Here is a 144179-nt window from a genome sequence, read left to right as displayed (position 1 = left end):
TTTGATAAAATCATTAGCCATCAGTGATATACTTTTAAGTTACATATTTGAAATCATCAGAACCATTTGAATGTATGTTCCAAGAAGGCTCCATATTCAGTATATAGAGCAGTACTGTACAAAATAGGTGCTTAACAAGAATTTTTTTAATAAATGATTATAACCTCATTTCCTTTAATTGACAAAATAACAACTTAAGAAAACAGTATTCATATAATGTTTTTGTTTATTCAGAGAGGACTGAAGAGGTTTTTTTTTTTGAGATTTTATTTATTTACTTTTAGAGAAAGAATAAGGGAGGGAGAAAGAGAGGAAGAGAAACATCGGTATGAGACGAAACATTGATTGGTTGCCTCTCATACTGGCCAGACTGGGGCCATTTCCCTCTACCAAACCCTCAACCCAGGTATGTACTTCTACTGGAAATCAAGCTGGTGACCCTTTACTTTGCAGGAGGAGGCCCAACCAACTGAACCACATCAATAAGGACAGATTGAAGATTTTTTATTGTCTGTTGAGATGGTAAAGAGAACCTGGACATCTGTCCAAAGAAATACTTCTGAGTTCATTAGATGATCATCATATATAAAAAATTAACTCATAACTTCTAACATAGGGGATCTCGGTATCTAGAATTTTCTCTTATTATATTAGAAAATATACATTTTTATCAGATTTCCAGTAATGTTTTTATAACATTTATTATACTGTCCATAGTATATACTATTTATTATGCTCCTGAATTAATAACTGTAGATAATATAATGAATGCTAAGTTGTCTTATAAAAGGAGCTGAGTTTTTTTTGCAGGGGGGAAACTCTAACTTAACATAACTCAAACATCACTGTTGGAACTTAGGGTGGGTGAAGTTTTCTATAAACTTCTAAGATGTCCCTGGGACATTGACTTATTAAAAAATTCCTTGGGAACTGAGACTTTAAACTTAAACCAATTGGAACACTTTTTAAAAAAATTCCCCTTATATTGTACAGGAGTCAGAAAAGCTATAAAAATTAACATTGGCCAATAAATCTCAGGCAAAAAACAAAAATAATTCCTTAAATCAAAGTATCCGAACAGTTGAAATATAATCTTTAGCATTTACATTTCTCTGGTTTCTGTATTAGATAATTATTAATTGCAGCCCCAGACACTAAGTGGAGACAATCATAGTACTTCCCTTATTTGTTTCCCCTTTCTCAAGGACCACTAGCCTCTGCTGCTTGATGTTCAATATCTGGAAAACATTGTTCCACATATTTAGTCTGCTCTTATAATTGTTTCAGGTAGGTGGGTAAATCTGATCCTTACTACCTCATCTTGACTAGAAGCAGAAGTTCATTTAGTAATTTGTTTTTGCTTTTTAGTTTTGGTTTTGTTTTATTTTTTATATAAGTCCGCTCCCACAAAACATCTAGGAATAGTTCACTGCACACAATGGACTTTTTATAAATATTTTGTATTAAATGGAGTAAATCTTAAAGAAAAAGAGGAAATTCTGTTCACTTATATTTTTCTCAAAGGAAAACTTCTCTAGAGAACTTAGTGGAGAACAAAATTCTGAGATAACCAGTTCTATTTTCAACTTTGATCCTGACAATTTCTGTTGTCTTAACTTTTTATGCCTCTTTGCATATAAACTAGTAATGAATGTTGATATCCTTCTCTAAAATTAAAAATTTTTTTAAAATTAGATTCAAACAAGTACAATCTTAACTAGGATTAAATTGAAATCTATATTGCTTTTGAAGCAATTTGACAATTGTGAACATTATGCATGTATAAAGTATTCATTATCAACAAGGGATCTAATACCAAGTCGTGATATGGAAATCATCTGATAGTCACCGTTAATAGCAACACTGAGGCTACACCTCCAAAATGGGGACAAATAAAAATTATTTCTTAGCTGAATGGTGATAATTTTACCTTTTACATTAACTAAACGACTTAATGAGTAAATATCACCTTTTTTTTACAAAACATTTTTATGATAGTTATATATAAATAGCTTATGTAAATTTCTGTTGTATTTTAAAAGAAAAAACATATTAACTTGCTGCATCCAACTCTTTTCCCACCCTGTCTTCTGGTTCACATCAAGCCATCTGTGGCATCCAAAATAAAGAAAAATTAAATAGCATAAATACGTGAAAGAATTCTGTCTTTAACCGAAAACCCATGTGGATAGATCTGTAGACAAGGTTGGCTTGTTGTCTTGAAGATTTAGCTTCATTCAGTAAACAAGTCATTCTCAATAAAGGGACAATTTATGGCTGAAAATAACATTAATACTTACAGTCTTTGAAAGTTGATGAGAGAAAGTGACCTTCAACATTCTTCTATTTCAAATTAAAAAATAGTGGCCTTCCCTAATTCTAAACATCAGCATTATGTACATCATTATGTGAGAAGAAGAATTCATACCATCAGGAAGCTTGTTAGAAATGTAAGATCTCAGGCGCCAACCCAAACCTACTGATTCACAACGTGCATTTAACAAGGTTCCCAAGTTTTCTATACACTTTAAAGTACTGTTGTACATCACCTTGCACCTTAACTCAGTGGTTAAGCTCAGTGTTTGCTGTAAACTGTTCTTCTCATATTGTAAGAAAGGCCAGACCTATAGTAATTGTATAATAATCCTAGTGTTAAAGTAAATCTGATTTCTGCAATGACAAATGCAACTTATTCCTTGAAAATGTTTTCCAGACTTCTTGATCCAGGAGTATCAGACACTGTATATGACTATACAATATTACAAATGTAATTCCTTCATGATCCTGTCAATTAGAACTTTCCAGAATTTTCCAGAATTTACCCAAACCATTATTTTAAAACAAAACCAATTTTCATTGTTCTGACAGAAAGGTTAGATATAATTGTTCAAAACCCAATGATAATTAAATTTAGATCAAGAGAAATGCCAGGGGTTATGTAGTCTCTTCCTGTTTTACACCACCTCCTATTATAATTAAAGGGAAGTAATTTGCAATAAAAAATTGCAGAACTCATTATGTATCTTCATTATGTAATTGATACCCTGCCAGCTTCCAAAAGAAATTTATTATTAAAATAATACTATTAAATTATATTTGTAAAAAATATATAAAAGGAATAAAATAAATATATCACCCATATGACCTGTGTTAACTGATATTAAACATTAAATTTGGTTCATCACTTTCTGGAAATTAAGGCAAAAATGGAAACTATATAGCAAGTTAGCATTTACAATCTCATGTACAGAATCTACTTGAGGATATTAATAACATATAGTTCCTTTTTCCTTTTAAAACCTTCTATAGAGATGATCAGCTTTTGAAACAGACTTTCATCTGAAGAGTTATATTTCTATAGTAAGTGAAAGATGCTTATATTTGGTTCACTGTCATGCTAACTGCTGAATAAAGTCTAATATAAAAGAAAAAACCCAAATTCCATTGACTAAATCCTGAATAAATGAAATTGGTAAAAACAAAGATGGTTTAATTTTTTTAATTAATAAATTTAAAAAACTCTGACTTGATGTTTGATTAAGTTGTTCTTACCTGGTTGAAACCTTCTGATTAGGTATCCATGGAACAACTGTATTATGGAAATAAAATCCTTTTGCTCAATAATAATATTTACTCCTTCATCAGATGAAGACAGTTTGAGAACCAATAGTTCTCATGCACATTTGCATTGACTTATTTTGTGTCAGTGTTGGTATTAAGACCAGAAACACAATACTGAGTTTTTGACTTTGATTTTAACTATCATCTTGACAATTGACTTGAAGTTCAAATCTATGGGGGATTATTTCACAACGTGTGGTGAATGGATATTTTTCATTTCTAGTAAAGGAAGCAGTAGAAATCAGTCTATCAATGAAAAAATAATAAAAAGGAGTAGCCCTTTGGTTATTCAGAGGAAAAGCATGTAGGCAACATGTGTATACATGCTGGAGAGGAGAGTGTGATAGGTATGAGACTATAGACTTATTTAAAAAGGAGAACCCAGAGCATGTGGAATTTTCTATCTTAGAGAAAACTGTGAGAGGTGGATAAACCATAATCTGAGGTTTTTTTGGTTTTTTGTTTTTAAGGTAAAGCTTGTGATATGCCCATGAAGGAAGAGACAGTTCTAAGGGAACCACACAGCTGGGGAGTAGTTTACCATTGGCAGACATTTTCCCTGCTTTTATCTACTTCAATCTATTTTCTCTTTCAGTCCTTGTCCATAGAAGTCACTCATCACCTGGGAGCAGAAAACGGCCTTGTGGACAAAACACTGAGCACACGCCATCTCCCTATCACCTTTCTCTCCAGCCATCTCCCTGGTCATGTTCAGACTCTCCCGTTCTTCTTGGCCCAGCTAAACCAAGAATAAATGTCTGATTGTTCTGCTTTTACCAACAATAAAATCTGAAAATCTCGCTGTGGTGATTATCATATCTTTTGTATCTATAGTCATCAGATTAACTAAAGAATTAAATAATCTATACTTTGTTTTTTAGAACACCAATAAAAGTCTATCATTTTATTGTTTGCCTATGTTTATAAACTTCCACAAGAGGGAGAAAAAAGTAACTCTTCTCTAACTTACTGAGCATGACTAAGCAAATGCTTTTCTTACATTACCTCGTTTATTACTTAAATCAGCCTGTGAGGTATGCAGTATTATTAATTTTAACAAAAGAGTAAACTGAGGTGCAGATAGGTTACCCAAGATATTTCAACCTGTAATACTGGAATCAGGTTTCAAAACTCAGACATGTCTAAGCACTAAGCCTGTCATCATAACCTTCATGTGACATAACTTCCCATAAATAAACCTCACAAAGTTTCATTGTGAATCATATTCTATGTAAAATAGAACTCATGAAGCTCTTCTTCCTAAATAAGGTTTCACTTTAAGATGGTATCATATTTGCTGAGAGCTCAGAAAGATAAATATTTTAATCAGGCACCACTGCTCCTTAACAACAGTTTAGCATGTTTGTATATTTCACTGTTTCCCTCTAAGTATATGCCTCAGTATCCCCCCTTGTTTTGATCCTGCTTTTTACTAATTTCTTCTGATTTCCACTTATGTCAAAACATACATGATAAAAAAATATATAAAATATTTTAGAATAGCCAAAGCCTGAAAATTATAATTTTATTCAGAGAATGTCATATAGTGAATATTTGAGGACCACTTACCTGGACTTGAAAAGAACTGGTTTCTTATTATTTACTACATTAACTCTGTTGATAAAAACATGATTAATTTTCTCTTTTCTTTCATTATTGTTCTGCTATTCCTTACAATTTTTCCTTTTTCCTATAATCAAATAACAATAACTTATTCATAGCTTCTCTATAGAATATGAGCTGGCCTAGAATGACAGTCTTCTCTTGCACATCTGCATATTCTCTCCCAGCCTTTTGTGTAAAGTAATATCAAAATAGAGACACATTTAGCTTTCATTGGGTAACATGCTTTTGTTTTTTTTTGTTTGTTTGTTTGTTTTTTTTTGTGCTCTCGTATTTCAAATTCTATCCAGAACAAGTCCTTAGCAACCCCAGGTTCAAGTATGCCTCTGGGCTTGGTCCACTGCCATCCAGTATTCATGCTTGGGTTTGGGTTTCTATTAAACAACATTAAACCCCTGGATGGAAGATGTGACCAAGCAAGACCCCTCTTCCATGCCATAAGTCCTTGCTGATGTCAGAGGTGACAGCAGTGGCCAATGTTGAAAACACACTGGACTTTTCCTTTGGAACTGGGCTGTGATGAGAAGTGCCTGCTAGGAATACCACCATCTTTTCCCTGACTCTTCCCCTCAAGTTTTTGAAGATATAGAAGAGAATATTCTTCTTTGAAGATATTGGATAATTTCAAAAAAACACGTTTCCAATGCATTGTGCTTTCAGATATTTTGGGATAAGTTCAGCTGTGGGATGAGCTGATTGATATGTTCACCTCCATAGCCAGGTGAGCCCGCCTCCTTAAGGAAGCCTACTCCATTCTTGGTAACAGGACAGGCCACTGAGAGATGGAAAGGACACAAGAACCCTGATATCATCTGGAAATTCTTCCCCAGGAAGGCAATCTTATGAATGAGATCTTCCAAGCAAATAACACCAAACTTCCCCAGGTGCTCCTCAATCTCTGTGTTGCCTGTCAAAGGAATGATTTTATTCTTAACCTTGGTTTGTCCACGTTTCAAGATGTGTCCCCAGACAGACTTCAGATTTGGAAATTCCCAGGTCACATAGGCAGTGTTTTTATGGCGGGGGTGGGGGGGTCACTTTGACAAAGACACCACTGAAAATCTTCAGATGCAGCCTTGTAATGGTCCTCTGTACCATTAAACGTACTCCATTAATTCTTTAGATGCTACCACAAAGGTCAAGGAATGTTCATCTGGCACTTCCCAACCATGAGGTTTCACTTCTAGTCATCTGAGGCGCATCCTGTTCCGTTGCTGCTGCCAGGCATCATTTAGGAAGCTTTCCACTTGCTTGCACCTGGGATCTTTGCCTTTCATCTGCTCCTTCTTTTCCAGAAGTGCCTGCTTTGCCTGGGTGGCTGTGAGAGCCTGATAAGTCTTTCTCTTTTTTAAATTTTCTGGAACCAAAGGGGGCTTTTTTCTTTGCTCTTCCTCGCTATCTTTCCAATGCTGCAGCTTCCGCTCATGCATGGAGGTACTTTGTAGCAATGAGGAGAACCGCTCTCTGTTGACTTGACCATAGAGACGTCTCGCCTAGCTCACAACTGGGAGAGCAAGCCCTCTCTCGGTAGTGGAGAACCACTGAGGTGTTGCTAACCTTGATTCCTACTAAAAGTTGCACAAAGCCATCTTCACACCACTTCCAATCATTTTAGAGCCCTATAATCTTCAAAATCTAGCTCTTCATTTAAGCTATACTGTATTCTCATAATGCTGGTGGCTGGGCTATAAACAATGAAACACTTCCCACAATGCATAGATAATGTACTTTCAAGAAACATTTTTTACATTGCACAAATAATTCATGAATGCACTTTATTTTTTACAGATTTAAAACATGGAGATGACATCAAGTCACCTTTGAAAGTCATCTTCAACTTTTAGTCCTGCTGTCCCTATAGGTAACTATATTACACGTTTAACATATTTATTCCCCACCCTTCATTAATGCCTTTTACATAAGTGTCACATAGATCCAGAACTACTCTATATATTGTTCTTTTATACATCTATGTGTTTACATACTGTAGATATTTTACAACTCTCATTTTTTATTGTACAATGTCTTACAATTATGTTGCTATTACTAAGCATAGGTCTGACTCACTCTTTTTAACTTGCATAGTATTTTATAGAAAAAAAAATTAAGATTTATTTAACCACTCCCCATACAAAAACATTTAGATTCTTGCCAGGATTTTATTATTATATATGTTGCTGAAATAAACATTTGTTTTTATGAATCCCTATATACATGTGTTACTCTAGGGTAGATACTGAAGTAGAATTTCTGCGTTATGCATAGGTCTTACTCTAAGAGGTGTTTCTGTCTATCAAGTTTTAGGGTCATAAAGGCTCAGGCACTAAAGTAAGAACCTCCTCAATCCTGGAGTCAAGAGTTTTAAAAATACTATCAGTTCAGCAGCAGTTGTATTTTTCCAATAGAAAGCATACTGTAGTGGAAATGAAAAGAAATGGACACTAACCCCCTTCTGCTGCTAATGAGAAGTTATGCAGCCTCTCCCAATTTCCATAACATTCTGTGGTATTAGGGAATAGGGCTAGATGATTTATTTCTCAGAAATTTTTCAGAAAAAATGGCATATCTCTGTTCTTCTTTTATTGATTCATTCACAAGTGTAGACAAGGCATTACAATCTGCAATGTTTCCATAAGGGCTAACAAGACATAAAACCAGGAAACAAAGCAACGTATAAACAGATAGGTATCATTTAAACAAATGTATCTAGGAAACAAAATATGTGCTTTCCAAGAGACAGAGACAGACAGAGAGAACAAAAGATAAACACATGATTTATTTAGTTTGCTTTGTCTGAATAAAGCAGCTGCTTAATACAGCTTTATCTGCAAACAATAAAATCTGGAATGAAGTTATTGCCTCCTCCCACCACCCCAGTGAGGTGGAGGAACAGGTATTTGTTTAAACAAGTGCTTACATGTTTCTGTGGCCCCAAAGTAGTAATTGCCAGGAATAGCTGTGGCCAACACTGAGACTTGGAGTTCCGGGGACTGTTCCTTGTGTTTTCAAGATTCTTGGCTCCCCAGATTCTGTCTCAAGGACCATCTGATGGAATGTTTTCCTATACATATATCCTTTCATCTGCTACATCATTAACCATACTTAGCACATACACACACTGAATAAAGAAGGGCTCAAGAAGGAGGAAGTACAGGAGATAGACTTCCTCAATAAGACTTGTGAATATAATACTTTTAAAGACTAAAAAGAAAAAATATATAACCATTTTTATTCAGGTTTCTAAGATTCCTCTTTTTTAGCCCTGAGCCTACCTATCTCTTCATTTATTTTAGCTTTGTTTTTTTCTTAAAGTTACAATATCTTCAAAGGCAAAATGACTATAGGAAGACACAAAAAGAAATCAAAACATAGACAATGTAAAGTAATTCAAAACATTGAATTATCAGTCTGCCAAGAAGACAGCCGGAAATTATATAAAGTATAGTTATATTAAAATGAGGGAAACATATGGCAATATCAAAACTGCATTTATCATTACAATAGAAATAATGAAAAACCTCAGCAGGAAAGAACCATAAGTTCGTTCCTGTTTGGCGATGCCATCCTTGGTCCAACAGATCAGTTTGGTTTCAGTTTAGATGGTGTCTATACACACAAAGTGGACAATTGAAACATTCCTGAGTGGCTGATTTCACAACATGATGTCACTAAGCCTTTGTCAGTTATATAAATTTGGTTAAGGTTAATTGAGTTCAGAGAACATTTATTATGCACCAGATGACAAAATGTGATCTCTACCCAAAAGAGTTTACCTTTTATTAGAAGTATTTCAAAGTTCTCAAACCTCTAAGCCAAATTAATTTCAGATTGTGCTGTCTTTAAACAAAGAAAATAAAAACAAAGAGGGAGAGAGAAACAGGTTACATATATATTTTGCAAGGCCTCATCATGATTAGCATAAAAAGAAAGTAATAGCTCTATAAACATTAGAAATTACTATTCTAGAAAACTCAAAGAAAATGTTTTTGCCCAATTTTAATGTTTTTTAACAAATGCTTGGGAGAAGCAAGATAGTATGGAAAAAACATTGGACTGGAAGTGAAGAAACTAGGTTTTAGTTGTTGCTCTTTCATTAACTTGCAATGTGTACTTACATAATTTAATTTTACTTCTATTGACTTTGTTCAGTTGTGAGAGAGGGAGAGAATTAAATCTATGGCTCCTTGCAGCTTTAACCCAACAACCGAGTCTGTAGAAAAGTAGAAGGTAAAAGTAGCCCACAAAGCCAAGTGAAGTTGAAAGGTGTTCAGTTATTCAGTAGCATGTATGCTGCTCTTTGTATATTTTATCTCACTCTGGATAAATACTTCTTCCTTGATCATAATGCTTTGTGAATAAGGTATATAATAAATTCAAAATGTTGGAAAAGAGCAAGTTCGTAAGACACCTCATACTTAAATCCTAACCTTCCATTTTAAAATCCTTTCCTAATAGACTGAGGCCAATCCTCTGACCATGAATAAATAATATGCTAAATATAATTTAACATTTCTTTGGTTTTAACCATTGTTAAAACTATATTTAAATCTCCATGGTGTAAAAGTTAGTAGTATCTGAGATAGAAGACATTTTTACTTAATATTTTTGCATCTTTCTTTTAAATACAAAATGTAGAAAAAAACTACTAGATTGTTAATCAGTGTACCACAGGCCTTTAGCTTGTTACTATGCTATTTATTTATTGAATTAATTTATGCAAAGATAAAACATCTGGTTGGAATTCTATTTATGTTTGAGTTAATCTCAGATTTATTAAAATTTTCAAATGATATTTCACTTTTTTACTGGTATATTTAATGTCTGATTTGTATATGTAAATTTTAATTAACATGTATTTGATGTTCCCATAAGACAAATGATACTTATTTGGGGAAATATATAGCAATAAGGTGGAGATACTGCCCTAAAATCTTATACATGTAACCATTCTTACATTCTTCTTAATGCTAATATATTTTCTTTCTGATTGGAATGTAAATGTTTTCATTAATCTTCTTTTATACTTAGAGTGAACTTATACTTTAGCCATTTGCCCCACTCACAACCATTAATGGTGGATAAGATTTTATAGGTAAGATTAGGTTCATTCAGACTTAGTTCTGTATATATTTTGTATGCTAAGTGGTTCATCATACACCAGACTTACAGGGAATTCCACTTAAGTCATTCATCTCTATCTCTTCCAAGTCCAATGCTAGTGCCAGCATTGTACATTCAAGTGAGTGTTGTATACTGATCAACCAAAAACTCGTTTCAGGGAGACAAGTAGAAGTAGCACAGATAATTCAAGGCATACCTTTAATCCACGGTCTGACAGGGGCAAGAGTGGTGATAGCAGTGCTTTTCAGATCTATGCCAGGACTGCCATCACTTCTTTTATTTCTCAAACTTTAAGAGGATCCTCTAACAAAAGCCATTCTGTTGGCTATGGAAAAGCTAAGAAAGGTTGAAACTTAGCTGACACTCCTCCATGTCAGATGCAATGCATTCACACATTTCAGAAAATGGGGCAGAGTCTCACATCACAAGAAAAATAATATGTAAGACCTTCCCTCATTCCTCTACAACTTCTTAATTTAGAATATTTCACCCTACAAAGATACTAAGTACCAACTCTCCAGCTCTCCATCCAAGTGGTACATTTAAGTGAAAATCTGATAATCCGAACAGTTGGCCTTTCTGCTCTATTCTCCCTGCTCTCAGGATCCTAAGGAACTGTTTACCTCACAAATTAGGAAAAATAATTTAAATTTAAGTCTATGAAAATAAATTAACTAATCCAGAATGGATTATTGTTAATACTATCATTATTATGATCAATGGTGTCCATTAGAATTGGTATTTGTGTCCAGAAGAAAACTGAAAAGACACACTAGGATTATAGTTGTAGAATGCATGCACGTGTGCACACGTGTATGGCTGTGTGTGTGTCTTTAAGTAAAGGGTGGGAAGTGGTGTGGTACTAAGATAGCATCCCAAAGTCATAGCAGTAAATATTTAATGGAATAACCTGGTAAGCAAATAACAATATTAGAGAGGTTTTCAGAAAATTATTTATGAATAATTGCAGTCCTCAGGATGAATTATGAGTCTTTAATATGTGTCATATTGATTTATTATCCATGTTATTATTAGAATAATTAGAGAATTCTCAATTCTGGGAATAATTTGATATTACTATTAAGAATGTGTAAGTTCTTACACAGAAGTGCTTTGGCACACCAATCTCATCATTTATTGTGTGCAAAAGAAGATACTATTAATACTTGTTTCAAAGCTAGTAGTAAAATATATATCTGAAATATAGCTTCAAATAAAATTATTAAATCTGTTCAAAAAAATCTTCACCAAAGCTTAATTTCTACAGTGTATTATGCAGTGAAATCAACAGAAACCCATGTCATCTACCTATTTGAAAGAAATAGCAAAAATGAAAAGAAAACATTCATGACAGAAGTTTTCTTATCTTGATTGCTAAGACTATTTTGTATCTTACATCTCTTCATATTACTTAGAATTAATCAATACTCTGTAGATGATTAAAGAGAAGTCCAGTGACATGACTGATAATGTTGCCTAAGGATCCACTGCCCCCCACACATAGAGGCCAATACTATGGCACCAGCTTTTGAGAAAAGAAAACTTGATTTGCGAGTGGACTCAAATCCGCCTCCTGGATCAGGGGCAAAGGGCAGGGTTTTAAGTGGTAGTAATTAAGGGTTTCACAAGTGTTATGCATAAGTAGTGTAGCCAAGGCTTAAACTTTGGGTCTGGGTCTTGTTAGAAACAGGATAGGACCAGCTTGAGTTGGTTCTACTGTTACAATAAGTTGGAGTTAATGAAGAACATCACTGCATTCTGGGGAGACACATTAGGCTCAAGGATGAACTAAATGATTATAGGACTTTAACTTTCATTATCAGGATGCTAACTGTTACTGTATCAGTTCCATGGAGATGACAGAGAATAAACTGCAGAGTCCTCTCAACTGTTCAAGAGGCACAAACATTTTTTTGAACAACACTCATGTATGAATCATAACTCACATATTGAATGGTTCATAGTGGTAAAAGATAATCCCTGCACTCAAAGAAAAATAATGTGTATGTGTATACACACACATGTGTGTGCATATATATATGTATATATTCTACCACTATGAACAATATATGGTTAATGCTTCACACATATATTCATGTGTGTATATATGTCTATTTCTGTGTGTGCTTACATACTCACACGTATATATTCATATATGTGACATATATGTAAAAGGAGAATAAACATTTTAAAAATACAGAGGGATGTCATAATCCACATTCAGACCACTCTTGGCCATGTAGATAGAAAGATAGAATAAAAAATTGTTATGTATAGAAAGATGGCAATCATGAAAACAGATCCTCATGGCTCAATCAACTAATATTTATTCAATAGTAAGGGAAATCTGGCATAACTAAAGATTTGCAGTGGTCCCTTCCCACAAAGGAGATTACAGAAAAATGAGAAAGAAAAATGGGGAAAAAATATGGTAAGTTCAAATGCACATGGATAAATTACAAAATTACAAGAACAAAGCACATTAAGGGAGGATTAATTTTGTGTAACAAGGAAAATGAATTTCTCTTAAACCTTTAATCTTGATCCTTGAAAATTTAAAGATCTGGTAATTGTTTTTCAACATTTATATGGCAAATTAATTAAATTGAAAATAGTCTGACATCTTCCATTTTAAACCTATTTAAGTTTTTTGAGAGGCTCTCAGACCAAGTAATTTATATGACTTCTTTTGTGCCCAGCTACTCATACTTACCATTGCCTAGATTTGATAAAAACTAGCAATCATAAATTAAGATGGAAAGGAAAACCTTACATTGTAAAAGAATTGTGATAATAAAAACAATTCTGAGGTAACTGAGAGAGGAAAGGAAATTTTTTAGACAGAAATCTGCATTTCCCAGGAGATCTTAAATTTTAATACCAAGAAACTGCCTTTAAAAAGGTCTATTCTATCCTCTGTATAGAAAAACTGTGATAGCATTATCATGGTTCCAAATCACAGTGTGATATAGTAATTAACTTTTTATCTCCACAAAATGACTAGGGCTATTTGAGGAATGAGTTGATATCCTGGCTTTGCAGTCACCATATGTGATGCTAACTCATTTGCCAAATCCTCTGAAAATGTCTTGGTTGATCCCTGACTATTTTTGTCCACAGCTCCCCAGTCTCATTTCACTTGCAGTTGAAGTACAATCGATCTTCCTGGCTCTTACTGTTTCTACCCACATTTCATTCTAACTAAACAATATTTGTTAATTTCTCATCAATCACATGTCTCCTTTTCTTTTAACACCATCACTAATTCCTGCCCACTAAATTTTATCCTTTTATCCTAAATTTTACAATGAAAGTATTTTTTTTCCCTGTACTGTGCTCTCTTCTGTTTTTCTCCAGTTAATGCCTATTAAATAAATGTATGTCTTTCCCATCTAAAATGAGAAAAACCCTTTTAATGTTTCCTCAGTGCTGGTTTCTGTTTTTTTTTTTCTTCATTGATATTTGACAGCAAATGGATGCTGTATTTGATGAACTCACTAATCTGAACATCTTGATTACCTTTGTTTTACAAATCATTTTGAAATACAATGTAATTATAAACTCCTAGGACAACATATAAACAAAGTAAGGTCAAATTCAAGGCCCATAGTTAGGATCTTGTCATTTTATTGCTTTTTATTTGATGTCTCTGCAACTCTGCCTCCTTCATCCCAGGAAAAAGTTATTCCAACATGGATTTCTTAAGTAACATGATACATAATAAGTGATCTAATAATTGATAAATAAATATATGAAGGAATTAAGGTTAAAATTGTGGAGATAAAGTTAATGGCCATCCAGGACATAGTATTTTGGAAGAATTATGCTTACAATGTCATATCAATTTCCTTAATTCTCTCTCCTCTGATAGCTTTCAAATTGTTTAATTACATGTAAAGTCACACAAGTTTGAATTTTAAAATGCATAAGATAATATATCATAGCTTAACAAAATCAATATGTGATGTTAAATATATCCTTTTAAACAAATAAATGTTGTCAGTAATGTTTTTTTACTTAAACAGGGTGGGGCAAAGGTAGGTCTATGGTTGTGAGTACATAAAACAGACTTTATTCTTGTATCATTATTTATTAATTATTGTATTTTTCATATGAATAACTTGTAAACCTACTCTTGCCCCACCCTGTGTTTACATATAAATTAAATTATACTCTTTTCCATCATATTGCCGTTATGACTTTTCACGATTATGAAAGTAATGTTATTCATGGTAAAGACTTAGAAAATATCAAAAAGCATAAAGAAGAAAATTATTCACAATTCTACAGCTTAGAACTATTAATATTGAGTTCATTTTCTGCATACAGTTTGATATGTGGGATTATAATTTGTGTATAGCTTTTATCCTGATCTATTTTTTCTATTTAACATCATATTGTGAGCATATTTTTTGTCATTAGACATTTTCAGAAAATATCTTTAATAGACACATACTGTTCCCTTTGAAAATAATGCCATAATAGTATTGCCTATCTCTCTGCATATTAGGCATTTGGATAATTTGTAAATTTTTATGATTATATATACTGCTGTAAGAAACATTGCTATAATAAAATGGCTCTCAGGTTAATAACTCTGAATGTTTAACCCTATGTTAAGTTGTTAACTACATTATTTAATTTAATCTTCATAATTTTCTATAAGATAAATATAATTATCCACATTTTACAGTGGAGGAAATAGGGTCAATGAGAAAAAAAAGTAACGTACCCCAAGTCCTATAATCAGTAAGAAACAGAAGAGGTATATGAACCAAGACATGTTTTATGCTCCAGCTTCTCTCTAAGAAATCTATTGCTCTGATTGCACATGTACAAGTAAGACCAAGAAGGCAAATTATTGAGGCAAAAGGACCAATTTTCTAAAATGCTATGAGCACATTTGAAAACATGTGTGCCTCCTAACTGGCATTAAGAGTAATTAAGTTTTGAATCTTTAAGATATTTAGAGAGGAAAATTTAAACTCTTATTTATTATGCTTTTATTTGATTACTAGTGACATTAACTAAAAAATGGTTAACTAGTTTCGTATGTTTTATAGCCATTTTTCTCTTTCGTCGGAGCATTGTGTATTCATATGCTTTGTTATTTTTCTGTTAGGGCCTTTGTGTTTTTCTTATTGTGTGATTTCTATATACTAAAAACATCATGTTTTTCTTATTTGTGGTAGTATTCTAGTGTAGACCATTTTGTTTCAATTTTTTACATGTAAAATTTCAACTTCTGTACATTTTAATAGACTTTAATTTTTGGAGTAGTTCTCACAGCAACACTGATGAGAAGGTACAAAGTTGTCCTATATACCTCCTTTCCCCATACATGCATAATCTCTCCCATCATCAACATCCCCAACTATAGTAGTACATTTGTTATAATTGATGAGCCTACAGTGGCACAACATTATCACCCCAAAACCATAGTTCATATTAGAATTCACCCTTGGTGTTGTACATTCTAAGGGTTTGGACAAACGCTTAATGACATGTATCCACCATTACAGTATCTCAACATTTTACATTTTTTTATTAAACAATTGCCGTTCTCTCTTAACAGATAAAGCCTATTGCTTTATCCAGGTGTTTGTACACAGATATATTGAGGGAAATGTACTGTAAATGATTTTTTTTTCTTTTTTGGTTAAAGACAGAAACCTTCATAATCACTATGGCACTTGATTGTTGTGGATCTGCACTTCGTCTACCTTCTCATCTTTTATATACAGTGTATGCATACTGCTGCTGTCCATGAAAAGCAGCTCTCAGAGTGAAAACAGGGGTGAAGAGGAAAAGTATTAAAGGGAAGAAGCACCAGAAGGGCATGTGGGGAGGCCCTGGCTGGCCACTCAATAGAAGCAGATGCTGTGCAGGAAGGTCTGGCTGCTGCTGTCCTCGAGCTCCTACAGTGGTTCATCCACTGTGTTTTCCATGGCCTGGTGTGCTGAATGTACTGGCAGAGCTCACAGATGAGTACACCCCCAGGCTTTCTTCATGGCTGTCCTGGATGTCCACATGGATCATGACACCAGCGGGCAGGTTTTCTCTCCGGAACTTAGATTTTCCACCACCTGGTCCTATACTCTTTCTTCGCAGGTGAGGATCAGGTTGAACAGGTCTTTCTAGTGCTGAAAACTTTCTGGTTGGACTTGAATCACTTATTTCTGTCCAACGCATGCAAAATGTCATTCTGTGTATAGAATCCTTTGTCTTTCCTAAGGAGATCATTGCACATCTGATCATGTGTGGTTTTGAAATCATACACATTGAGTTTGTTGGGCACTGGTCCCGGAAGCCTCATATGAGTCCTTCTTCCAAAGGATCAGACGCTGAATTGCCTTCGGCTGAGGATGTTGTGTGCCTCCATGCTTAGGTCTGGTTGCTCTAGCAGATCACTGCTGCCCACAGAGAGGATGATGCCATGGTAGTGGCTGCATAGTCTGCACTCTCCAGCTCTGGGTCTCCTACTCAGCCACAGCAGCTTCCACACAAAAAATTTACATTTTTAAGGGTCAATTATAGCCTAGGCCAGGTGGCTCAGTTGGTGGGAGCATCACCTTGTACAGCACTAAAGCTTGCGGGTTCGATTCCTGGTCGGGGCACATAACTAGGTTGCAGGTTTGATCCCTGATTGGGGAGCATATGGGAGGCAACCAATCAATGTTTCTCCCATATTGATGTTTCTTTCTCTCTCTCTCTCTCTCTTTCTCTCCCCATCCCTTCCTCTTTCTTTCTAAAATCAATAACCACATCCTCTGATGAGGATTTTTTTTTTAAAGAGTCCATTCTAGCAGACTTTTTGTTTCTCTTTTGTACTTGTAAAGTTTTTTAAATTTAAATACTAGATAAATATTTCTTTACAAATATTAGGTGAATTTTCTTTACAAATATTTTGTTTTATTTTACAAAGTTTAGGTGATTATTTTTATATTCCTGACATGCAGAAAACTTATGGAACAATATAACTACACAGAGCTCCAATGCAACTTAAAAAATAAATACTAACATAACTGAAGCCTGCTATAAAACTCCCCCAATAACATCCCCTTCTTCTCTCTTCATCTTTTTTGACAATTGGTTTGGTGGTATAAGGAGCCCACAGCGGCTAGTTGTCACATCAACAACCAGTTTAGTTAAACCATTACTGTGTCCCCAGCAGAAATATTTGTGTTTTGGGAACTAAGACCTCCAAACCAGAGAAATAAGAAGTTGCAGAAATGAAAAGCAAAAGATGTTGATAAAAGGCAACTCCTATGTCTACACCTTGAATCCCAGCTATGGGAGAAACAGTACCATATATTGGTCTCAGATTCAGATGATATACCTAATCCTGAAGGACATTACTACAGCCCCCAAAGGTGTTGCTGTCCAGCAGGCACCACATCTGAGTTTTCAAAATTATATTCCATTGTTCTACCAGGAAAGCTGCTTCAGGACAATAGGTATCATAGTAAGATTGGTGAAGTCTATGAACATGAGCTGATTGCCACATTTCATTTGCTGTAAAATAAATTCATTGGTCAGGAGTAATACTGTGTGGAATTCTATGATGTTGAGGAGGCATTCTGTAAGTCCATAAATGATGGTTTTGCCAGAAGTAGTATAGATAAGAAGGCAAATCCATGTCCAGAGAAACGTCTATTCCGGTAAAAATAAAGGACCAGTAATCACCCTGCCAGCAGGTAGCTGGAAAGACTACTAGGGGAATGGTGCTATATTAGTGTCTCAGATTTTGTCTCTGGGCAAATTGAACAACCTTGTGTTGCTGAGCACATTAAAAACCCTCATCCTAGATTCTATGGCCACTTTCAGTGTTCATTTAGCCAGACAGCAGTAGCTGGGGATGACAGTGACATATCCACAGAAGAGCAACTTTTCACTTGATTATTAAAATCTTCCTTTGTTGATGTCACTTTTTGGTGAGCATTAACATAGGTCATAAATCTCTTCATCCTCTACATATTCAGAGTGGCCTATCTTCATATCTCTGCCCCTGTCTTGTGACCTATTTTTTTATTGTGTTCCTTCCAGGTCTCTGACTGATCATCGAAACATTAAGCACTGCATTGGATCAGGGTAGGTATATGTCTCTAGCCATCTCTTCTTCCAGGCAAAAAGAATAGCCACATACACTGCCGTGAGTTCTTCCCATTAGAAGGATTTCCTTTACCACTGCCTTTTGGGATATCCCTGAGCAGAGCTGTAGTCCTGCAGCTTTCGACTTTAGGGTGGTACCGGCAGAAATGTGGGCCATGAGCATCCGTGACACTTGCTCATATACCAGTTTGTGCCTTCAAGACCTGCTTGAGCCCGATTTGTATATATTACTTTCATTTGATGATAAAGTGCTACTGTACATGCACAACATTTTGATGAGGGACAGTCAGGTGATTTGGTAACTTAGTGGCCCAAGCTTTTGGTTATTTGTGGCTTGTCTAGCATCAAGCCAAAAGCTGCTTTTCAAAAGAAGGAGAGTTTTCTGTGAATAAGGAAAAACTTTGCTCTAAGATCATTGCAGTTTCCTTTTATGATTTTATGTAGAGACTTTCCCAAGGTTCCATACAGCATCCCTATATACCTCTGCTACTTCGAGAACCATCAGATCTGCTCAGTCATATGGCCTAAGTTGTGGAACGGCTTGCACAGAAGCCTGGACCTGATATAGAACCTTCTCTTTCTCTGGTTCTACTCAAAACTGGCAGCCTTTGGAGATAGCTGGCAAATGAGTTAGAATAGTATGCTCAAATGAAATATATGTTGTCTCTAACAATCCAAAGAGCCCCACAGCTGTTTGCCTCTTTCTAGTTGTAAGATGAAGTGAGATATAGTAAGCTGTCCTTCATTTTTAAAAAGTTGTGTCAACTTGCCCCAGCCAGTAGACCTCTAAAAATTTTACCAAAGGAGAAAGCCCCTAAATGTGGTATTTCTGTATTATACACAGCCTTACATTTCCAAGGTGGTGAGGTTTTCTCTTGCATGTTATGATGAGACTACCCTCCTCAAAGTTATCATCACTAATAAGGAAGAACCAAATGATAGTGAACAGGATTTTCAAACAAGTTATGAGTAATGTTCTGAAAGAAAGCAGAACACTAAGATAAGAAATGGAATTAGAGGCTAAAGCCCTAATGGTAATTTGAAAGAAAAAAAGGGCCTGCAGGGTAGAAAACCATAAAGTTAGTATATGATATTATTCCCCACTCCATACCCCAAACCCCATTCAGGAATAATTCTGCAGGCCCTTTATCTTCTTTATCTTCCTCATTTTTAGCACTTGGTATCTCCTTGCCTCTCATCCTAAATGCTGAGTTTTATCTATTCCCTCTGCCACAATCTATCAGGTTCCAGTGGCTCATGGCTGTTTGCAAAAACAAACAAGTCATAACCAAAAGGCTCTTTTAAATATGACTCCAACTCTGCATCCAGAGTCAGGTCCCTAAACACCCAGTTCTTAATTGTGGGGGACAGTCAGGCATGGGGAGATGTGGGAAGCAGACAGGCTTGGTTTAAGAGGCTCTGATCGCTGTGCGGAGCCGCCTCCCCCTCCCACCCCACCCCCACCCCGGCCCCTGCTGGGCCCTTAGCCAGCAGGTTGTCTCCCAGGCCTGCTCTGAATCCCACCCTCCGGGGGACTTTAAAGATAGAATAGAAATACAAAGTCGTCGTCGGCAGCCGTCCGTCTCGAGAGACGATGGTGTAGCTTCTTAAGAGTCTATCTGCACCGCCGAGAATGGCTGTGCAGTCCGACTCGGGAGTGACACGGTATCTGTCTCCTCCCGTGTTGAATCGACATCTTACGATGACGCTGAAGTGTCCTCTCCAGTGAAGCTGAAGCTACAGAGCCTGGGCAGGGTGATATGGAGGGTCTGCTGTTGCCCATGCAGCAGACCCCCCCTCTCTTCGCAGCTGAAGGGCCCAAGGGAAAGACGGAGTCAATACAGCTTGGCTTCAGGTGCGCCGCAGAGTTGCCGGTGTTGACTACAACGTCGAACCGCCTTAGGGACTCCGGCTCCGGATTTTCTGTCGGGGTTTACTCCCTTAGCCTTTCCCCTGAAGAGGTATGCCGCAAGGCAGCGGAGGTTTTTTGGAGTCAGAGTTTTCCTTCTCTGATGTGCCCTGACTGGAAGATCGAACCAGCGACACTTAGCTCGCAGGCCAACGCTCAATCCACTGAGCCAAACCAGCCAGGGCTTGAAATACAAAGTGGCTTTTAGGGAAAAGGGAACCTGCTCTGTTTTTCTCTGAAAAGCCTCAAATCCTTGTCAGTAAAATGTGAAGAACAGAACGATTAAGTAAGAGGAAGTGCTTCTGACCTTTTGTAAAATACCTGGATGTTTCAACCCTGTATTGATCTGCACTTCCCTTTCACTCCCTACCATTTGGGGAAGTGCTGCATATTTTCCTTAAGTATTTCCACATGTGGAAAGTGGATAAAAACCCTGGCTAATAAAGAAACGGAAGCAATTTTCCACTAGAGAAAACCCCTCCCTTCCTTCCTCAGATGGAGAGTGTCTGAGGAGTTTCTTCACCCACTTCGAGGGACCCAGAGTGTCTCTCACTGAAGCCACGCTGAATTCCTTGCCATTCCTAGACTGCACTGTATATCTTAACAGCTTCCAGTTTTGCACACACTGGTCCCTCTCCTAGGAATGACCTTTCTTGTCTTATTCTGAATCACTCAATTCATCCTCAAGACTCAACTCAAGTATGATTTCTTCTCTGATTTCTCCAAACGGGTGAATCATTCTCATCTCTGAGTTCCCTTCAGCATTTGATTCATAATTGTTAAAGAGCTCACCACAAGAAACTGTGATTTTTCTCTCTATATATGCCTCTCAGTGAATAGAATATAGGAGGAGCATAATACATATTTTCTCAATACATGAATAGATAGATTTATTACCTTGTTGGTTTGCCCAGATCATCCACTATGGCATTCTATCTATTCACCTACAATTTTCTGTTGATATCTTTTAATCTTTAAGAGGGGATTTATTTTTCCAAAACAGCTATGCAAGCAGTTATGTAAAGTCACTAACAGAATGTCCCTTTAAAATGATTTGTTTAGAGGTCACTTAGAAAAGTCTGGTAGTTAGTGTTCAATTCATTGATTTTTTTTTTTTTTTTCGTGGCCCAGCCTTGCATGAATCTTTATATAAGAAAGAGAAAGAATTGGCCAGTTAATTAAAATGTTGACCTTTTTATAGTTTACTCTGTTAAAGTTATGTTACTTATAAATAACAGTCCTTGATTAAAGTCCTGTTTTCCAATATACTGACTGCGTGACCTCTAATAGATAATCTCTCTGCTGCTCAGTTGTCTTTCCACTATAAAATAAAGATAATAACTCTTGCCTTCATTATAGATTTCTTGAAAATATCAGTATTTTAAGTGAGTACAAACACTAGTCAAATGTAAGTACTAGGAGTATTTTGTGTGCCTGATAAACATATTGGTACGTATAGTGAGTCATTCCCAAGATAACTCGTGTACACTAAGATTTATTTAACCTTATATCTCTACCAACCTGTACAATGTTTAAACAAAAAGAAAACTAATTAACACTAATTTAAATATCTAAATTTCAAAGATCATTGAGATAGTACCTGGAAAATTCAGGAATCTTTGCTTCATAGTTGGAATTAATTTTTCAAGTAGTTTGTAGTCATAGTAGTTTAATGTAGCAGTCCTCATGCCTAGGTAAAATTCCAGTCCAAGTATATTCCAAGTCAGTCATCTCAAATTTTAAATTGATAAATATAAGGTATCTATGACATGCTACATTCTGAATTTTTTTTTGAGAACTACAGACTCTCCATTACACCTCTTAACCTTTAAATGTAAAAGTTCACCAGAATACTGAAATACACTGACAATCTGTTTTACCCAAATTAGAAGTGTTCATTTACTTTAACTAAATTTGAAGTGTCACTTTACCTCAATCTTATGAGTTGTGAAAACTCCAATCTCAAGGTGGTCTGACAATTGCTTTGAAATAATGGGGTAGTGCAGGTGTAATGGTGGAGACAGCAGGGAGATAAGGCTGCACATCAAGGGAGCACCATCCTACCATTTAACATTTTCCCCCTCTCCTAAAATCTCAGCTTGATTTTGTTTTATATCAGTAGTCCAATTCTCTATGGAAGAAACTGTAAATTAGATTCCTGAAAAATTAAACACATTCATTCATTTCACAAAGGTTACTGAGTTCTTAATATATGACCAAAGGGCAATGTGCTAGGTCTGGTAATAGAAAGATAATGGATTTACTGTTAATTCAGGGAAACAGACCTGTGAATGGCTCGTGCTCTAAGGGGGAAATAGATAAAAACAGCTAATTTCAAGAGAGAGAAAGGGTCAAGGAAGACCTTTCAGAAATGGTGGCACTGAGCAGTGCTGAGAGATAACTATGCTGATAAGTTAAGCTATTTCTGGAGTGAGGAAACTGCATGCATTTAAGTCCCAGAAGTATCAGTCTGCTTCATGAACCCTGAAAACTATGGGTAATTTAGTACTTTGGGGAAAAATGAGTTTAGAGATGGGCGGCAGAGCACACGGCAGTCAGCATAGCCATAGGAATAAATGGGTAGATGGTCAGGGGCAGATTGAGAAGATCACTGCATACCATGCTCTTATCCTGTGGGTGACAGATGGACTATTGCAGTCAGGTTTGAATCACAGTAATTTGAACAGGGATAGTTTAATATAAAGAATTACTAACTGTAACAGGGGATTGCAGTAACCATAGAATAGCTAGCAAAAAATAAAAAGGACTCTAGAAAATACAGGGATAACAGATCTAAGGAGCAGCACTACCTTATAAAGAGAAGAATATTCAAATATTCTCAAAGTAATATGAGATATAAAGGAACATTTGGGAGACAAAAAAGAACATGATAAAAAGAATGATGGCAGAGATGAAAAATTCAATAGTAATAATGAAAGGTAATGTCAAGGAAATCATCCAGAAACAAGAATACAAAGACAAAGAGATGGGAAGTAAGAGAAACAATAATAAAATAAGAGAAAAGATAATAAAATAAGAAGACAGTCCAGTAGTAGATACACTGTTTGAATCATAAAAGTTTCAAAAGAGAAATAGATAAAACAGTTGCCAGGGAATCATCAATAAAATAATTTAGATAATTTTCTCAGGACTGAAAGCCATGAGATTCTAGTGCCTACCAAGTGATAACAAAACAAGAAAAAGAAGAAAGAAAGAAAGAAAGAAAGAAAGAAAGAAAGAAAGAAAGAAAGAAAGAAAGAAAGAAAGAAAGAAAGAAAGAAAGAAAGAAAGAAAGAAAGAAAGAAAGAAAGAAAGAAAGAAAGAAAGAAAGAAAGAAAGAAAGAAAGAAAGAAAGGAAGAAAGAAAGAAAGAAAAAAGAAAGAAGGAAAGGAAAGGAAAGGAAAAGGAAGGGAAGGAAAGGAAAAGGAAAAAGGTGAAAAGTAAACCCAACTCACAGGTATTAGTGAAAGTTCAGGATAACACAGATAAACTTCAAGAGAGGAAAGAGAAGGCAATGAGGATGCCATGCAAAAATGAGGACTCAAGATGAGGTATCTTAATAGCAACACTGTTCTATAGAAGAGAGTAGAGCAGCACTTTCCAAATTATGAAGAAAAAAATTCTTGCAATGTAGAAATCAATGCCCAGCCTAACAGTGTTATGGTAAAATAAAGTTATTTTCAGATATACAAATTCTCAAATATAGTATTTCCCATGCACCCTTTCTTGGGAAATGATTAGAGGATGTATTCTGATAAAACAAGGGAGTAAGTGAGAAAGAAGAACAGAAAGAATAAAAAAATCAGGACACCCAAATTAGAAGAAAAATAGGGAACTTTCAGTATGGTAAGAAACTGAAATTCCTGGACAAGTGCTCTTCAGTATCCCTAAAGGTCAGTTCAAATGGAAAATGAATGGAAGGCTCCAGATAGATCCCCATAAAAAATAATTAGAACTGATAGATTATGTGAAAAGAATCATCTTGGGGAAAATGGTATGAAAGACTACTGTAAAAAATCAGCAAAAATTTTAAATAAAATCAACCTAGTTAAAAGTCAGGTTATTATAAATATCAAGAAAAATCAAAGCATAAGAGAAAATGTAATTTTAGTAAATTTCTAAAATACTATTTACATAGTCATAATCATATAAGCAATAAATTAAATCAAATACAACTTTTTTAAAAATTATTTATTTATTTGTTTATTTATTTTCAGAGAGAGGGGAAAGGAGAAAGAGAGGGAGAGAAACATCACTGTGTGGTTGCCTCTCACTTGCGCCCCCAACAGGGGACCTGAAGTGCAACCTAGTAATGTGCCCTGACTGGGAATCAAACCAGCGACACTTAGCTCGCAGGTCGACACTCAATCCACTGAGCCACAGCAGCCAGGGTCAAATACAACTTTTAATGTAACTTGATTATGGGGATGAGGAGAGGAACAGAGATGGAAGATTTAAATCCTGACCACCATATTATAAAGCCAATAAGTAATATTTAAAATTGAATAGTGAAGATATAGAAGTACTGTATATGCATAGTATTGAGAAATATGGACACCTATGAAGAAATGTCTAAAGTAAAAAAGGATTGCTTCTGGGAAAAGAAATTGGAGGAGTCTGTGAAAATTATTGTGTTTTGTTATATATATATATGACTTATAAATTATGTGTATGTGTTACTTTTGCAAAAATAAAATTAATTTAGAAAGGAATAAAAGAATATATTAGTTATATATGTGTGCCTGGCTCACTGTTTTGAACTGGGAAAAAATTTTGAAGTAAGATTAGATTCCTACTCTCAGAGAGCTCACAAGGTTAGAAATTGATGGAAGGGTGGTGAGAGAAATATAAAACAAATTAGAGGGCATTGCCATTGTTAGATGTAGAGTATGAATTGTAACATGGGGGATTCAGTTGTCTAAAAGAAGTATAAGAGAAAATGTCTCTTGAAAATAAATGTTTTTACAGCTTAAAAGAGGTTACTATATCAGCTTATTAATAATAATAGTAGTAATAGCTGCCATCTGCCTTCACCTGTACCAAGTGCGGCAGGGATTGTCACTCCCGAATCGGACTGCACAGCCATTCTCGGCGGTGCAGATAGACTCTCAGGAAGCTACGCCATCGTCTCTCGAGACGGACGGCTGCCGACGACGACGACGACGACGAATAGCTGCAATTGTGTTCTTTCTACTTTCTCATATATGTGTAAGACATGCATTCTAGGTCTTTTATTTACATCCTTTGATTTAATCCTAACCTTAATGAGGAAAATCTTATTAGTGTCATTTTACAGATGAGCTGAATTATAGTAGCTTTAAGAATAGAAGAGCTTCACACCTGTGTGGATGGCTAACACATGATTCAGCCACAAGAGGAAGGAAAGAAATAAGTTACCTTCTTGTCTTATTTCAAGTACTGTGCACTTACAGTGTATTTTTTTCTGTAGGTTTTAGTTGAGAAAGTTGAAAATCATTGCTGTAGGTTGCCAGGATCTCACAATACTGTTGAAATAGACCTGTGTATAGAACATGGAGATATCTTTGTCATGTAAACATTCCTTTAGAAATTCAATATTAACTATTGATCACTACAGATATATGAGGTCTGTCCCGAAAAAGTCCAGCCATTGGTAATATAACAAGAATGGTTTGCACAACATTGATGTAACCAGGCAGCCAAGGAGAGTGGACTGGAATGTGTGTGCATAAACAATGGTGACCTCACTGTACTAGTCAATGGGGGCAGTAGATACCAACAGGTGAGCATGTGTACTGTGTGGCTATTACATTCAAAATGACTGAGTGAGTAGAGCAATAAATCCGCATCAATTTTGCATTAAGCTTGTTCAATAAGTTTGTTCTGCAGAACTATACTGATGATTCAGAAGGCTGTAGCTATGGGCAGCTGGTGATTGGCAACTTCATCATGACAACCCACACATTCATGCATCACATCTCATGCAGATTTTTAGTGAAACATCAAATCACCCAGGTGACTCAGCCCCACAACAGACTATGTTTGGTGCCCTGTAACTTCTGGCTCTCCCAAAACTAAAATCAGCTTTGAAAGGGAAGAGATCTCAGGCCCTCGGTGAGATTTGGGAAAATACAACAGGGCAGCTGATGGCAAATGGGAGAGCTGTCTGAGGTCCCAAGGTTCCTACTTTAAAGGGGACTGAGGCAACATGTACAATGCTTCTTGTATCTTATTGAATAAGTGTCTCTGTTTTTCATAGTACATGTATGGATACTTTCTGGACATTCCTTGTATGTATAGTTACCAAAGAAAGAATTTAAATAAACTTCTTAGAATGTCCATGTGAATAAATTCAAAGCATAATGAAAATGTGTTTGTGTTCTTCTCTTTTTTAGTATCTGAAATGTTAATATTGTTAATTGTACTCTTAATATATTCCAAATAAAGTAATTTAAACTACAGCTACTAACCTCCATTTTCCTGACAATTTAGTCACTGTGAACCTACATATTTGTCTCTTTTATAACCTAAAATAATGAAAACTGAATAAAATAAAATACTTAACTCTATTTTGTTTTTCTCCTGCCATCTTATTATTGAAACACTTGAAAGAGTATATACATGTGACCTGTATAACTAACAAAAAACTGTATTCTAAATTGAAATGAAATGATAAATACTATAAATATTTGATATCCTTTCTCCTATTATTGTCTATGCATGCTTTCCATCTTGATGTCAGATGACCACTCTGAAAAGAATAGGATGAAATTTCATATTTGCTAAGAGATGCATTTTTTTAATGCTTCAGAAATGCTCAGGAAGTCAAGGGTTCAGCCATCAAAAGTCAGTAAACCATTGTGTAAATTATATAAGCTTTTAAAGTCCTCACCGTAAGTCTCATTAAAGGTTATTTTCATATTTAAAATTCACTGTGAGTTTATTTTTTGATTAGGAGATTAGTTGAGAGTTGTCTTTAAGATGGGATAATTCCCAGGTGTGTTTCTAATTAATTAGAATCATGTCAGAACAGGTCTGTTGACATTAAATTACCTTTGTCTTCTTCCCTTACTACACATTTCAAAGTCTGGGAGAAAAAAGATTCAGTAAGACAGCAGCAACAAGGTTCCTATTCTCTAAAATATAAATGGTAAATAAAATGCTCTAAAGGTGCACAAGGATCTATTTTATGGATTTAACTTTGTTATTGACTGATATAAAACTGACCTTCATGCATAAAAAGTAAATTAAAACTAATGCAAGGCAGTAGACATAACCCCTTCTGTCCCTGCATCTCTAAGGACCTATTCTGAGCCCTCCTATAATACTCGCTACACCCACGATGTATTGTGCAAGTCTCAGCTCCCCTGCTAAACACAACTGTGTATGAAAGACCTTTTCTCTCACTTATCTTCTTATCCCCTCAACACCCAGTTCTGATTTTGCACACATTTAGCACTCAATACATTATTTTTATAGTGTTTTCTTAAATAATATCTACTTACTAAAGAATATTTCAAGAACACAGTAAAAGTTAAATAAGTCAAATGATCCACAGTTTCATCTGAATATATCAGAGAAAATGTTTTAAAATATTACCTTTCCTTTATTTTTTTTTTCTGTTTGTGGACATTTTTATACAGTTATAAGAAGAATGTCTGAATAATTTGTATATGGAGTTAGACATTATAACATGATCAGTTTCTGTGCTATTTTAAAATCACAGTATAGAGTGAAATAATTATATAACATTTCATTTAGAAGACATTAAAACATAAAATTATTCACTATTGTTTTGTTGTGAGGCACAAATGTTGTTGCAAACTAAGCTGAGCCTCTAAATACCCAGTGTTTTTGAAAAGCTGTGAGTCATTTTGAAGATAGCAGTGTGACCAGTGATCTCTTAATAAAACCAGATCTCAAAATGTAGGTTTTAGGATATACTGTACTGTAGCCAACTAAGAGATCTTTGTGTTATTCACAGCTCTGAAGTGTGAGATACTGGGGTTCCCAGATATTACTGGCAGTTTTGTTCCCCTTCTTTTCTACCTTTACAACTCAAAAAACTGACATTCTCAAGAAGAAGCGATATGCAGTTTTCCGCAGCTGAAGACCTACAGTGCCTCAGTTCAATTATAGCAGACACTAAGTCACCCCATAATTACACTGTTAACTGGGAAGCTTCCATTAAAGACAAGTGAGCAAACCTTTAAGACCCATGTTCCTGGGACTGCCCCACCCATAGACAATACCCTTTGACTTATACCTGGATGCCCAGGGTAAGCTCTCTAGGCCAGATGCCTAAAGAGGCATTCTTGTACAAAACAATAGGATTTACTTCTTGTAACTCCTATTAATGGAAATATTTTCTAGAACTCACATCAGAACTGATTACCAATTATACCTGATTATTAAGTAGAAGCATTTTGCATATTTTTCAAGTGAATTTTATCTACAAACACATTTTTGAGGCAATATTAAGGGTAGGACTAAACCTTACTACTGTAAAGAGATGATATACACAATCTCTTTCAAATTGCTGGCTTTTGGTACTCTTATATATTTTCCACTACCCCGGGGCATGATCAATAACCTCATAAATTATGTCACGATTTTCAATCTTAAACATTCTGACACAGGTTGTGTTTTAATGTGTGGTATCAAGGTAAAATTTAAACATCTATATAGAATAAAACTCTTCTTTGAAATTGAAATACTAATTCAAATATTAATATATAGAGAATTAACAATTGTTTTTTAGAATAGTCAGCTGTTCTACTTACCCAGACAAAACATTTGTTTTATTTATATAAGAACTACCAAGTTTATTGGTTGGCATATATAATGTCTATACAAATCTCTCAGGCATTATAATGCCTGCTTTTATGAAGCCTACATTCTGGTTTAAATACAGAGGGAAGGTCAAGCTGTGAAAGTCAAAAGAATCTATGACATTGTTCCACTACCATGGCTTACAGAAGAGGGTATTATTGAAGGAGAACTGAAAAGCTCTTAAAGAATCAAAAATCAATCCATCTGCAGCTAACATTGGCTGCAGACTTCTTTGAAAGGAGTAAATACACTTGAAAAATATTATTTTACTTGTAGGCAAATACCAAATTAAAAATCCCCTGGGAGTTTTGAGAACAACAAATGACAGATTAGATGTATCTATAATGATTGAATTAATGGCAGTCATACTGAGGGTGAAGTGTTTTGTTATTCACTTACATAATACTTACAATCACAATCAAGCCTTATACTTTCAGTTGTTTATTTTTCTGCTTTGCTCCTCAATGACTGAAAGCATCTCATGGGTTTTGTTGTCAAAAGCAACCATACTTTCTACAAGACTTGCTTTCTTCTCCACATCTCTTTACAGTAATCCCAATTTGCCAAATCTTCTGGACTTCTGGAATAGAGAGGATGATCTGAATGCTGTAAACCTTTAAGTTGGCCTGAGAATTATATAAGTTATGGTATTTTTTAGTTAAAATTCATGGCATACATACTTCTAGCTTTCTAAAAGTTACGATTGGTGGTGACTCGTATTTCTGGCTTTCTAAATTAAATTCTAAAATAAGCCATAGATTCAAGTTTCGTTTCCAAGAAAGTCGCTTATTCTACCCACACAAATACAAAAAAGGTAAATTGTTTTCAGGTCCTATTCAGTAGACAAGTGAAGTTTTGTTGAGATATTTCATCATAATATACCACACTTATTACCCTTTTATCACTGAGGAAGAACAAAATAACAAATGAAATTTTGCTTTTTTACTGGCATTTTGGGGATGAGATAGGAAGTAGGAAGGGACTCCTAACTAATTTTCTCAACAGATAATGCCATAGATTGCTTTTCTCTACATTTGTCACTATTATAAGGTTTATCAACAGCTATACATTTAAGACTGTCAACATGTTTGTGTTTTCGAATAGAAAATAATAAATCAACATAGGAAAAAATAAACACAATTTGCAGATTTTGATGTTTTAGATTATTTCCAAGGAAACAATTTTGAAAGACATCAGAAATGTTTAGTCTCCTAAAGAAATATTTTCATCACAAAGTCAAGAAAGGCAAAAAGGGACCCTAAGTAACAATTCAGTGTCATCCAAATCCTCCTTATTTTCCTCTGTCATCAAGTTCACTCTTAAATTGATTCACTTATAAATACTTATTAAATGTGTATTATGTACAATGCATCCCCAGTACTACCAGAGCATATAAAATAATCCATGACTTTATGGAATTTATACTGCAATGGGGCAGTCAAGCAGGAATGATTCATGGAAACAGAAATATAAGAAATTGTCAAGTTCATTTCATGCCAGCTTCATAATTTATTAATTTAACACACATTTATTTAAAAACAAGTACTATATAAAGGGCATGTTTTTATTTCACAAATACGATATATCGCATAGGTATCATATGATGAAATGTTGAGTACAGCATTTGGGGTATAGTGTGAAGACCAGACTTCACTTAAATGTGGTAGCAGTATGCTTCTCCAGAGAAGACTTTAAGGGAACAAGCTTCATTAAAGTATTCATGTACAATAAAAACTTTTCAATGTGTTATTTATTTATGAATAATGTTGAAATAGTTTCTTAAATGATTAACTTATTTTCCACAGAAGAAATTATAAAAAGGTTAAGAAGAATAAAAAATTCATTACCCAAGCAATGACAAAATCTGCAGTTACTGCCAAAATCATAACACTTGTGATAGGCTGAATACTAGCTCTTCCAAAGAAGATCATATCCTAATTTCCAGAATCTGTGGATACACTACCTCACAAGGCAAGGGGGACTTTGCAGGTAGGATTAAGCTAAGAATCTGAAAATGGGAAATTATCCTGGGTTATCTATGTTGACTCAATGTAATTACAGGTGTCCTTACAAATAAAGAGAAAAGCAGGAGAGCCAGAGATATGCAACACAAGCAGAGGTCAGAGTGATGAGGGGCTGCAAGCTAAGAACCTCCAGAAGCTAGAAAAGGCAAGGAAAGGGATTGTCCTCAAAGCTTCCAGAAACAATGAAGTCCTGCCAACACCTTGACTTTAGCCCAGTGAGACCTATTTTGGACTTCTGTCCTTCAACACTATAAAATTGCATTGCTTTACATCACTAAGTTTGCGGCAATTTGTTACAGTAGTAATAGCAAATATATAACACCTTTTTGAACATTTCCTGTGTCACTACACATTTTAAATATACTATATATCATTTATAAAAGAAATACTATAATTATTTCTGTTTCATAAAGTAAGGCAAAACTGTTTAAGCAATTTGCTCAAGAGACTGCACTCTTAATCATCAATAGATTTTATCCTGACCAAGCAATGTAATGTATACACCTGAAGCAGGATGCCAACCTAGTAGGAATTTTGTTATTGTAAATTTCTTAAAAAGTGCTCATAGTTTCCTTGGTTTCTATTTTATACCTTGATAAAAATTCTGTAAGTTCACACTATTATAAATTTCAATGATTGATTAAATTTCATAAAATAAGTAGTTGCTTTTGTTTCCTGATGGCTGTATCCCACTTCTAATATTCTCTGTTTGTTTCACTTTTGGGAATTTGGTGAGACATCTGCCACTGTCTCTCTTCTTCTCTCAGAATTGTGACAAGCCCACGAACCACCACCATGCACATGATATTTTAACAAGTGAAGATTATGTGGTTTATCACAAAAGACACCAAATAGCCACAGCAATCTTGAGAAACAAGAACAAAGTTGGAGGAATCATGCTACCTGATATCAAGCTATACTACAAAACCATAGTAATCAGCAGGGTTCTGGCATAAAAACAGAAGGATAGACCAATGGAACAGAATACAAAGCCCAGAAGTAAATTCACACTTTTATAATCAATTAATGTTTGACAAAGGAGGTAACAGCATACAATGGGATGAAGATAGTCTATTCAATAACTGGTGTTGGGAAAACTGGACAGATTCATGCAAAAAAATGAAACTAGACCACTTTATTACACAATACATAAGAACAAACTCAAAATGGATTAAAGACTTAAATATTAGACTTGAAACCATAAAAATCCTAAAAGAAAACATAGACGGTAAAATCCCAGACATTTCCCATAGCATTAATTTTTCTAATATATTGCTTCAGGCAAGGGAAATGATAAGCAAATGAGACTATATACAAAGTTTTGTACAACAAAGAAAATCCTCAACAAAATGAAGAGAAAGCAGATGAGGAAGCCTATCTTGGTCTCTTAATGCTTTCCTAAGGGTCATTTTAAGCAACAACTTAGTACACAATTCTGGCCTCAATTAGGGCTGAAGAAGTGTCTGATGGCTAGAGTGAGAAAGGGATGAAGAATGGCCCCAGTTCTTCCTCTCAAAGTTATCATGCTTAAATGCTTATATCAACCAAGCCCAGAACTGCTCTCCTTCCAGGACAGGTTCTGTGCACCCTCATCCTCATCTTCTCCTGAGTTTGGGTGTTCAATGAGATTAGAGAGAGAGAGGAAGGGAAAGTTGTATTCTAATATGTTAATGTAAGAAAAGGGCTGGCTTTGTCATGTAGTTGCTTATTTATAGGGGCTTGAAGCTCCCACCCTACTCCACCTTAAGTTTTACTGAGGAGAAAAGTACCTGGAAACAGACTAAGAGCCAGACATAGGGTTTCAAAGATTAAGAAAATCTGGGAGAGATGGGGTGGGTTGGGTGGGGGAGAGAAATTAGGGGAAAAGGGGACAACTGTAATTGAAAAACCAAAATTTAAATAAATAAATAAATAAATAAATAAATAAAATTATAAAAAAAGAAAAAGAAAATCTGGGAGAAAAACAAAAAACCCTGCCTTACTTTTGTTTGCTACTGACACCTTAGGTGTCAGCCTGCCTGTAGCAGCTGGCCAAATAAATCTTTTTATATGCAAAAAAAAAAAAAAAAAATAGAGAGGAAAGAAAAAAAAGAAAGAAGGAAAGAAGAAAGGAGGAAAAAGAAAGAAAGTAAGGAAGAAAGGGACGGAGGAAGGAAGGAAGGAAGGAAGGAAAGAAGGAAAGAAGGAAAAGAAAAGAAATCTGGGAGGAGATGGTATGGATTACAGAACAAAAAAACTGTAGAGAAGAAAGTTCCTTCTAGGATTTTTATGATTTCAGGTCTAACATTTAATTCTTTAATCCACTTGAATTTATTCTTGTGTGTGGCATAAGAAGGTGGCCTAGTTTCATTTTTTCTGCACTTATCTGTCCAATTTTCCCAACACCATTTATTGAATAAATTATCTGTAGCTCATTGTATGTGTTTGCTTCCTCTGTCAACTATTGACTATAAACATGTGGGTTTATTTCTGGGCTCTCTATTCTGTTCCATTGATCTATGTTTCTGTTTTTAAGCCAATATAGTGCTATTTTTGATTACTGTGGCCTTGTAGTATAGTTTGATATTAGGTAGTGTGATTCCTCCAACTTTGTTCTTCTTTCTCAATATCACTGTTGTTATTTGGTACCTTTTATGGTTCCATATAAATTTTTTTAAAACTCCTTCTAGTTCTGTGAAATACATCATTTGTATCTTGTTAGGAATTGCATTGAATCTATAGATTGCTTTGAGTAGTATGGACATTTTAATGACATTAATTCTTTCTATCCATGAACATGCGATGTGCTTCCACTTATTTGTATCTTCTTCTATCTCTTTCTTCAGTGTCTTATAATTTTCCAAGTACAGGTTTTTACATCCTTAGATTTATTCCTAGGTTTTTGGGGTTTTTTTGAAGCAATTGTGAATGGGATTATTTTCCTAATTTCCCTTTCTGACAATTCATTATTGGCATATAAAATGCAACTGATTTATGGATATTAATTTTGTATCCTGCTACTTACTAAATTCATTTATCAGTTCTAGTAGTTTCATGGAGAAATCTTTAGGGTTCTCTACGTACATATCATGTCATCTGCAAAAAAAGACAGTTTTACTTTGTCCTTCCCAGTTTAGATGTATTTTATTTCTTCTCCTTATCTGATTTCTATGACTAGCACTTCCAGTACTATGTTGAATAAGGGAATCTCGGATGCTGCTCATAACAATATTTTATCTGATATACCTCCTCAGGCAAAAGAAAAATATTAACAAATGAGACCGTATCAAATAAAAAGTTTCTGCACAGCAAAGGAAACCATCAACAAAATAAAAAGACAACCCACTAAATGGGAGAACATATTTGCTGATACATCTGATAAGGGGTTAAGACCCAAATTTGTAAAGAACTTATAAAACTCAAAACAAAGAAAACAAACAACTCAATTAAAAATGTACAAAGGACCTAAATAGACACTTCTCCAAAGAGGACATACAGATGGCCAACAGACATAGGAAATGAGGCTCAACATCACTAATTATTAGAGAAATGCAAATTAAAACTACAGTGAGATATCACCTCACACCAATCAGAATGGCTATCATCAATAAATGAACAAACAACAAGTGCTGGGAAGAACGTGGAGAAAGGGGAACTTTTTTGCACTGTCAGTAGTAATGCAGAGTGGTGTAGCCACTGTGGAAAGTAGTATGGAATTAGCTCAAAAAATTAAAAATGGATCTGCCTTATGACCCGGCAATTCTACTTCTGGGAATTTATCTGAAGAAACCCAAAACACTAATTTAAAAGACCATAAGCATCCCTATGTTCATTGCAACATTATTTACAGTCACCAAGATATGGAAGCAGCCCAAGTGTCCATTAGTAGATGAGTGGGTAAAACAACTATGGGACATTTACACAGTGGAATACAACTCAGCTGTAAAAAATATATATAATTTTACCCTTTGAGACAGCATGGATGAACCTGGAGAACATTATACTAAGTGAAATAAGCCAGCCTGAGAAAGACAAATATCATGTGATTTCACTCATATGTGGAATTTAATGAACAAACTGCACTAACAAGCAAAATAGAGACAGACTCATAAATAGAGAGCAGGTTGACCGCTGAGCGATGGGAGTGGTTAGGGAGTGGAGGGATCAAGTAAAAAGGAAATAGGACTCATGGACATCAGAGTGGTGATTGTAGGTGGAGGAGGTTTTAAGGGGATAAATGGTAATGGAAAATATACAATAAAAATAAATAAATTTTTTAGAAGAGAGAGAGCAGAAAGTTCCTGATATCTAGAAGTAGTAGCAAATGTTTATGGAGCACTTACCATGGAACAGACACTACTGTATGCACTTGCTTATTTCATTTAACTCTCACAGCAAGATTAGGAAGAAGGTACTGTTAGTCTCCCCATATTAAAGTCTAGGAATGTGAAGCACAGAGAATGGAATTTGTTCAGAATTACACAACTAATTTGAGGTAGAACTAGCATTTAAGCTAGCAGCCCTATTTCAGGTTTAAGCAGTTCTCAAAAACAATTCTTGCTACTGCCATTTAATCTAAGGTTGTTTCTGTAAGGAGATCCAACGGGACAAGTTCATCTTTGGACTCCATTTGTATGTGAGAGCTACTTCTTAAAGCGTAATTCCCACATATTATCATGTCAGCTGACTCAGTTTATTATTATTTTTTCTCCTACTAAACACTGCCATTTGAGGCTGCTGAACTGTGGTGCAGTGCCCAACCAAGCCCGGATAAACGTATACTACAACCGCACCAAGGTGTGCCTTTTTTATAGCATCTGAACACATGGATGCGTGTTGCTGAGAAGAAGAAATGTGCACAGCGTTTATATTTATGGTACTGGAAATGCTTTCCCAGGTCAAAGAAACTAATTAGAGAGAGCTTTGCTCAGCCTATAGCTCCTGAGAGGATTTTTGAAACTGGAGGATTCCCAGAAAGACTGGATTCTACTATACAACATAAATAAGATGAGCCAACTGAGGCAGGAAATTCCCTTCAGGGAATGTCAGTGAAAGATGGCTTGGGGTTGGTTTATAAACTAGCTTTAAAGCTGACACTAAATCTTTAAAGAAGATAGGGCTGTTCCTGGAGGAGGACAGATCAATGTGCTATATGGTGAAATTATATTTACAAAAAATAATATGAAACATCTCAGTAATAATCTTTATATTAATGTCATGTTGAATTATAATATTTTTTATAAATTGGGTTAAATTGAGTGCATTGTTAAAATTACTTTCATCTCTTTTTTTCTTTTTAATGTGGCTAGTAAAACATTTTAATTTACAAATATGGTTCACATATTTCTATTGGAAAGCACTGATTTAGACATTACCTTAATAATATATTTAATAAGAATTCAAAATCTAATGAATGCCAAAATAGAAAATAGTTGGCTCCTTTCTATAGCATAGTAAGTAACATTTTTGGTAAATGAATGCTTTAATAGAAGTTTTTAAATATATGATAACATTATATGTGAGGTCAATAAATCCTAAACATATTTTAGCTAACTGTCCTTGAGATGCAAAATGTTTTATAAATGCCATTACATTTCTTCAAGTAGTCACTCTCAATGATTATAAAATAGTATATTAAACATTAGAAACATCTGAGTTCTCTACGTACTTCATTATTTACATGATGAATACTTGCTTTTTTCTCTAAATTTATATATGTCCTGCCTAAATAAATATTATATTTTTGAAGTAATCTGCTTCACTGGTATAAACATACCTGGCTGTCATGGGCATTATTGGCTCAGATTTGGGGGGTGGGGGGAGTCTGTGTGGAAAGAACATTGTTCACTTGCTATAATTTAGGAGAGTGTTTGTGCCTTTAACATTATATGATTTTTCTTAATAAGTATCAAACTCTGTCTCCACTGACAAAAGCATGTCTTTAATCAGAATATGCTCTTCCAATCCTAAGTTTATACTGACCCCTATAGGTTATTATGCTCTAATTTATTTCTCACTTATTCTTACATTCCATACAGCAAAGAATGTTTAAACATATTTACATTTAGGACTTAGTTATTTTAGGAGTAAAGCCATAAAAAAATTTTCACAAGCCCTTTCTCTCCTTATATTGTACAACATAACTCTGCACAAATTTCTGTCATCCTTTAAGACAGTTTATCTTGAAGGCCCAAGATGTTTTAGTACTCATTAGTTTCAATGTTGGTCTATTGAGGGCAGGGGAACTAAGCAGCACAATTACCAATCAAGAGCAAAATATGACCTGATTATTTTCTTCAAAATCTGTTCTATTCTCACAATTTTCATAGCTATACTCCATTAAGAAATTAACTTTACATTTTATGCAGAGATGTGTATAAAGGCAGAAAGGACTTGGGACCAAAGTAAGTCTGATTTCAGCCAACCTTGGTCTAGGGACACTAATTCTAAGTTAAATTGGGAACGTTAATGTGATGTGTAGGGTTCTAAACCATTTCCTTAAGGATATGGATGAGGAATTACAGGAGAGGGTGACAGGCTACAGACTACTCATGTCTGGGCACAGGCATCTCTAGGAACTAGTAGGGAAGGAGTTGTTTAGACAATACAGAAAGGAGCATGACAGTCGCAACCAGCCAAGATATCAGTGAAAATTGTCCTCGGGGTAATCACTGACAATCTGTAACAGGAACTCTAACATACCACGTGCTTCCAAAAATTGCCAGCCTTGCATGAGATGGAGAGCGGATTTCTTCCCAGTCTGTTTGCAGAGATTGTAAAAAAGGAAAATTTTTAACCTAAGAGAAGAGTTTCAACAGTGCTAATTTTCAAGGAGCAGAAACTAGAGTAGCCCAGGAGTAAGTGTGAGGTAGCTTCAAAAGGTACAATGCCATAAAGTCCAGAATGTTGGTTCCATATTACTCTATAATAATAAACCCATAATTAAGAGTAGAGCATTATTAGGAGGTGTTTGTAACCTACCTTTAAAAAGACATTTCATTTTCAAATTTGCTCTGGAGAAAAACATCAGTCATTGACCATTCTATGTAAATTCAATATGAAGCCCAGGCTACCTCGTTTTCTTAAACTTGTACTTTTTAATATAGTCTGAGAATTGGGGATAATAGGCATGAGCTCCTTACTGTTCAGACAGTTATTCTCAGAGTATTACAAAGCAAAGATATGTTTTAACCCTTTTTCTGACTTAAAGCCAGACACAGATTGTCATAGAAAATATAAAGCTAAATATTTTCTTATACACCGAAGATATGGTTTTATTGCCATATGGCTAAGTTCTGAAATAAAAATTATTGTTTGAGGTAGATATTCTCATAATACTTAATGAGTGATAGTGAAGTCTATATTTCAAAGTAACTTATAAGTTTCATAAGGATAAATTATGCGCCTAAAACATCCTGGGCATTTTATTGATTTGACTTTTATGAATGAATTATTGAATTTTTTACTATTACCAGAATAAGCTTGATAACTTTGTTTTACATTTTCCTCAGGCTGAAATGACCACAATCATGCTCTACTTGTTCTACTTGGGAGCTTCGATTCTTTGTTTATCCATGTGTGAAAATGAACCCAGACTGCTTCCTGAGGCAAACCTTAAGCCTGCCTATAATATTCCAGAATTCTCTCAGCCCACTTCTGTGCATGTCTATTCTGACTTGTTTCTTGGTCTTACTTATGAATTTCCCTAAGATACTCTTAATTTTATGTTCCATTTATATTTATTTGGAGCCTCCACAAACTGGACTTCAGGGAGAAGCCTGTACTGAACTACCTGCCTCTGCACTGAACTGCCTGCCTGAGTTATGTTTCTACCATTTGAGCCAGCCCTTATAAATGAGTTCCTGGAATCCTATTTCAACCAATAAGACTGAGGTTTTCCCCATCCAATCAGAACTTCACAGCTATATTCCCATCAACATCTTCACCGACTAAGCAGAGCAGTTCAACTAGGACAGTGACTTTTGGACCAAACTGTGAGGATTTGGAGTCCTCATTTGCACGAGGATGGACCTATCAGGGACCAGGGGCAGGGACTTCTATTTTAGCCAGCAGCTGTTTAGCCAGAGCGAACTTTCCCATTCCAGAGAGGACTGAAGACTGTTTCCCTGGCTGAGTTGAAACACCAAAATGTCTCGCTAGAGCAGTGCAGAGCAGACCAGCACAGGTCAAAGCAAAGTGGCACAGAATAGGGCTGCCCAGAGCAAAGGAGAGCAGACCAGTGCAGCACAAAACAGACTAGTACAGAACAGAGCAAACCAGCAAGGAACACAGCTGTCTAGCCAGAAAGGAGCCTGGTCCAAGGGCCTCTTGACCCCCAGGCTGCCTCATAGCTGTGCTATTTTCATGGCAGTGCTGTTATCACAATTGAGCTATTCCACAGTCATGCATTTCTGACAGCCATGCCTTATTACAATTGAGTTGTTTTGCACTAACTAGTTTCCTTCTTCATTGCACCCCAAGTTGGGGGTTTCTGTTGGTGTTACACTGGCACCAACACTATTGGTTGATATAGTCAATAACTATATATTATTAAACTATTGGGAGATAGAAATTGGGCATGGATGTACTACCAAATAAATAGGGTATTTACACCATAGAAATCAGTAAATGCAACATATGAGGGCTATTTTTCCCCACTGCAGAGCACATCACTGACTAAACTTCTACCATACACAATAATCAGATTAAGAATGTAAGTGTGAAGAGTGAAACTTTAAAACTTAGAAGAAAAATACATAGAGAAAACTATCTTTAAAATCTTGTTACTAGGGCAAAGTTATGTAAGTTAAGGTCAAGTTTTCTAAGTTTGACTGCATTATAATAAATTTTAAAACTATATTGAGGTTTTAAAGTACAACACACCAAAGAGAAAGAGTAACTCCAGAATGAGGGGTGATAACTGTTACACACATAAGAATTTGTATCCAAAAATACATGAAAACCATCTACAAACCAATAAAGAATAGGTGGATTACCAAACTAGTAAATGGGCAAAAGTCTCGAAAAGGCACTTTATACATAAGAGGATGACCTGATGGTCAATAAGAAAAGGTTCTCAACCTTACTACAATAGTTATGAGGGACATGCAAATTAAAAGTATAGTGAGACATGTCACTTCTTTCATGTTAGCTAAATTAAAGTGTGACAGACCCAAATGCTAGCAAAGATGTGGGACAACTTTCATACTGCTGAGAGAAAAGGGTACATTGGTAAAACCATTTTGAAGAGCAATCTGCAATAGTGACTAGATTGAAACATTGTACCATAGGTTATTAATTGGCCCCTAATATTCATTCACTAAAATCATATCTTGGGGGAGGAGAGGGGAGCAATGCAATCAAAAGAAATTCTAGATACTTCTGACCAATATGGAGGGGTAGACAGATGTGCTGCATATCCCTCCACAACTAAGAAGGACTACAACTACCTCAAAACTATAAACAACCAGAAGTTACAGAAAATCAAACTGCATGGAAGTCCAGCAAACAAAGATATAAAGAAGAAATACTCATCCGGACGGGTAGGAGGGGCAGAGCCAGGGAGGAGAGGATGCGGTATGGTGGTGGCGGCAGTGGCAGCAGCAGCAGCGGCAGCAGTCGGAGGCCAGCAGAAAGCGCAGTCACATATTTTAAAAAGTCAGGAGAGACACCTGGGAAGCGTTTCCAGTTCCTCACTGAACCTCGCAGCTCACAGTCACAGCACTGGGGAAAAATCAAGCCTCATTGCTTCTTATTGTGCAGACCACTGGGGCACAAACTGCCAATCTCAGCAGAGTCTGCTTATTTAAAGAGCCCCGATGGTCCTAGAGTGTCCGCAGACCCACCCACTCTGGCAACAACGGCTAGAGGGGTGTCAGTCCGGTGCGGAAGTGCGAAAAGGACAAGTGCTGGGCAGGTGGCATTGTTCCCTCTTGGGCCACTCCCCCACATACAGCGCCACAACGTGGTGAAACAGGTCGTCCTGTACTGACAAATCTCTAAGGCTCCACCCCTTACAACATAACAGGAGTGACAGCTCTACCTGGGACACAGAGGCAAACAAACACAGGAACCTGTCAGAATGAGGAGACAGAGAAGTATGGCCCGAAGAGGGAAACAGATCAAGGTACTAGTGGGAGAAATAATCGACAAGAAGGTAGCCAACCTAACAGATGCAGAATTCAAAACACTGGTGATAAAGATGCTCACAGGCTTGACAGATATGCTGGAGTACGGCAAATGCATAAGAGAAGAAGTGAAGGCTATGCTAAGTGAAACGAAGGAAAATCCACACAAAACCAATGGTGAAGGGAAGGAAACTGGGATTCAAATCAATGATTTCGAACATAAGGAAGAGAAAAAAAGTCAACCAGTGCAGAATAAGGAAGCAAGAATTGAAAAAGAGGAGAAAAACTTCCCAAATTTTGCTAAGGAGATGGACATACAGGTCCGGGAAGCACGGAGGGTCCTGGGCAAGCTGGACCCAGAGGGGACCACATCAGGACGCATCATGATTGAGATGCCAAAGGTGAAAAATAAAGAGAGAGTCCTGGGGGCAGCAGGAGAGAGGCAGAGAGTTGCTTAAACGGGAGTGCCTATAGGGTTATCAGCTGATTTCTCAGAGGACACTTTGCAGGCAGGAAGGGACTGGCAAGCAGTATTCAATGTGATGAAAAGCAACCTACAACCAAGATTACTCTATCCAGCAAAGCTATCATTTAGAATGGAAGGACAGAGGAAGTGCTTCCCAGACAAGGTAAAGCTAAAGGAATTCATCATCACCAAGCCATTATTATATGAAATGTCAAAGGGGCCTTACTTAAGAAAAAGAACATCAAAACTATGAACACTAAAATGAAAACAAACTCACAACTATCAACAACTGAATCTAAAAAATAAAAACAAAATCCAATGAAGCAAACCAGAATAGGAACAGAATCATAGGTATGGGGATCATTTGGAGGGTTATCAGCTGGGAGGGGGGGAGGGGGAGAAATGGAAAAATGGTGCAGGGACTGAGAAGCATAATCGACTGGTGCAAAATAGACAGGGGGAAGTTAAGAATAATATAGGAAAGAGTGAAGCCAAAGAACTTATATACGCAATCCATGGACATGAACTAAGGGGGGGTGGGATTGCTGGAGGGAAGGGAGGTACTGGGAAGGGGGGAGCAAAGGGGAAAAAAATTAGAACTACTGTAATAACATAATCAATAAATATACTTTAAAAAAGGAATTCTGTTTTAATGTTTTTTTCTTAAGAACAGTGGAAAGTTCAGGGTTATGACATTATTCTCTTTACCTTTTTGTAGGTCAAAGTATTTGAAAATTTAAAGATGTTTATAGTTTACTAGGTGATACAAACTTCACTTTCTGACTGGTTGCATTTAAATGCCCATTCGGCATCCAGATGAATCCCTTTATTGAGAAAATACGTGGATCTGGCACACTTTCTTGAAACTCTCCACTATATACACACTCCTTAATTATATTTGGTAGATCATCTTCTGATAATTTTGATTCCCTGAACTGTTTTCCCAAGGCTTGTGATGAAACAAACTAGTATAGAAACTATGATCTTTATAGTGAATATATCACTATTGTTGGATCTATACAAGACATCTATACAAGAAATTGCTTTCATTTAAATACTATAAGTCTGCCTAAGGAAAAGATACAGCTCCAAGATCTGAAATTGCAGCTGAATAGATCTCTAGATGAGTAATGAGGATTAAATGCTATCTGGACTTCATCCGTAAAAGTATCAAGGAGTCCAGAAAACAAGTTTCCATGTTATGTTCATAATATGCTATATTTCCCAAGGATGTTGACAAGGAAATATTAGGTAATCTGGGGGAAACTATCTGAGAAATTTAAGTAGCCCTTGGGTATAATGTACACTATGTCCATTCTAGGCTGGCAAGTCACAAAAGCTAATCTTGGTAGGAAAAAAGGGAAGGAAACTAGCTTGCATTGATTGCCTATATTATTCTATAGATGATGCTATGATTTATAAGACTACATGAGATTATTTAGCTTCACAATTCCTTAGAGTTGATATACTGTTAATGAAGATATTGAGATTCTGAGGAATCAAGTATCTTACTGAATATATTTTCACAAGTTATACTGAATGCAGAATTTAAAATCCAGAAATTGGAAGGAGTGTTTGGAGATGACATTGACAACCAAAGTGAGCAAGTAAAAACTAAGTCAATAACTTCTCCCCACCTTATAATTCTTCCAGGGTTAAATTTTTTTGGTTCCATAGTAAGGCCTCTTTAACTCTATATTTCTCTTTGGTTACCTTCCTCAATTCTATATCTTCAACTTTAATTGCAATGTAAAATTACTTTAAATTTTGTATCTCAATTCTTTTTTTTCTTTTTCTTTTTCATTTTCTAAGCTTGCATTCTCAAGTGCTGAAGGGAGCGTCACATTTCAGAGAAGTCAAGTTCAGTAAGTCCAAAGTAAACCCATTATCTTTTAACTACAACAGAGAGACTGCCTATCCCTTCCTTTTTTCTACCTCTTAGATAATGGTCACCCATTCAATTTTTGTAGATTTTATAAGACGCTTTCTTATTATTAGTTATGACAACTATTTTAAGTTTAAATTATTACTGTGTGCCAAACTCTTCTCCCAGAATATCTTCTGGGAGTGATCACTATAAAAATAAGAACTAGAACTTGAAATGAAGACAAGACCCTGGAGATGTCCATTATCTTCTGAGTTCCAAATGCGTCTTCAATAAAATCAGTATGTTTGAGTTTTTATAATTAGTATCTTATTTTAGCAATTTAAAATTATTTAATGTGCAAACTTCTTTTAACATCTTAAGAAATTAAAATGCGTGTCAACAGCAAACAGAAGTGATACACTCCAATGATTATATTAAAACCGATCCTAGGCAGTGGGCTGCAGTAATAAACTAAGAAGGTAAATGGGGAAAAACGAGAAATAAATGGAGATAGGAGGCATGAACGTCGAGAAAGAGAAAGCAAACCCCCCAAAGCAATGAGAGGTTTCTCTAACCTGGGAGGGCAAAACAAGAACCGCAATGTCAGCTCTATTCTCTACTAATGCTCAAATTCAAATAAAAAGTAGCTAAAGGTGAGTTTTTCTCATAGTCGTCTTAATTTGGTAAACTACGGTCAGCCCTGCCTTAGACAGCCGTTTCCAATCCAAAGTATTAGAAAATTCCACTCGAAGAAAACTGCCCGGGATTTCACGGTTGCGCATGCGCAGTCTCAACACGCCGCTTTCCCCCTTCCACTCTACCCAGGTTGCAGGGGACGTGACGCAAAGCTGGGGGGCGGGGTAAAGTCTGCGCCGGAAGTGGCTCGCAGATCGTAAATAACCCCGAAAAGGAAAGAGAAGCGCTGTCTCCATTTTGTTGGCGTTTGCTGCTCCAGCGACGTTTTGGAGATGGGGAGCGTCTTGGGACTGTGCTCCGTGGCGAGCTGGGTAAGGTGGTTTCTGGCAGCCTTCGGGGTGCTAACATGGAGGCGGAAGAGAAAGGGATTTGGTTGGACTGGGTGAGGACCGACCAGGACGTGGCACCCCACCCAACGGGGAATGCCTTCTGTCCCCGTTTTCTATCTCCCCTCCTCACTCTGACTTAGCCTCGGGGCTCTGATTCTTGCAAAGACTGAGTGGGTGGCTGTGGGGAGCCGTAGAGATGGGAAGATGACACCGATGGGAGAAATGAAGTAGAGAGCCGGGATCTCCCGCCCCACCCGTCTTTCTGGAAAGCTGCTCCCCATTCTTCCAGGGTCTCTTTTGTTGTCTTTTCGTGTCTGCCTAGACCATCTCTACAGGAGCCCTAGACCTTTCCTTCTGTGGAGGACTCCATCACTTCTCGTCATCTCTTCCCAGCGACCTCAGACTGCAGCACTGTCATCCCGGGAGGCATGTTGGCCTCTTTGTTCTGTCTGTCGCTCAGACTATACATTAAGTGCCCGTTATTTGGGACAGCCTGGCAGTAATACTGATATAATAATATGTAGTAATATCGTTTTGAAATAAATAGACCTCTCCTGCGACCTGGTAATCTGGAAGAGCTGGTCAGTTCTTCAGTATTAAATATTTTGTTTCTTTTTAAAATATATATATTTTTTATTTTAGAGAGAGGGGAAGGGAGGGAGAAAGGGCGAGAAACATCCATGTGGAAGAGAAACAAACTATTGGTTGCGTTCTGTATGGGCCCCAGGGGACCGAACCTGCAACCCGTACTTGTGCCCTTACAGGAATCGAACCAGTGACCTTCTGGTTTGGGAAGGATGCCCAACCAACTGTGCCACACCGGCTGGGGCAAGATTTTGTGTCTTTTGGCATACGCATTATTGTGTAATATGAAGTTTTATGTGTAATTATGTGTGCTTTGCATTTTGATTAGATAGTGTTGTTAGATTGAAACCATTTTTCATTTTAGTGGCAAGATTTCTTGATTTAGGTGGTACAAATAAACTTCAGTTTAAAATAACCACTCTCCCAAATAAAAGGAAGACAAAACATTGACATTACAGTTAATAAAGATATTTGTAATTTTGGTCGCAATATTGGGATTCAAGTCATATTTCTCTAATCCATGAATTCTGAATTCCATGTCTTAACAATTGCTAGTCTGACTTCCCAGATGACTTCATTATATATATTAGCTAGCATCTTGATTATTTTATATACTTAGCCTTTTATTTTTCTAAAAAGTTCTTGATATGGCTTGAATTATAAGTGTTAAGTTTTAATAAAATAATAAGTGGAGGTTGTTACTACAACGCAGGTCCTTCCCGTAGTTGGGCAGGGAAACTTGGTGTATTTTTATCTAAAAGAAGTGGGAGAATCTGCTTATGTGTATTGATGATTTTATAGAAAAGAGGCATATTTAGTGTAACATAAAATATTACATAATAGTGATTATTATAAGATTGTATTGTTGGGGGAGATGTCGTGTCATTTGATTCATAAAGTCAGATTTTGTCCACATATCAAGTGGGTATGTCCTTTGTATTTAAGAAAGGTTTAAAGGGGGGGCGGGGTACATGTTTTCCATTTTGTTCTTATCTCCAGATCAGTGATGAGCAAAATTTTTTACTTCAAGGACAGTTACAGTTAAAAACATTTTTACGTTTAAAAAAAATATGTATATGATTTAAGTAAAAGAGAATAGCTTTACTGAATAATATGGGGAAAATGATATTCCTGTATATGTTTTTAAAACTTGTTCTCCACCTTTATTGATTACAAAACTGTAATAGAATTGACACTACCTTTCAAGGTATATTGGAAAGGTAGTAACAAAGAGGCATTTTTCTTATCTTCCAGTAATTAGATCTCTGGCAGATAGAGAGCCTAGGTGGCCACAGTTACTCATGGTTCTAGATTTTTGTGGCCAGTCTAGGAATTGATTCTATAGTATGCATGCAATTCAGATCATCTCTTTCCCTTCCTTCTTGGTGCCTTTGTCTCTTTATTCCTGAATTGTTCAATTGTAGTGCAGTTCCACAGCAATTGAAGGGGAATTTGCTTTGTAATATACTAATCCATTTCTTCCCGTCTTAACAGTCAGTATGCTCACTTACTGAGAGGTTTTGCCAATTTTAAAATTTATTCAAATTTTCAAAAGTATGTCATTAAATTAGTTAAGTCAGAATTAAATAAACCTCATTCTTCCTTTGCTCAAGTTTCTTTAGGTTTATCTTTGTAAAAGTATTTCTAATTAATAAAGCAACTGTAGAAAATTTCTGAACTGTCGAAAAAGTCTAATAGAGAAAAAATTACATGTAATACTGTATAGAGATTGGAGTGTTTAATTAATTAATTAATTAATTATTGCTGTTAAGGGGCCTAGAATTGGATCATTCATGATCCTTGCCTCATGCATTATTCTCTGGTGATTACTTTAAACAGGATCAAACATCTTTGGACTGCCTGCTTAATCCTATAACTACAACATTACCATCAATTTATACCTACCTGCTCAAGTGTTTTTCCCCACCCCAATGTCAACAAGGTGTTAGTGGCTAGAATTGATTTTTTTGGGTGACTGCACCTTGTATGCAATAACTCTCATTTTTTGCCCAAAACATGTACTGTAGTTAAGTCGTTGCTAAGAAAGAGCTAGTGGTTATTGACTGCCTATTTTGTGCCAGCCTCTGCTAGATTTTTATTTTTTAGTACAATGGCCTGTTTTCAGTGACTCATAGTTGCTACAGATAGTTAAGCAATACAGAGTATACAGTTAATGTGTCACAGAAAAACCCCACTACCAATAATAGTTCTTCTTTTTCAATGCATATATACAAATGGAGGAATCAATAGACAAAAAATACTTTTTTGGGGATTGTAGCATGCTAAACATGTATTTTTAAAGATTTTATTTAATTACTTTTAGAGAGAGGGGAGGGGAGGGAGAAGGAGAAGAGAAACATCAATGTGTGAGAGAGATTGATGGTTTACCTCTTGGGTGCACCCCAGCTGGGGACTAGGCCTGCAACCCAGGCATGCGCCCTGACCAGGAATTGAACTGGCGACTTTTTGCTTTTTGGGATGATGCACAACCATCTGAGCTACACCAGTCAGGGCAACATTTATTTTTAAACAAAGCATTAAACCTAATTTTTCCTGAATTTAGCAAAAGGAAAAGGAATTTCTGAATGGTAAGTAAACACTTCTTCATTAGGAGAGGATCATGAAGATTTTTTAAGGCAGTGTTTTTATAGCAGTGGTTCTCATCTGGGTATGGTTTTGCTCCTTTGAGGGACATTTGGAAATGTCTGCATACATTTTTCATCATCACAACTTGAGGTAAGCAGTGCTAACATCTAGTGGTTAGTAGAGGCCAGGGGTACTGCCATACTTTCTGTCATGTACAGGACAGCCCCGAATGACAAATAATTACATTTCCCAAAATATCAGTATTGCCAGTTCTGCTTTATCCTCTTCATCTGGCCAGGGGAAAAAATGGAATGAAATCTGGGGTCAAAACTCCTAAAAAGACATTAAGCCAATCCTATTTTCAGCCTTAATTATTTAGGTATTGATAACTGTTGCCACCAATTGATCTATTTGGAGATTCTGCTGTAAATTTTACTGCTTCTTAATCTTTTCTTTGATGGCTTGTAATGCAAATTTCTTGTCCTGTTAAGTCAGTTATTATATTCCACCTTTCATATTTAATATCCAGTGCTTATCACCTTTTAATTTTATTTCCTCTTCTAAAAATCCTTTTTTTCATTTTACTGGTGTTTCTAAAGGGAATGTGAGTAAATTAATATATTCAGTCTGCCATCTTTTACCAGAATCCCTTTGTATTATTTTTTATATGTGGCCATTATATGTGTTTTTTTAAAATAATTTATTTGTTTGTTTATTTATTTTTAGAGAGAGGGGAAAGGAGAAAGAGAGGGAGAGAAACATCGCTGTGTGGTTGCCTCTCACTCGCGCCCCCAACTGGGGACCTGACATACAACCTAGTCATGTGCCCTGACTGGGAATTGAACCAGTGACACTTGGTTCGCAGGCCAATGCTCAGTCCACTGAGCCACAGCAGCCAGGGAGGCCATTATACTTTATAACCATAATTACTTAAGTTGCTTAGTCTTTGAAGTAAACTAGTCATTCTTAAAGGCTGCTCCTAGACCCAGTAGCATTAGCGCACTAAGAAACTGATTGGAAACACTGGCGAGGGTTCCGTATTCTGTTTTAATAAGCCCTTAAGTGGATTCAAAGCTAAAAGCATACCTTTTTACCATGACTTCCACCAAATTTTTAAAAATCTTAATGTCATCTCCTAATTAACCAAATTTTGTCATCTAATAGATTTTTCAAAAAGGATTCATGAATGCTGAAATCCCTAAATTCTTTCATATTTAAAAATGTCTGTTACCTTCTTGACTGAACAAGGGGAGACGGTTAGGGGCACTGACTCCATGCAGTCAAAAATCAAAGTATGACTTTTGACTTCCCTAAAACTTAACTACCCTTGGTATTTGAAGGGGTTTGATTTCAGGATCCCTGTGGATACCAAAATCCATGGGTGCTCAAGTCCCCTATATAAGATGACGTGTACATCAATGCATACAGGTAGCCCTTCACATCCTGTGAATTGAAAACAGTATTAGGTATTTATTGGGGGAAAAAACAAAAACAAAAGCATGTATAAGTGGACTTAAACAGATCAAACCCATCTGGTTCAGTGGTTAACTGTAAACCCATTTTCTTGAACTTTGTAGTTATTTATATGGATTGTGTTCTGTGTTAATTCTACCCTGTATCTAACCCCTGCCAAACATCTCACATGTGCCTTTGACTTGTTTCTTCTGCCTGGGTAACTAAAGAGTATTTTTTTATCTTTGAAATAATTAACCAAATATATCTGACTTTAAATCATTTATTATTATTTTTCCCCTTCTGGAAAAGTTTTATTTTGAAAATAGTTTAATTTCTTCATCTAAGGAAGTTTTTCTTATATTTTCACCCATTCCTTTGTTTTACTGAGAGCATTCTCTAGTTCAAGAATACCAGTTACTTTGTTATACTGTCTTTATTTTTCTTCCTCGTTATTATTTCTGTATTCATTTTTGTCATTTCTTAGTTGATATAATTTACGTAAAGTTCATGCTTTGTATTATACAGTTCTGTGAGTTTTGGCAATCATGTACTTGTGTAACAATGACAGAATAATTACCTCCTTAAAAAACTTCTGTCCCATCTTTGGCAACTTCTGTTTCTTTCTTCAGAATTCTGCTTTTCCAGAGTGTCATATAAATAGAATCATACAATATATAGCCCTTTGAGTCTAGCTTCTTTTACTTAGTGTAATTTAGTTGCAATTCGTTCGTATCGCTGTACTTTATTTCTTCTTATTTTTGGATATTTATTTTTATTGTTGCATGGTATTCCATTGTTTGGATATACCACAATTTACGCACCCATCAGTTGAGGAGCGTTACTAGATTTTGGTGATAAAATAGCTATAGGAATTCCCATAAAAGTTTTTCGTGTGACTACAAGTTATTTTGCTTAGATAAGTATCTAGCTGTGGAATTGCTGAGTCACATAGTAGCATATGTTTGACTTATAAGAAGCTCCCAAACTGGTTTCCAATACAGCTATACTATTTTTCATTTCTACCAGCAAAGAAAGAGAATTCTAGTTGTTCTGCATTCTTGTTAGTACTTAGTATTATTAATTTATTTGATTTAAGTTATTCTAATATGTATGTAGGGATAGCTTCCTAATAACTAATGCTATTGAGTACTTTTTTACATGCTTATTTGCTGTTCATATATTTCCTTTTTTAAAATGTTCAAATGTTTTGACCATTGTTTTGGTTGTTATATTTTGATAATTCCTTATATATTATGGATATAAATAAATAATCACCTGGCTTCTGTGGCTCAGTGGATTGAGCCTGTGAGCCAAGTGTCGCTGGTTTGATTCCCAATCAGGGCACATAACTAGGTTGCATGTCAGGTCCCCAGTTGGAGACGCAAGTGAAAGGCAACCACACAGTGATATTTCTCTCCCTCTCTTTCTCCTTTCCCCTCTCTCTAAAAATAAAATAAACAAACAAACATAAATAAATAATTTTTAAAAAATAAAATAAAATTTTCAGTTACCTAATTTGCAAATATTTAAGTCTGTGGCTTATCTTTTCATTTTCTTACTGCTATCATTTAAAGAGAAGTTCTTAATATTGATGAGGTTCAAAATATCAATTTTCTCTTTTTGTGGTTCACACTTTTCATATTGTATATAAGATGTCTTGTTAATTTTGGTATATGGTTTGATTGTGACTTAAGGTAATTTTCTATTAAAAAATATGGATATCCAGCTATTTCAGCACTCATGTCAAAAACATTATTCTTTCTACACTTATTTGCTTTGATACTTGATCAAAAATCCCTTTACTGTGTTCGTAGAAGTCTGTTTCTGAATACTGTTCTGTTTATTTGTGCGTCCATTCTTGGCCCAACCAAACCCTATTTTGATTAAAATTAGCCTTGAAATCAGATAGTAGAATTATTACAACTTTGTTCTTTTTCAAAATTCTTTGGGTTATTCTAGTTTCTTTGCCTTTCCATATAAATTTTAGAAGCAGCTGATTTATTTCTACCTAATTATTGCTGGGATTGTGATAGGAACTGGGTTGAATCTATAGATCAGTTTGGAAAGAATTGACATCTTAACAATATTGACTTTTCCAATCAATGAGCCTAGTTTATTGTGCCTTTTATTTAGAGCTTTGATTTCTTCCATCACCATTTTCTAATTTTTATCATTAGGGATCTAGCATATTCCCCATATATTCATCTGTCCTCACATATGCATAGCCTCCCTGATTATCAACATTAGCCACCGGGGTGGTACATTTGTTACAATTACTGAACTTAGAATAACACATCCTAATCATCCAAAGTTTATAGTTTATGTAGGGTTAACTTTTGGTGTTGGGCATTCTATGGGTTTGAGCAGATGTGTAATGACATATATCCACCATTATAGGAACATACAGAATAGATCCATTGCTCTAAAAATCTTCCTTGGCGTGTCTATTCATCCTTCTACCCAATCCCAACCCCTGATCTTTTTACTGTCTTCTTGGTTTTGCCTTTTCCAGAATGTAATACAGTTGCAATCATACAGTGTGTAGCCTTTTCAGATAGTGTTCCTTTTTTTTTCCGTTTTTTTAGCACTGATTAATATTCCTTTGTTTGGGTGTAGAGTTCACTTGTCCGTTTACCTGCTGAAGGGCATCTCACTTTCACGTTTAGGCAATTATGAATAAAGCTGCTATAAATATAGGTATGGGAGGCAGGTTTAACTATTGAAAATCAATTAATGTAATCCATCACATCAGCAAATTTTAAAACTCACATGATCACATTAGTAGATGCAGAAAACACATTTGGCAAAATTTAATACTTGTTCATGAGGAAACTCCCGATAAACTAGGAATAGAGTGAACTCCTTCAACTTGATAAAGAATATTAACAAAACACCTATGCTAACATACTTAATGGTGAGAAACTCAAAGCTTTCTCACTAAAATCAGGTACAAGGCAAGAATATTTCCTCTCACCACTTCTTTTCAGCATTGTCCTAGAAGTTCCAGCTGGTGCAACAAGACAAGAAAAGGAAATAAAAGGTATATAGATTCATAGATGACATCATCTATGACAACTCCTGGAACTACTAAGTAATTACAGCAAGGTTGCAGAATACAAGGTTAATATATAAGAGTAAATCACTTTTCTATATACCAGCAATTAAAAAGTAGAACTTGAAATTAAAAACAATATAATTTACATTAGAATCCAAAAAATGAAATAGGTATAAATCTAACAAAGTATGTACAAGATCAATATGAGGAAAACTACAAAACTGATGAGCAAAGTCTAGGGACAGACATTCCATGTTCATAGATTAATAAGACTCACTCAGTTTCTCAAATATAATCTATAGGTTCAGTGCAATCCCAATCAAAATCCTAGGAAGTTATTGTGTGGATATTGAAAAACTGATTCTAAAGTTTATTTGGAGATACAAAATACTCAGAATAGTCAACTCAATATTGAAGAAAAAGTTGGAGAATTGATACTATGCGACTACATGAATTAGTATAAAGCTATAGTAGTATCAAGACAGTGTTGTATTGGTAAAAGAATAGACAAATAGATCAGTGGAGCAGAACAGAGTCCAGAAATAGACCCATGTAAATATAGTCAACTGACATTTGACAGAGTTGCAAATTTTACCTTAATGGGTGCTGGATATACTTATACTTCTAAAAAATACTCTTGGGCTTTGTTCTTGGATATAAGTAAGTTATGTAAAGAGAATTTGATCTTTGGTGGTTGCATTAGTAAGACTAGAAGGACCTTTAGTCTTATGGCTGGTTTTTTCCACTAGTATTGAGTAATACTCAACTGTACTCAATGCCTCATGGATTATAAGGATTTTTCATTCTGGCTGGTGGGATTACCAACCCCTCCTACCTCCTCTTCTCCCCCAACCCCAGTAATTTATTCAAATGCATGCACCAGTCAGTGTTCTCCTGAATACTCAAGCTGAAGCCTCTGTAGATCTCCAGAGCTTATTTTGTGTCGTTTTCTTCCCTAATGAAGCTACCCTTCACTTCCCTGAACTCTCACCTCAGGTAGACTGCTGATCTCAGCCTGGATCATGCTCTGTGCCCTGGAAACTTCCCCAGGCAGAAAGTTGGGCCAATCATAGAGCTCATATTGTTTCCTCTCAGAAATTACTATACTGCATTGTCTATTGTTAAGTGTCTGAAAATCATTATTTCATTTTTTTTCCCTTTTGATAAAGGTAGTAGGGTAAGTCTAGTCACTGTTACTCTATCTTGGCCTGAGTTTATGTGCAGTTCCATTAGAGAAAGTTAGCTAGCCTCAGTTGTTTACTTACCCTATTTTGCCCAATTCTAGTATCAATTTTCACTGTTATCACTACCACCACGTCAGAAGAGGGGAAAGATATGGATACCAATTTACCTCTTTTTCTCTGCAGTATTTGAGAATTTTCAGAATTTTCAGAATTCTGGGGGCTAAAGGACAGGAGATGAACTTTGTAATCATGAATGTTTCTTTTCTTTCCTTTTTTTTTTTTTTCCCCTTTTGTTGTTTTAACTCATTTTTACTTATCTCCCTTGATGTAAGGGCAGGCACTTTTATCTGACTTTCTGCCATCTCTACCTAGAAATTACTAAGTTTTATAATTTACAGAAAATGTATGTGAGCCAAATACCTTTTATTCCTTGGTAATTACTTTAACTTCAGTTCTTTTTCTTTTTTGAATGGATAGAATGTAAATTTTCACTATCATTTTAAACTCTGCTGATTTTTAATATTCTTTTCTCAGATACCATGTTTGTGTGGCAGCGCCCCGTGTTTGCTGTGCCGATGTTGTCCTAGTGGGAACAACTCCACTGTAACTAGGCTGATCTATGCACTTTTCCTGCTTGTTGGAGTGTGTGTAGCTTGTGTAATGTTAATACCAGGAATGGAAGAACAACTGAATAAGGTTAGTCTTTTTTTTTTTTTTTTTAATTGGTTAACTGAACCTATAGTGTGTGTATGCATGAAACTGACTTTTATGTACTGGAAACAATTATGTACAAATAAGATAATATGTAATCCCAATTTTAGTAGCTCATCTTGTAGGAAAGACAGACAATATAAACTTGTTAATTTCTGTGATGGTAGTACAGAAAATGTGCTGTGGTAATAAGAGGAAGCAATTCTAATCAAGCAAATGTCAAATTCCATGCGTCTCATGGGTAAAGGGACATTCTAAGAATGAGTAGAACTTTTGTACTCAGAGATTGAAAAATAGGAAGCCAATGAGGATAAAGAGCTTTTCTGAGCATGGTATGTATGTTTTAGGAAAATTGATCTGTTAATTAGGATAGAAGTCAAGCAGTTATGCATGGAGGCTGTTGCAGTGATGTAATAAGTGTATAGAGAGCCTGAAATAGACTTTGTAGAAATAACTGAATCTGGATTTAAATATTGGCAGTGATAGGATTATAAATAATAACCAGGTTCTGGTCTTAGACAGCTGGGAGGAAACTGTTGCTGTTAACCCAGGAGAAAAAAAGTAAGAAAGGGTGTTTTATTTAAAAAAATTTTTTTCAGGGAGTGAGGTTGAAAAAGAGATAGGGTAGTGGGAGGGGGATCAGCTGGCCTTGAGGAAATGTATCCAGTGCATGTAAACAGCCGATTTGAGAAGTTGTAATAAGATGGTGGTCTTAGCAGGAAACTGAGTTGAGGAAAGGGTTTTTAGAATGGGAAGATTTGACCAATTGTATTTTGAGAGTTGACAAAGATAAGTGATCTTATATGTGTGTATGTGAGTGAGATGGAGGGAGAGGGAGGAGAAGGTGATTAAGAAATTAGCTGTCCTCCAAGGCAAGGTGAATGATAATAGGAAATTTGATGCTGAGAGTGTTTGTCAGAGAACCTCCATGTTAAAGCAGAGACTTGGGGTTGGTTTTGGAATGAGGAGAAATGGTGCAAGTTTGGAAAATTCGATTACGATGAGGCTCAGTTAATGTCACTCAAGTCCTGGTATAAGCAAAAAACATACCAAGAGATGTTGATAGTGTTTTATCATGGATCCAACTGACCATGGTTTTAAGAGTTTAGTTGGTGGATGTTAGTTCTTATCACCAAATATCCCCACCTCTACTTTCTGAAGGTCATCAAAGATTTGTATTTCCTAGAGTGCTTGTGATATGTAGGGTCAATGAGTTGTGAGTGGACATGATACACTTCAGCCTCTACTTGCTGTTGCAAGATCTTCTTTCTTTTCTATCCCAACCTGTACTTCATTTGAGATGGTGGTTTCTCGGGCAGCCTGGATTCCTGAGTTGACTACTCTGGACCAATTATGTCCATGTCCATGTCCATGAGCAAGAAATATACCTTGTGTTTTAAGCTGTTATTATGGAGTTACTGTACCAGATTAACCTGACTATTATAGGTGGCTGAATTAACTTAATGATGGAAATTGGCCAGGTGTTGTGCTGCTCTAAGGGGTAGGATAATTAAGGGTGCTAGTGAGTTGTTGCAAGTCATCATGGGTAAGTACCTGTTGCCATAAGGTTTAAACTGGGTCAGAAAGGTAGGATTTACATGAGACCAAGAAAGGGTTTATTGACTGTAGAAACTAACAAAAAAGGAAATAGTGCCTTCTTAGCGTAAATATAGTTTTAAGTTCTTATACATACAAATAGTGTATATATCTCTAAGACCTACTCGCATTTGTTTCACTTAAAAATATTTTTTGTATTCTGATTCCAGTGTAACTTTGTAAAATGATCATCAGTCTTTTTCAAGGTTCTATGTTAAAAAATAAAATCATTCCCAGCAATTATGTTAATCCAAATTTCATTATCAGAAATAACACTTGTAGAATAAGGTCCCAAAACTCAATGAATATAAGTAGCATTGGTTTTGAAAAACTAATTGTTCTCTTTAAGGTTCAGAAACTGATTTAGTTATTCTATAATTCTTTAAACTTTTATTGATTGTATATTTGTCTTACATAGGTAATTCAGTATATAACACAGTAGAATGTGGGTTTTAAAAAATGCAAGATTAGTCTGCAAGTCAAATAAATATTCTCTTTAGGATTTGTATTTGTAGTTTATCATGTGCTCACGTAAAGTGAAAAAAGAATAAAACTTCTATTTATGAAAATGTTCCAGACTTATCTTGATTACATATTCAGCATAAATTGAAAAGCAAACTTTAATTTTCTAAATCTTTACTTAAACTACTTGATTATACGGAATTTTTATTTTTACTTAAAAAAATTCTAGATCATAAACTCTTGTTTTGTTTTGTTTTGTTAGATTCCTGGGTTTTGTGAGAACGAGAAAGGTGTCGTCCCTTGTAACATTCTGGTTGGCTACAAAGCTGTGTACCGCTTGTGCTTTGGCTTGGCTATGTTCTATCTCCTCCTCTCTCTGTTAATGATCAAAGTGAAGAGCAGCAGTGATCCTAGAGCTGCAGTGCACAATGGGTAAGTTTTTGAATATAGTCATATGCTGCTTAGTGATGGGGATACAGTCTGAGAAATGTATTGTTAGACGATTTTGCATTGTGCAAACATCATAGAGGGCACTTACACAAACCTAGATTGTATAGCCTGCTACACAGCTAGGCTATATGATGTAGCCTGTTGCTCCTAGGCTACTAACCTGTACAGTGTGTTACTGTATGAATACTGTAAGCAGTTATAACACAGTGTTAAGTATTTGTGTATGTAAACATATCTGAACATTGAAACAATACAGTAAAAATATGGTAAAAAAGATAAAAAGTGATATACCTGTAGAGGACACTTCACATTAATGGAGCTTAGCTTGCAGGACTGGAAATTGCTCTGGATGAGTCAGGGCTTAGGACAGTACTGTAGATAAGATTTTATAAACACTGTACATGTAGGTTCACTGAATATGTAAAACAACATGAGATCAAATCAAAAACGAGATGATGGTGCAATCAAAAGCGGTAAATGGGATATATGAGGCTGCTGCTGGCATAACACAACATATTACTTTATAGGAACCTTTTTTTTTTTTAAATAAGGAGAGAGGAGTACACTAAAATAATAAATAATAAAAAGTATAGTATACCTTGAAACTAATATATGTCAACTGTAATTGAAAAATAAGTTTTGAAAAGTATGATGTAGTAAATACTTAAACAGTTCTTACCAGCACTATCTAGTCTATGTACTGTCTGTTTACAGCAGCATTGCCAGCACACACTGCGACACTGTCACTACAGTGTTACTAGGTGATAGGAATTTTTTGGCTCCTTTATGATCTTATGGGACTACTGCCCTATAGGTGGTCGGTCTGTTGTTGACCAAAATGTTACATGGTGCATGTCTGTAAACTTCAGTGTAAAAGTCTGATAGCCTCTTTTCAGTAATTTTGAATCTAAATAAACATTAAAGGAAAATAAGCTTACATGATTTGCAAAATTATTTTGTTATCCATGGATGATAAGAAAGTCCTCTTGTGTCTACTTGAGAATGTCAGGCTTTGGAAATATAAATGTTAAATATAAGCCTAGGGTCATTTGTTGGTATAATCTCTGATACGTAATGTTTTATATTTTCATTCTAAAAAGGGGATCTGCCACATCTGTGACCAGTAATGAGGAGATTATTCCTCTTTCTCTTATTAGCTTTTGGTAGACCAGTCTTAACTATATACAACAGAACTCAGTTTCTTAGACATACAATTCAGCCAAAATGAAAATAGGGTGATTAATTACTTCTCTATATGTTTGGTTGTACTGGGCAACCCAGAAGGAAACTTCAGGGTCCCACCTCCAAGCAGTGAGATTGTTCTGGATAGCAGCAGCCCAGTACGTGTATACTGGGAGAGGCTTCAGCTTATAATGGAAGACTACATCTTGGACAAGCTGGCTCTTTTCTGCAACTCTTCATTGATGTAAAGTATTGATGGGTCAAAAAAATTACCTGACCCTCCTGGGACTTGTTTCTCCTGCAAAACCTTGTGTTCTGGAACCCCAATACTCCTCCCCAAGTAGACACCTCTCTCAGGAGCTTTTAAGGCAGGCTCTTCTGGAGCAAGCCCACATCCAGCCTATTCCACCTGGGAGCCTTCCCCAGCACACGTGTTGCTGGTGTGTCAGCACCCACCCACCCCCCAATCAACAGCCATCTGTCCCAGCAGGCTTTGCATCTGTCCTTTTGTGCCCTTAGAGCTTTTTACTTGCATTCAATTTTCAGTCCTCAGTGGGATTTTTGACTGTTTGGGACTGTTTATCTGGGTGTTACTCAAGCGAATGCCTATCTTGAGATTTCTGGAGTTCCTGTTATCACAGCTAGTCTTGTCCTGAATCCGCTGAGAAGAGATGTCCTTTACCTAAAAGCTACAAGGTGAAAAGTCAGTTCCTAGTTTTACATTTGCAGTCTTTGTATCACTATGTCTTCTGTCGCTCCTGTTGCAGTCCACCTGTTTCTAGAAACCTCTTTTAAGCTATCCTACTAGATATAATCTTGGAACTCCTGTGATTAACCTTTTAAAGATCAAAGTGTTATGCGCTGTGTGCATTTTAGTTGGTAGTGCTGTGAAAGCAGAACGCTCTTGACTGTGGCACTCCTGTTTTACTGGGTGCCACTGAATATGCGCTTCTGCTGGAAGTAGAATAATAGGTATCCTTTCTTAACAGCATGTGAGGGGTTTGTGCAGGTTTGCTTCAAACCCTTTCTTTATATAAATCACTCATGAGGTTTTCTCTTGAGGTAGGGAATCTGCAGTCTTCCTACCAAGACAGTGTTTCATTGCTCTAGCTCAGCATAAGTAGAGACAACATATAATAAGCAGTTCTACTGGTCATCCATCTGCTTTTAGTACATTGGCTTAAGTAAAAATAGGAATCTGAACTGCCTCCTCACTTGGCTGTTCTAGCTTTAAAGGATGAGCTATAGACTCTTACGTTTTCTGTACTGATAATGGTGCTTATTACCTCTGTACTGTGAGTAAAAAAAAATAAAGAAAACTAGCTGTACAGTGCACCTTACATTCTAACATATTATTGTACTCACTATATAAAATAAGGCCATGAAATGGAACTGATATTCTCAATTTATTATAATGCATTACAGTAGCGCCTCGCTATATAGCGGTTCACTTATCGCGGCCTTACTGTATCACGGGATTTTTAAAAATTTTATATTTAATTATTGCGGATTTTTCACTATATTGCAGGGTTTTGCAGTACTGTATATGTATGTTGTTAAAGTTACGTAGGTTTAGGAGTGTAGAATATGTTTAAGAACATAAGTAGTGTTTATAAAAGTGTGGGAATGGGAAAGGTTAATAGGGGTTGGGAATGGTTTATAAGTGTGTGGGAAGGGTTTATAAAGCCTTAAAATATATATAAATACTAAAATAAATGTAAAGTTCCTACTTTGCAGATTTTCACCTATCATGGGGGGTGGGGGGGGGCGGGTCTAGAATGTAATACCTGTGATCAGTGAGGGAACACTGTAATGGCAAAAGTATCTTCCCTAAAGTTGTCTTAAAACAGTTTACATGAGTCTTTACTTCTCATTTTCCGATTATCATGAGAAAAAAATGGGATGTCACAGAAAATATAGCTATTCTTTGAGGTGCTTTTAAAAGATTTTATATATGATACTACTTGTTAAGTGAGTATTTATTAATAAAAAATTACATTTCTTACTGTTTTAGATTCTGGTTCTTTAAATTTTCTGCAGCAGTAGCAATTATTGTTGGGGCTTTCTTCATTCCAGAAGGAACTTTTACAACTGGTAAGAAATCTTTTTTTTTTTTTAATTTTGTGATGTTGATTTTTTTTTTTTTTTTTTTAAGAAACTGAAAAAATTGCTTAGAACTGTAACTCTACTTGCTTCTTTGTTTTGTTTTCTCCTCGTTGGAAAAATCAAAGCATTTATGTAAAATTTTATTTTTCCTTTTATGTATTATTGCAAAAATAAAATACTAAAACTGCACCAACCACTCATTTGTATGTTTGTTTGTTTTTTTCTTTCAGTGTGGTTTTATGTGGGTATGGCAGGTGCCTTTTGCTTCATTCTCATACAGCTCGTCTTACTTATTGATTTTGCCCATTCGTGGAATGAATCATGGGTTGAAAAAATGGAAGAAGGGAACTCAAGATGTTGGTATGCAGGTAAGTTTTTGTCTTACAGATTATCTTCAAAATAGTTGGATTTTGAAGATGAGAGCAGATACGTCAACTGTAGCGAAATTGTGATTTTTATGGGCCTATTTTCTATGAAGAGGTTTGTGTACATCAGTAACACTTAAAGAATTCTTACATTACTGAATGATGAGCTTGAGTCCTGTAAAACAGATGAAAATTCAGGTGCTTAGAACAGGTACAAAAACAAGGGAAGTGAGCCAGGTTTTAAGTTTATATTCAATTCTTGTGAAAATAGTAGAGATTCTGATGAATTGTACAGTATGAAGGCCCTATCTAAACAGCAAAGCTACTGCTCATTCCTATCCTATAGTTGTCCTGTGGAAATGTGAACCCAGTGTTGCCTGATTTTTCTCTTTTTTTAAAGCCATAAATATAGATTTTTATGTGCAATAATCTTGAGTTTCAACTAAAAAGAAATTTTTTTATCCGAGTGAAAGCTAAATCCAACATACCTGCTAGCTTAATACTTCTCTCACATAATTAGTGTATTTGATCTCAGTGGTTAAAATAAGAGAGTTTGGTGTTCAAAGAAATAAGCTTTAGGCATTTGGAAAATTCACGTATATAGAATACCTCAGTCTCGAATGCAGAATCTAATGTAAGAATTCTTGTTTTCCCCTCTGCTGCATCCCCAGGGCTTGGGACTTTGTTGGCATTTAAATATTTGTTGGATGGGTCCCCTGTCCTTGAGGCACATATATATAAATATATGTATATTGAGCACACATTAGCACAGAAACTAAAACACATTGCGTATGTTGGAATTTACATAGAAGAAACTTAGTTACCTTATTGTTAATGACTTACTCCATCATAACAAGCAATTTTTAAAGGTTTTAGTTGAGGAAAAGTATTGATCTGGGGGCTTAGAACTGATAATGTAAGTAATTTTGATTCAAATGCCTTTATAACTAAACAATTATGAATCTTTTAAAAACTCAAGTAATATTCACCTTCTAGTTATTTTTTTTAATTTAATCTTTATTGTATTTTTCCATTACCATTTAGTCCCCTTACACTTCCCCTTATTTTTCTATATTTTAAAAATAATGGTTAGCATATATGAATGTTTGTAAACTCTGTAATATAATTACCATTAATAACAATCATGTTAGTAGTATGTTACTAACTTGAAAACATAATAGTGTGTCAGGTTTAAAGACTGTAAAAGTCTTATGTAATAAAGTTCAGAATTAAAATTTTCACTGCTTTTATAGCCTGCATAATGCTGACAATGTCCGTTGCTTAAATGTATTTTTAGTAAAACAAGATTATTTTTAAACAAGGCCTGTGCCTAATTTCTAATACTTGTGATAAAATCTAATCGTCCAATTGTATTTCTTTCACAGCTTTGTTATCAGCTACAGCTCTGAATTATCTGCTGTCTTTAGTTGCTATCGTCCTGTTCTTTGTTTACTATACTCATCCAGCCAGTTGTTCCGAAAATAAAGCATTCATCAGCGTCAACATGCTCCTCTGCCTTGGTGCTTCTGTAATGTCTATACTGCCAAAAATCCAAGTATGCTCTTTATATTATTAGTTTACATGAAGCTTCTGTTTTTCTGAGTTTTCCTAAATCTTGAATGTTAGAATATTTATCTCCATTGCTTATTTTTGTAGGAGTCACAACCAAGATCTGGTTTGCTACAGTCTTCAGTAATTACAGTCTACACAATGTATTTGACATGGTCTGCTATGACCAATGAACCAGGTATGTTTTGTTTGCTTGGGTTTATTTATTTTTTAATCAATCCTGCAATTTTATTTTTTTCAGAGATGATCATTTTGTGAAATTAAACTATTTAAAAATTAAGACAAATACCATGTTATTTCACGTATCCATGAAATATAAAAATCAAACAAAACAGATGGAGAACAAATCATGAGGACAGACAACAGACTGGCAGTTACCAGAGGGCAAGGAGTGCTTAGACAGAGGCAAAATAGATAAAGGGGGTCATTGGTGACAGAGGCAGTTGTATTCCCAGAAAGTTAGAGAGTATGGAAATAATAACATTTCCATGTTTGATGTATTGTTATATATTTTTTAGTTTCTTTCACAAACAAAATTTTAAGAAATTACATGAAAAGTGTAAGAAGTATACCTATTTTGCACAGTGCATATGATAAATGCAAAGAAATTATTGATTCAATAATATTTTTTTAAATTTATTTTTGTTTTTCAATAGCAGTTGTCCCATTTTTCCCCCATTGCTCTCCTCCATCCAGCCCACCCTTTCTCCCACAGTCATTTCCCCCCCCCGTTATCCATGTCCATGTGTCATTTATACATGTTCTTTGACTAGACCTTTCCCCTACTTATCCCCCTTCTCTCCCTCCCCCCTCCCCTCTGATAACTGTTATTCTGTTCCTTGTTCAGTTTTGTTCATTTGTGTTATTAGTCTCCTGTATCAGGTGGTATCATACGGTATTTTTCTTTCATTGCCTGGCTTATGTCACTAAGCATAATTCTCTCTAGTTCCATCCATGTTCTTACAAATGGCAGGAGTTCCTTCTTTCTTTGTGCTGCATAGTATTCCATTCTGTAAATGTACCACAGTTTTTTAATCCACTCATCTATAGATGGGCACTTAGGCTGTTTTCAGCGCTTGGCTATTGTAAACAGCGCTGTTACGAACATAGGGGTACATAGGTTATTTTGAATTGGGGTTTCAGGATTCTTTGGGTATAATCCTAGCAGTGGATTCGCTGGTTCAAAAGGCGGTTCCATTTTTAGTTTTTTGAGGACATTCCAAACTGTTTTCCATAGTGACTGTCCCAGTCTGCATTCCTACCAACAGTGTAGTAGGGTTCCCGTTTCTCCACATCCTCGCCAGCACTTGTCGTTTGTTGATTTGTTGATGATGGCCATTCTGACACATGTAAAGTGGTATCTCATTGTGGTTTTTGTTTGTGTCTCTGATGGCTAGTGATGTTGAGCATTCTTTCATGTGTCTATGGACCCTCTGTGTATCCTCCTTGGAGAAGTGTTTGTTCAGATCCTTTGCCCATTTTTTAATTGGGCTGTCTGTCTTCTTGGCGTTGAGATGTGTAAGTTCTTTATATATCTTGGAGATCAATCCCTTGTCTGAGGTATCATTGGCAACTATGTTTTCCCATATGGTTGGTTTCCTTTTCATCTTGGTGGTGTTTTCATTTGCTGAGCAGAAACTCTTTAGTTTGATGTAGTCCCATTTGTTTATTCTTTTATTTATTTCCCTTGCCTTAGGAGATGAATTGGTGAAAATACTGCTACGTGGGATATCTGAAATTTTCCTGCCTATGTTTTCCTCTAGGACTTTTATGGTGTCACAACTTACATTTAAGTCTTTGATCCATCTTGAGTTTATTCTGGTCTGTGGTGTAAGTTGGTGGTCTAGTTGCATTTTTTTGCACGTCCCTGTCCAGTTCTACTAACACCATTTGTTGAAGAGGCTCTTTTCACTCCATTTTATGTTCCTTCCTCCTTTGTCAAAGATTAGTTGACCATATAGACTTGAGTTTCTTTCTGGGCTCTCTGTTCTGTTCCACTGATCTATATGTCTGTTCTTATGCCAGTACCAGACTGTTTTGATCACAGTGGTTTTGTAGTATAGTTTGATGTCTGGTGTTGTGATTCCTCCTGCTGTGTTCTTCTGTCTCAAAATTGCTTTGGCTATTTGGGGACTTTTTTGTTTCCATGTAAATTTTTGAAGTATTTGTTCTAGGTCTGTGAAACCTGTCATTGGTATTTTAATAGGGATTGCATTGAATCTGTAAATTGCTTTGGGTAGTATGGACATTGTAATGATGTTGATTCTTCCCATCCATGAACATGGCATTTGCTTCCATTTATTTGTATCTTCTTTAATTTCTTTTTTCAGTGTTATGTAGTTTTCCAAGTACAAGCTTTTATTTCTTTGGTTAAGTTTATTTCTAGGTACTTTATTTTTCTTGTTGCTATAGTAATTGGGATTTTTTTTTTTTTTTTGGTTTCTATCTCTGATATTTTATTGTTGGTGTACAGCAATACCTTCGGTTTCTGTATATTGACTTTGTACCCTGCTATTTTGCCAAATGTGCTTATTATGTCAAATAGTTTTTTAGTGGAGTCTATAGGGTTTTCTGTGTACACTACCATGTCATCTGCAAATAATGAGAGTTTTACTTACTCTTTTCCAATTTGGATGCCTTTTATTTCTTTTTCTTGTCTGATAGTTGTGGCTATAACTTTTCCAGCACTATGTTGAATAGGAGTGGAGAGCCTGGACATCCTTGTCTTGTTCCTGATCTCAGGGGGAATGCTTTCACAGTTTTTGCCCACTGAGTATGATGTTGGCTTCAGGTTTCTTGTATATAGCCTTAATTATGTTGAGGTATGCTCCCTCTATTCCCATTTTGCTGAGTTTTTCATCATAAATGGGTGTTGTACTCTATTAAATACTTTTTCTGCACCTATTGATATGATCATGTCATTTTTGTCTTTCATTTTGTTTAGGTAGTGTATTATATTTATTGACTTGCGAATATTAAACCATCCTTGCATCCCTGGGACAAATTCCACTTGATCGTGGTATATGATCTTTTTAATGTGTTGCTGGATCCTGTTTGCCAATATTTTGTTAAGAATTTTAGCATCTATGTTCATCAGTGATGTTGGCGTGTAGTTTTCTTTCTTTGTTGTGTCTTGATCTGATTTTGGAATTAGGGTAATACTGGCTTCATAGAAAGCGTTTGGGAGTCTCCCCTCTTCTTGGATTTTTTGGAATAGTTTGAGAAGGGTAGGCGTTGGTTCTTTCCTAAATGTTTTGTAAAATTCGCCTATGAAGCCATCCGGTCCAGGGCTTTTGTGTGCTGGGAGTTTTTTGATTACTGCTTCTATTTCAGTCTTTGTTATCAGTCTGTTCAGGCTTTCTACTTCTTCTTGATTCAGATTTGGAAGATTATGTTTTTAGAAATTTGTCCATTTCATCTAGGTTGTCAAGGTTTTTGCCATACAGTTGTTTGTAGTAATATCTTACAGTCCTTTGTATTTCTGTGATATTGGTCGTGATTTCTCCTCTTTCGTTTCTGGTTTTGTTTATTTGGGTCTCTCTTTTTTTCTTGGATGAACCTGGCTAAAGGCTTGTAATTTTTGTTTATCTTTTCAAAGAACCAGCTCCTACTTTTGTTGATCTTATGAATTGTTTGTTCAGTCTCTATGTCATTTAATTCTGCTCTGATTTTGATGATTTCCTTCCTTCTATTCGCCCTGGGCTTTGTTTGTTGTTGTTGTTCTAGTTCTTGTAGCTGTAGGGTTAGATTTTTTCTTTGAGATTCTATCCTTTTCAGGTAGGCCTGTATTGCTATGAATTTTCCTCTCAGGACTGCTTTCGCTGTGTCCCATAGATTTTGGGCTATTGTGTGTTCATTATCATTAGTTTTCAGATACTTCTTAAATTCTTCCTTAATGTCATTGTTAACACATTCATTATTCAATAGCATGTTATTCATTCTCCATAAGTTTGAATGTTGTTGATTTTTTTTCCTTGAGGTTGATTTCTAGTTTCAAGGCATTGTGCTCTGAGAAGATGCTTGATATAATTTTAAGTTTCTTGAATTTGAAAATGCCCCATGTGCATTTGAAAAGAATATATTTTGCTTCTTTGGGGTTAAAAGTTCTATATATATCAGTTAAGTCCATTTGATCTAGAGTGTTGTTCAATGCCTCAATATCCTTGGTATTTCTTTGCTTCAAAGATCTGTCTATTGTTGATAATAGGGTGTTAAAGTCCCCTACTATGAGTGTGTTGCTGTTGATATCCTTCTTGTAGTCTTCTAGTATTTTCCTTATATATTTGGGTGCTCCTATGTTGGGGCACATATGTTTACCAGGGTTATATCTTGATGGATTGTTCCCTTCAATATTATGAAATGCCCTTCTTTGTCTCTTTTTATGGCCTTTGCTGTGAAATCTGTTTTGTCTGATATAAGTATTGCTACCCCAGCTTTTTTTTCATGTCCATTTGCTTGGAATACTTTTTTCCATCCCTTCACTTTCAGTCTGTGTAAATCTTTTGTTTTGAGGTGTGTCTCTTGTAGACAGCATGTATATGGGTCATGTTTTCATATCCATTCCACTACCCTTTGTCTTTTGATTGGAGCATTTAATCCATTTACATTTAAGGTTATTATTGACTGGTATTTATTCAGTTCCCTTTGTACCTTGTTCCTCTCCCTCTCTTTTTTTTTTTTTCTTCTTTATCTTAAAGCATTCCCTTTAGCATCTCTTGCAATGCTGGTTTGGTGGAGATGTATTCTTTTAGTCTTCCTTTGTCTGGGAAACTCCTTATTTCACCTTCTATTTTGAAAGAGAGCCTTGCTGGGTAGAGTAATCTTGGTTGTAGGCCTTTGAAATATTTTTTGCCATTCCCTTCTGGCTTGTAGTGTTTCTATTGAGAAATCAGTTGAGCTCCCTTGTATGTTATTTGCTGTTTTTCTCTTGCTGCTGTTAAGATTCTCTCTTTGTCTTTGAATATTGCCATTTTAATTATTATGTGCCTTCGAGTGGGCCTTTTTGGGTTCATCTTCATTGGGACCCTCTGTGCTTCCTGGACTTACATGACTTTTTCTCTTATCAAGTTAGGAAAATTTTCTGTCATTACTTTTTCAATCAGGTTTTCTATCCCATGCTCCTCTTCTTCACCTTCTTGTATCCCTGTGATTCAAATATTTTTTCATTTCATGTTGTCCAGCAATTCTCTTACACCCTCTTCATTCTTTCTGAATATTTTTCATCTTGTTGTATTGTCTGGGAATTTTTTTCTACATTGTCCTTTTAACTCACTGATTCGATCCTCTGATTCATTTAGCCTGCTTTTGATTGATTCTACTGTATTCTTCAGTTCAGAAATTGTATTCTTCATTTCTTCCTCGTTCTTATTGATAATTTCTATGTCCTTTTTTATGCTGGTGTAGTTCTCCATAAGGTCCTTTTAGCTTCCCTGGAGTTCTTTGTAGTTTTCTTTGAGTTTGTCAACGACATTGAGCTTTCTTAAAACCATTCTTTTGAATTCCATGTCTGATAGTTGGCTTATGTCTGTTCCATCCCTCTCTCTTTCTGGGGATTCCTCTTTTCCTTTCATTGGGCGGTTGTTTCTTTGTCTCCCCATGTTGGATGCTTCTTGTTTTTGTTTCTTAGATTTGTCTGCTTTGATTTCCTGTCTTCATCCTATAAGATTCTGTATAGGAGTCCAGGGGGATTCAGTGGTGCAGTCTCTTTGATCTCCTGAGCCTGATCCTCTTGGGATGCCCTTTATGTCGTTTAAGCTCTCTGGTTGTATTTCAGTTACTCTTTGGTGGATCCTTCTCTCTGGCTAGTTGATTGAGAGTCACTCTACCCACCTTGTCTTGAGTTTTTTGTGGAGATGCCAGTACAATCTTTGGGCGCTGTCTTCTTTTTCTGGATCCACCCCTAGTCAAAATTCCATGGGTTTCAAATCTTTTCTGGATGGCTGGCTGTGAGGAGATTTAACTTGATTCTAGGGGTGCTATTCTCTCTCTTGTGGGCCTGCCACCACTCTGCTGTGAGCCGCACTTGGTTGAGTCCCCTCCCCCATGGTCCTGTGGCACCCGCAGCCCTCTCAGGATTGTCTAGCAATGTTGTTCTGCTGGTGGGCCAGCGCGCACATGCCAATTGTCACTCCCCAGCCTCAAGTCCTGTGTCTACTCCTCCAAAAAAGTGTCTGTGTTGCTTCCAAGCTGCAACAGTGGCCTGCATCCCATCCTGCGTGTACCACTTGCCTGCCTGGGGTCCCTACCAAGTCTGCAGTTCCACTGCAGCTTTCCCGTATGGGCCCCTCCTCCCCAGCTCAGTTCTGTTTTCTTTGTTTGGTGGAGCCTTGGTGCGAGCACCCTGGGGCACAGAGTTGCCAGCCAACGGAGTCCCCGCCTAGACTCAGTTCATATAGTTTCTCACCGTCCGGGCTGTTCACTGTCTTCCCACGCTTCCGGCTGTTTCAACCAAACCTCTCGCTGACTTCCTCTGGGACTTTGCTGGTCAGTGCGCCTATGGCAGGGGGAAGCTTCCAAGCAGTTCTGGGTTATGAGCCAGTCAGCAGCTGCCCCTTTCGGGTGCATTGCAGCAGAGGCCCCGGGCTGGGAGGCCCAGCAACTCAGCTTGGAGAGTGTGGGCCGAGCTTTCTGCCCTCTTTCACACCGCTCCCGCACTCCCTTCCCTGTTCGCGCTGTCTGAAATTCGCACTCACTCACTCCTCTCTGTGTTTGCACTCCGAGTCCTTCCGTGATGGGAGCAAGCAGAAAATACTGCTACCTACTCCGCCGCCAGCTTTTCTCCTCACCACCAACAGGTTTTTTATTTTTTAATGAAGTTATTTTTGTTTATGGCTACCTTGCAAGTGAATACGATTGGGGTTTTGTAATGAATCTTTATAGGTCAGTTACACTGCATTTCAGGGGACTAGAAGCTAATGTATATCATCCGAAATGAGACACTGTTTGAGGCATTACTATTTTTTGAAAAGGAAGAAAATGGTCTTTTCCTTTAAAATAATTATGACATGTTATCTGAATCTTATTTTATTGAGTTTACAAACTCTGTAGGTGTTTTATCACTAGTTGGAGAATGGGGTATTTTGTTGTTTTTTGTTTGTTTACTATAGTAGAGAAAGATTCACTAGTAATTTTATCTAGATTAGAAAAAAAAGTAGTAATTTCATTTTGAGAGTCTCCTTATCTGAATGGCTTTTGGATAAGAATCATTTTTCATTAATAAGATGGTGATTGACATATCTGGCTTTGTGGGAAAAAGAAACATATGGGAACCTTTACTGACTACCAAACCTGAATATGCATCAGGTCATTATGACTTATTTGGTCATTTCCACAAACCATTGCTAGAATTCTAATTGGTACGTGTAAGCTATCTTGCTTTTATAGCAATGTACTTTGACAGATAAACTTCATAAAGTCACTAGTCACTATTGGTATATCACAATATATAGTAAAAAGTCAATGCATTTTGGTTTAGAACACCTGAATTTTATTCCTAAGTTGGCTAGAGATTTATTATACTTTGGAGAGCTTAATAACATTCAAGCACTTCTATAAAACTAGCAATGTAAAATTCAAAAGGTTTCATTGTGAATATAAATACAAGTTGTCTTAAAGTATTTTTTTGCTATACTTGTGGCTTTTTCCAGAAAGTTTTTTTGAATTTGTAAGGGTATAGAGTTAAAGAGAACTGCAATTAAACTTTGAAAAATAAAATGTTTATTTTATTCTAACAGTTTAACTTGACCTTAATTTACGCTATAGAAACAGATTGCAACCCGAGTCTACTAAGCATAATTGGGTACAACACAACAAGAACTGTACCAAAGGATGGGCAGTCTGTCCAGTGGTGGCATGCTCAAGGAATTATAGGACTAATCCTCTTTTTATTGTGTGTGTTTTATTCAAGGTAAGAACAATTACGGATTTATTAAAATAAGTCTAGGTATTCATATTTAAATCATTTTTTAATGCCCTTTTTCTTCTCTCTTTCTAAACCATCTTTCATTCAGCATCCGTACTTCGAACAACAGTCAGGTTAATAAGCTTACTCTAACAAGTGATGAATCAACATTAATAGAAGATGGTGGAGCCAGAAGTGATGGATCACTTGAAGATGGCGATGATGTTCACCGCGCTGTAGATAATGAAAGGGATGGGGTCACTTACAGTTACTCCTTCTTTCACTTCATGCTTTTCCTGGCTTCCCTTTATATCATGATGACCCTTACCAACTGGTACAGGTACATACATTTAATGAAAACTCTGCATGTGGAAATTCTGGCAGCTTTTCTTAATTCCACTGCAAAATATGTTTTGCAATCCTTCAATGTGTTTCAAAATTTATAGCTAAATGAATAATGAGATCAGTGTGTGAAATACAGACTTCCATGCTTTTGCAATAGCCAACACTGAAATATTTCCAAATCTTGGAGGGGTTAAAGTAGAAGTTCTCATGAAATTAACATTTCTTAAAGAAATATATGTTGATCATTGACCCAACAGTTTATTTTTTCTTATTTTTTAAGTATTGTAACCAATTCCTGACAAAATACAATAAAAGACAAACTTCTTCTCTTTTGTTCAAACTTTGTCATTAAGGCTTTAAAATTGAAGTGTGAATACACTGATATAGACAGATCCTTAGAATGCTTCAAAGCTAATTTGTGCTTTTTTTTTAATCCTTTGTAAACTAATTCATAAATCTTTCTAGTAAGAGGAAGATAGCAATATATATTATTTTGGTTTTGAACATTCTAATTTTGTCCTGATTATCAGTGAAAAAGTTGATTTTTGAGATTCAAGGTGAACTGGTGTTTTAGGCAGTTCTGTTTTTAATAACTTTTAATGCATAATACCTTTAACTTGTAATAAGACTTTAAATACCAGCAAAAGATTGAGAAAAAATTCTTTGCCTTATTTCTTTGGGAGCAGCCATTACTGACTGGCATTTATTATTAAAAAATAAAAGTTTTAAAAATTTCTACAATGCAACATATTAAGCTATAAGAATCCATATAGTTTGCAATATTTCACAGCTTTGGCTTTCTGGTAATAATAATAAATATTAAGACTTTATTTAGATCAAAAATATATTTGGTGTGTTTCCTTAACACAAAAATCAGCTAAATTTGTGATGTATTTCCTTCCCAGTCTTAAATCTGAGACAGGAATTGGGGATGGGGGTGACTTACCTATATATGATTTGAACAGATTATATTCTTTATAAAAGGTAGAGTTGATGTCTTTTGTGTTGCAATAACATCTTACTTATTGAGAGCTCATACTCCGTTTCTCTACTATTTCATAACTACTAAGGTAATACACAAAAAGCTTGAGTATTATATAAACAGCTTTTAGATGCCTATGTCTTTAACTCCTTTAAAGAGTTACTGATGTTTACCTTCACATTAGTTATTAAAATTAGTAGAGAAAGCAAGGCATCAGATTAGTCAGCAACTATATGTTATCACAAACTGTGTACAAAGAACACTTCTGAACTTATGAAGTAGTTTGAGGGCTGATAATTCAACACCTGCCCTTTTTGTTTTCTTTAAATTTCAGGTATGAGCCTTCTCGTGAGATGAAGAGCCAGTGGACAGCTGTCTGGGTGAAAATCTCTTCTAGCTGGATTGGCCTCGTACTGTATGTTTGGACACTGGTGGCACCACTTGTTCTTACCAATCGTGATTTTGACTGAAGAGGACTTCTGGCATGAAAGTCCCAGTGTAATCATTGCTTATTCGAAGTTAACAGTATTTCCAACTTTTGTAAAGTTATGTACGTGTGTGCTTCCCATGAAACTTCTCCAGTGTTCTGGCATGAATTAGATTTTACTGCTTGCCATTTTATTATCTTCTTGCCAAGTGCATTGATAGGTGTGTTAGAATGCACCACAAAGGTTTCAGGAGTATGGTGGCGAGTTAGGAAAAGTGGGCATTGTTAGGTTTATCCTGTTCTGTACCTGTGAAAATAATAGTAAAATCAAGGCTACTTGACAATTTGATTTTTAAATTGTGTTAGAACTTAAGCTTAGAAGTATAAAAGAAAGTGTGTGGCTGCCTTTTGAAATACCTGATGCCTTGCTCTGCGGGAGTTTGCTGAGAACATGGCTGTTTAAAAATCGTGTAAGCAAGTCAAACTTACATGACAGTTGTTTGAAAAATCCTGTCAGGTTTTTCTTTTGATATAAAGATAGGAAATGTATACAGATAGTTTGATCGACAACAGTGTAGGTTTTGATGGAAATTGAGACAGAGACTTTAAAGAAACAAGATTGGTGATGGGTACTAAAATGAATACTTAATCAGGTTTTCCTCTTCCCTGAGTAGGGATGGCCTTCTGTAGCAGCATGGTGAGCTTTGTTGTGGTCATCATAAACATGTAAAAGTATATAGGTTCAGTGGAGGTGTTCAGGACTCTGAAGGATTTAGACAAGGTTTTGAAAAGGATAATCATGAAGTAGAAGGAAGCTGTTGAAAATCACTTTGAAATCAAAGGTGGTAAACTTTGGATTGGAGAGCAAGAAACTGCAAAATAGTAGGCTTCAGCAGATACAGACAAAACGAGTCCAATCCTCCCATTTAAAAAAATGAAGCAACTGAAGCACAGACTTGACACAGTGCAGGTAGCTAACTAGTGGCAAAGCCAGCAAGTCCTAAGTCTGCCAAAAATAGCTGACATTCTTTCTGGCATCCAAAACTAGTTTCTAAAAATACATGTATAATAGATTTTACACCTGAGTAGTGGTGGGTAATTTGTGATGTGGATTGTTGGTTCCAGCTTGCCTCCTGCCTGTCAACTGAGGCCATGAGAATGATGGAATGCTGTGGAATAAACTGCTTACAGTACACTATACAGTTCAAAGGATGTTTAAAGTGCTTTTGTAGCTGCTGCCATCTAATTAAAATATATAATTATTATAATCTTAAAAATCAAGCGGTATATAATAGCTAACTTAGAAACTTTTTTGCTTGTGTCATTAGTGTCTTAATCTTAACCCCCCAAAATCTACATTTGCTTTTATTTATTAATTTAAATAAAATGTAACAATTAAACTCAATTCCCCCCTTATTCTGTATTGATATTGTGTTCCATGATCTGAATGACTGTATTCTATCACTAAATAAATGAATTCAGAGGACGTGTGCAGTGTGTTAATTCTTTATCAACTCAAACACAGTGTCTGTAATATTCAGCCTACCTTCCTGTATATAAAAGAGCCTGGCACTAGAGGGTTAACCATTTTCTGTCCTGAAAAACTCAATTGTTTTAAAGGTGATATTTACCCTTTTGGTCCCCTGAGAGTAACCCTAAAAGTTAGATCTCAAAGGTAAATAAAGTAGTGTAATACTTCTAAAGAAGCTTTTAGTGGACCAGTTTAGTTTGAGGATACTGTTTAACTATAAAAAGGGGTGAACTATTGGTACAACTTGAATGGATCTCCAGGGTAACTATTTTCCAGAGTGACAGCATTTCACATTCACACCATTGATAATGAGCAGTTTGGTTTCTTTTTGATATCACTTTTTTATTTTAGCCGTCCTGATAGAAATGTGATCTTATTGTGGTTTTGTCTTTCCTAAATGGCTCATGTCAAATATCTTTTAATGTGTGTATTTGTCATTCATGTGACGTCTTTGGTGAAATGTCTATTTGTCTTTTGGACGTTTTCTAATTGGATTTTTAAAAAATTTCTGTTCAGTTTTGACAGTTCATGATTCTAGATACCTGTCCTTTATCAGATATGTAGTTGGCAAATATTTTCTCCCAGTCTGTAGCTTTGTCTTTCCATCCTCTTAACAGGGCCTTTTGCAGCGTGAAAATGTGTAATTTTGATTAGATTCAATTTATCAATTTTTTAAAAAGACCCTAAATATCTCACTTCTCTCTGTCTTGGTGAACTTCCATGTTTGACTTGTCAGCATTTGGCCAGTGTTAACACTTTCTAGTACTGTTCTGTGAAGTCTGAAAATCATCCCCATTTACTGGGAAAAAGCTGTTCCATTCCTTCACCCTTGACTTTCTAAGATATATATAGCGTAGAGAGCTTCTGTTCAATTTTTTCAGTTCGTGTATTAGAACCAATAGGATATATATATATATGGAATAGGCTCACTCATTATAGGGCTGACAAGTCCAAAATTTGCCACTGGCGGGCACAAGTGCATAAAAGATTGCATGTAAGGAAGTGATGTCATGAGCCACGTGGGCTGTTTTTGAGACAGCATGGGAGGTGGTGTAGAACCTTTGGGCTCATAGATATGTTCCCTTTGCCATTCCAATCTACTAATTCAAGGTTAACAGTGAAAAGTCAGGTCGATAATGTACCTTTGACACATGGGGGGGGGGGGGGGGGGGAATCCAAAAAAACCCGGCATTTATGAAAAATTGTATGTTCTTAAAATGTTTAAACTTCAGTCACCTTCAAAGTACTCTCCATTTGATGCAACACATGTATCAAGAACTTTTTTCCCACTGCTCAAAAGTTTGATCTCACTGATTTTGATGCCTTTAGCTGCTGCCATTTTTTGTTTCACCACTTCCACAATGGCAAAACATTTCTTTGAGGACTTTTTTCAATCAGGGAAACAGTTGCCCTGGGTAAGATGCGTGAATAGAGAGCATGGGGCACGGGGGTCAAACTGTTTTTGGTCAAAAACGCTGACAGCACGGTGTGGGGAGGTGCACTTGTAAATCATCTGTCAAAATGGGCAAATGCAGTGAGTCTTCAAAAAAGCCTCACTGAAGCTGAATGTAGCCTCTAACAATGCAGCTGCTGGTACACGGATACAGATGGCTTCGTAGAACACTTGCGGGGGAAACCTGTACTGCAAGTGGCCGACCTCCAGAAGGTAATTCCGTTTTTGGGGGGGAGTCCCCCTTCATACCCTGAAAATTACACTTCAGCTCTGTGGTCTTTTCCAAAACCCATAACCCCAGTCTAATGGAAAAAGTGTAAGGTAACCTCCAATCAAGGACACAAACTATCAGGCCAGTATTCCTCAAAACAATCAAGGTTAGTTTATTTGAATTGTCTGTTACCAATTCCTTGAAATATGTTGATATGCCTTTATAGCCTAATATATGCAACCAGTTCTCAATATTTCATGTATGTTTGAAACAAAGGTCTAGGTGCTAATTCTTAAATGTAGTAGTAGTGTATGTATATATATATATATATATATATATATATATATATGTGTGTGTGTGTGTGTGTGTGTATATATATATATATATATATGTGTGTGTGTGTGTGTGTGTGTGTATATATATATATATATATGTTCATAATGACTGTCATTTGGTCATTTTCCCAGTCTGCAGACCTTCTCACACTTTAGCCTCTAAACTCCTGGGTATACTATCTGTATGGAACACAGAAGAAGTCCTCACTTAAAGTCACCTATAGATTCTTAGAAACTGTGACTTGGAAGAAAAATGACATACAACAGAATTTTACCATTGGCAATTTATATAAACAATGGCTCTGGCACATTTCTGTTCACAAAAAATCACCAAACTTCAAAGTAAAGACCCAAAACACTTCTAATATCAAACACAAAAAATGGGTTCTATATATACATTTAAGAAAAATGAATAAAAATAAGAAAATTACTTCCAGTCCGCTTACTCCAGCTCAGGGTGCAGGCAGCTGGAGCCTATCCCAGCACCTCAGGGCACAGGGTGGAAACCAAACCTGGACAGGATGTGCACTGCAGAGCACCCTCACACGCACACACACTCAACTGAAACAATTTAGACACTGTGAATTCACCTAGTGTACATCTTTGGGATGTGGGAGGAAACGAGTCCTGGAGAAAACCTATACAGACATGGAGAGAACATGCAAACTATACACAGTGCCCCAGCTGGGAATTGAATTCTCTTTATCAATATTATAAGGAAACCACATTGAACAAGATGATATTTGAGGACCTGCTGTAGTGACACCCTAAGAACACTGAGCTCTCTGTAAGTTACAAGGTACCTCCTATTGCATTTCTTTGAGGCAGGAGAAAGTTGAAGGTGGAATAGAGATGGGGGCGTAGCCTCTGAATTAACTGTCTTCATATGGTAATATATTTTCCAAGTAGTACACAGAAACTTTCTCTGGTTGACACAAGCTAAATTATTTTTAAAGTAATCAGTTCCCAGATCTTCAATTTCCATGTGTACGTACTCTCCTAGAGTTGATCTGCCTGAAAAGATGCCTCAGGACAAGGCTTTACCCCCCTTAACAATTACTCTTTCACATTAGACAAAACTGATAGACCTTTCATCCCTTCTGAATCTTGCCAACGTACTTGGATACAATCTCTAAACAAGGAGAAATAATTTTAAATATTGGTGTAGAAGAGAATGACAATGTGTAACTTTTCACTTATATGTGAAATCTAAACAAAAATGAACAAACAAAACAAAAACAGACTCATAAAAACAGATCAAAGGGATGGTTTCCCTGGGGGGGAGGGAATGAGAATGGTTAAAAAAAGGTTAAAGGGAATATAGTCAATAATAGTGTGATAAATTTACACTGACAGTTGATCACTAGAATTAGTGAGGGGATCACATTGTAAATTTATCAAAATATCCAATCACCATATGGTACACCTAAAATATATTATCGACTATACTTATATTTTAAAAAACGACTTTTAAACAACAAAAAAATCCTTTTGTAATTCTGATGTTTTCTACCGTTTTCCTTTCAACAACAAAAAAGATGATCTTATTAAGTCACCAGCTGATAAAATCATTTTTAAAAACTTTATAATAGTCAATTCTGGTATATAATTCTGAAGGAGTTCAAATAATTGAGTGACAACACTATTAAAAAATCCTTCCATCCTCATCTATTTTTCTGTTATAAACTAAGTTTTAGGTCTTTACATCTGTAACAGCAAAAAACAGGAATAAAATTGATGCTCTTACTATATTGATATTATTCACCTCTGAATTTAAAAAAATAGGGGAGAAACCCCCAAGACCTGTTCATTCCACTAAAAGATGTTATTTCTGATAAAAAATACTTTTAATAACAGTTCATCAAAATTTGGACTGTATTATATTAATGAACACTAAAACTGTAACAGGTCTCCCCCAAGAAAATTTAGAGGCAGAACAGAAGTTTGTTGCCTCCTTACCAGAACTTACAATGAGTTTCCCTTTTAGACTTTATGGGTCTGTACATGATGGGTGGCTCTCTAAGCTGTGATGCAGGAAGCCAAGTTTCTTCCTTCTTGAGTGTATACTTGGAAGCCACACACTGGGCATCAAGTTAGCAGAAGTGATAACACAGAGATCTGATCAGATTACTGGGAGGAATAGGGAAGGGCCATAGGTGGCGGCAAAGGTAGCCTAGGACAGGACTGGCTGAGAAGCTGTATGCCTCTAGTGTGCAAGGTATTAAGCCTCAGAGGGTCTCAGGCTGCTTCTGCCTCTTTGGCTCCTGGGCTGGCTGTCTCTGGCTCTCAGGTTCTTTTTCCTGGAGGATGTCCGTTTTCCAACAGACAGTATTTTGTATGGGAAGGAACTCTGGGCACAGCCTAGGATCATGCTCGCCTGGCAGAGGGTGGCAGGTTTATTCTTTGGGTGTTCTAGAGGGAACAGGCTCTGAGGCAGAAGCCAGCCATTCTTCCAGAATTGCAACTTTTGTATCTTTTGTTGTTTTAGTTTGTAAATGAACCCTATAGAAATAACTAAAAACTAACAGGGGGGATGGAATGCTAGCAGAACCCAGAAGTTAGAATTTAGCCTCAACTGATAGGCCTAGGTGACTAATTCTTGTGGAAAGCTGTTATTACAAAATTGTGAAGCTTTTGAATAAAGACTCTTCCTTTATCACCAAACCTTTGTCTCTGGAATTTTGCCTAGAGAGTGGCGGCAGGCGGCAGGACCCCAACTTGCTGTTCAGAACAGAGGGGTAAAGGGCAAGGAGGATTGCATGGGGGAGGTTTTCACAGACCAAATCTGGAAGTTCTATACATCACTTCTCTCTGATTTATCAGAAGTCAGATATATAACTACCCTGGTTTACAAAGGTAGAAGAAATAATCTAACTGCATAATGGGAAGAGGCAATGGTTTGGCAATCAATTAACAGTCTCTGCCACTATATTTATGTTTTGATCAACCATGTATTTAGAACTGGAGGCTTTTAATGCTTAGAATTTTAAGGGTACAGAAAACAATTTCAAACTTAGTTGTAGAGAATGTGAAGATATCTTTAATGCATGACTTTTGTGCAAAATAAAAACAGGATTAAATTCTTTGGGGAAATGAAATGAATGAATGTGTATGAAACCACTACAGTATTTAAATTCTTTTAGTTACATTTAAAAGAAACACCTAATAATTGTTTTTTAAAATAGTTATTAACATCCTAAATTCATTTGAACTATCAAACTTAAGATGAAAAACATTTTAAAATGTCCACTTGAAATTACTAGGTGTATAAAGTTTTTCAAAATCATTTTTAGGATACTTCCAGCGCTCTAATATGTCCTTAATAAGAAACTTGATCATATCCCACAAAGAGAAAGGAAAGAGAAAAAGATGTCTCTGAAGTTATCTCGTCTTTCAGTCTCTCAATTCTATTCACCTGAAAACCTCTAGGAAAAGCTTATGCAGAAAACTGTTCTGAGGTCTTTTATTAGTTCACCAAGACCTCATTGTCTGAGCCAAGTATTTTAGGATATGCTAAGAAAGGGTTTACTATCCCTCTCTGCTAGGCTTTACTTTGAATTTTTACATCAGAGAAATTCCAAGGTATCAAGAAACAGAACATGGCTAAAAGGGAAGCCATCTCTGGAATTCCTCATCATGGAGCCCTATAAATTATTCAGGTATTAATTATACTGTTTCCAGTACCCTGCCTGAATCTTTAAGTGATAAAACAAAGATGTGGCCTTATCTTGCAGTAAGTCTCTATAATCCTCTGAGCACCTGTTCCAAAGGGAGGAAGTGATTTGACTTTCTCTCATCTTCTCTCAAGACAAAAATTGTAAGCCCTTATCCCATAGTAATGTGCTTTCCTCATCTGGAACAGTGAGAGGCATACTTCTCTCAGTTGTTTATTAGAAACATAGTAAGAAAGCCACTACAATTTTTAAACAAAGAAATAAAAAACACTAAGTTTAGAGGATTTTTATTCTTCCCTTATTGCAATACAGTCTGTCTTTTGAGATGAGGCACAAAGATCATGGTGTAACTCATGTGAGTGTCGCCTCCAAAGAAGACACGGAACAGACACTAGTATGCAACATTCATGATATTTATTTTACTAAATATTATGGTTCAAAAAAACAAAAACTTGTACTTAAAACTAGCCCAACTAGGTGGACTGGGCTGACGCCATCCCATCCCCTTCTTCTATGTTTACAGAACTGGAACCATATCAGACAGTAAGCACTCATGTATGTATAGTTTGCCTTTCCTGTTGAACATGAATGAACTTCTCTGAACCAGGAGAGACAAATGAAGTTTTACAAGATACAGGCACTTTATGTTCCCAGTTTTAGAAATAAGCCAAGTGAAAAATACTTAGTAAAAGTAACTGGAACAGAGAAAGCTTTAGTAGTTCTACCATTAGTGACTACACTCAATGCAGACAGACAGCATCAAACAAGTAAAACAAACAAAAGTTTAACTGGGGTTAATGGGCATATATATAAAAAATAATTCAAATTTACTACAACTGGAGAAAAATGCCCATCTGAATCCAACTTAAAGATATGCCAATAATGTGCATTAAATCTTGTGCACCTACGTAGCTGAGTAACATCTGAAAGCTTTGCAAGAATGTGTGGTTAGTGAGAAAAGCAAAAGGTGCTTTTGATTCCACCGTATCTAATTAAACAACAACAAAAAGCAATTTTCCAAAAAAAAGGGTACCAAATAATACTTTAAAATAAATAGTTCATCATTTTGATGAATATATACATGTAGAGTCCACTTCTTGGAAACTTAGCTATCTAAAAGTGGCATATCACTATCAAGAGGTGCAGGAGCAAGTTCACATAAATAGAACAGTGTGGCTTCACTAGCTTCGGCTTCTGTCAACGGCTCCAAACGAACAAGCTTACTCTGGGTTGGTTCTGGGTCCAGGCTGCTATCCAGGAGCTCATCAACTTCTATGGGTTTATCTACAGAGGACATAACTTCTGATGATGCTGTGCTTCCCTGTTCAACAGTAGAAGCAGGGTTCCCATCAAGGAATGCAAGAAGTGGAAAGGCAGTGTACTGGATAAGCTGTTTATCTATAATAAAGATTAGAAAATAGCACTTTTATTACCAGCTTCTACAGAGTTCAAGATGAAAGTGGAATAAACAGAAACAGAGATGTACATATATGCAATCATTAATCTAGCAAAACAAGAAATCAGATATTTGTCAGTAAATTAAAAAATATTCAAGTCAGAAAAGTTAGTCTTTTATTCAACAATTAAGAAATGAGGGTTGCCCTGGCTAGTGTGGTTCAGTGGATTGAGTGCTGGCCTGCAAATCCAAAGGTGACAGGTTCAATTCCCAGTCAGGGCACATGCCTGGGTTGCGGGCCAGGTTCCCAGCTGAGGGTGTGTAGGAGGCAACCGAGGGACTGTTTTTTTAAGTACATTGATGTTTCTCTCCCTCTTTGTCCCTTCCTTCCCCCTCTCTAAAAAAATTAATAAAATATTTTAAAAAATGAAATGGTTTTTTCAGTTCTCCTGAAGTTAAATAGCAAAAACAAAACAAACAAAACACAACTTAAATTTTAAAAACTATTACCTGACCAATTCAATTTTCTCTGTATGCTGGAAGCTTGGCACGTTATGCATAGAACTGAGACCGGCACTTTCTGTGTTCAACTGTTAAGTATGGCAAGAATTTCACTGGCATAGATTAGTTTCTAAGAAGGACTTCTAATTTTACTTTGTCTTATTTATTGATTTGAGAGAGAGAAAGAGAAAGGGAGAGAGACAGAAATATCAATTTGTTGTTCCACTTATTTATGCATTAATTGGTTGCTTCTTGTATGTGTCCTGATTGGAGATCAAATCTGCAACCTTGGTGTATGGGGACAATACTAACCAATTGAGACACCCAGCTAGGGCAGTACTTCTAATTTTAAAATTCTATAGAAACTAGTACTACATTTATACCTACCTGTTTTGGGTTTAGATTTTCTTCCCTCTTCTGAAACTGGCTGAACTACATTGTTCTTGGTAGTTTCTAATCCTTTATTCTCGGACTAAAAGAAAAATAACATAAAAATACTTTTTTCCATATTTTATATATTCCTGCAAATAGCAAGACATGAAAAAACTGGTACATGAATATTGTGAATATTGGTATATCATCTGAAATATATGGAAGGAGAATGTAAGGAAAGATGGGCTAGAGAAAGATTTGTACGGCGGTAACAAGAATGGTGAAGAAAACTATTGTTGTCATTAAGTAGATGAAAAAAAGATCTTGAACCAGGATAACAACAAGTATGAAAAGGAGGGGACATTTCAACAATAGAATAGACAGAATCTGTCAAGGATAAAGATGGGAATAAATTAAAGATGGCTAGTTTCATACTTCTAATTAAGAGATAATTCTTTACACAAACTAATTTTAAACAGTTTTCATTAAAAATGTATTCCACATTTCTTTTCATTCACGGAGTAAATGAACATATTTAGAGTAGTTGAGGATCACATGCTGCCATCCTAAAACTATTCATCCCTAAATCTGGAAGCCTCAAAGTTGAGGTGGTTCTTCATTTCTTTATGTGGCTCTTTCAGTTCTTTTCTGTCATTTAAATTGCTTCTTTCAACCAGTGTCTTCTCTTCTTATATTTGATTTTAAGGGAATTAAATCTCTAAAGCTGTTAAATTTCTTCAGTGCTCTTTTCAACGATGTTCAAAGTGAGGTGCAGAGGTTCACAATTTCTCCTAAAGAGCTGTTAAGTCCCAGATATATGCATGCTGGTTAGGTACATAAGGTGTAACAAACATATTAATTACTGTAATTCCCCTGATATTCATCAAATAATAAAGCAGTAAAAGTTTCCAGGACTCAGAGAGAATAAAAATGCCAAGATATAATAAAAACTTAATATTTTCAAAAATCTGACATAAAAATATCTCATTTAGCATTTACAATAAACATTAAAGCAATAATACCATTTTTATTTTTATTCTTCCTAAAAAATAGATATTTTCCAAGGATGCCACTGCTATTACTATAAAACATATGAAAACCAGGATAACAAACAGGTTTCAGCTCCCTGCAAATTCTTATCCATTAGTAATGGCCACGTAGATTTCTGTACTGAGAAGTATAAAGTATCCTGATTTGCTAGGAAAAAGTGTTGTAACCCATGTCATGTAATACCTAATATAAGCGCAAGGGAATAACCATTGATGTGTTGATTCTTCGAAAATGTTAATCTAGATTCTAGAACTATAATAAAAAAATCACTCTCAAATTTAATTTTTCTATAGTATTTTGAAGCAATATGCAATTTGCTGTTTAACAGCTATTTCTGAAAATTGTATTTAAGTTACTGGTTTTTGGAATAGGTGGAGAGCCAAGAATAAAGAATGACTAAATGTCTAGCAATAAACAAACAGTACATCACATTCACTAGATAAATGCATGATATGGGTTCATTCAACTTAAGATCTAATGTTCAATAATATATTTATTGAAACACAGTGCTGAGATGGTCCACAGAATTTTATAACATAAATCTAGGCAAACTATGGTCCACACACCAAATTCAGCATGCTGCCTGCTTTTGTAAATAAAGTTTTACTAGAGCACAGCCACACTCGTTCTTTTAAGTACTATCCACAGATACTTCTGCACTAAAATTACAGAGCTGAGTAGATGTGACAGAGAACACATGGCCTACAAAACCAAAAATATTTACTAACTGATCTTTACAGAAAAAATACGCCAACCCCTAACATAAATCAGCCAAAACTGAATGTATAAGTAAACTTTTTGGTTCAAAAATTCACAAACTTTTTCAACTCTTAAGTTACCCAGGCTGTAACTTTGAAAATATAACAAATCTGGTTAGGCTAGCCTCACATATGGTAACGAGTCAGAAAAATTACACCCCTGCACTATAATCACTCATATTTATTTGATATATGTTCATTTTTAGACCATAATATTTGATTCCACTAATTTAGAATTTATACAAATTTCAGACAACTTGATTTACCTTTGTAATCAATGAAAAACAGGTATTACTAAACAATTTGGTAAAAATACAAGATATAGATTATATACCTATCCAAGACAATAGTAAAAAGTAAAATAATTTCTAAATGTCTGCTCTAACAACCTCAAGCTATCCTTATTACTCATGAAAAACCAGTTTCAAAGACTTTCTTGTTAACATGTGCTAATCCTAACTGGAGTTCCTGTACCTTTAAGAAAATAACAAAAAACATTATTTAAAGAAGTGTAAAAGCCATACCTTGTTTCAGCCTGCCTTATCTAAAATTAGTACAAATCCCTGACCTTTACTATAGTCTAATAAAATTAAGAACTTATTTAAGAATATGGATGCCAGCTAATTCTCAATAAAAAATGCTGAGAAGTTTATAGAAGAAATAAGAATGTAAAATGAAGCACATAAAACATAGAGAAATATTTTAGTAATTTATTTCAGTGATATACCTGAACATGTCAAGTTTAATTACAAGTTCTGCCAGCACTTTGAGGGCTGATTTCATACTAGTAGTTAATCATACAAGTGCCAGTAAAACTGGGCAATGATTCACCCATAACCAAAAGTTGATTTTTTATCTAAAATTTTACTGTCTTGATCACACATATTAGGTATCACTGGGCATGATACTGCTCTCTATTTACTGGGGAATTTTTTCAGATTCTTATAGCTATGGGTCCTGAGCAACATGATTAAAACTTACTTTTGTATTATTGATGTAATCTGTGGGATTCATCTGCACAGAACTAGTGAAAAGCTGAAAGACCAAACAAGAAAGATAAGTTTTAAAAATATTTTTTAAAAACTAACTGTGTTCAAAATTTTTATACAGCCACGTTGGATAAAGAGCTGTAGCTCCTACACTAGGAAGTTTCCATACAGTAAGATAAGTTTAAATTTGGAAGAGAAGAGCAGGAAAACAGAAAGATAAACAGGCAGAGCAAGCTAGCCCATGCATTAGATGATGTATGAATTTCTCTATAAATCTATAAAGTAAATCACTTGAGACAAATGGTGGTTTTTCACAGCTCCCCTCGCCTTCATTTCCTTTTTCTTCTCCTTAAATACGTTAGGCCTTAAGTGGCAAATAGGACTGAATTCCGTGCCCTGACACTAAGCCTTCACTATTTGCTAATTCTGTGATAAATTCATAGAATATGTCCTATGACAGTAGATTCTAAAATAAAAATAGCATACTTTCTTGATACTTCTTTTACCTCACCTAGCAAGGGAAGCTGTAGATGCTAAGACCACTGCTTACTGCTCTCCTCAGTCCAGCCGGTTCACAGAAATAATTTTCGTTTGTCTTAAGTTTCAAAGTCATTCATTTCATAGGGATTTATTGACCATATAAAAAATAACTGACATCGTAAAGAACATAAAATGAAGACACTATTCCTGCTCTTCAGGAGCTTACAATCTAAAAGACAAAGTAAGCACAACATCAAATAGCAACATATGATCAGATACAATCCAGTATTTTAATAATAATGGATGGCAGAGCTCAAAAGTACTAAGGAGTGAAGAGAAACAAAAAAGGAAAACACAAGACACAAACACATATACATACACAAGATAAACATAAGGTCTGGAAGAAGCTATATAACATTAGTTAGGACCTGGAAAGGAGAGGATCGAGGGAGAATACATTTGTTATAACATCAGGAACAACAGAGAATAAGATGACCAATCCAGTAACACAGAAGTTCTGAGACGAACAGTAAGTTGTATACTTAAGGTTCAGAAAGTAAAGCATGGCCAATTAGGAGATAAGACCACATATTGTTGGCTGTAAGAGCCTTGGGAATGGACTAAGCAATGAAATGTGGCAATTAAAGCATTTTTACAGCATGAGCACCCCAAATGGTTCACAGGATAGAATGTAATGCAGAAGCCACAGGCATATTCCTCCTTTATCCTGTCTAGACATTGATTCTTCTCAAAGTTCCACATTCGCAGACATAAAAATATTCCCAGCTCTTCCTTTTCATTCATTAACTGTTTTCCTTTTCATATAACATACTGATCTATGAAGAGGAAGAGACTCAGTTCCTTAAGAGCAGATAGCTATCTGTGACTGCTAATCAAGTTTGCACTGCTTTAGAGGCCTGACCAATTCTGTCCCAACTTAAGAGTGGCATCTGAAGAGAGCCAACAGTGTAAGATCATCACTCATTCTTTGCCCTACTCCCCCTACACACTGACTCAGAAATATCTTTATGTATTCCCAGCAGATGTATAGTATGAACTAGAAAAAAGTAGATCAAAGATAAGGAACTGACACAGTTGGTTGAATTCTATGACCAGGCCCCTTCTGCTGACTCCACAACGGGTCACTCAGCACTAAACTTTTCAGAGAGAGTCCATGAACTCTTCAGCATACTTATTCATGCCATTATCATCTTTGCCATCACAGAGAACGAGGCAACCTATGGGTGGATTTTTTATTTATGACAATACAGCATAATTCAAGGATGAGACAATGAAGGTCTTGAATGAGAGAGGCAAGAGTGGGAAATTTAAAAAGCTGAAAAGAGTATCTAGTTTAGAATATATAGTTTGGTGTTAAAACACAATTAATCTAAGGCAAGAGCTAACTGATGTTTCTCAAAGGCATGGAAGTAGAATTCAAGCAAAGTTTACTTTAAAAATATTAAGAGCTAGAAGAGAGTAATCAGAGCAATCCTACAAACAAATCCTTTCAGAGAGGAAGGATGAAAAAAGAAGAGGTAGAGAAAATAGAAGATAAAAGGCTGAGTACCCTGGGGAAGACCCACAAGTAGAAGACAACAGGGAAAATAAAAGGTTTTAGAGGAAATGGAGAATGTTTCAGAAGACAAGAAGAGAACGAAGGTCCCAGAGCCTCTAAAATCAACAGAACAAGTTCTGTTGTGGAAAACCAATAGTATTAATAATAATACTGTTAATCACTTATAATTCTTTCAACAGCCCTTCAGGGCATTAGCTATATTTTATAGATGGGGAAACTGGGGAGAAAGGTTAACTTTCCCAAAGTTAATAATAACATAGCTAGTATAGTAAGTAACATGAGCCAAAAATGGAACCCAAATCTGATTCAATACAAACCTCCTTCTATTAGCCCACAGACCTAACTTGGTGTGGTGAAGGAACACAGCCTACTTACTATGACTAAACCAAGGCAGAACAGGTTTACAGTAAATCAGTAAGACAATACAGGGTTTCAAAAGAAATAAAGAGTAAAAAAGAAGAAACAAATATAGCCACTCATATCTAAATGAGGGAAAGGATTAGAAAAGCAGAATGGTAAATGAGCAGAACAACATACCAAAATTTTTTTTAGGATGGGAAGACCTGTACCTATTGAAAACAGATCGGAAAGATCAAGGATAGAGACAGAAAAACAGACAGGCAGGCGCGGGGCGGGGGGGAGGGGGGGGCAGGCAGGTGTACAAACTGGCTTCAAAGAGGAAGTAAGCACTTCCACTAAGATAAGATTCCACATCTTATGAGAGGACCATGGCGGGGTGAATTACCAACAACAGTTGGCTTTAGGAGGGTGTGAGGACAAAAGAGTGTGATAAATGTTCCAAAGTTGAATTAAAATAATCTAGTTGAAGACTGCAAGGGTTTGTAGAGGGCTGGAATTATGAGATTTTATTTCTTTCTTAGTAATCTAAGAGACATTCTAAAAGGTTCTCTGCTTCACAGTGGAGACAAAGACTAATAGAATCAAGGACAGTCAAGTTACTGTTAACCAGTTGAAGTAGGTCATTAACTTGCATGTTGAATTCACTTAAAAATTGTAACAGATCAGCATCAGCATGGAAGGAAGTCTTCAAAGACAGTGAAAACCATACTGTGAGGCACTGATTATTTGGAAAAGATGATAAAGTCTTGTCACACAAAGACTGATGAGAAGCAGAGGAATAAGGTGGTAAATTTAGAGACTGAAGAGTAAGAAAGGACTATTTCCTTTAGCCTTATTGAGATGCTCTTAAAAAGGGCAAGACTACTGTACAATCTTGATAGGAAAAGCTGCATTTTAAGAAAAAGAAATGCCAAAAAAGGACCAACAAAACTTTCAAAAGACAGACACAGGTTCACAACAGGAAATGAAATAGGGAGAGAACCAGATTCTTAAGGATGGGAGCAGGCCACGAAGGAAGCTTAGGGAAAGGAGGCTTAGGTAAGGGAAGGAGGGGTGATAGGAATACAAGGAAAGAGAATGAGAAAGGTGACTAGTGCCAGAAATGGTAGATGAGGACTCACAAACCAGACAACAATGGAGTCAAGTTCACAAAGGTGGTGGTGGGGATTAGCAGAGGAACCTTAGGGCGCAGGACATAAAATTTTTAAAACAAAACTAGTACAATATATTTGAGTGGAAAACATTAATTCCAAAAATTAAGAAGTATCTTCATGCTGTTTCCTGGCTACATATTTTTATTACTAATTTCCACCACCTTCTATTCAGTGACAATTTATTCTAGAGCAAAATATAATAGAGCAACAAGTATAGATAAAACCTAGGTTTAATAGTACTGTTGAACGGAGTTGATATGTTGTTATATGGGGATTAACTAAACTGCTACTCAGAGATGGGTAGTTATTACCCTCTTTCACTGTCCTGAATCCATCTGTTCAATCTTTCTGATATATAAAACCACTGATTTAAAAAAAGGAAAAGGCAAAAACAAGTGTAGAATACAAGAAAACGATGTACGGAATTATAAGCAATATACATAAGACACACAAACTGCCAGTACAACAAAGATTATTCAAAGTACCTACATCAACCAGGAGATCTGGGTCTATGCTAAACTGTCTTCCTGACAGCATAGCTTGGAAGTCCTCTAAACTGCAATCAATACTGTCAAGATAATCCAACAGCTCAACCCTAAGGAAAAAAAAATTAAAAAAAAAAATTGGGTTTTGTTTTTATGTTTAAAATTACATTGCAATCTAGGTAGGCAAAACATTCCTAGAAACTACTGAATCCTTACCTATTTTACACTGGAGCTTCCTGAAGTCAGTTAACTAAGAAGCCACAACCTGTACATAAAACTTAAGCATTCACAGAAAAAAGCTTCTGTGACAATACAGTCTCATTCATCTCTTTTCTTTACATTATAAAATATTAAATATTTAACCTATTTCCTGTCATTGCTACTAATTTATGGTTTTCTTATGCTATAAATAAGTCCCTTAATAGAGTTATGTTACTAAACAGTCCAGATATAAAAAATACAATCACACATACATTATGGAGATTTAAAACAAATAGTTTATTTTTAAAAATCTGAGGAACTGCCAAGAGAATCCCAAGACTGCTCTTGGGATGACTAACTCCTCCTCAAAATATCATCTGTCAAGCTCAGCCCTGACCAAAGCAGAGAAAAATAGACTACATGTGTTCATATCGTGAAAGAAAGATCAAGCAAAGAGTATGTGAAGCAAACAAGGCAAATAAATATAGACACCTAGATGAACACTCACTTTCCCAAAAGATTGATGTTATCATTTAAAATGGAATCCATCATGGTCACAGGATCTTCTGCAGTCAGACTGGATGAGCCATTCAGCTGGACAGCACTAGACATGAGAGGGCTAGTGCCATCACTGCCAGAACTTAGGGTTTCTCTGGTTGGTTCATTCTGATCTCCACTCTGAATGACAGGTGCATACTCATCTTCATTGTCATCTTCAACAATGACAATATCAGGGTACTGGCTACAGCTATGTCGGTGATAGGAGAAAGAATCAATTACATGTTCAGATCAATTCAATAAATTAATTCTATCCATTCATTCTCCCTGGAAATTCTGTCCCCAAACCACAGATCTAACGGCTTAAATTCCTTAGGAGAGTGTATCTTAATCACAGATATTGATAGCTCAAAAAAATCAATTAAAGGTATTTAACCACAAAATTAAAAAATCAGGATTCTCATTACTTTGTTGTTAGGAGTCTTTTCACTGGGGCTGGAAAGACATATCTGGTTGAATAATTTGGCTTAATTTTTCAATTTAATAACCCAAACATGAGTTAGATATTAGTTCATGGAAGAATAAAATGGTTCTGAATTTAACTCTTTGGGTAAGGAAAGTAACAAATGTTTTCATAAATTTTGTTTCACAATCTTACTTGGCGGGATCAGATATAACATCCTCATTAGTTTCTGGAATAACTGGGATATTTTCTTCATCTGCATTATCATCAGTAACATCATAAATAATGATATCATCTGAAATCCGCTCCCTTGATTTTAAACCTTCAGTCCTACTATGTGGAACCTAAAAAATCAAGGAGAAAATATATCAAAAAAATAAAATTATATTACCTACCAAACACCATTATTACATAAAAAAATGCTAAATTGGAACCTACTATTTCCTAAATTTGAGGATACAATAGTAAGCAAAACAGGTATATTCTTTGTCCTTCTTGGACTTATATACTAATTAGTAAAATTAATAGCACCAATTCACAGAGATATGAGGTATATTCTCTGCACTCTACTTAACTTATATTTATTTTTTTAACCTAGAAGGGATCTTGAAGATGGTATGCCTCAGAATGTTTATATGGAAAGATCTTCAAATTTTAAAGTATTTTTTTTATACCCAAAGGATAAAATTTCACCAGAAATTTCATTAAGAACCAGATGGTTACTGTGCTGATGGGGATTATTTTATCTTAAGCTACTCTGTTTCACACATATTTTATTCATACTGATTAAATGGCTCCAAAAATGGGGGGGCGGGGGGGGCGCTTCAACTGTTTCGAAGTTAAATGTCAACCTGGCAGTTTAATGATGATGTATTTTTTAATTTAGCTACATTTGGACCAGACCATAGGTACATTAACAAAAAAAGCATTCAATTTTTAAAAACAAACTGAAGTCATCAATATAATACAAAAATCTATCCATTTTAACACTAGATAATACAGGGGTAGAAGATGAAGTATTCAAAAATATATAAATCCAGTTAAATTAATCTTCTTTCTCTTATCTAAATCTTAAATTCTGAAAACACAATATTAGCAATGCTTGATTAGGAACAATGGCAGAAGGAGAAACCAGATGTAAGCCTAACTCTAATTTTCCTGAAACAAAAATCTTGATACTTTAATAATATATCTCTAACAGTATTTAAAATTCTAAGATTTGAAAGTAACAATGATAATCAGATACTAAAAGAAGTCTTGATCCTGTACTATATGAATTAAATACTGGAGTAAGCTTGACAAATTACCCAGGGAGCCTGTGAAAAAACTGAAGGTAAACAAAAATATATTTTTTAATTGCTATAGTAAAAGTGTGGTCTCTATACATTTATAACAAAAGGTGTAAACAACTTAAGGAATGGATGAATGCATAATTACATTATCATAATAATCAATTAATATCATATAGTAGTTGTAGTTGAACTAATTCTCAGTTTACTAATCTCAAAAACATGACCAAGTAAAAAAAGCCACAAGGCAAAATGATATGTACAAATGGTATCATTTATAAGTTCAGATATATGTAAAATAACAAATATTGTTCATAGATTTTCACATATAAAGTGACTATGGAAATAATAAATACTAATCCAAAATAGTGATTATCTCTAGGTGACAGGAAAGACTTGAAAGGGGGAGAAAAACCAACTTGGGAACAGATAACTGAGACAACTGTATTTATAGTGGTTTATTTCTTAAAATAATCTAAAGCAAATAATGAAAAAAGTCATGAATTAATAAAGCTGGAGATGAGTACTTAGAATATTACTCAATAAATTTCTTGGAATGCATGAAACACTACTGTAAGAAAATTTTGTTTGAGATAATATACAATAGAATTTAACTAAAAAATTACTTTGTGATGGTGATTATCAGCTGGTTCTTTGACTATGTGCTGAAACAGATTCTTCTTTTGGGCTCCATTGGTGTTTAGAAGAAGAGGCCTAAAAGTCAGAAGATATTCATGAAGTTCAGTGAAGCAAACATGTAAGAAACTTAAAGGGCTTCTAATAATTTACCCACATACAAACACAATCATTTTAATAATGAATAAAAAATTTTAGTAAGGATACAAAAGGAACTCTTAATGATTATATCTTAGGAATAGAAATTAGGGAATGAGTGTGTCTAAAACTTTTATTTCTCCATTTATCTGTACTACTTTTGTTTTATATAAAGTAATAAACTGCTCTCTCCAGATAAACTTCACTGCTGACTGAACTATGTAACTCTTTAAGAACTGTGTTCACATGGTAAAAAATAAATAGATAATATCATAAGAATTAGTTAGTGGAAGAGTTAATTTAGGCCACAGCATAAGCTGTGAGCATAACCAAACTCTGCTAAAATCTTAGCCTTACAAAATTATCTTTTTCTCCTCCCAAATACTCCTTTGTATACTATTATGTATTGTTGTGACAATGGTAGTTACTGCCATTTGTAAGAATAAGAAACCATGGTTGACATACAGGCTTTTAAAGACCTTTATGAGTAGATTAAACATAAGAGAGATCAAGTATAAATATATATATATATTTTTTAAGACATGGCCTGTTTTTAAGAACTCGCTTCAGGTTTTCTAATGTTACATTAAATTGCTAATGTGAATGAAATATAGATTCTTTATTGAACAATATGTGCCTGTAGAGTGACCATGTAGGCTATCCTTACTTCTCAAAAACATCAGCAGGCTGACAGCACTAGGAAATATAAACACACTCTTGAAATGTTGTTGAGTGAAATTATCAAGGGGGGACTGTTCATCATACATGGTTAACACTAAACTTTTTGGCTATCCACGTGTAAGTCAAAATGTTTTACCATAAAAACTTACCTTTTACGTTTTAAACTCACAAGTTGGTTATTCTGAACCAATGTAACAATAAACTGGACAATCTAAAAGGAAAATACAAATAACATTTTTTTCCATTACAGACTCTTGGTTCTTTATAGACTTAAAAAATTCAAATACTGTACTGTTTGTCCTCTATTCTAAGTCACAGAATTTGTCAAATATTAATATATTTGAAATCTGAAGCATCTTAAAATTGGTATCTAAAGAAACATACCAACTTCCAAGCAGAAGAATAACCTGTGATAAATTTGCTACTACCTAGAATAAAGAGATACCTAAAATAATCTATTCATCAATCCATCCATCCACCCACCTATCCAATATTCAGTTCAGTTATTTGTTTTGGTGAGAAGTATCAAACATGCCTGAATCTGCAATTTTACAATTCTTTCAAGAATATTATAATGCAACCAAAAAAAAGTGGTGTTCAATAGGCAACATTTTTCTTACACAAAGTAACACAACATAGGAAAAAAAAAAAAACTCTCTCAAAATAATAGGTCATAAAATTTTCAAGTTAGAAAGTTTTATGACTGATTGTAGAAAAACTGTTGAATCACTAAACATCTGTCAAAGCTTCCTGTTGACAACCAAAAGAAGCTGGCTTAATATTCCAAGTCTGATTAAATTTAGAAGAAAACTATTAGACAGATTAAGACATGCCGCATTCCTTCATATTTTATATGACAGCATTTCTTAAGTGTGGCCCATGGAGCAGCAGCATTGTCCTAGAAACTTGTTAGACATGCAGATTCTTAGCTCCCCTCCAGAACTGCTGAATCTGAAATTCTGAAAATGGGTCCTGCAATGCTGTGTGTTAGCAAGCCCTCCAGGTGGTACTAATGTGAGTATGAGAGCCATATAGGGTATGGATGCCTTGAAGTTACACTGCTAACTTCCTAAAGGAGCTAAAAATGAGGACGTCAAATGATGAACTATGAAAAACAGTGTATCACTGAGATGCCATGAATGAGGAAAAGAGGGATTGGAGAACAATGTAGACTACAGAAAAGTTCCTTGCAAGCTTTGTGAAATGTAATTATATAATTTAAAAAAAGAACTGTCAATTAAAAATACATATATATAGTTTTAATATTGTGTGTTCTCCCCTCGAAAGAGGCTATTAAATACTTTGCCTTACAATCAATATGACCTTTTTCATGGAAAAATATAAACATTTTTCATTATTTCTTTAAATTTATTGAATTGATTGTGATAACACTGGTTAATAAAATCATACATGTTTCAGGTGTACAAGTCTATATAATACATCATCTATATACTGTATTGTGTGTTCATCACCCCAAGTCAAGTCTCCTTCCACCACCATTTATACGCTCTTTATTCTTTCCTACCTACCCTCAACCCCCTTTCCTTCTTGTAATCACCATACTGTAGTCTATGAGAGGTTTTCTTTTTCTTATTTTTTTTAATAATCTTCAAAATACAAACATTTTAATTGAAGAGTCAGACAACATTACAGTGCATAAACAGGTTAGCTACTACATTGCTTATTCAAAAAAAAAATGCTGAGAACTGACCAAAAAAAAAAAAAATTACACTGAAAGATATCTTTAAAATAATTTCACTTCAATTATTTTAGTTAATTTATAAAAAAGTGTTATTGGAAAATTATAAAAACATTAATAAATGAATTTATAAGAACATGAATAATTGGCTACATTTCTCCTGAAATGTTCTACACCTCAGTTCTCTTTTAAACTTCTGCATCACACTGTACAGAATTTATAACTGAAGAAGATGAGGCATCTAACATGTACCACATCTAACTTCTGTACCTGGTAAGTCCTATAACAGGAACCTCACAAATCATTTCCAATTAATCCAAGGTCGAAGAATAAATTGCAAAGTTAAAAATCAATTCCATGAATAGAGAAAAAATTATTGGCTGTCATCTTGCATTATATAAACTCCCTTACTCCCACTAAAACACACATATGCAAACTCAAATCTGAGTAGTTTCATGAAAAACTGAAATCTTATTTAAGTATTTTACAATCTATTCTTGCCATTAGGGAAAAATCCCAACAAATTATGAAGTATTGTAAGTTAATATTTAACAAAAATACTATTTTCTGAAAAAGAAACAGGTAATTTTAAAAATTAAGTATAGGTTAAGGTTCATTATCATTTTAAATCAGGTATTTTTAACAGGACTGCATGGTGAAATTAGCTATGGTAGTTTTGAAAATATATATATACTTGAACTTAGAATTAAATTCTACAATAAACCTTTACTTGCATACTAATTTTTTTTTAATATAGGCTATCTATTTTGACCACGGGCCAAAGGCTGCAACTACCATTCATCTCATTTCTAAGCCTGTCCCACTAGATTCAAATCCTGTCAGTCATAACCCTATTTTTAGCATGAACAAGCTGAAGCTCTCCCACACTCCCCCCAACCCCCCAAAAACTGTTGCTTAGAGTCGTTTTCTCATGAGTCAAAAATAGCTACCTAAATTACTTTTATGTTTCATCTCTTATTAATATATGAAAGCTGATATGAACAGAAGAAGTCACTAGGATACAATGCAACAGAGATTCTCAGTTCCCCCAGTAATTTTCAGCTCAGATACTAAAATCTAGGGTTTATTTTACAACACTATATTAACTGCTTTTCTCAAAGATTAATAATGACAGACACAGATAACCTCATTTTTTTAACTCATAATTTGGTCAACTGATTTTAAGATATTAGAAATTTACTTTCTGAACTGTATATATATTTTGAGTAAAAAACAGTAAAAAACAAAAACAAAACAAAGAAATGAACAAAAGAAACCACACAGTAAGGCTCTGTTTTTTAATAGGAAAAACTGTGTAAGAAAACTGGCAGTGTATTAATTATGATTCTAAGAAAAAAGTATCTTAAAGTTGTTCTATCAGGCAAAAAGGTCCTTAAAGACATATTAACTGGGAGTACAGAATGACCATATTTAGCTAATGAAAAGTTTTTTATTTATTAAAAAGAATATGTAACACTTTTCCTAATTTGTTTGATACCATAGTTTTACTTCTATCTGTACACCCAACATATAAGAAACTATTTATAAAATCAGACTATTCAATAGAGACTTCTTTGGGCCACAAAACAAACATAATCATGGTCATGGCAAAAAGGCTTACCTTTCGAATAACTTGTTGTTGTTGTGCATGTTTTGCTCGTAATTCTGACACTTCCTTCCAAAGGGACTCATTCTCACTATGTTATCATTTAGTAAAAACAAAACAAAACAAACAAAAAAAAATTCAGTCAGAAAGCCAGGCCACAGTATCTTTAAGCAAACTAGAGAATACCATGGATATAGAGAACAATCTGAAGGTTGCCAAAGGGGAGGAGGGGTAGGCACATGGAAATAATTTTTTTTTTAAATTAAAAATAAAACTTTTTAAAAATACCAGAAAACTTAACTAGTTATTATAGTTTTATAAAACTAAAAAATCTTTGGTTCAATTATATAAATGGCAACTGTCTTACACAATTCCAGAATCATTCCTTCCTAACTGTAATAGCTTCTACTCATGGCAATATATACACAAAAACTTAAGACTCATGCCTACATCCATATAGTAGGTAGGCAATTCACTCCTCTGATAACCTGGTTCATTATTTCTTATTTAAGCTAACCTTAAAACTTTGGCTACCAAGTGAATTCAGTACTTGTGCTTAGGAAACAATTCTTAAAGGGAAGTGACATCTACCTAGCACTTGCTAGGCTCCAAGCACTATGCTAAGCATTTTATATATACTAGTTATTTAAACTTCTCTCAAATCTATCAAGAAAGAAATTATTCTCTATTTTATATATGAGGACACTGAGATTCAGAGAATTGAGAAAACCTGCCCAAGATCAAACAGAAAATTTGCTAAGTATTAAAATAGAAGTCTGTCAGACTCCAGAACTGTCTATCTTAAGATCTGTCTCAAACACAAGCATATGAAAACATTAAAGAATATGTCGATTAAAGGCATTTTCAAATACATGACAAACCAAAGAGTAGAGGGTACTGAAAATGAGGCTATCTTTAATACTTAACGAAAAAACAATGTATTTTTTTCTGACTCAGAAATTTAAACATACTGTCATCTTCCTGCTAAAGGTAAGTAGGAGAATGGTTACCCTAAGACTTAAGAGAATAAATGTGGGATCCCATTTCTTAAAGACCAGACATGAGATTCAAGGAAATGGGTCAAGGGGCACCTCAGTAGGTACAAGATACATACAACAAATCAGCATAAGTGATTAAATAAAATATGAAAAATGCAGAAACTTAAAATTAAGGCCTCATCAAAAAGAGAGTCAAAATCCAATATTACTCTTTTAACAAAAATACTTAAAATAGTTAAACTTAATGTCCCATTTCAAATATGGGACAGAAAATACACAAAATACTCCCAAGACCATGGCACCTATTAGGAGAAGCAAAATCTCAACTACTTACTAAAAAACAAGTACATATCTACTCTATATACAAGCTGTTATTGTGGGAAAGTAGGATAATGGTGTTAAGAACTGTAGTTACAAATCAAAGCATCCTTCTGTAGATTAAAGGTCTGAATAATACTTTCTCCAGTATATGTAAAATAAATATCAAGTAGAGCAAGTCTCTTGTGTTCTTTTTTCCCAGTTTTTTATGTCCTACTTTTTCCTAAGAGATAGGTCACACAGAAAAGTTTTTAAAAACATAAAAAAAGAATGGGTAACAAGTTTAGTAAGTACCTTTACGGTTTTGTGTGCCCTCATATGTGGCCAATCATATAAAAGGTAACCTATGTAGAATCATATTTCCTACACCAATTTAAAGATCTACTGTTTCCCATTTGTTTTTCTCTTTTGTTCCCCTCATTTGGGGAAATACATTCAATAGAATACAGCTACAAGCAAAGATTTTGATGCCTATGTTTTCTTCTACAATTTTCTTGGTTTCAGGTCTAACATTAAGTCTTTGATCCACATTGAACTTATTCTTATATGTGATGTAAGAAAGTGGTCTAGTTTCATTTTTCTGCACCAACCTGTCCAATTTTCCCAATAAACTATCTTTAGTCCATTGTACGTACTTGCTTACTCTGTCAAATATTAATTGACTATAAAGGTGTTGATATATTTCTGGGCTCTCTGTTCTGTTCCATTGATCTATGTGTCTGTTTTTATGCTAGTACCATGCTATTTTGATTACTATGGTCTTATAGTATTATTTGATATTAGGTAGTGTGATTCCTCCAACTTTGTTTTCCTTTCTCAGGAACACTGTATGTGAGACCTTTTATGGTTCCCTATAAATTTTTGAAATATTTGTTCTAGCTCTGTGAAATATGTCATTGGAATCCTGATAGGAGTTGTGTTGAAACTATAGATTGTTTGGGTAGTATGGACATTTTAATGATGTTAATTCTTCCTATCCATGAACACAGTACATACTTCTACTTATTTGTATCTTCTTCAGTGTCTTACAATTTTCCAAGTACAGGTCTTTTACATCCTTGGTTAGGTTTATTCCTAGGTATCAAACTAAAAAGTTTTTTGCACAGCAAAGTCTATGGCTACAAATCAAAAAGACAACACACAGAATGAGAGAACATATGCACCAATACATCTGAAAGGGGGTTAATATCCAAAGTTTCTAAAGAACTTACAAAACTCAACACCAAAAAAAAACCAACTCAATTAAAAAGTGGGCAAAGAATCTGAATACTTTTCCGAAGAGGACATACAGACAGCCAAAGAAAAGATGCTCAATGTCATTAAGCATCAGAGAAATGCAAATTAAAACCACAATGAGATATCATCTCACACCTGTCAGAATGATTGGTAAGGATGTGGAGAAAGGGGAACCCTTTTACACTGTTGGTGGGAATGCATATTGGTGCCACCACTATGGAAAGCAGTATAGAGATACTTCAAAAAATTAAAAACAAATCTGCCTTTTGACCCAGCATCCCCACTTCTGGGAATATATCTGAAGGAACCCAAAACACTAATTTGAAAGGACATAAACACCCCTCTGTTCATTGCAGCATTATTTATAATCACCAAGATATGGAAGCACCCTAAGTGTCCACCAGTAAATGAGTGAATAAAACAACTATGGGACATTTACACAATGGAATACTATTCAGCAGTAAAAAAGAAAATTTTACCCTTTGCAACAGTATGGATGAACCTGGAGAAACTATGCTAAGTGAAATAAGCCAGTCAGAGAAAGATAAGTACCATATGATTTCACTCATATGTGGAATCTAATGAGCAAACTGAACTAACAAGGGAAATGGGGACAGACTCATAGATGGAGAGCAGATGACAGCTGGGGGGGTGGTGGTGGTGAGGGGATGGAGGAATTAAGCAAAAAGGAAAAAGGATTCATGGACATGGACAATAATGTGGTGATTACTGGGGGGAGGGGATATAAGGGAACTAAATGACATTGGAAAAAAATACACTAAAGATTAAATAAAAATTTTTAAAAACAACAAAAAAGAAAACCTACTATTGCATGAGTAAGGCTTGCATATCATACTGCTTTGAATGCCCAGGTTTTTACATTCTTTCAACCACCATCATGAATATACAATATAGGGGTTAAAATATGGCTACAAATAAAAAATAAAGGGAACCAATACTTACTGAAAAATGATGTTTGATCTGGGCTTCAACAACATGATCTAAGAGTAAAGCGCCAACCTCCAACACAGTACACCCAACACAGTACACCCAACACACACACACACACACACACACACACACACACACACACACACACACACACACACCCGCATATTAGAATCTTATTTGAAAATAATACTTTACCTTTTTAATTCAGAAAGTCTGGACTCAATAGTTTCTTGTTTTATTTGAACCTTCTGAGCACTACTTATAATTTTTGTTAAATCTTCCTGACGAATTTTATTTTCTTCTGGTTTGGAAGATGAAACCTTTCAAAAAGCAAATTTAGGACATCAAACAAATACTAAACGCCATGATTGTAATTCAAAGCTTCCCTATTATAAGAGGTTTTTGTAGCCTATTCAGGAAGCAAGATCTAGTTCCAAAAAGCCCAGGATAGGAGTCTAGAGAAAGAATAAACTTCATAGCTCAAAGAGAGAGCATAAGAAATAATTAGTTTTTTTTTTGTTTGTTTTTAATATGGGAAAATTTCCACAAGCAGAAACACATTAGGGGTTTTTTATTTTTCATTTCTTTCTGTCAAACTCCCTGTAATTTCCCCAACCCTCTTTATTATCACATTCCACATTTAATTAAATTTACTCAGTAATAGCTTCATGCTAAACCATTTTCTTTCCTGGGCCACTATCCTGTTACTCCACCCCCTTCCTTTTGTAGATTTGGTAAAAGTATCTTATTACAGAAAAAAAAAAATCACTCAAAAATGTATTGTTAAATGTCTACTATACGCAGGGGACTTATTCTGAGCTTGCAATACCTGACAGTAAACTACATAAAAACCCTCCTTTGAACTTACATTCTAGAAGGAACTTACATTTTTTAAGCTAAATTAAAAGGAGTGAGCTATCCCAATGTAAATGACTCCTGAACCCCAGTCAGAATGTAAACATTCTACTTCCCTTTAAAACTGAGCACCAGGAAAGAAAAATAGAAGGAAATACAGTATTCCGTCACTTATCGCGGGTATTACGTTCCAGATGCCCCATGAAGTAGGAACCTTACATTTATTCTACACTCTTAAATTACCTACGTAACTTTAACAACATACGTATACAGTACCGCAAAATCCTGATACAGTGAGGCCGCTATAAGTGAACCGCGATATAGCGAATAAAACTTTATTTGTCTCAGTCATCCCAACAAAGAACACCAGTGTATTTCTATACATTCTGAATTTCAAACTCTTCACCAAGCATATGATATGGTAATGTCCTAATTAAATCATGTTAACAATAGTTCACCTTTCTTTTAATGTTCTCCAACAAGTCATCCTGGCCTTGTTTGAAGTAAGGATGCTGAAATTCAACAGGACCATCTCGTTCTTGTTTTACAATTCCAGAGTCAATATGCACTACTTTACGAAAACCATCTGAAAAAGATTCAAAATTCAGATGACTAAAACATAAGAAAGTCAAAAATTAATGATGCTTCTATGCAATGTATTTTCCTCTTTATCATCCTAATGGGGAAAAAACAGTTTAATCAGTGGTTGATGACACTACTCCAAATAAACTGCTATTTATACTCACACATATTCAGTTGCCTCACAAAGCTTGCCATGTTATTGTGCTTGAAGTATTTGGGGAGAATTTCTTTTGCAAATCTTTGTTCATCCAAAACTAGAAAACTCTGACCATTCTGAAAAAATAAAAAATAAAAAAGTCAATTAGTTAACGTCCTCTGACACTCCATGATATATATAAACCCCCTAACTGGGCAATCCTTTTATAACTTCAGACCGACAGTTTATTTCTGTTATTGGTAACAAGAAACAAACTTCAAATAAGTGCCAAACTCCAATTAAGCTTTTTGATGTCAATTTCCAAAGCTTTGGAATGTGTCTCAAACCAAACTCTGCATCATCCTCTATGGTGAAATATTAGAAAAATTTCCATTAAATCAGAAACAACAACAAAAAAACACAATATGTAGTCAGCATAATTATTTAATATTGCTTTAAAGCCAATACAATTAGACAAAAATAAGATAAAATTTGAGAGGAAGCAGAATCCTTTTTGCAATAAAAATAATTATATCTCTGTACAACTAAAAAACTGTAAAAACATTTAGTAAGATACCTCATTACTAATTAATATTTAAAGTTACAGCATTATTCCATATAAAAAAATAAACTTCAGTCTTACTAGAAAAATACAAAACAGCAAGGTACTAGCATAAAGACAGACCAACTGATAGACTAGAAAGCCCAGAAATATTAAGTTCTAACATATACAGTCCCAAGATTTTTGATAAGGGTGCCAACACCATTTAATGAGGAAAGCATAGTCTTTTCAACAAAAGATGATGTGAAACTGGATACTAACATGAAAAAGAATGAAGTTTGAATCTTTACCTTAAATTATACACAAAAATTTACTCAAAATGGATGAAAGACTTAAACTTATAAAAATTTTAGAAAAAATGTAAGAAGCTTCATGACACTGGATTTGGCAACGATTTCTTGGATAACACCAAAAGTACAAGCCAACAAAAGCAAAAATAAATAAATGGAGCTTCCTCAGACTTATAAACTTTTATGTAAAGAACACTATCAAGAGTGGAAAGGCAGCCCATGGAACAGAAGTTAATATTTGAAACTTGTATATCTTGCAAGGGGTTAATATCCATAATATATTAAAAAACCCTACAACTCAACAATGGCAAAAACGAACAACCTGATTAGAAATGAGCAAAGGACTTGAGTAGACATTTTTCCAAAGAAGACATACAATGACCAATAAACACATGAAAAACTGTCTAACATCACTAATCGTCAAGGAAATGAAAACCAAAACCACAATATTACCACTTCATAGCCATCAGGATGGCCGTTATTAAAACACACACACACAGGGGGTAAAAATAGAAAATAAGTATTGGTGAGGATGTAGAGAAATTGGAACCCCTGTGCATATTGCCGGTGGGCATGTGAAACAGAGCAGCCACTGTAAAAATGAGGATGGTGGTTCCTCAAAAAATTAAACACGGAATTACCATATAATTCTATTTCTATGTGTATACCCAAAAGAATTGAGCAGGGACTTGAAAGGATATTTGTACACCCATGTTCATAGTAGCATTATTCACAGTAGGCAAAAGGTGGAAGCAATCCAAATGTCCACTGACAGATGAATAAATAAAGTGTGTTATATATATACAATGGAATATTATTTAGCCCTGAAGAAGGAAACTGAGACATGCTACAACATGGATGAACCTTGAAAATAGTAGGCTAAGGGAAATAAACTAGTTACAAAAGGACAAATACTGTATGATTCCACTTATATGAGGTATTTAGAATAGTCAAATTCATAGATAGTACAATAGACTAGGAGGACGGAAGGAAATGGAAGTTACGACTAATGATTATGAAGTTTCAGTTTGAGAAGATGAAAAACATTCTGGATACGAATGGTAGTGATGATTTCATAACAAATGTGAATATACTTAATGGTACTGAACTGTATAATTAAAAATGGTAAAAATGGTTAATTTTATGTTATGTATGTTTTAGCACAACAAAATTAAAACTAAAATGGACTAAGAGTCACAATAATAGAAAAGTGTCAAGTATCTAAAAATAATTTTAAAAATACACAAGAGCCTTCAGAAAATACTAAACTACAGAAAGACAAATATACTGCTGCAAAGCTGTTACTTCTCCCTAAATTAACCAATACATTAAATTCCCTCTCAATGAAAAAAATAAAAAAGGGTGAAGAGCTGCTAACACAAGGAAATATTAAGTACTGAAGTTCATTGGTAAAAGTAATTATATAGCAATAGGCAAAATACTAAATACAAGATGAAAGAAGTGGTAACCCTATCTCATACAGACGGTAGAATCACAGTGTTTATAAAAGTTTGATACTAAAGAAAGGGTAGGCTAGAGAGTACAAAAGAAGAAGCAACTCTATCTGAGAATTTAACAGAGAATAAAGGTAGCATTCAAATCAGGAAGGAAATCAAGAGAGAAAAGGATTAGTTAATAAACTCTCCATTTGGAAAAAAAAAAAAACTAAAGCTCAATGCTAACTCACTGATGCCTCACTCTTTTGGGAGCATGACATATGTAATAAATCCAGAAGCCATACAGCTAAAATGTAATAAATTTATTCACAGAGGCTGCTACCTGCTTACCCATCTCCAGGGTCTTCTACTTTTAAATTTTTCTTTTATTTTTTAAAATTAAAATTATATATGTTTAATGTTGGCAACACAATGATTTGATATATATGCACACACTGAAATAACTATTAGTCAACCTAATATATTATCTCCATCTGCATAGCAAAGAAATCAACAAAATAACCTAATAAAATGAAAGGAAATATTTGAATAATATATCTGATAAAGCATTAAGATCCAAAATATATGAGCATATAACTCAACAAAAAACTCCACAGTTAACAAAATAGGCAAAGTACTTGAATAGACCTTTTTCCTCAAAAGACATACAAATAGCTAACGGGTATATGAAAAGGTACTCAACATTACTAAACAGCAGGGACATGCAAATCAAAACTGAAATGAAGTATCACCTCATACCTGTTAGGGTGGCTATTATCAAAAAATAAAAGAATATGTTGCCAAAGATGTGGAAGAAAAGAACCCTTATACACTGTTGGTGGGAGGTACACTGGTATAGCCATTATGGAAAACAGTATGAAGGTTACCTTAAAAAAAAGACAGAACATATGATCCAATAATCCCTCTTCTGGATATATACACAAAGGAACTGGAATCAGTACCTCAAAGAGATATCTGCAGGTCCATGCTCATTGCAGCTGTATTCACAGTAGTCAAGATATGGAAAATCCTAAGTATTCACCCATCAATGAAAAAAATTAATTAAAACTTGTGATATTTTGTTTCTATACAAATACACGTGTGTGGTAGACATGTGTGTATATATCTATATGCATATCATGTACATGTGTGATATACATTATGTGTATACGTGTATGTTTGTGTGTATACAAGGTCTGTCCGGAAAAAATCCAGCCGCGTTTAATATAGTAATAGTTTGTACAATGAACTATGTAACCTGGCAGCCAAGGAGAGTGGACTGGAATGTGCATGCATGAACAACAGTAACTTCACTGTACTGGTTAGCGGGGGCGGTAGATGCTGTTGGGTGAGCATTTGTACTGTGTGGCCATCGCATTCAAAATGACTGAGAGAGTAGAGCAACAAATCTGCTTCAAATTTTGTGTTAGGCTTGAACATTCCTCTGCAGAAACTATTCAGATTCAGAAGGCTGATGCTATGGGTAACTAGTGACTGGCCACGCACCTGCTCATGCATCCCATCTCATGCAGAGGTTTTTGGTGAAACATCAAATCACCCAGGTGACTCAGCCCTCCTAAAGCCCATACTTGGTCCCCTTCAACTTCTGGCTTTTCCCAAAACGAAAATCACCTTTGAAAGGGAAGAGATTTCAGACTGTTGATGAGATTTGCAGGTGATGGCATGGTGACTGGGAGAACTGTGTGTGGTCCCAAGGGGACCTACTTTTAAGGGGACTTAGGCGTTATTGCGTGATGTACAATGTTTCTTGTATCTTCCTCAGTGTATATCTCTTTTTCAGAGCACATGACTGGATACCTTCTGGACAGACCTTGTATGTATTCGCATATATATATTCCACAATGGGACAGTACTCAACTTTAAAAAAAGAAAGATACTGCCATATGCAACAAGGATGATCCTCTCTTAATAGCTGAATCACAATTTCATTTGATGCTGCAATTACATTTCTCAGTCTCCCTTACAATTAGAGGTGGCCAAATAACACACTTGACTAATAAGATAAAGGTAGAACATATTCAGTGGGGCTTCCAGAAATGCTTCTAAAAGGGTCTGGGAGAGATTCATATTGTTAAACCCCTCCGTCCCATATCCCTGCTTAGAATCTGGAGCTAATGTCCAGAACTTCAGCAAACCACTGAAGAAGAGGAACTAAGTATGGCTGGCTGGGCAGCTTCAGATGTAAGAGAAGAATACACTCTAATAAGTTTGACATCAAAAACAAAAATAAATAAATTAAAAACTCAGAATTTTAAAAGCTAGTGTTTGAGAGGGAAATATTAAAAATGTTCCCTTTTAAAATACGGAAAAGGAGTCCTATGTATGATTGCTGCTTCTATTTGACACCCTTACCGAGGTCTTAGCCACTGCAAAAGAAAACAAACTGAAGTATAAGGTTCTAAAAGAAAGAACAAAATTGTCATTTACAGATGTTATAGATGTACCCTTAAGAGAACCTGAGTAAAACAATTAGCTCACTGGTTTATTATAAATGTACAAATGGCACTTGTAGTTTTAATTAGTAGCAACAGTTAAAAATATATTTTAGACTAAAGGAGACCAAAAACAACATCTATAAAATACCTAGAGAGAAATCTAACAAAAATATGCAAGACCTAATTGCAAAAAATTATAAAACTTTATTAAACAAGAAAATGAATTTAGAAATAAGTCTTGTTCATGGAAATACTCAGTGTTAATAAAGGTATCTATTTTCCCTAATCTGTTGCAGTTTCAATGCAATTCCAATAAAAAATCCCATAGGTTTTTTTTTTTAATAGAACTTGATTTTAAAACATATACGGAAGATCCAAGACCAACAATAGTTAAGACACTCCTGAAGAATAAGCTGCCCTCCCAAAGCAAGACTTTTTATAAAGCTATGGTAATTAAGCCATGTGATAAGGGCATGTGATATGTGATTGATAAAATAGAATAGAGAACCTAGAAACAAAACCACAATATATAATTTTGCTATAAGACAGAGGTAGTAATGCACACCACTGGAGAAAGAAGAAACTATTCCATAAAGGGGCTAGAACAGCTAAATATTTATATTAAAAATAATGAAACTGGATCCCTCATATGACAGAAAAATCAATTCCAGGTGATAAAGATACAAAATGTTAACCTTTAAAACTTCCAAAAGAAAAGGAGATGGAAAAGTATTTTTCTCCTTCTGGAATAAGGGAAAACATTCTGAAGAAACAAAAATCACAGACCACAAAAAAGACATATTAAACTATACTAAAATTAAGAACTTCTGCTCATCAACACAATGTAAAAAGATAAGCCACAAACTGAGAGAAGATATAGGCAGCACACATATACAAAAAAATGAATATACAGAATATACAAGGAGTTCCTACAAATAATAAAAAATAAATCATCCAACAGAAAAAAGGTCAAACATTTCAAAGAACAGGAAACATAAATGGTCAATAAACACAAGAAGGTGTTTGAACTTATTAGTAATCGGGGAATTATAAATTAAAACCTCATTAAGATAACACTTTACATCCAGTAATTGGTAAAAATGATAAAATCAAATTTTGAATATGCATATTAATAGAAAATCTCATATATGGCTTTAAAAAGTATACACTGGTTTGCTCTCTTTGGAAAACAACTTGAACTATCTTGAAGTTGAACATTTCATACTCTATTTTCCAACAATTCTACCCTTCAACGTAGGTGCATATACCTTAGAAAAAAATTTTGCTTATATACACCAGGAAAGACGTATAAAAATAATCACAACAGCATATGACTTCTCTTTCTTGAACTATTTTCTTCCGTTAACTTCTATGACCTCAGTCCGTTTTTCCTCTCTCATTGTTCTTTCTCAATCTCTTTGGCTGGATTTTTCTCCTCCTCATACCCTCTAAATGTTGGAATACCCACACTTTCAGTTCCTTCTATCTTCATTTGTCTCCTTGGATGATCTCATCCAGTCCCATGGCTTTTACCACTTACAAGATCCAAACTCCACCCTGAACGCCAGTCTTATATCCAAACACCCTATTCAACATTTCCACATGTACATCTTAAGTATAGAAGTTATTCAGGCTGTTTTGAAATATTGAGCACCTCCTTTAAAATTAGGAGTGGCCATATGACTAAGTGTGGTCAATGAAAATGTAAGCAAAATAAAATAATTTTCAAATAATACTAGCGATCCATTTGTAATCTCAAAGTTAATATGCCCCCCTCCACTCCGGCATTTCTCCAAATCATCCTACATCTTAATAAATGGTACCATCATTCATCCTGCTGCTGAGGTCCAATCTAATTCTTCTGTCTCTCCTCCAACTCCAGGCAATTTATCAGTAAGTTCTGCAGCTTTGCCTTCAAAGTGAGTATCAAACCCGAATACTCACCACCTCTACTGCTACTACTCTAGTTTCAGCCACACTATATTCAATACCATAGTGGAAAACTGTAACAGTCTTCTAACTACAGCCCTAAGGCTCTATGCAAAACATCTGCTCCTGCCTACCTTTCTGATCTCACTCTCATATTCGCTAAGGATACTCTATCCACATGTGCCTTTTCCAATCACATGAACATGCCATGTTCAAGGCCTTTACATTTGCCATTCTTTTTTGGTCCATCCTTTCTAATCATTCAGGTCTTTGCTCAAAGGCAACTGTGCAGGAAGGCTTTCCTCATTCCTTAAAATACCCATAAATCTGTTATTTCATATACTAGTTATCAATTTATTGCTCCAAATTAATTCTTCATTGTCTGCTCTGCAAACATGTAGCTGGGTCCCATAAATATCTTTTTCTAGCTGGCATGGTGTTAAGTTTTGTCAGTAGAAGATACTAGAGAGACATTAAAAGAGGAAAAAATTCTCCCTCTTGATTCCAGTGTCCTTAACAGGCTCCTTCACTGCATAAAGCTTCTTCAGCAACTAGCTCTTGCAGTACATGGAGCACCCCAAGGCTAGCAGCTTCCCCCAAAACTCCCTCCCCCTGGGCGGGGTTTCAAATTAGAGTATCTCTAATAGGACACCTCCCCATGAACAGCTTTCTAGTATACTCTAGAGTAGCAGTCCCCAACCACATTGGCACAAGAAACCGGTTTCATGGAAGACAATTTTTCCATGGACCAGGGTGGAGGGATGGTTTTGGGATGATTCAAGTGCATTACATTCAAGCTCACCTCTTGCTGTGTGGTCCTGTTCCTAACAGGCTGGTCCAGACCATAGGAGGTTGGGGACCCCTCTTATAGAGCAAGGGCTGATAAACACTTTCTTAAAGTGCTATATAGTATTTTAAGCTTGCAGATCATAGGGTCATAAGTCTGCCACTATAGCAAGAAGGCAACTATATGAACGATATGTAATAAACTAAGCATGGCTATGTTCCAATTAAACTTCATTCGCAAAACAGATTGCTGGCTCATGGCCACAGTTTGCCAGCCTCTACCCTAGAGGTTACATTTCCTGGCACGTTCTGAAGGGTGAATTTCCAGTAAGTTCCACCAGTGTGGCACCAGTAACTTCTTTGCCATTCAGTGCAACATGGTCGCACTCTTTCCAAAATGGCTAGGAAGGCTTATGAAGAGGGCTTTTAATTGGGCACTCCACCTTAGTCCTAGTAGTGATGGCTGCTTCTTATAACTGCTATTCCTATAATCTATAGTTTTCTTTACTCCAGTTCACCTAATATAGTCAGAATTTTATTAAACTTTCCCTAATCAAAAAATCGTGACTAGTCTCCTAAACGGACTCTAAATTGACACACTCTTTTTTCACCATGCTTTGTTTTCTTTATAGTACTTACACTAACTATATTATATTATTTGTGTTTGCTTACTTTTTAATTATCAGTATCCTTCACTGGAATGTAAGCTCTATGATGGCAGACACTTAGTTTACTATTGAATGTAGTAATAGCACATTGTCTAGCCATAACAAGACTGACAACAAATATTTGTGATTGAATAAATTTGTGTCACAGTACATCAAATTTTATTTTTAGAATTTCAACTCTTGGATTATATCAAATGAGGAAATGAATGCCTCCTGGTTATTTCCACTCTCTCACACATACTCAGCCTTCATTCACTTATATTGTGTCTCTCCACTTATGATATTCCTGTAGTCTCCATTCTAAAATTAATTGAGTGCAAACATTCCACCTTACTGATGTTTTAGACCTGTAAAGTTCAAGCAATACAACCCAGAACTCCCCCTACACACTTTACAAGGGGCAGAAAGCCATTAGAGAGTACAGTGGGAGAATAATGTTGACAAGCTTCGGAAGTGTAACACCCATAAATGCTGACGAGCTTCCAAAGAGTAGCAACAGTTGTTAGTGTTTAAACTGCTCTTGGTTAAAAACATCTAAAACACTCTTACTAATAATCTAATACTTCAGCCCCATTACTTTAAAACATCTTTAAGAATAGGAATTAGCAATGCTTTTTTAAATAATCAGTATACAACTTCTTAATGTTCAACTATTCCTTCTGAGCCTCGAGCTCATTCTCTTATATATACAAATTAAAAACACTCCTCAGTCTTTCAACTTTCCTGTAGGTCCATTTAAGGTGGATTTCTGTCACACTTATGACCTTTATTATTTTCACTTGGGAATACTGCCATAACACAATGGTTGCTGAGAATTTCAAAATGATACCAGAACATTGGGAGGTTTAAGAGCCTACAGAGCAAACACAACCAAAACAGCAAATTCTGTTTTTGTACCCTTCCACTTGTATTTTCAGATTTGTCTCTGCTGAACTGCGAGGGATAGGGATGTACAGAATGCCAAAGAACACACACAAGAACATGTGGATATAAAGTCTTCAGTGGAAATCACTTCTTGGTCTTCTCAAGTAATCTGAAGAAGAGACAAAACAATGACTTTTCACTTATTTTTCTTTTTTTATACTGTTTCACTTCAACATACATGAGTACCAAGTATCGATAGCAGTAAAAACTGTTTCTTACTATCAATGACAATAACTTTCCATCAACTTCCATAACTTCATCTCTGAATGTCAAGTTTCCCAAGATGCTTTCAAGTTAAACCTGTGTCCTCTCTTTAGGACTCTTATAACTGAAACAGCTTTAAGTTGTCCAATAGTACTATCTGTCCTTGATTCAGCAATACACTACCTACCAAGGCCAAACTAGCTAAATAAAAATTTGAAATTACAGGAACTGAAGGAGCCAAGATAGAAAGTAAAAAGAAGCTTCCATGGGGAGAATATGGGAAAAAATTTTCAAAAAGTACAATAAGTTTTTAAAACACTCTGGATCTAAAGACATTTCTATTACTTAGCATAATTTTGATTGCTTGGAATATTGTGTTTCTATCATGTTGAGAATGGAATATTTCATTTTAAATTTTTGTCATACTACAAGTTTCAAAGAAAACTAAAGTTACACACATCTTTAGGAATGTTAAGCCAAACTTTGGTTGGTAAGCGTCTTCTCCTCTAGCCTTATATTCAAGCCAGAGGAGTAAACTCTTTTCACAAGTGGAAAAAAAAAATTGCATAAACTATTGCCTTTTCAAAACATCTGCTGCTTCTAAAAGGTCTTAATATGATTTTCACTGAAACAGTATATATGCTAAATTACCCAACAAAAGTTCAGCAAAACAAGTTTGAAGGAAACCAGAAACAAGTTTTTCTAAGTAACTTTTTTTTAAATAGCAACTTTTAAAATACGAGAGTAATTTATTTTAGTTTTTCCATCTAACATCATTGTTTAAAGCTTTACCTTTCATTGTCACTGTTTTTGGAAAAATCTGTGGAAGAGTTGAGAGAGCTTCCCTAAGCCACTAAGCTTTAGCCCTAAACAATATTAAATCCAGAATTGTCCACTGACTTGTGAAAAGGTAACACTTTGGTAACTAAATATTGTGCTTTCCTGTATTAAGTTGTAGTAGTGTTGCTGAAACACTGATCTAGAAGGTTAGAAATCTATGTTAGATTTCCACCTCAAATAATAGCTAGTTTTCCACCTCAAATAATGGCTACCTTTGTAATTATGAACAACTTATCTAACCTAAGTCTCAAATCCTTATCTCCATGATAAGGCTAACCTAAACGATTTCTAAGGTTCTTTTCAGGCATAATCCTATCTTTATCATCATTCTTACAATTCCCATTATATATTTCAAGAATTTCATTGATTCATCAGATATTTATTGTTTCTACTGTGTTCCTGGCATAGATACTGTCCTGCCCTCAATTAATTTATATTTTAATTGCCCCATTATATATTAGAAAATGTACAGTTTAGACTTAGTAATGGGGAAAATGAGAGTGATTTTAAGTTGCTTATTTGGCTGAGCATTCACAAAATGATGCAGTTATGGGTTAGTATGAAACTATCCATATTTGATACTGTCCATACAAATGTTATTAAATTATTTTGGCTAATAAGAATGTGTTAGACCACTGCCACTGACATGATGCCCTTTAATTAAAACCAATTATCAATATATTTATGTACCATTTCTGGGCAATAAAAGCAAAAACACCCATGCAAGTCAAAAAAGTATGATAAAGTCAGCTTGGCTGGCGGGAGACTCTCAGTTCAATGTCCAACATGAACACAAGCTGAGTAACAGCAGTCTGTGCTGATCCACCCTTGTCAACTTTTAATCCTTCTGACTGATGAAAGCATGAGACATCTGTTTATTTTTAAGTGTATGCAGGCAGCTGGTTTCCCTATTTTCACCTTTCTTTGTACAACTGTACATAATTCATCAGATGCTTAATACCATCCAGTTGATGACACCTTCAAAAAAAAAAAAAAATTAAGTCCCAGAAGGAAGATTGAAACAAATAAACAAAAAAGAACAAATGACAGTAACGTAAGTTAAAATGCAGTGTTAGTAGTCCCCGTTTCAGCACTCAACACAGAGAATCAAACTGAGGACTCCTATGAAAGGAAAGGAACAGAAAAGAAAAAGAGGGGAGAGAACATTTACTCAGCACTTAACAAGTGCCAGGAACGGTGCAGGGAGTTTTCACTTCTTCTCCAGACCTGGAAACAAGAAAATATCCCAAACAGATGATCACCTACAGTAAGTAGGGGAAAGCCACTGCCCTTCAATCCCAAAGGCCTAAGCGTGCGTTCGGACGCAAACGCATTGTTCACGTAAAACTCATTCTGCTTAGAATCTTAGTGTTTGGAAGTCGGCGTGGTCTCGGATCACCTAGGCGACCCATTCGTTTTACCAACGCCCAGCATAGGCCAGACAAGAATCAGAGCTTGACTAAGGTCATCCCTGTTTTAGCCGCACAGTTGGGATCAAAATAATAATCGAGGCATTCCACCTACCGCTCTGAAGCAACTGTCAATTGAGTGATTCTTTTTAAACAGACCCTTCCTAAGTTACTCAACGTCTACAAGCACTTTGATTAAAAAAAAAATCATAAAAATCCGTGCATACAAATGGCTCATAATCTCCTATTTTCTACATTATATTTTAAAACCTATTGATAAGCAATAACCTGCATTTGAACACCTGCCTCCTTCCCTGACTGCTCTCCTCATAAAAATCCCAGATGTAAAGTGGGGTGTATGTTCAGAGAGGAGAATCCGGTCACCGAGGTAGATTTCCTCAGATCAACCCTGGCGTTGAAGATCCCGCCCAGGGCTGCCTGTTCTTAACCCGCGAGCCCGGCTCGGGACGGGGGAACCGAGGATGAGTGTGCAGTAACGCAGCTCCTGCGCCCTCGGCTCATCGGCCGACCCTTCTCCGTCCGGCAGGTTCCGAATGCCCACCGGGCAGGACCGTTACGAGGCCTCGGCGGACGCGGCGCCCCACGCGGGCCGCCCCTCCCCCACCGCGGCCTGGGATAGAAGCGCCCGTCAGAACCCCAGCAGCTCTCCGCAGCTCGCCACAGCTCCCCGCGGGAACAATAACACAAGGAGTCCTCCACAAGACCGAATACCCAGGCCCGCGGCGCCCCGCCCCCCCCCCCACGGGCCTCGCACAGGGCATCGAGCCACAGGCCGCGAGGGACAACCCCGCGGGAGAGAGCGAGAAACGAGGCGATTAGTCAGGGGCTTCGGAGGCCACCATACCCCTGACCCATACCTGGCTCCAGGTGATAAACTCATTGGTGTGGGTTTCTTCCACAAGCGTCCACAGCTTGCTGAGGAAAGCTGGCACGTTCGAACTCTGCTTCATTGTTAACGAGGCGCAGGGATTCCAGATTCTACACCCGAACGCAGCAGTGGCGTTGGCGGAGGCGGCAGCTGCTCCCCGAGAACGCCCACAACGCAGGCGCAGCAGTTCCCGAGCCCCGCCCCCCAACCTCGCCAAGAGCACAGCGAGTACGAGAGGCCACAAGCCCGCAGGTGATGGACAAGTCTCTGCGTTTCGCCCGTGCGCACTGGCCCCGCGCCGTCTCATTCCCGACCAATCCCGGGCGCCGACAGCAAGACAGAGAAAAGCGATTGGATACTATGGACGTGAAGGGGGTGGGAGCAGACGGGGGCGCTGCTTTCTCATTGGCATTTTATACAAGAGCTTTTACTGTAGCGGACCTTTGGCCTAGGGACCATGTTTGTCTGTTTCACGTGGGAACAGTTTTAGCTTCCTGGGCTGTGGCTGAGAGACTTAAAAATGTCTTCACAGGCCTGAGTCATAAGTTTGTCAAGCATGTGTGGTTTGCGCTGGTTAGCAGGGAAGAGTATAATGGAGAGGGGAGCAGTTTTCAAGCATAATGTGTTAGGCCCCAAATTGAAACTATCTTAAAAGTAATAAATTGTCCTTACATTTTAATTAGGAGAAAATGGGCCCTTTAAAATACGTTTATTGAAAAAAAAAAAGAAAAGGAATTTAACTCACTCTACTGTGAATCAGGATCTTTAATAGGCACTTCAACAGACATTGCCCACTATGTACGCAACATAAAAAGAAACAGTGTTATACTATTTTAATCAACGAAAACAATTGTTCCTACACTTTGCAGGTGTATTCTTATTTGCTGGAGATAATCGGTTATAGTGGAGAAAGAAATATTGGACAAGGAGTCAGCATATTTGAATATAGACCCAGTTTCAAGGACACTTTAGTGCGTATTATACTGTAAATTAGAGTAATCCCTTAATCTGTCGATGCCATTCCTCCTCATTTCCTCATTGGAAACAAGAATATATCTATTTTCAGCCATGTAAAGTATTATTAATAACATAGTAGATGTGAAAGTGCTTTGAAAATAGAATTGTAACAAGTCTGAGCTAATAACGCTTTATACAAAATTTAACATAGGATTGGCTGACTTCCTGGATATGTGTAAAATAGTACATTAAAAAAGGATATATTTAACTTACAATGAGCAAAATTTATTGAATAGCAACTTCTGTGTTCAGCACTGGTCTGTCTGCTGAAGCAAATCAGATGTATTGTGGGGTACAGCTGATAAAGAAACTAATCTTCGATGAGCCCTTATGTATACCAGGTCTTTACAAATATGTATTATCTCATTTAATCCTCATAAACGCCTAATTAAGTATTACTATCCCATTTTTCCAATGAAAATTCTGAGGCTCAATGTGAATGAATTTATCTCATCACAATTAGTAAGTAAGACACACCTCAAAAGCCTGTGCTCTTTCCATTGTATGATGATGGCTCCATCTCCTTGCGTAAGATGCTTATATTCTATCTCAAGAAACAAGATGAACACAATGATCAGCAATCACCAATATTTTTAAAATGAGAGCTAAATTTACGGTATAAAACATGTACTTGAAAAGTTTAGAAAGACAAAAGTTAAGGGAATTAAGGTGGTAAGGGAAGACTTAAGGGAGGACGAGGACTTTAAGGTGACTCTTGAAGTACAAATACCTTACACAGCGGAAAGGAAGGCAGATATCAGTGAGCAAAGATGGAGAGGTTAATGAGCGTGGTCAGTCTATGAAGACATACAGCTCAGTGGATAAGACTGGTGGTGTCTGACGAGGAAATGTGCCGTACTTCCGTTGCATTGTGTTACTCCCATCTGAAAGAGGGTGGGAAAGGTGTAGTTAGATACAAGCAGAAACTCCTCTTTGGGCATTTAACCTGTACAAGCATTGGCCTGTGCTTAGTGGGGCCTGTTCCTTGTTTAATGCTCTATTGTCATCATCTTGAAATTCTCCATTTTTGGACAAGGGATGCTGAATTTTCATTTTGCACTGGGCACCTCAGGTGATGTTGCTGGTGTACTTCCAGTGTATTATACCTTATAGACCAGTAGTTCTCAAAATTAAGCATGCATCCAAATCACTCGGAGAAGGAAGACTGCCAATCTACCAAGTGAATAAGAATAACTTGGGTAGTATTTATAATACTAATAAGGCAAGCTAAGGGGCTAAGTCAATAACCAGATAATCTGGTGATGCAACCAGGAAATAGATAATGTGTATAAAGTTCCAGGGCTGGAGTTAGAATTGAAGCCATGTTCTTTATAGTGTGAAACATATGCTTTTTTTCCTTTACACCAATGTGCCTCAAACTTTAGCCTACATCAGAATCACCTGGAGGGCTTCTGCAAAAACAGATTGCTGTTTTATCACTCGCTCCATTCAGTAGGTCTGAAGTTCAGGCTAAGAATTTGTGTTTCTAACAAGTTACCAGGTGACACAGATGCTGCCGGCCCTAGGACCACACTCTAAGAGCCATTGTTCTAAAGAAAAAGTTAGACTAACCTTCCCTTGCAAAACACGTATAGATTTGTTGTTACCCTTCATCTTTTAACAAATTCCAGACATTCTAGGAATAATGTAAACTACTATATTTTCTTTTTCTATGAACTTAGTCCTTAATATTGATTGTAATTAATAAACTTGATTGACTAGAAACATTTTTGAGCTAAGAGAAAAGTCACTATTGGCTCATTGGCACTTATTTATAAAGCTGAGAAGCAAAACCAAATCAAACTTATTAATTCAAAATTATTTGCCACCCACAATATCCCACAAATGTCAGAAGAAATAAATTTGAGCCAGTGACAATTTTGAAATGTTGACAATATTAGAGGACACAAATACCACTGTCTTAAAGCCAATTGCCTCCTGCTGACTCCAAAAAAAAAAAATGTTGTAATATTTCAATGGCTCTTTTGTAGCCTAGAGTGCAAGATTTAGAAAATTTTGAACATATGAGTGACCCAGACCTTTGCCTAGAAATAGAAAAGAATATTGTGGAGCACTTTGATGCCTCGAAGCATTAGATTCAGATTGTACAAATTCTGTCTAATCAATTATGCAAAAACAGTTGGAATTAGCAGTGCAAACAGAACTTTTAAAGATTATTTTCAAGGATAACACGACTGAAGCCAAAAGTAAATGGCATAGAGCTTTCCACCTACATTACTGTCTGGACAGTGCTTATTTTGTTCAATTTTGGAATGACCTAGGAGACCTTCAGCAAATCATTTGACATCTAGATCCTTTTATGTAAAATGAGTGAAAATAGCTGTCATACTCACTTCATAAAGTGTTTTTGAGGATCAGATATTTTACTTCTTCCTCCAGTCCACCCTCACAATCTTTACAGATATCTTTCCAAAACACAAATCTGAAAAGATCACTGCCTAACTTAAAGCTATTCAGTGACTTCCCACAACTTTCAGAATAAATCCAAACCCCTTAAGATGTCATAAAAGACCTTCTGTGATCTTATGCCACCTACCATTCCAGTCATTGTCTACCACTCCTCAGAAACACGTTATCCTTAACCACACCCAACTGCATGTAGTTACCTTACTGGCCCTGTTCTTTCACACATCTATGTATTTCTGCAAGCTGTTGCCTCTGCCTGGAGAGCTCTTCTTCTCCTCCATTATCCTGTGAGTTCCTCCCTAACTTTCTAGGTCAAGTACAATTCCATAAAGAAGTCACCCTTTTTTGTAAGACCTTCCTTGAAGAGCTTTATTACAGCCCTTATTAAATCATATTGTAATTATTCATTTGTACGTATTTTTATGTTAGACCATGAAACTCCAACATAAATGACTATGTCATATTTACATTCATTCTCATGTACAGTGGCTATTACAGTGCTTGGTGCACATTAGACTCTCAATAAATATCTGTTGACTTAATCAATGAATACATTAACCTGAGTGCTAACCAATCACTTAGCTTCCATGACCCTCAAATTTGATTAGTTTCTCCCATATGCTCCCATAGCATGTGAAACTTGACCTTCATGGTATTCACCACATTGCTATTGCTCATTTAGTTCTTAGAATCCCTCTTTAGCAGCACAGCGCTAATAATATAGGAACTGCTTGATAAATATTTGTTGAGTGAATAATTTTAGTTTTTGAAACCCTTTGGTTTTTATCTCATAAGGAAACTTCTTACAGTTTATTAAATCTGAGCCCATATAAAACTTTTAGTTAATAAGAGAAGAAAATGAAGGCAGGGAGAGCATGAGGATAGCTTAACAAAGAAGCATATGACCAAGGAGCTATTAGTGGAACAAATACGAGAATCTCGACATTAATGCCAGACATTAATGGAATGTCATAGAGTTCCAGGCTTGTGGCCATTTGTCTTTGAAACAAACAACTCTGGTAACAGTGGCAAAATGCTTAAAGACCCTATACTAGTAGTCCTCTGAATAAGTAGAGAGCTAGAAGACTATGAAACTTAATTTCTTAAAATTTTCAAAAAGGTCAGAGTACTTTATTTTTCTCTACATCTACAATTTGGATGCAAAAGACACCAGCCGGAGGATCTTTTTAAGTTAGAACCACTTGCCCTAGACTTGTACTGGGACTGCTTTGCATGAAAGTTCCATTGTATACTAGATTTGCTAGAATCCAACCATTAAGGTTTGTGCAGGATATTTCTGTTTTAGTACTGAAAGTCCTCTGCCCCAGGTACTACCTCAGCCGGAGCAAACCAGGGTGATTCAGCACCCAAACTTCAGCCTCTTCCACTCATTGATGTTGGACGAGGAAACAGGGACTCATAAGGCAGGTGACTTCTGTAGCAGCTAGTACACATGAGGGATCTAAAACTTTAATGCAGCTCTTGGACTTTCTGGAAACAAGATGAAGGCACTCTGTCACAGGCAGCCTGAACAGCCAGCTGATAAATGGAAGGAATCTATGTACCCCACAAATCAAGATCTTGTGGAGGCCCAGACCCATGCAAAGAGATGTTGATAAGAAAGAAAACTCAAAGTTAGAAAACTTAAAAGGACTGGAAGCATTAGAAAAATGTAGATTAGTGACATAACCTGTGATATAAGCCTTCTGTTATTTCCACTAAAAAGCATCATGCTAGGGTACTCGTTTTTATTTCTCTGGGACTGGTCTAGCTTTAAGTGGAGGTGGTTGCCAAAATAGATGGTTTTTGGACTTAATCTTTCTATATAGTGGTGTTAAATCATTTTATTCAAATCATTTAGTTGTGAAGATGAAAGCCCTCTCAAAGATGAAATGAGCTGGGTCATATGACTTAACTTGAGAAGTCTACCATAGCTTAAATATAAAATTAAATCGGAGAAACTGGCTTCATTGAGGAGGTAGCCACTGTCACAGACATGTGCCATGATCTGAGAGTGTGCAGGGAGAGATGACAATGATTGGAACACTTCTTGTAACAGAACACCTGGGCTGCTCCAATTGAAACAGAAGCCATGGGCTGTTTAGTCAGGGGTCCGATTGCCCGCCGCCAGAATCATAACTCTGAATACCCGAGTTTGGTGAAAAGGAAAAGAATTGTTTATTTACACAAAGTCTTGCCTCCCCCTCCCAGACCTGGCCAGTCTTACGGAAGTCAGAAACACCGTTTCCCTACTTCCTAGGCACAGTTCAGCTTTACCAGTAGCTGCCAATCACTCAGTTCTGATTGGGGAGGTCCTTTCTGTGCTGTGGTGCCCTCCAGCTCTCAGTGCAGGACCGCCTGGATTCTCAGCCTCCTTGCAAACTGCCTTCTTCCTGCAAACCGCATGGATCTCCTCTCCTTCTCCAAGCAGCCTGGCAAGAGCCTCTTCTTAAAGCCGCCTGGAGACCCCTGCTCCAAGTCAGATGGAGGGAGCCCACAAGAGCCAGAGAGCGAGGGCGTGAGGGCCAGAGAGAGCCTGAGAGAGAGAGCCTCCTAGAGCCAGAGCCAGCCCAAAATCTCCGCAGCTCCTTCTCTCTTCCTCCCTGCCTCCTCTCTCCCCCTGCGTCCTCTCACGCAGTGGGTATTGCAAACAGTTCTGACCATTCACAGAACCCTACTTAGGCTCTGTCTGCTTCTTCCCTACCAGCCCACAGTCCAAGATCCCTCCCATCTTCCTGAGTCTTGGAAGTAAAGCGGATCTTTGCAACCATGTATCCAGCCACTAGCTCCAGGCATGCAAGGGCATCCTGAAAGCTGCTTCCTGCTGCCTATCTCCCAGCCGAAAACTCTGGGGTTTGTTTTTGGAGTCTCCTGTTTCTGTAGCATTTTGACCTCTTTAAACTTTAGCCAAGTACTGTGAGTAGCATTTAGGGACCAGCTGGAAAGGGAGACATCTTTTCTAATCTGTGTGCTCCGAGTGTGGTTCAATATAGCAGAAATCAAAGAAAGTTACTTTAGGACAGAACGGATGACTTCTGACCTTTCAAAGAAAAGTTTGGCACCGTTTGAATCAGGGCCTAAGAGAAAAGCTGAAAGAACTGCCAAGTTCTTATAAAGCTCTTAAACATGGTGATTATTACATTTGCTGTAATTTACTTCTAAATACAGCTAAACAGTGGTACAAAATGTGACACTTCATTTTACTTTACAACCTAGGGGCTGTTGGTTAACATTTGAAATACCCTAATTAGGAATGCTTTCTTCAGGAGTGGTTAGTTAGCATTTGAAAAACTAAACAACAGCCTGCTCTATGAAGGCTTTATCTTAGAAGTTTTGTAAGAGGATCATAGAAACGGAAAGAATGTTTCTTTGGTGAAATGAATGAAGTTCATGATACAGTATGTTGACTAGAAATAGTATGTTTGCGCTCTCACTCTTCACTACTTTGGCCATCAAGATATCCTGAGCCCAGTAGCCTATGCTCTTTTGTAGGTACCCTACCCTGAGATTCTTATAGGTCCCTTATTCAAAGCACTTTTCAGGCTAGCCCAGAAGATTTGTGTAGCCTGGGTCAAAAGTAAAAATAGAGGTCCACATTCATATTTTAGAATGTTTAAAGATCACAAAACAGTTTAATAAGCTGTTGAATAAAATATTCTATTTTCATACCTTGACAAATATATATTCATAACAAATTTGAAAGACGTGTGTAAAGCTATAGTTTTTATAAGACATTTAGTTGACAAAATATCCAAAAAGATAAAATTTAATTATCTGGTATCCTGTTGATTGGAAAGTGGTTTTTTAAATTACTAATAAAATAAAGACACATATAATTTATAAATCATGTTTATTCTATAAAATTGCTTTTTATTGCCTTTATTTCAGCAAAATTATTACTTAGGCTGCCATCAACATCTTCACATAATCTGTGTCCTATTGATGGTAATGATCAAAGTATTAAAAGCTGTAAAAGCTGTAATTTTACTCAAAGCATACTTGTATTTAAAATCCAAATTGAATATATTTTATTCAATGTTATTTAAAATAGTTGTAAAAATTTGAAAAAGTTATATGCACATGTTTTATGTTATAAATTATTCAGACTTATACAACAAAATTTAAAATTAAATGTAAATTATAATTAACAAATTTCAAAATTTAAATGTATCCACCTTTTGGCTATTCTAAATAATGTTACTATGAACATTGCTGAATACACATAATTTTATGCATTTTGCTTTTCTCACTTGATAACATATGGTGGAAATTCTTTCAAGTCAACTGGTATAGCTATAATCTACTTCTTCTAATGACTCCACAGTATTCTATGGTGTGTATGCAGCACAAAATATTCAGCCATTCTGCTACCGGCAGTAGGCATCTGCTTTGTTTCAAGGCTTTTATTTATTTATTTATTTACTATGAAAGATGCTGCAAAAAATCCTTAAAATAAGTCCTTAAATATGGGTGCTTTCATTTTTCTGGATTAATGAATTAAGATTTTTAAGTACAATTTGCATGGTAAATTGATACTTTCCATTGCTGTGTGTTCAGCTGATTAAAAAGCCCCACATTTGAGCCAGCAGAATGCTATTGTATACGTACCCAATACTGTGTTGCTCCTAGCAACCAGAAATGTCAACATCATGCTTCTCTGGCAATAGCAAATGCTTAAACTTGATAGAACAGAACCTAATACTTGGTGCTCAGGGGAATTTTGACTATTAGATAAAAATTAAAGGAGATGCCTTGTTTTTTGATATTTTCATTACATTGATGCAAAGCCAGGAAACTGTTGATTTTATTAAATGTGACTTTGAGGGCATTGGTGGCTGAAGATATATTCCATGTTGCTTCTGGCCTTATTGAGTTCTGGTGTATTTTCACTGGATTAAATTTATAATCGTCAGTAATTATCTCCTCCTGTCCTCCTCGGCTGAATGACAACAATAAAGAAAAGATACTAGTATTATACAGATATTAACAGAGATATTAATTTAAATTGAGACATTTTCATTCTCAGGAAATTTAATTACATTCTCATTGATTCACAACATATATATATATTTAGTTTTTTGATTTGGAACGTTTTCCCTTTGAAGACCATGTCTTCCCACCACTTTGCCAGGATTTACCCCTCAAGGACCCTAAAGGAATCTGAACCACACCTGGTATACCAAGCCTCATGTCTGATATGTCTGGAGTGAGTGCGTAGCATTTCCAGTCCATAGTCCTTTTCTTTTGACTCTCTTTACTCCTCTGGATTCTATAACTGGGATTCAGTTGTAGTTTTCTGATTTACACTTCACTGCCCATGCTAAACCCAGAGTTCTGACTCAAATACCCACCGACCCCCTTGGCTGGGCTGCTCACTTAGCACTTAGACTTGGCCATAGGCCAGCTAATACTTACAGAGGCCAATTAACAAGACTCTTATAATAAGTATAAGAGAATGTAGCAAAGTTCTGTTTCTTTCATGATGACTTCTTTGATTTTTTTTAAATATAAAAATATCCAATGAACAACAACAACAATAACAAAACTGCAAAGAAATATATACAAAAACATGTTTTGGTTTTTCTGTTTTGTCTAATGCTTAGTTAAGTGATTAGTCGCTCTGGCCTGAGTTTTGCTTCAACCTGATAGATCATTCAGCAGCTATTGATGCTTGTTGTTATGGGCTGGAATTCCTATCCCCCTCTCATTCACATGTTTAAATTCTAACTCTTAGGACCTCAGATGTGACTATTTGGAGAGAGGAAACGTAAAGAGATAATGAGGACAGATAGATAGGCCCTAATCAGATATGACCAGTGTCCTTATAAGAAAAGATTAGGACATAGACTGAAAGGTAAGCATGTGAGGATGCACCAAGAGCACAGCCATTTGCACCCCAAGGACAGAGGCCTTGGAAGAAACCAAACCTGCTGACACCTTAAACTTAAAATTAAACTTCTAGCCTCTGGAACTGTGTGAGAAAATAAATTTCTCTTACTTAAAACACATAGTCTGTGGTCTTTTGTTATGGCAGCCTTGGAAAACTGTTGAAATTTCCCAGGTGAACATTGCAGCAACCCAAATATTCTTTGGGTCCTCTTTTTTGGGTATCCGTGCTGACCCAGGTAGGGAAGGTGTTCCTATATCCATAGAACACCGATAGGATCTTCTGGGCATCTACTCCCAGCAGGCCTGTAGCCACACTCCCTCTCCTACCCTGGTTCTACCTGTTCACTCTTCCTTCCTTGCACACAGGTATTGCTGGAAGCCCGGCAGCTAAGACTACTGAAGTCCTCTCTGCAGGGGGTCTGTGACCTTCAACTGCATCAAAACCCCAGGTCATCCAAAGAAGTCAAACTATTTTGCACATTAAAGTAAATTTTATAAAAATGTTGACAAACCTAGTTGATTTATAATGATTGGATAAACTGACAGAGATTTTAAATGACTATTGATATTTTTAATAATCGAAAAGATAGGCACTATTCTTAGCATAAATGAATTATGATTTCTCTATATTAAAATTAAACTTAAATTACTTTTCCTCTGTGATATTTGTCATTAACTAGAAAAGATTTAATGAAGAAGAAAAAAATTTGACCATCAATATTTTGTATGTAGTGAAAACATTTTTTCCCTTTGTTTTAACAAGTCAGTACATGGCTCTGTGCTACTTATTTTTTAACTGCAAATATATATATCAAAACCCTGCAGAGGTTCCCTATTTCCAAAGTAAAAGCCAATAAACACTTACCTCTGAGCTCATCTATTACTACTCTCATTTATTTCTAGACGTACTGGACTCCTCCTTACTGTAACTTAAACTTCAGGAATACTTTAACTAAGGGCCTTTCCCCCTGAATGCTTTTTCACATTTTCCTCAGGGATAACTGCTTTCTCTCCTCTAAAAGTCTTTGCTCAAATGCCATCTTTTCTGTGAGGCTCATTCTGACAGCCTATTTAAAATTGCAACTATTTTTGCCATCACCCCTCCATGCATCCCTAACCCTTTTTATTATTTTTTTTGCAAGGGCAAGAATCTTAATTTTTCACTCACATATCCCTAGGTTCTGGAAGAGTGCCTGTCATAAGTACTCCATAAATATTTGTTGAAAAATAAATAAATGAATGAATGAGAGGAGCAGAATTTTAGGTAATACTCTATTAACTGAGTTTATAGCCAGAGCTGGCTAAAGGGCTTGTCATAAAGGCAGACTCCGTTTAATAATGTATTTATTCTACTCCAAGTTAACCAAGAAGTGGCCCACTCATGGGGTCAAGAAAGAATTTAGGCTGAACTTTAAAAACATAAAATAAAAATCTAAGTACTTTATTGTTATTATAAACTTTGTTCCCTCAATAAACCCCTGTCCAAGAATTTCCATACCACCTTAAGTAAAAGCATTTATTCACCATTGAAAATTTTCAACATTAATATTTTGGTGACATTACAATTAATTTGCAGAATTCTAGCTTTTTAAATCAGTTTTCAAAATTTGATAGCTCTTGCTGTATTTCCTTAGATATATGATAATTTGCATTTTAATTTTTTTAACTTTATACTTATTGTTGATGCTATTACAGATATCCTCATCCCCTCCCCACTTTGCCTACCTCCACCCAGCCCCTGTCTCCCTTCTCTCTGGCCATCACCACACTGTTGTTTGTGTCTATGGGTTATGCATATATGTTCTTTGGCTAATCCCTTCACCTTTCATTCAGTATCTCCCTCCCACACTCCACACCCCCCAACAGCTGTTAGTCTATTCTGTGTATCCATGGCTGTTTTATTTTTCTTGGTCAGTTTATTTTGTTCATTAGATGCCACAAACAAGTGAGATCATATGGTATTTGTATTTCTCTGGCTGGCTTATTTCACCTAGCCTAATAATCTCCAGGTCTATTGCATTTTGATTTTTGTTCTCACTTTATTTGTGCTTCCATACATAATTGTTCTGACTATGTAATATACCTGTTCACTCCAAAAAAGAAGTGACTTCTTTAATTTATCTTACTTATATTAAAGAAAGATATTATAGAAGAAAGAGACATGGAATTTGGTTGACATGAATTAGAACCCTAGCTCTGTCATTAATAATGACAATGTGACTGTGGACTTCTCTGAGCCTTATTCGTCTACAAAATCTCATTAGGTTGTTGTAAAAATTTAATTAAATGATGACTTTATTGTGGATTAATAGATGTGTAATAGTGGCTGTCTCAGAGAAGGAAAACTCTGACTCCAAAAAACCTCCGCTGCCTTGCGGCATACCTCTTCAGGGGAAAGGCTAAGGGAGTAAACCCCGACAGAAAATCCGGAGCCGGAGTCCCTAAGGCGGTTTGACGTTGTAGTCAACACCGGCAACTCCTGCGGCGCACCTGAAGCCAAGCTGTATTGACTCCGTCTTTCCCTTGGACCCTTCAGCTGCGAAGAGAGGGGGGGTCTGCTGCATGGGCAACAGCAGACCCTCCATATCACCCTGCCCAGGCTCTGTAGCTTCAGTAGAAGCTACACCATCGTCTCTCGAGACGGACGGATGCCGACGACGACGACGAATAGTGGCTGTCCAATAAATGTGCTTTGATACTGTCAGATAACCCTGAAACAGTAAAATGCTGTTTATTTGAGCAGTTCTTCTCAGATGTCTTCTAAACTTATCTATAATTTTCACTTTCCGCTAATAAACATGCAGTCTTACATTTCATAATAGTCACTCATTCACTTATAAGATATAAACTATATTGAATAGCTAATGTTTTTGGGTGCCTATTAGCTGTCCTCATTCATATTAGTTCCACAGGCAAATCAGGTAAATATGCAATAATACTTTGTGGTCCCTGCCAAAAAGAATTTACACTCTAATAAAGACACATAATGAAAATGCACAAGATAATTGGAGAGTATTAAATGTTAACTGGTAACACTGACTAGGAATACAGTGAAATAAAAGACCAGAGTAGGTTAGAGAGGTTAGAAAAAGCTTCATGAGAGAAATATAGAGTATTTGAATTGGTCTCAACGAACCCTTACTATAACAATGGCAACAATGAGAAACACTTCTGCAGACTTAATATATTCCAGGAACAATTACAAGTACTCTACATTTATTAATTCATTTAATTCTCACCAAACCTCTCTGAATTAGATACTATTTTTATCCCATTTACAAAGGAAGAAAGAGGCAAACAAAGGATGAGAATTAATAATTATGATATTCAGTCTTTCCCACTGAGTCCACAGAAGGTTGAAAAGATTTGCTGACAGGAAGTCTGCTTTGAATATTGCAGAGGAAGCATCTTTATTGTTTGGCAAATAATGTGCAGAATTCTCAGTTATTCTTCCACATGCACCCAGGCTTTAACATACTTAAACTATTCCCTTCCTCACCTTGTGCTATTATTCATCTTGTTCTCTCCATTGCTATCTAAGTGTTTTCACATTTTATCCCACCTCCTCAGAGGAAAATATTGTATTTTTCTCATGGTACTGATATTATATTGCCTTGATAGTTATTTGTATCTATTTCTTACTATATTATGAGCAACAGAGGAAGGGAATCATGTTATTTTTGTTTTTATCTTCTTTATTCATTTCTCATTGTTACTCCCAACCCTAATGCCTTTTACCTGTCATATATTGTAGGCATGTGGTAAACAACTATAAAATAAGAAAATTAGTGAATATGGGCACAGACACTGTTCTTCCCATCTTACAAAAGTTGAAAAGAGGTAGCTTTTTCCATAAATGTGAAAGAGAAAGAGACATTTTTGAGAAAATGGCCAAGATTACAGAATGAGGAAAACTTACAGATGGAAAAGAAAAGATGAGTAAGGAAAAGGGAAAAATACTAAAAAGAAATTAAAGAGCATTAAAAAAAAAACACAGGGGTTGAAATACAATGTGATTGGAACATAAAATAAAAATAGGAAAGAACAAATAGGAAACGTTTGGAGAAAAAGAGTTGTGGAAATGAAAGAAAACAGGAAAAACAAAACACAAAGGAAAAGAAATACCTGAAAAAAAAAGTGAGAAGACATGAAACCAGAGACAGGAATGAATAGTGATTTTAAAATGCCCCTTTTATGGGCATATGTCTGTAGCTGGATCACACTAACAAGTCTTCCCTAGTATAAGGCATGAGTGAGATGATTTGTTTTGGTCTAACTCCTCTTCCCCAAGGTGGAAAGTCTTCCTGTAAGGAGTTAGGACTTTGCACTGATTGATGCAAAGGTACTCTTAACAGGAGTCACAGAGGTGCTGAAATATTTTAAAATGACATTTTTTAAATATTTGAAAAATATGTTTTTATTGTTGCTCTATTACAGTTATCTCAATTCCCCCCACCTTTTGCCCTCTTCCGTTCACCCCCCACCCTGCTCCCACAGTCAATTCCCACACTGTTGTCCATGTCCGTGGGTCATTCCTACTTGTTCTTTGTCTATTTTCTTCCACTTCTTTCCACCATTATCCCCCTCCCCACTCACCTCTGATTACTTTCAGTCTGTTCCACGTTTCCATGCCTGTGGTTCTGTTGGTTAGTTTGTTTTGTTCATTAGATTTATCTTATAGGTGACATCCTATGGTATTTGTCTTTTACGGACTGCCTTATTTCACTTAGCATACTAATCTCCATTTCCATCCATGCTGTTGACAAGATCTGTTCCTAATTATATTTACCCAAGAATTAACGTTTGGTAAGAATGGGATTGACATTTTCATACTATTTTTGAGAATAAAGAGATCTCCCAATTATTTCAACTTTGCACACTCTCATTGTGTGGAGTTTTGCATATGCATACCTGGGACAAATTTGGGTGTGGTTTGGAGGTAGTGAAATGCTAGCCTCACTGACATTTACGTTTGGCCTGAGCCTCTTGCTCCCTCTGCTGTTCATACTGTGTTACTGCTGTGACCTGTACATACATTATTTTCGCCGCTGAGTTAAAAATAAACACAGCAGAAAAAAAATCATTAGGAAAAGGTCTATTAAATGAACCCAAATATGATTTTAAGAGGATTAAAATGATGTTTAATATGATTAACTTTCCAAATTTCATTCTCCAAGTACTAAAACTGCTCATTCTTAGCAAAACTACATCACTGAATATACTTCACAGAGGTGAATTCCCTAGGATGAGATTTTTCTCCCCTTGGTTAATAGCAGTTTTTTTAAAAAAATAATGATAAGATATGTATGCACAGTAAGTGATTCTATTGGCAGGTACGTTTTTAAAAGAAGTTTCTAGATGAGGTTAAAGAAATTGTTTCTCTGAGTAATTCCAATGATTCATTAAGTTAATAGAACTTTAGAATATTTTAAAGCATGGTTCATATTAATTTGAATTTTTAAAAAGTTATTTTCTTAAACTTAAACAGTGTGGTAATTTCTGAGCTCTTAGGAAGTCATTTCAGCATTATAGTTACAATATTAAATCAATCGTATTTATATATGTTACAATAGTATGTTATAGAGACCAATAAATTTTAATTTTTTAAATATCATCTTCCATGATAACCAATCCACTGAGTACCCCAGCAGGATAAGCAAGCACTGTAAGGCAGGCCATGAACATACTGAAGCTTAGGCAGGGAGACCGGTCTAGAGAGAGAGAAGCCAACGAGAGAGAAAAAGAGGCAAGGGAAGAATGAAAGAAAGTGAAGGAGAAAACGAAAGGAACAGCCCATGTAGCAGTAGAGCGCCCAAGCAGTTCTGCCTGAAAGCTCACAAAAGAATGAAAATTTGGCTTAGTTGCATTCACATTAATCCTTTAATTCGATTCAACTTTATAGAGATGTTTACTACTTTTATAGCAGAGCTAAAAAAAATTTGTTATACAATTTTAAATTTGCCATTTCTAGGCTTTGGAATTGACCTTATTTAATGGTAAAACATGATTTTAAAAGTTATTTAAAGTCTTTTTTGCTATCAAATCAGTACTTATTCTTGTTTAAATAAATAAAAATATGGAGGGTAAATAATTAAAATTAAGAGCCCTGTGGCTGCCTTCCCCATCATCCCCAGTACTACTCATCAAGAGGCATCATATATATATTGGGTTGGCCAACAAGTCTGCTTAGTTTCTTTCCATAAAATAAAAGACATATTTTTCATTTTCACCAATAACTTTATTGATTTAGATATCTTGAGTATGTCATCTATCTCCCACGTGGTATGACGTTGATTGTTCTCAATTAATGTCCTGATTTGATTGCTATAAACTTCAACTTGTATACTGGACCGTGAAGCATTGTCCAGTGAGAAACCTCTGGCACAAAACTTCGCAAACCACTTTTGACACATTTGATCAGTCACCGCACCTTCCCCATACACTGCTTCAGTTGTGCTTTTACCTTTCTTGAAATAATAAAGCATAATATGCTGAAAATGTTGCTCATTTTCTTCCATCTTCAATATTAAAATGGCTATACAAAATTTACCAATTTTGGTAAGTCTTTTTAAAATGCACACTGATATGACAGTTGTCACAATACAATCCTACAAAATTGTTTTGAATGAAGTTAAAGACAGCTAAGCACTACTAGAGCCATCTTACAGAAAAAAAGAAGAACTTTTTGGCTAATATAGTATTTATATTTTGTATACGTTAATCAATGTTCCAGGCAGTATTATAAGAAATTTGCATATGTTAACTCATTTCATCCTCAAAGTAAACATCAGGAAGTACGCAGTAGTATTATTCTCATTTTACAAATGAGGAAATAGGCACAATGGTATTAAGTTAGTTTAGCTGTCACACAGTAAATCTCTAAGTTATTTTTTAAATCTGCTTATATATCTATTTCTAGATTCACCAATTTTAGATATTCTTTATAATATTGACTTTTTGTTATGATAAATAGCTCATTACCAAGCTTTTCAATATTTCCCCCACTTCCTAATATATTTCTATCAAAATTTTATCTTCTACGCTATAGCTTTAGTTTAGGTGATATACATTTTTTACTACCTTGGCTTGTTTTTCCAACTATAGAGAGTAATTTTTAACTCCACTCTGTAAAACACAGATAGGAGCCCCGATGTCCCTTCAGTTCTCCCCTACTTTTCCTTCCATCTCTCATCTTCTGTCACTATACTTCTACTTTTATTGAGGGCCACACCACTTGCATTCTACTCTACACAACACATTCATGCTTTGTCTGTAAGTTGTTTCTAAAATGTGAAATTTAAGAGACACTGTTAATGGTTATTATGATCATGTAAATATTATTTCATGCAGAGTCAAGTAGTACATGACATTCTATGTATTGGTTTCTTCATTCCTTGCGTCATTTGCTTTTATTACATTTTATATATTGTTCAAACTTCCCACCATGCAGTCTGTGATATGGTGGACCTTTTCCCTGCCATGTTCTCCTCCTGGGCACCCAGTAAGGCTGTCTGGGTGCCCTGCTGTCATCTGTCACTTGCCTTTACTGCTCTTCTGAGTAGAATCCACTCTTTCCTAGCATTTTCTTTCCTGGCTTATTCCTTCTTTTTGTTGGAGTATATCCTCAAGGAGTTTCAACCAAAAGCACCATAATAGCTAAACTTTTGGATTGCTTACATGTCCAAAAAATATTTTTTCTGCCTTGACATTTGATGGATGGATTAGCTGTATATGGACTTCCAGGTGGGAAATAATTTTCCCCAGAATTTTGAAAAACTCTTTCAATATTTTCTATCATCTGGTACTGCTGCTAATTCTGATAAAAGTGTAATTTATTTCTTTTTAAGGAATTTGTTATTTCCACACTAAAAAATTTAAATATATTGCCTTTATTGTTTTAAGGTTTTTCAGTGATATGGCTCAGTGTGTCCTTTTATTTATTAAGCCAGACACACCATGAGCTTTTTCAGCCTGTAGATTTTCACAGAAGGACTTTGGATGTAGGAAATTTCTTTTATTATTATTATTATCACCTCCCTTCTATTGTCTGAATTCATTTTATTGTTGGACATCTTGGAGTAATCATCTATGTCTTCTTTTATTCTTATATTTTCTATTTCTTGTCATTTAGTTTTATCCTGGAAAAGTTTTATTCTTCATATTTTAAGTTGACACTTTAACACACATGCTTTCTGATTTAAACAATTTTAATAGCATCCTGTTCTTGTTTTTTGTTTTATACTTGCAATAGAGTACCTTCTTGAATATCTCTAAGGATGCTATAAGAAGTGTATTTTAAATCTCTTTGTTGATGAATCACCTCTCATTTTCTTGGAATTATTTTTACTTACTTTGATCTTTCTCATTCATATTTCAGGGTTTATTTTTCCCTCAGCTTTTTGGTGGTTCTTGCGTCTCCATTTATATAAAAGAAACATAATAGAAAAGCTGAGGGAGTTTCTGTCAATGACATTTACTGCACTGGCAAGCTTTCTTTTAAGGTTGGTGGGAGGGAAGCTGAATATTATAATTTGCAATTCCTAAATGTCAGCGTTCCAGCTCCCACACAAGCTGCACCTCTTCTTCCCAAGCTATGGATTCAATTTTTATCGAAAAGAATGGATGCTTTTCCTCCCTCCCTCCCTTCCTTCCTTCCCTTCATTCCTTCCCTCCCTGCCTCCTTCCCTCCCTTCCTCCCTCCTTCCTTTCCTCTCTCTTAGCCTGCTCCATCCACCTCACTTACTGTCTTGGCTTTCGTTTTTGTTTCACCCAGGGTTGGGATGAGGATACATGCTAGGCAGTTAGACCTACTGAAAAAAAAAAAAGTTGGGTGAGAGACATGGCTGTGGGGGCAGAGAACGTGTATTCTCTAAAATATTTCAATGAATCTCTCTGTTTTTAGCTCATGCCTCACTTCTACTCTCCACTTCATAGTAGTTGGCACTGGGCTGATTAGCTTCCTACTAGAGCCCTATGTACCTTCTGTCATCTTTCTTTGCCTTAATTGACAGTCACTTATTCATCATCTGCTTTTAGTCTTCCCAACATTTTGTTGAAATCATTTGTTGATTGTCTTGCTTTCTCCTTTTCTCACTTTGGTTTATGCCATTTTTGTGTTTACCTCTACTATCATTTTCACTAAGTCTTGGGAAAGAGAGGAGATAAACATAGCTTATTTTTCTTTCACATTGATTTTTTTCTCTTGGAATGAAAACAAATGGTCATTGTTATTCATGAAAATATTTGTTTATTCAGGAAATAATTATCAAGTGCTTCCTAACTCTGTGCCATGCACTGAAAATATAAAGACTAGCAAAAACAGACAATATTTATACACTCATGGGGACACCAAAGGGAACAGATGAGAGAGGGTAGGTTGACCTAATTTCAGAGGGCTGGTTCCCTGAGAAAGTGAATTTGAATTGAGACCTATGATATAACTGAAAATTAAATAGTTTGATTAAAATGGGGTGGAAGGAAAAGTCTTCTAAGAAAAAAGGAACAGGATTTACAAAGTCTCAGACTTGGAAAAAAGAATAGTGTTTAGAGAAACTATGAGAATTCTGATGGCTACTTCATGGAGGACTAAAGGAAGAGCAATGTGATATTGAGTAGGTGAAGCTGGTGCTGGACAGATGAGATTCTGAAATGAATCTTTGTAGGTAGACTCAGGACTGGAGTCTCGATCTGTCGAAGCACTGGGAATCCACTGAAAGATTTTAAGAAAGCTTAGGGGGTGGTGCAGTGTGAAGAGACTGATCTGACTGAAGTGTGGGGAATGAGCGCAGGCATCAGTGATGAAGGGAGATGAGTTTGGAGGTTCCGACAATTGCTCAGGTAAGAAGTGCGGGTTGTTTGAATTGGGGTTTCAGGAATGGAGATGGGCAGGAGTGATGGACAGACTGATGAGTTATTAGGAAGCCATATCAGTGGTCTGGATGATGGATTAGATTTGGAAAGAGAAGGAGAAGCAATCTTCAAGGGTGACTTTCAAGTTTCATGGTACCATAAACTAAACAAAGGAGATCTGAAAGGGAAACACATTTGGGAGGAAAATGTAATGGCTCTGAACATGTTGAGTTGAAATGTCCTTTGAAAGAAACAAATAGAGATGCCGAGTTGGCTTTTCAATATGTGGCTGTAAGATCTATATTCGGTTGTTAATTGGAAGTCAATGGCACAACACTATTAACTGAGATTTTATTTTTTATTGGATGTGTTGGGGTGACATTTGTTCACAAAATCACACATGTTTCAAGTGTACAACTCAATGAAACATCATATACACACTGCATTTTGTGCCTATCGACCCACGCGGTCTCTTTCTATCCCCATTTTCTCCACCATCCTTTGCTCACCTTCACCTGCCTTTCCCAGCCTTCCCCTCTGGCTATCATCATTCATAAATATATATGTGTATCCATGTATCCATGCTTCTATTTTTATTTTGTCAGTTTATTTTGTTCATTAGATTCCACATATATTTGTCTTTCTGTGACTGGCTTATTTCACTTAGTTCGGTACTCTCCAGGCCCATCCATGCTGTTGCAAAAGGTAAGATTTTCTTCTTCTCCTTTTGTTATTTTAATGCCAAGTAGTATTCCATTCTGTAGGTATACTACAGCTTTTTTATCCACTCATCTACTGATGGGCAGTTGGGATGTTTCCAGATATTGGCTATTGTAAATAACGTTGCTATGAACATAAGGGTGCATATATTCTTTTGAATTATGGTTGCAGGTTTCTTCAGATATATTCCCAGAAATGGGATCACGGGGTCATAATTCAGTTACATTTAAAAATTTTTCAGGTACCTCCATACTGCTTTCCACAGTGGCTTCACCAGTCTGCATTCCCACCAACTGAGCAAAAGGGTTCTTCTTCTCCACATCCAGGCCAGCACTTGTTTGTTGATTTATTGGTGATTGCCATTCTGACAGGTTGAGATGCTATCTCATTGTGGTTTTAATTTGTGTTTCTCTGATGATTAGTGGTGCTAAGCATCTTTTAATATGTCTATTGGCCATCTGTATGTCCTCAAAATGAATTAAAGATTTAAATGTAAACCATGAAACCATAAAGATATTAGAAGATAAACATAGACAATAAAATTTTAGACACTTCTTGTAGCAATATTTTTGCAGATATATTTCCTCAGGCAAGGGAAACAAAGAAAAAAAATAAACGAATAGGACTACATCAAACTAAAAAATTTTTGGATGGCATAGAGAGCCATCAACAAAAAGAAAAGACAACCCACTGAGTGGGAGAATGTAGTTGCCAATGATACATCTGATAAGGGGTTAACTTCCAAAATGTATAAAGAACTTATACTACTCAACACCTAGAAGACAAACAACCCAATTTAAAAAATGGGCAAAGGACCTGAATACACACTTCTCCAAATATACTTTAATTTTTTTTGAGACTAATTAGAAAGAAAGAGCATATAGTGAGAAGAAATGAAGGCATAAACTTTTAGTCCTGATTGAGTGTTTTTAATATAGCACAGTAAAAGGAAGGAACTTCTTCTCATTAAAAAATATGTTTATAAGTAATAGTAGTAATTGTTTTTACAAAGTAAGTCAAGTATCTGACATATGGATAAAGTTACATATTGTAAACGTTTACTCCTAGAAGGTAGTGTTACTGTTAATTTAACTTACTTTGCTACATAATGTTATGAGGTCCAGAAAGATACTCGATAAAAATGTTTGGTGATGAAATTAGATTTTTTTTTCTGGTAATAGAACACTTAGGTTTGGAACTCTTTGTACTCTACATTTTGATTTTCTTGTTTGCTTGTCAGTAATACAGATTTTGGGGGGAGGTATCAAAAACGAGAGGAAAAACTTTTTTCTTATTTAAATTATTTATTAGTAACACAAGTGTTACAAATATCTAGACTTTAGCTTAACGCTAGGAGAAAATCTAGCTGTAGGTTCTCCAATTTACTAAGTGAAATTGGAGTTTAAGTTATGTTCAAGAAAAAATTTAATTGTGACTATAAGTATTCCTGTTAGATTTCATTTGGCATCTGACTTGAGTTAGATAAGATTGGGAGTCATATTTCAGCAGGACTATATAAAAAGTATCTCAATCAGATGAGGAAAGTTTCTGTTTTATAACTCACTTGATGAGATTGTTCAGTCTGTCTTTATAACCAATACAAGTGTTTATGTTTGGTATAAATTTTTCATTTTTCCTCTAGGTGGTGCACAAGGCACATTTATGTTAGAAAATCAATGGAAAAATCCCTAAAGCCTTCTGAAATTTTATTATGAATCTGAATAAAATTAAATCTCTTCTATCTACCTACTATAATTTAATAGTTAACATTATGTCATATTTTTGAGATACTGGCATGTATATAATAATTGCTTGGAGCATAGTAAAATCCAGGTATAATCTTTTTGGTATTATAAAATTAATTTTTAGTCCTCAATAAAGAAAATTTTTATATACCATATTCATTTCTTTCTTTTATATACCATATTGATTTCTTTCAGTTACTTCAAGTGAATGATAAATATCCAAAAATCAACACCATCACCAGCTATACAACTACCAATGCAGAATGGAAAACAGGTCTATATTGAAGATTAGTTCTCAAAGGTGTGCATTGCTGCCATGCTTTCATATACATTAAACAACTTCCACCTCCTCCTTAATGTCAATGAAAGGTACAGGAAGTCTAAATGCAGTGGTATCTATAGTTTGAATTATCTTTTCTCCATATTTGTTGCATAGGTCAAGAGCCACCACAAGAGTGCAGGGCAAGCTTTTGCAGAAAATGGTCCAGCAGTGGACTGATGAGCACTGGCATGACTGGGCAGAATCACTTTTTAGGTGTTGAGTTTTAATAATTAAAAACAACAACAACAACTTAGGTTGCTTGTCTAAAAGAAGCAGTGAAAGGGTGGAAGGACTGAGCAAAAAGGAAAGGGACTCATGGACATGGACAACAGTGTGGTGATTGTTGTAGGGGAGAGGACATAAAGGGACTAAATGGTAATAAAAAATACAATAAAGATTCAATTTAAAAAAACATGTAGGTTGCTTATCTAAAAGAAGTAGCTATCTTTAAATAACCCTGAAATCTTCCTTTGGGATGAATTTTGAATAATTCTTTAAGGTTGCATTTTTCCCCCCCTTCTGAATGACTAATTGACTCTGAAGTTTAAGAATATAGTACTTGATTAAGGTTTATGTTTCTCAAATTATTGTTTTCTTTATTTCTCTCTTTATGATGTAGATAATGTGGTGCAGATATTTTGTGAACAAACCAAATACAAGGTATTAGTATTACTATGATAAACATTTCTGGAGAACCTTGTTGTTTCAGGGCACAGTATTTCAAAGAAGACTTTTAAAATCACAAATACATAGTGTAGACAATAAATAAAATACTCCTGGAGTTCAGAGTTCTGTTGAGACCTCATGTAGAAAAGGAAGTCTCAAAATGGGCCTTGAAGAAATGGGATGAGCAAAAGCTCAGAGGAAAAAAATCCTTCTTCCCCACTCTTTTCCCCTTCAGTTTTCCCATCCTCATTATCCTTCTGATAAAGTTTAAATTATAAAATAAATTATGTCAATACAAAATAAAGTTAAACAACCTGTAAATTTATAATATAAAAAAATAAAATTCCCCCTCATTGTCACCAGCTCTAACACAGTCATTCCCTAGAGGTAGCCATTATTGAGAATTACGTGTGAACATTCCCTGATATTTTGATACAAAAATATTTATATATTTTATTCCAATGTGATATAACCCTATGTCTATACTGAAACTTTTACTTTTTATTTTTTGCTGTTTACAAACATGTTTAAGAGATTATAGGATTATGCCAGCATGTTTTAACAATTCTAACCTTCCTTATACAACATCTATATCCTGATTAATGTAGACCAGTTGAAGTTGATAGTGATCAAATAGAGACATTAATTGAGAACAATCAACATTATCCCATATGGGAGATAACCGACAAACTCAAGATATCCAAATCAATAGTTATTGGTGAAAATGAAAAACGTGTCTTTTATTTTACGGAGAAACTAAGTGAACTTTTCGGCCAACAAAATAATTGCTTTTTTCTTTAATTCATTCTTTGTATTTCTATCCTTTTCCTCCAAATTGTGGACACTATAGTGGAATAGTAAGATTCCTAAAACCTTTGCTTGTTAAATATATCTTGTCCAGTTTGTATGTTTTGAGTTGAATAATCCCACCCAGGAAATATTCTCCCATAAGACCATCATCTAATTTAGACTCCATCTGCTTCTGTTCTCTCTGGCTCCACTCTAAAGTGCCCTGTATTTGCTTTGCCATTCCCTAAGAGTACTAATTTCACCCATATTTTCTGGCATATACTTTTAGGATACTATATCACTCTGAAACTCACTTAATAATTCTTGCTATGATGTTCTTGATTTTCTCACTTCAAATCTATGCAGATTTTAACTTTCCTAACAATTTAGTATTGCCATCTACATTTAAGGGCTTGTTCCCCAACTACTTTTACAATGAATTTTATAATTACAGCTGGAGAAGCCGCTTCTTACTAGTTTCCAGGATCCTGGTCTCCTGAGAAATCATTCTTGTTTTCTGAGATTTTCCTGGGAGCTGTTATATATCTCTCTTTTCTAAAATGCCTTCTTTAACAGGAGGGCATCTCTTTTTAATTTTTATATGTTTCTATTCCAGCCTTCAGAATCTAATTTTTCCATTATATTTTTTCTCCTTTTTTCTCTATTTCAATTTTCTCTTGTGAACATGTCTCTCTTCTCCCAGCAAAGTCACCTCTTTCATTCGTGTCCATTTTTCCACCTTGAAAATGATCTTGAAAAGGCAAAATGGAGTCAAATTTTAGAGTGCCTTGCATGCAAATTCTATTCTATAGATTTCTCTAATGTGGCTGCAATTAGAATTACACAGGGAGCTTTAAAAAAGCCTACGCCCAGGGCGCACTCCCAGAGATTCTTAGTTAATATGATGGCAATTAGACATTTGTGTTTTTAAATGTCTCCCCAGGTCATTCTAATTCTCAAGAACAGTGAAGGGCCTGGAATTTTCACTTTATTTGTTAGCTAAAAGGTTAGTCTGTCATAGTTTCAAGGATGCTGGTATAAAACATGAGCTTACTTAGTCAGAGAGAGAAATATCAGTAGCCAGAGTATCACATTTTTGTGTGTGTGCTAGTTCCTTGAGCCCGAAGTCCCATAGGGTTAAGATGCAAAGAGGGCCAGATGGCATCTGTACACATAGTAGGTTTCATTACAGAGAGGATCCATGAGTTTTAGGGATCTGAATATTTTATACTGGAAAGTATCATGCCTATTCTTTGGTCCAGAGGGAGAGATACTATCTCTATTTTCTATATGGACGTCCTTGAAAAGGTAATCTGAAACAAAGGGTGGTCAGTGCTTAGTTGCACATGATGAGAAAATTGATATGCCCGTGGAAAACTGACTTTCAACAAAGTTGAGAACACTTCAGTAGAAGAAGGGGAATCCTAAAATTGTTTTAAGCAGGTGAATAAAATAAGCTATTTAAATAATATGGAGATTTTACCGGGAAAGATAAAAGACAGAGTAACAGCTTAGAAGCTATTACTCATTAACTCAGACAAAAGTTGGAAAAGACTTTGGCAATGTAGTGGCAGAAGGATTGACACAAGAAGAAATTTTAAAGAAAAATTGATTAGATATGTGGGGATGAAGAAAGTGACAACAGAATCAAGTTTTCTTTGTGGGAAAGTTAATGTTGATTTCTTTAGATAAAGGGCTTTTCAGTTTGTCAGTTTCTTCTTGTGTGAACTTTGGTAGTTTGTTTTTAAGGATTTATTCATTTCATCTAACTTGTTGAATTTATAAGCCCAAAGTTGTTCATTAGCCAGAGAAGGATGGAATATATAACTTCCCATTATTTTTAAACAGTTGAAAATATAGAGTTTGTTCCCACTAAGAAAATGATGCTATTTGTTTTCTTCCTCCTTTCAATACTCCTTTCCTCCCTCCCTCTCACGCCCCCTCACTCCCTTCTTCCTTTTTTTTTTTTCCCCCACATTTCTTCACATGTCTCTGAAGAAACAGTAGGGCACAGGGAAAGTGGCTTTAACTTTGAAAATGTTTAGACCATCCATCAACAATTATTTATTGAACATCTACTGTGTACCTGAAACTGTTTTAAAAGCTGAGAGTGCATTAGTAAATTATGTTAAACTTCGCTGATGAAGATAATATTCAAATGAATAAAGACATTTGATCTCTGCATTACTGTTTCTACATCTCTAAAACGGAATTTTCCTAAAATAGGGCTATTGTGACTTAATGATGTAATGAATGCTAAATTCCTGGCACATAATATATAGTTATGAAATTGTACCTAATTGTTACTATCACTATATTCTTTTTGGTCTTACCAGCTTTTTTATTTTTATTTTTATTTTTGAAATTTACAACATTCCAGGTAGGGTGAGCAGAAGTCTGAGGATCCTTGGCAACATGTGTAGATGGAGGCTGCTTACTAATAGCTCTTGAGCTACCCAAAAATGTAACTCAAAATTACCCGCTGAAAAAGATGGTGATTAGCCTTCTCTAAAAGTTCTCTCTGAAGATGACATTTCTCTTTTGAGTGTATGAAAAACATTATTCCCTTTCATAACCTACTTGCACACATGGCCTTTTTACCTCACTTGTCACATGGGTGACTTTGACAATGTTCCTGGTGTCCATAGATAATTTACTTGGTAGAGTAGTCAGAAGCCAGGTACAAGCTACAGAATTTATTTTAAGCTAGAGAATTTTATACATGGTTTCTAACCTGCGGGACATTTCAAACCAAAGGCTATGTGAAAGTAAGGAGAAGGCAAGGAAGAACTTAGCATGTAGAAGATCTTTCTTTATTGGTCTATATTAATTCCATTTCATAATAGCAATATGAAAGCCTAACAAAACAATTTCTAGTTGATTTATGGAGTTCCTGTGAATCACTTTACTTTTGGCTTGGCGCCTTACAACAGTCACTATGATAACCACTCAGAAATGTGCTGCCTAGCAGGCTGCCATGGTTAAATAACCTACTTTTGTTATTTTACTCAGCAGTAATGTGGCTTTGAGGTAAATGGCTCTAATGCCAAACACTCCTTTCTAAAGTAAAGCAAAGTTCAGAGTCTTAAAGGAGTGGATATCCCATTTTAAAAGGCTTCTGGTCATTGAATATTATGTGTATTATTGCAGTCTCAGCATGATAAAGCCGTAGCCAACATTTTCATAATTTTACTCTAAATCAGAAAGTGATGCTGGATTGAAAGTAGATTTGAAGGCTTTCTCTGACATTTTCATGGTGACTGAGGTTTTTGGTAACTGAATATATGTGGCTATGTTTGGAACTTATACATATAACTAACTCTTGGGTTTTTGGAGAAGCCATCAAGAGTTCATAGATTATTCATGCCAAATAGTTCACTTGATGACAGATTGATTTCAATGAGGTCAACATGACTTAGCTCTTTCTATGTGCTAGTTAATGTCACACAGAAACACTGTTCCTTGGCCACATACTATATTCAAGTTTCTGGTTAGCTGTTCCTTATATAGTTGTTCAAAATTAAAGGTTGGAACAAACACACTTATTAATAGAAATCAACTTGAAGTTGCATCTTGTGACAATTCTTTGGGATTTCATCTGTGAAATCACCTCATCATTAACTATCCCTTCTAGTAGGAAAATGTGGGGAAAAATAAGAGAGCAATTAAATATCTACTCAGAAATATGATGCACTGAATATTTGGGGATTTTTCTAAATTGCTTAGAGTTTATTAATTGTATGTGCATCAGTGATATTTTAATAAAAAATAATCATGACGTTTTCACGGGATATCATAACTTAAAATAATTACAGAAGTATTTTCTCTCTAGCTATCAGTAAGTTCACTTAAATGAACTTATACAGTATTTTTAGTAAATGCAATAAGTCATTGTCTAATTCACATATTTGGTTGATCTCCTGCAGTTTCGGTGGCAGCATGGTGCTGTAGATAGAGAGATTGGGTTTGGAGTTAGAAAAATTTAGGTTTGAATTCATATTCGCCCATTTGCTCATTATCTAAACCATAATACAGTAGTCCCCCTCTATATTACAGTTCACTTATTGCAGCCTCACTGTATCACAGGATTTTAAAAAATATTATATTTAATTATTTATCATGGATTTTTCACTATATCGCGGGATTTTGCGGTACTGTATATGTATGTTGTTAAAGTTACATAGGTTTAAGAGTGTAGAATATGTTTAAGAACATAAGTAGTGTTTATAAAATTGTGGAAAGGGTTAATAAGGGAGTGGGAAAGGTTAATAAGGGACTGGGAATGGTTTATAGTGTGTGGGAAGGGTTTATAAAGCCTTAAAATACATATAAAAACTAAAATAAATCTAAAGTTTCTACTTCGTGGATTTTCACCTATCACAAGGAGGTCTGGAACATAATACCCACGATATGTGAGGGAATAATGTATTCTCTTTACTAACAGTGGGTCATTAACATTTTTATTTCTAAGGTTGCAGCAAATATTGTATTTAATGCCCTCAGCATCAAAACAGGAGCCAAAAAGTTGTACAATGAACTGGGTTATACCCATGGACATGGACAACAGGGTGGGGATTGACTGTGGGAGAGTGGACGGGGTGAGTAGGGTGGGGGAGAGCAATGGGGGAGAATGGGACAACTGTAATAGAACAATAATAATTAATTAAAAAAATAATAAATTGGCTTACTTATTCTCCTGAGATTTCCAGAAGTGTAGCAAGGGGGATTGATCCATGACCAAGCACTTTTCCATTGACGTGAATATTTGTGAGATTAAAATGGTAAGAAAAAAAAGAGTATCCATGCCACTATCACTTCCTTATGGAGAAAACATCTAACAGAGACATAGTAATTTTTAATGCTGGACATAAATGTGAAATACTATCTTCTAATTTCATTAGCTCAGAAGTCTTTACTTTCTTCAAAGGAAAAAAAAAAACCTGTCTTTTAATTGAAATTCATTTTGTTAATTCTCTAAAGGTATTTTATAAGAAACATTGTTATTTTTACATTTATTTACTTTGTTTAGAGATGTACACACAAAAGGGTTTTAAGCAGAAAGGAGCATCTCTGCTTGTATCTTTCCTTTCTGTTGTTATATTTCTATTGAGGGCTTGGGAGGTTATTCAGATTTTTATTCTTCCCTTCTCATTATTTATGACTAGTCTTCTCATCTGGGACTTCCTATGTAAAATAGAAAATGGAGAGGAAAACAAATACATTGAACTGAATTTTGAATCCTTACTTTCTATGTGCAAAACATTTTTTCACCATCTCTTGATTTATTTCCATGTCAAGCATCCAATAAGGGTTTTGCACAAAAACCATGCTAGCTTTGAAGCATTTAAATTAGTGTTTTGGTTTTCAGTGGGGAAGGACAAAATTTATGTGGGTTGTTGCTGGAACAAGATGTACATTTGAGACTTTGGAATTCTACTATGACTTTTATCCTTTTTTTCCCCTTTCCTTTTTTTGGGTAGCAACTATCAAGTTTGGGATATTGTATTTGTGTTGTTTTTTGTTTATCTTTAAAACTAATTGAAGTCTGTAAGCAAAATTAGTTTTCAGCTTGTTAGAGTATCAATGTTGATGATTTAGGATGTGGAATTATTCTTTTGAAATAGTACTGCATCAATACTTTACAATCTAATTAGTTCTGTGCTCCTGGGAAATCTTAAAATTCTAACTTCATATAAAAATCCCTTGTAACTTCTCCTTGATGAGAGTAGTTCTCCAAGAACATTACCAAGGTGATAATGTACTTGAAGTGTAACTACTTTTTCATTTTGATAGTTATTCAGCATCATTTAAATTCCCCATACCCTTTCATATTGGTAATATGTTATTTCTCTGTTGCTTGAATTTAATTTGTTTTTAGTGAATTGCTTCAGTAGCTATTATATTTCACCCTAGGAGCATCTAAGTTTTACATGTGAAAATGAAATAACTTTATTTTATAAATGAACCTTAGTTAGAGGATATGAAAGTTAGGGTGATGTTTATGCAAAGATCAAAATACAATTATTGTTAAATTTGTTCTGCCCTGGGATCATAGCTACGAAATAAAGAAGCTTTTATGGTAAACGAAGTCCTGAACTAGAAGACATAACATTTGGCTTATATTCTTAAATATGTGAAAAATTTGCTATATGGTTCTGACAAATTTACCTGGGCTCAGTTTTCTCATCTATAAAACTATGCTGTGTTTCATGATATTTTTTTCCATACTTAAACATTATGATTTGAGTTGAATACCAATATCATCAAACTACCCAGTGGTAAGGCACCCAGAAGCAACTGAGTACAAAAGACTAAGTCTGAAATGCTATTAGAAACTAGGATAGAAAAGAGGAGTCAGGGAGCACTTGAATATGGAAATCAGATACCAGGGTAGGACTCGGGAGGGAACATATGACTAATGATAAGTAGGGCAGAGGGTTCAAAATCTGAGCAGTCTCTGGACTTAGGAAACTACCAAGAGCCATAGTGTAGGGCAATTAATAGCCAAATAGATTTAAGGCACCAGCTCCAGGAACATTTTAAGAGGTGAGATAACACTGCCTTCCCCAGTCCCTATACACCTCTTATTCAGGTGTAACAAATTCCAATTTTGTATGGCTTAGGAATTAAAAGAAGAGAAAGCAAAGCAGGAATAGATTGCTGATATAAACTAAATTTAAGGAAAGGAGAAGGCAGACTAATTCTTACATATGTAAATCAAACCAGTTTTCTCTTTCATATATAATTTTTCATGAAAGCTGCCTTCTTATGTGTCATTGAATTTGGTCATGCTTGATATCTAGGGCCATGTAATCTTTAAGTGGACATAACTTAAATGGATAATTTTCCAGTGAGTGTCAATTGATTTTTTAAAAGGTAATGTCAAGTTAATCACATAAATGTTTTGAACATCCACGTATCTGAAACTGGGACTGTAAGTTAGACAGCTGACATCTCCACAAAAAGGAAAGTATTCATTCTAATTTTCTTTTCTCTGGATCTAAAAGATATAACTGACAATATAAATATGACTTCTATAAGTGAAAAATAAAATGGAAGAATCCAGTTTCTAGGTAAAAAGATAAACTGAATTACCTATTGGATATGTCCATTTGAAGATCATGCCACCAACTCATGGTCTGTACTCCCCACTCCCCTCCTCTGCAGTTCTTGCATTTCTTCATTCTTTCTGGTATCCAAACTTAAAACTCAAAATTATCCTCTATCTGCCTTCTCCATAAGTGGATGGAATTATTTAATATAAGTACGATGTAAGACAATTAACACTTTACAAACATTTAAAATTTAGGTTAAAGTCATTGACTAGTGTAGAAAAAGAAACTGCAGTGCTAAGGAGACTATACACTCAATTCAAAATTTAATATTTTTTCCTCCTTAAATAACATGTACTTAATTTTCATTTTCTATTCAGTTTTCAGTAACTACATTCATAGAACTTATTAGATAGTCCAGGTGAAATGGTTATAGAAATAGAGAAAGTGTCATTTCAGAAAACTAATATGTGTATCCAAATGTATTTTGATATCATGAAGTTTACACAAAGACTGAATTCTTCAAACCAATATTGCCTTCTGTAACTCAAGCCCTCTTTTCTTGACAAGAGCAAGCTGAAGCTTATCCATAAAGGTAAAGTTGCTTAATGCTAAACTTTTCTTCTGAGCTTAGATTTAGACTCCTGAAGAAACTGATATGCAAGAAACCAGCACGGACTTTCTACATTTTTACTATCTTCAGATTAGAACCATATAAACTCATTCATCAACTATCTTCCTTTTCTGTATTATTCTTGGCACTCAGATAAGACTGCTAAAGTCTATTGTCCCTTGTGCATTCACATTCTCAAATAAGAACTTATTATAAAATGTGTATAAATGTTGTGTAAAACAAGTTGTTTATCATTTAACATACTTGAAGAGATAATACTTTCAAAGCATAATTTACATAAGAGGATAAATATTATGATTCAATCTTCCTTTTAAAGTCACATGACAGAATCTTCAAAGTCTGTGTATTGTTTTAAAGTCTAATGAGATAATTTGTTGGGTCACCAATATTGACAATCAGAAAAATTTAAATATTGG

At 35.6% G+C, this 144179-nt stretch overlaps 2 protein-coding genes and 2 pseudogenes across 3 annotated transcripts; 1 reads left to right on the top strand and 3 right to left on the bottom strand.

The window, feature by feature from the left end:
- Positions 1 to 5900: 5900 nt before the first annotated feature.
- Positions 5901 to 6674, bottom strand: LOC150007699 (large ribosomal subunit protein uL30 pseudogene; annotated as a pseudogene).
- A 9555-nt stretch (positions 6675 to 16229) lies between these two features.
- LOC150007698 (RNA polymerase II subunit A C-terminal domain phosphatase SSU72 pseudogene) lies at positions 16230 to 16833 on the bottom strand (annotated as a pseudogene).
- Positions 16834 to 44540: 27707 nt separating this feature from the next.
- SERINC1 (serine incorporator 1) lies at positions 44541 to 73131 on the top strand. The gene is made up of 10 exons (XM_090279805.1): positions 44541 to 44667; positions 54085 to 54246; positions 56582 to 56751; positions 59966 to 60045; positions 60288 to 60425; positions 61808 to 61977; positions 62079 to 62169; positions 69753 to 69897; positions 70001 to 70231; positions 71553 to 73131. The coding sequence occupies exons 1-10, from the start codon at positions 44629 to 44631 to the stop codon at positions 71686 to 71688; spliced, it is 1362 nt and encodes a 453-aa protein (XP_090135931.1). The 5' UTR covers positions 44541 to 44628; the 3' UTR covers positions 71689 to 73131.
- A 6113-nt stretch (positions 73132 to 79244) lies between these two features.
- HSF2 (heat shock transcription factor 2) lies at positions 79245 to 112839 on the bottom strand. Of its 2 annotated transcripts, XM_090279804.1 has the most exons (13): positions 112643 to 112839; positions 100289 to 100397; positions 100001 to 100128; positions 98883 to 99007; positions 95200 to 95275; positions 92029 to 92090; positions 91051 to 91138; positions 89331 to 89479; positions 88683 to 88922; positions 87978 to 88083; positions 83908 to 83961; positions 81134 to 81218; positions 79245 to 80247 (listed from the first exon to the last, which is right to left on the bottom strand). In XM_090279804.1, exons 1-13 carry the CDS (start codon positions 112733 to 112735, stop codon positions 79955 to 79957), a joined length of 1608 nt encoding a protein of 535 aa, XP_090135930.1. In that variant the 5' UTR covers positions 112736 to 112839; the 3' UTR covers positions 79245 to 79954. The 2 variants fall into 2 exon arrangements, with proteins under 2 accessions (XP_090135930.1, XP_090135928.1); XM_090279802.1 differs by lacking the exon at positions 83908 to 83961 and having other exon boundaries at positions 112643 to 112800.
- Positions 112840 to 144179: the final 31340 nt, after the last annotated feature.

The sequence above is a fragment of the Furipterus horrens genome, unplaced genomic scaffold, assembly GCF_987537825.1.
Source record: "Furipterus horrens unplaced genomic scaffold, mFurHor1.1.pri manual_scaffold_6, whole genome shotgun sequence".
NCBI lineage: Eukaryota > Metazoa > Chordata > Mammalia > Chiroptera > Furipteridae > Furipterus > Furipterus horrens.
Note: the sequence above shows the minus strand (reverse complement) of the source record. Positions and strands in the feature narration are given on the sequence as shown.

Coding starts and splice junctions, on each gene's coding strand:
- SERINC1 (XM_090279805.1), top strand. CDS start 44,629: ATGGGGAGCGTCTTGGGACTGTGCTCCGTGGCGAGCTGG. Junction 56,752..59,965: donor AGAGCTGCAGTGCACAATGG/GTAAGTTTTTGA, acceptor TTACTGTTTTAG/ATTCTGGTTCTTTAAATTTT. Junction 69,898..70,000: donor TTGTGTGTGTTTTATTCAAG/GTAAGAACAATT, acceptor TCTTTCATTCAG/CATCCGTACTTCGAACAACA.
- HSF2 (XM_090279804.1), bottom strand. CDS start 112,735: ATGAAGCAGAGTTCGAACGTGCCAGCTTTCCTCAGCAAGCTGTGGACG. Junction 99,008..100,000: donor TGGAGAACATTAAAAGAAAG/GTGAACTATTGT, acceptor GCTTTTTGAAAG/GTTTCATCTTCCAAACCAGA. Junction 95,276..98,882: donor AGACTTTCTGAATTAAAAAG/GTAAAGTATTAT, acceptor ATGATAACATAG/TGAGAATGAGTCCCTTTGGA.